Genomic DNA, 121,896 nt, shown 5'->3' on the forward strand with positions numbered 1-121,896 from the left:
CGCCACGACGGGAACTCCTATGAGTACTTTTTAATCTGTTTATATCGCATGGTCAGGCCCCAACATGAGAGGATATTTTACAAAATAAGTCTTCCAGAAGGCTGATTCCTTGGAAGGCATTAATTATAACAACCACACATCTCTATACTCAATTTACACTACTTCCCTCATGAGAACTCAATATTCTAGTCCACTGTTTTTCTCCTAGGTTCCCAGACATGTGGTGAATTTTATGCCTTCTTATCTTTACTCAGGCTTCTCACCTTATACTCAATGGTGCACTCCTCTGCCTTGGAATATTATCTGCCTCAAATACAAAGTACTTTATTTCAAAAGTCAGCTGCAATGGCTAAAAAACCTGAAAGTATACAGAGGGAACAACACTTCCCCTGATTCACTTTGTTCCTAAATTACAGCAGCAATCTCAATGTGCCAAGATTATCTATTGATTTGTCTTTCTCTAGCCAGCATTTGAGCATCTCAAAGGAAGTCACTATGTCTCATTCAGCTTCGTGTGTCCAGCAGTTATCATCAGTTATTCTCATGCTTATTGCATTCAGAGTTTCTTCTCAATAAACATTTACTGGGTATTCACTCTGTCCCTAACCTATATGAATAGTGTTGTGAATCATTTTATAGAGTCTGCACACCATTATGGAAAGAATAGCCTGAGAAAAACTTAAATTGCACATATACAACAGGTTTCACTCAGAAACAGAAGCCTGCAATTTATTCATTCCTTCATGTAAACATGTAAAGAAGTGACAATATTGTCTTACAGGCTAGCACCAGATTTCTCTTTAGAAAAGGAAATCTCTTGATTGATAAGTCAATGCAAGATATACCAGTTCCAAGAATGAGATAAAGCTACCTTTGGAAAAACATCGACCAAGGCCCCAAGACTGTCATTGGTGTGGAGAGTAACCCCAGCATCCTTGACAGAACCATCAAAATGATCCCAAACTAGAATGGTTTCTATGGAGCTTACTTCTGAGATCCATGTTTTGAGCCAGATAGAGGAGCTTCCTTTGAAAAGGGGGAGATAATCCATTGGAATTCACCTCTGAATGCTCTTTGGAGACCCACCCTCCTAACCTCCAACAGGATCCAAAACCTTGGGTCAATCTGTGCATACGGTACTGTCAATCAAATGTGCTTCAAAGAGCAGTCTAAATTATCACTTTAAAATATGTGACAAAATGATGAATTTCCCAAAACCCCACAGAGTAACATAGCAGCCTGCCTTATGGTCCTTCTGAGGGATGAAGTTCCTTTGATATCTGGAAATATGGGAGTTCCCTTTGTGGCTCAGCGGTTAACAAACCTGACTAGGATCCATGAGGATATCAGTTCGATCCCTGGCCTTGCTCAGTGGGTTAAGGATCTGGTGTTGCCATGAGCTGTGAGGTAGGTCAGCAGCTGTAACTCTGATTCGACCCCTAGCCTGGTAACCTCTAGCTGTGGGTGCTGCCCTAAAAAAAAAAAAAAAAAAAAAAAAAAAATCTGGAAATAGATACCAAAGAGACTAACAACAGTCCTGGAAGTTACATGCAGCAACTTCAGCTAACAATTAGTCACTGGTTGACTTACCATATTTTGGCAGAGATAGTAAAACTCATCAAATATTATATTTGCTCCCCAACACATCCCAGCCTCTTTGCACTTTGGTAAAGATAAATAACTACTTCTGGCCAAAGATCTGAGTAGAGAAAACTCTGTGCATGATTTGCCAGTTTCTCTCTTCCCCTGCCATACCTGAATGGACACCTCTATTCCAATGGTGCTGCTACAAGACTGTGGAGCCCCCATCAACCCAGATGCAGAGACTTCTGTGAACCACAATGATACCTTTCAGGAGCAGGAAATAAAATTTTATGTGTTAAACCGCTGATATGTGGAGGGTGTCTATTACCAACAACATAATTTAGCCTATTTAGTATTCAATTTTTTTTAGTTATTCTTGAATAATATTGCAACAGATATTTATTATCTACTATGTGCCAAGCAGTCTGCTGAATATTTATGATATTATGTGCCAAGCAGTCTGCTGAATATTTATGATATATCAGTTAACATTTCTAAAATAATTTCCTTGGGGATTTTATAATCTAATCAAGAAAATCACAATTGCTATCAATAATCATGACCACTAAGTACAAAGAACATTGACAAATACAGGAGATATTGTCATATTATTATTAAGGACATTATTATTTATATATGAGCTTTTCTTATTCATAAAATTAGAACAAATTTACCTTAGCTGAGAACATTATATAATTTATTCACATTTGATTCATATTTGCTTAAATTATTTAAAATGTGCAGTATTTTGAAAGGAGCACTAACAATTTTTACAGTGTTTTTGAAAGGTGAATAAAGAATTAAGCAGATTACTGCTTACTCAAAGGTCACTGTCATGCCCAAGATAGTAAGCAGCTGTGCTGACTGAGAGAAGTCGGTCATCACCAGCTTCCAGTCATTATTTGAAAGGCATTTAGAAGGCAAAGCCATTTCTTCTTGTCATTTGCTAAGATAAAATACTGAGCCAAGGGTCTCAAATTCAAGTGCCTTTGTTTCCAGGAAGGTAATATAAAAGTAAAGTAAACCAGAATTTTTTTTTAAGTATCAACTGTTAAAAATATAAATATTGTTTCTTTTTATTGAATTATGATTAGAATATGTCTAATAATGCAAACTATTGTAGTGGAGATTATATTTTAAATTTCACCTTAAGTATATACACTAAAAAAAGAGGAGCCACTAATTATTACATTTCTCTTTCCTAATTCACTTATCCTTTGATTTAGAACTAGGAAATACATCCTTTTACTTCTACACCAAAATGGCTGTGTCCAGTTGTAGGTTTTACATGGTTATATGTAGTACAGAATTCAGTCTTGAACCCATTACTGGGGATTATTATTTAGTTTTATTCAGAAAAGAAAATCACTATTCATAAACATAAGTAAATTTGGGCATCTATAGAATCTTGGCAGATTGTTTTTTACTTTTATGAAGACTACTGCACTGTATTCTATTTAGTTTTAAGAAACATTTCTACAGCTCGGAAACTTGCATTTGAATCTCTTTGTTCACATGATTAAAGTTAATTGAGATCTTAATTTAATTAAAATTGAATGTTAGCACATCTTCATAAACTTTGATATCAGAAAATATGTCCGGGAATTCAGTTCTCATATTTTGGGAATGTAGTTTAAACTGTAATTGTCAATTCTAGAGCCAGTTTCATCAAAAGAATGCAAATCTCCATATTCCTTGTCAGATGAGTTTACTAAAGATACAATTTTTCTTGAAATGGGCACATAAAATCATTGGTAACCTCTTGTGAAGGTTCTTTCAAGGCCAAGATTTATCCCTTAATCTTTGGTGAGCTGAAACATAAATTTTCCCAAGATGACATGAGTAAGTCAATTTCTTTCAGCTCTTAAAAATAAGAAATTTCAATACGACTAAAATGGCTCAATCAAGTCACCTAGCCTCTGCATCCTACATAAGACAATTTATTTGATTCTGAATCCAGTGCATCAAGTCAAGCATTGAGTTTTCTATATTTCAAACCATAGTATCTCACTCCAATCAAGACAGGCTTTATTTTTTTTAAACAATTTAGTGTGAAGTAATTCCTGGAAAATTGTAACTTGTCCCTCCAAATTTTACCAACTGAAATTTTCATCTCAGAAAGAGTTTGATGTTATCACAGAATTCATGGAGGCACTATCTAATATTAGAATCACTCCCTAATATTTTCTGGCCAGTTTTCATTAAGTATTTCAAAACTTTACTCAACGCAGATAATTTATTCTTGAATGTTGTGCTTCTCATGGGTTTTATGTCCAAAATTTCTTCAGTCTCATTTATATACTCATTTTTAACACATACAAATATAGCTAACCAGATGGTATTTATTACTCTGGGGTCTCATCAGCCAACAGAATATGACATTAAAATGTTAACTTCCTCCGACATATTCTTTAGGTTACCACCATTTCTTCAACACTCTGAGGTCACATTTCTTGTTGGAATTAAATCTTATTGCCAATTTAAATGATTTTTTAGGAAACAAAACATTTCCTGCCTTTAAAATGTTATTTTTGCAAATAATATTTAACTAAATTTTATGGCATTTTTACTCAAAAATTTTTAATTCAAAAACAAACCCTGGAGTTCCCATCATGGCTCAGCAGAAACAAACCTGACTGGCATCTATGAGGATGCAGATTCAATCCCTGGCCTCACTCAGTGGGATAAGGATCCAGCATTGCCATGGCTGTGGCTGTGGCATAGGCTGGCAGCTACAGCTCTAATTCAAACCCTAGACTGGGAAACTCCATATGCCATGGGTGTGGCCTGAAAAGACAAAAAAAAAAAACAGTAAAAACTTTGGAAACTTTTCTCAGATCATTAAGTTTTTTACTAAAAAAAATGTTTTATATATCTATCATATTTCTTATCATGGTTGCTTACATAGTGATACTTTGAGTTGTATTTTTTGGACAAAATCATACTTTGCATATTAAAAACATAGGAATAATTTTCACTTTTGGAAAGAAATGTGCTCTCTCCCATATGCTACCATTTCATCTTATCATTAACTTTCCCTCTTTTGATAAATATATAAGTGTAAAAAAATATCTTTTTCTGTACAAAAAATAATAATAGAAATGCTACTATATATGGCAGCTGAAATTCAATCTCTTTGTCAGGGAGGCAAAAAGGAAATTGTTTTCTTCTGCTGGTGATACTTAGCTTGAGAATTTAGGGCAATAATGCCATATCTCATTTTTAAATAGAAGACAAAAACCTGGAAATTTCTGTATAACTGCCCAACTTTAACACTTTGATAACTAATTCAAAATGTGTTTAAAACATCATTCAAAAAAAATAAAAATAAAAATAAAACATAGTTCAGTCCAAATAAAATAAGCCGAGGCTGGTGGGGGGAGGGATAAATTAGGATTTGGGGATTGGTAGATACAAACTACTATATATAAAATAGATAAACAACAAAGTCTACTGAATAACATAAGGAACTATATTCAATATCAATATGAAAAAGAATATGAAAAAAACATGTATGTAATCATATATATTCATACACATATATATGAATCACTTTGCTGTACACCAGAAATGGATGCAACATTGTAAACTATACTTCTAAAAAAATAATAATTAGATGAAGTTGCATTCAGTCCATGACTGGTTTGCGGTTTCTGTGATGAATCAAGTCTTTCTATCATGCAAATTAAGACCCTTGTCCAATTGCCCTACATCTTACTAACCTCAAATTTAGCTGCAGATCCTGATCTCATAAATTTTTAAGCAAATCAATTATGCATAGCCATTATTAATAAAAAGCCCTGTTTGGCATTAAAAGAAATAGTGAAACAGTGAATTCATCCAATAACTTATCTACATTACATTAAAGCACTATCATAATAGACACAGATATTTTGATGTGTAAAGTACATTTTTTAAATTTTTTTATTATAGTTGTTAACAATGTTCCATCAAATTACAGCAGAGTGACCCAGTTATATATATATATACATATATATGTATATGTATATATATATATTCCTTTTTTTTTTCCTTTTCCTTTTCTGGGGCCGCTCCCATGGCATATGGAGGTTCCCTGGCTAGGGGTCAAATTAGAGCTATAGCTGCCAGCCTGCACCACAGCCACAGCAACACAGGATCCAAGCCACGTCTGCAACCTACACCACACCTCACAGCAATGCCAGATCCTCTACCCACTGAGCAAGGCCAGGGATCGAACCCACAACCTCATGGTTCCTAGTCAGATTCATTAACTACTGAGCCATGACTGGAATTCCCTATATATACATTCTTTTTATCATATTGTCTTCTATCACGTTCTATCACAAGTGATTGAATATAGTTCCCTGTGCTATGCAGCAGGACCTCGTTATCCATACACTCTAACTGTTACAGTTTGATTCTACTAACCCCAAATTATAGTCCATTCCACTCCCTCCCCTTCCATTTTGGCAACCACAAATTTGTTCTCTATGTTCATGAGTTTGTTTCTGTAGATAGATTTATTTGTACCATATTTTAGATTCCACATATAAGTAATATCATATGGTATTTGTCTTTCTCTTTTGATTTACTTTGCTTAGTATTAGAATCTCTAGTCCCATCCATGTTGCTGCAAATGGCAACATTTTGTTCTTTTTTATGACTAAGTAGTATTCCATTCTGTATAGGCATCATATCTTCTTAATCCATTCATCTGATGATGGACATTTAAGTCATTTCCATGTCTTGGCAATTGTGAATAGTGCTGCAATAAACATAGGGGCTCATGTATCTTTTCAATGAAAATTTTGTCCAGATATATGCCCAGGAGTGAGATTGCTGGATCATATGGTAGTTCTATGTTTACTTTTCTGTGGTACCTCCATACTGCTTTCCATAGTAGTTGTACCAATTGACATTCCCACCAACAGTGTAGGAGGGTTCCCTTTTGTCCACACCCTCTCCAGCCTTTGTTGTTTGTTGACTTATTAATAATAGCTGTTCTGACCAGTGTGAAAGGGTACCCACTGTAGTTTTAATTTGCATTTCTCTAATAATTAGTAATTTTGAGCATTTTTTCATGTGTCTGTTGGCCATCCATATGTCTTTTTTGGAGAAATATCTATTCAAGTCTTCCGCCCATTTTGCAATTGGGTTGTTTTTTGATCTTGAGTTATATGAGTTGCTTGTATATTTTGGAGATTAAGCCTTGATATATTTTGGTTCATTCATTTGAAACTATTTTCTCCCATTTTGTAGGTTGTCTTTTCAGGTTTTTTTTTTTTCTAATGGTTTCATTTGCTGTGCAAAAGCTTCCAAGTTTGATTAGGTTCCATTGGTATATTTTTGTTTTTATATTTATTGCCTTAGGATATTGACCTAAGAAAACATTTGTATGGGTGACACCAGAGAATGTTTTGCCTGTGTTCTCTTCTAGGAATTTTCTTTTGTCTTGTCTTATGTCAAAATCTTTAGACCATTTCGAGCTTATTTTTGTTCAGGGTGTGAATGGATGTGAAGGTATCTAGTTTCATTGATTTACATGCAGCTGTCCAGTTTTCCCAGAAGCACTTGCTGAAGAGACTTTTTCCCATTTTATATTCTTGCCTCCTTTGTCAAAGATTAATTTACCATAGGTGTCTGGGTTTATTTCTGGTTTCTCTGTTCTGTTCCATTGGTCTGTGTGTCTGTTTTGGTACAACACTGTCTTGTTTACTTGTAATATTGTCTGAAGTCTGGGAGAGTTATGCCTCCTGCTTATTTTTTGTTCCTTAGGATTTCTTTGGCAATTCTGGGTCTTTTATGGCTCCCTATAAATTTTTGGATTATTTGTTCTAGTTCTGTGAAAAATGTCATGGGTAATTTCATAGGGATCGCATTGAATTTGTAGATTATTTGGGGTAGTATAGTCATTTTATTAATTCTATCAACCCAGAAGCATTTCTCTGAATCCTCTTTAATTTCCTTAATTAATGTGTTATACTTCTCAGCATGTAAGTCTTTCATCCCCTTGGTCAGGTTTATTCCTAGGTATTTGATTTGGGGAATGCCATTTTAAAATGTATTTTATATTACTTTTCTAATGTTTCATTGTTTATATACAGAAATGTGACTGATTTCTGAATGTTAATATTGTAAACTGCTACTTTGCTGAATTTTTTGATCAGTTCAAATAGTTTTTGGGTTGAGTCCTTAGGGTTTTCTATAGTTAGTATCATGTCATCTGCATACAGTGACAATTTTACCTCTTCTCTTCCAATTTGGATACCTTGTCTTTCTTTTGTTTGTCTGATTGCTGTGGCTAGGACTTCCAATACTATGTTGAATAAAAGTGGTGAGAGTGGGCATCCTTGTCTTGCTCCATATTTTAGTGGGAAGGCTTTCAGCTTTTCTCCATTGAGTGTTATATTTGCTGTGTGTTTGTCATAAATGGCTTTTTTTCTGTTAAGGTTTGTTCCCTCTGTACTCACTTTGGTAAGAGTTTTGGTCATGAGTGAATGTTGGACTTTGTCAAATGCTTTTTCTACATCTGCTGAGATGACCATGTGGTTTTTGATTTATCTTTTGTTAATGTGGTGTATGACATTGATTTATTTGCATATGCTGAACCATCCCTGTGAACATGGGATGAATCCCACTTGGTCAAACTGTGTGATTTTTTTTTAATGTCATTATGTATGATCTTTTTTAGGTTGTTGGATTAGGTTGGCTAAAATTTTGTTGAGAAATTTATTGTCTATATTCATCAAAGATAGAGGCCTATAATTTTCTTTATCAGGAGTATCTTTCTGGTTTTGGCATTAGGGTGATGGCTTCATAAAATGCTTTTGGGAGTGTTTCTTCTTCAATTTTTTGGAAAAGTTTAAGAAGGATGTGTAAAAGTTCTTCTTTTTATGTTTGGTAGAATTCACCTGTGAAGCCATCTGATCCTGGACTTTTGTTTCTAGGGAGTGTTTTTATTACATATTCTTTTCCAGTAATCAGTCTGTTCAAATGATCTATTCTTCTTGATTCAGTTTTGGTGGACTGTATGTCTTAGGAAAGTTGTCCATGTCTTCTATGTTGTCGAATTTGTTGACATATAATTGTTCATGGTATTCTCTTATGTTTTTTTGTATTTCTGCATTATCTGCTGAGATTTCTTCTTTTTTATTTCTTGTTTTGTTTATTTGGGTTCTCTCTCTCTCTCTTCTTGCTGAGTCTGGCCAGAGGTTTGTCAATTTTGTTTACCCTTTCAAAAAAACCAGCTCTTAGTTTTATTGATTTCTTTCTTTCTTTTTTTTTAATCTCTTTGATTGATTTCCTCTCTTATCTGTATGATTTCCTTGCTCTGCTGACTTTAGATTTTGTTTGTTCTTCTTTTTATAATACTTTTATGTGATAGGTTAGGTTGTTGTTTGGGTTTTTTTTTTTTTAATTCCCCTTTGATTTTCTCATTGACCTCCTTACTGGTATTTTAGTTACTGCTTTCCTTGTTACTGGTTTTTCTGTAGCATGTTGTTTAGTCTCTGCGTACTGAGTTTTTTTCTCATTTCTTTTCCTGTGGTCGATTTCTAGCTTCATGTCATTGTGGTCAGAGGAGATGTTTGAAATAATTTCTATACTCATAAACTAGTCGAGGTTAGTTTTGTGCCCCAGTATGTGGTCAATCCTTGAGAATGTTCCATGTGCACTTGAAAAGAATGGATATTATGATTTTTTGGATACAGTGTCCTGAAAATGTCAATTAAGTCTAACTTTCCTATTTTGTCATATAGGATCTCTTTTTCCTTATTGATTTTTTTCTAGAGGGTCTGCCCATTGATGTAAGTGGGGTGCTAAATTCTATGATTATTGTATTCCCATCAATTTCTCCATTTATGTCTGTTTATATTTGTTGTATATATCTGAGTGCTCCTATATTAGGGGCATATATATTGACAATTGCAATATCCTCTTCTTGAATAGATCCTTTTATCATTAAATAATGTTCTTTATATTTCTTTATGGCCTTTTTTCAGTCTATTTTGTCTAATATGAGTATTGCAACTCATGCTTTCCTGTCTTTTCCATTCTAATTTTGCAGCCTAGAATATTTCCTGTCTTTTTCCAACCTCTCACTTTCAATTTAAATGTATCCTTTGCCCTAAGGTGAGTCTCTTGTAGGCAGCATATTATAGACTCTAGTTTTTTTATACATGCTGCCACTCTATGTCTTTTGATTGGAACATTCAGTCCATTGACATTTAAGGTAATTATTGACAAATATGTATTTATTGCCATATTAAACCTTGTTTTACAATTGATTTCCATGTTTCTCTTTTGTTCCTTTTTTTTGGTAAGATGATATTTTATTTTATGCTAGTGTTTTCTTTTTAGTTTTTGTGAATGTATTGTTTGTTTTGATTTGTGGTTGTCCTTTTTTTTTTAAGATGTTAACCCCTCCCTATATCTACTTGCTTTATAGCCTTGCAGTCATATAGGCTCAAACACATTATTTAAAAAAAAAAAGGAGTTTAGTTTTTTTACTTTCCTTCCACACATTTTATGATTTTGATGTCCTTTTTTACATCTTTGTATTTATCCCTTTGCTGTTCCTTGTATTTATTTTTCCTTTTACAAATAGGTTTTTTTTTCCTTGTAGATCTGTATCCTGGCTTACTTAAGTGATTACTTTCCAATTGTGACTTCTTCCAGCCTATATCTTCTTACTTCTTTCCTATTTCAAAAAGACCTTTCGGTATTTCTTTCAGAATGTGTTTAGCATGGCTGCATTCTTTCAGTTTTTGTTTGTTGGAGAAATTCTTTATTTCTTCTCCTATTTTAAATGATATCCTTGCTGGGTAGAATATTCTAGGCTGCAAAATTTTCCCTTTTTGGAACTTTGAATATATCTTGCAACTCTCTTCTGGCCTGTAGTGCTTCTGTAGAGAAATCAGCTGATAGCCTTATGGGGGTTCCCTTATAATTAATGCTTTGTGTTTCTCTTGCTGCTTTTAGAATCTTCTCTTTAACTTTTGTCATTTTATTATAACATGTCTTGGTGTGGGCCTGTTTGGGTTCAACTTCTTTGGGGCCCTCTGTGCTTCCTGTATCTTGATATCAGTATCCTTTAGATTTGGAAAGTTTTCAGCCATAATTTCTTCAAATATATTTTCTTTCCCCTTTTCTTTTTCTTCTCCTGCTGGAATCCCTATTATGTTATGCATAGATTGGCCTACTTTATATTAGCCCATAGATCTCTTATATTGCTTTCATGTTTTTTCATTTGGTTTTCTGTCTGCTGTCCTGATTGGGTGATTTCTATTATTCTATCTTCCAAGTCACTAAGCCATTCCTCTGCATTATTCATTCTGCTCTTCAGTGCCTTTAGCTCAGTTTGAATCAGTTTGAATTTTCTAATTTTTCTTGGCTCCTCCTTATATTTTCTAGTTTCTGTCTAAAGTAATCTGCATTACTGTTTATATCCGCTCTTAATTCCTTCATATTCCCACTTAATTCCTTCAGTATTTCACTCTCTCCTTTTTGAACTTGGTGTCTGTTAGACTGTACAGGTCTTTTTCATTATTTGCTTCTTCAAGTGAATGCTCCTGTTCTTTTAACTGGGAATTTTTCCTGATCTTCTTCATTTTGCTTATAGTTATGTTATTCTGTGAGTTTAGGGAAACCACCTACTGTAGTCTTAGAGGGCTACTTATATTCAAGAGTGCCCCTGGGTATTTTGTGAGGACTTACTATTTATTTTTGGTGTGAGATTTTTGGATGCTTCTGTCTCCTTCCTCAGTGGGTAGTTTGTGAGGGCTTAGGTTTTGTGTATGTATGTGTGTGTGCATGTGTGTGTGTGTGATGGATGCTTTTGTTTTAGATGCTTGCTGTCTTTTTCCTCAGTGTGTGCAGGCTATTATCTCCTTGATAGGGGTGTGCTGGTGTATGGCTTGTGCATGTTTCCTGAGAGATGGAGCCAATGGGCAGGGCCTGTAGCCAGAGCCTGGTTGCTGGTCCCTTGACAGAGGTGAGGACCTGTGGAGAGGCGGCACATGCTACTTCTGGTTTCAGGGCCCTGGGAAGTGGTAGTGCCCCTCAGAAAGGTGTAGGAAGCACCTAGAACCTCTGGGAGCAGCAAAAGCAGGGGCATGTCCATTCCCAGGGGAGAGAGTAATAATGGGTGTCATTCAGTTGTGGTGCCCTCTTCTGCATAACCTCTGAGGTGACTGTTGCCCCAGGCAGTGTCTGTTTATAGACTTTTAGTGGTGGTGGACCCTGCCGACCTTGGGGTCTGTGATGGCTATGACAGGTTCATTGCCCATTACCCAAGCAAGCAGTGACCCAATGCCTGAGAACCTGTGTGGGGGGGAGAGAAATATATTCCTATGGTGGTCCCATCCTTCCTCCTCTCACCCCCCCAACAAGGGCACCTTGCTTCTCCTGGAGACCAAAGCCTCTTCCCACAGCCCCTCAGCTGTGGTGCTCTGCTCCCCAGACCATGGCACAGCGCTCCCTAGCCCCTCGGGCTGTCTCCATGCAGCCAACACTAGTCCTCCCCCTGGAACTGACCTCCAAATCCTGAGTCCCAGTACCCAGCACCCACCTGACTGTCTCAGGCTGTGGTCTCTGGGGGTGGTAGTACCGACGGTCTGTGTGGCTCTCTCTCTGCTTTGCCCTCCTTGGTCAGGCTGCTGTGCTTTTCTCTGAGGCTCTTAGGTCCCTCTGTCTTGGCTGATCTCTTTGTCAATTAGATGCCCTCCTCGGATACATATTCCTTTCCTTTTTCACAGCTCCCTCTCAGGAGTTCTGATCCTGTCCTGATTCCTTTTTCTTTCTTTCTTTCTCTCTCTCTCTCCTTTCTCTCTTTATTTCCTTTTGTTCTACCCAGTTGTGTGTAGGGTTTCTTGCCCTTTTTGGAGGTTTAAGGGTTTCTGCCAATGTCCAGTAAATGTTCTGTGCAAATCATTCTACATGTAGATTTTGTGTGTGTGTGTGTGTGTGTATTTGTGGAAGAAGATGAGCTTCACCTTTACTCCTCTTCCATCTTGATCCTACTCCCACAATGTGTAAATTTTAATAAAGAGCAGTATTTCAATCCTAGACTATGTAATCTGCCTCACAAATGGATAGAAGAAAGACCAAGCATCTTTCTTCATTAAAATACCTGAGGTTCGGAGTTCCCGTCGTGGCGCAGTGGTTAACGAATCCGACTAGGAACCATGAGGTTGCGGGTTTGATCCCTGCCCTTGCTCAGTGGGTCAAGGTTCCGGCGTTGCCGTGAGCTGTGGTGTAGGTCACAGACGCGGCTCAGATCCTGCGTTGCTGTGGCTCTGGCGTAGGCTGGCAGCTACAGCTCTGATTAGACCCCTAGCCTGGGAACCTCCATATGCCGCAGGAGCGGCCCAAGAAATGGCAAAAAGACAAAAAAAAAAAAAAACACCTGAGGTTAAAAACAGCTTGAAGAGAGTTCATTATATGTCCCGCCTGATAGTTCTTACAAATCCAGATTCATGCACAAAGAATATTAGATTTTGTATCTCATGAGAAATCTGTGTGCAAGGATTTGGCCATCTGAAATTCTCCAAATATAAAGCCAAACTAGCAAATAAATTATAGAATCATAATGAACCATCTGTGAAGTCATCACACTCAACTGTAATTTAACATGAAAACAGGAGTTCCTGTCGTGGCGCAGTGGTTAACAAATCCGACTAGGAACCATGAGGTTGAGGGTTCGATCCCTGCCCTTGCTCAGTGGGTTGACGGTCCGGCATTGCAGCGAGCTGTGGTGTAGGTTGCAGATGCAGCTCAGATCCTGCGTTGCTGTGGCTATGGCGTGGGCTGGCAGCTACAGCTCCGATTAGACCCCTAGCCTGGGAACCTCCATATGCCGCGGAAGCGGCCCAAGAAATGGCAAAAAGACAAAAAAAAAAAAAAACATGAAAACACCTAGGACCAGTGTGGTGTGGGAAAGAAAATCTTTAGGAAAGTCCATGTAGTTTAGCTTGGAAAACTAAAAGGTACGAAATAAGAAGTAGAATTTATAATATATATTACATGTATATATTAACTGTTTATCTCAGAAAAACAGAGCATATTAGGTAGCACATAAAAATTAGGTCTTGAAAAGTTAGATTTCCCGTTAACTACCAGAATCCAAGTATATCTTCCCTAATTCACAGAGAGCCTTAACATCATTAAATGTTTGTTTTTTAAGGAAAACACAGTGCCATACAAAAAGAACTGATTAGTGTGATGACCCCTTCTTTGTAAGATAAGATTTTATCCTGAGTCCATGGACAGACAATAAGCCCATGAAATTTGGTATAAGGATGTTAGTGGCTTCATAGAATGTCTTTCTTTATTGGGACTGTTTTAGTAATTTGGGGTCTTTTTGTGTTTTCTACAAATTAAAAAATTATGTCTAGGGAGTTCCCACTGTGGCTCAGTGGAAAAGAATCTGACTAGTATCCACAAGAACACAGATTTAATTCCTGGCCTTGCTCACTGGATTAAGGATCCAGCATTGCCGTGAACTGTGGTGTAGGTTACAGATGAGTCTCAGATCATGCATTGCTGTGGCTGTGACATAGACTTGTAGCTCTAGCTCTGATTCAACCTCTAGCCTGGGAACCATATATTTACTTCTAAAGATGATTTTAAATGGCATTAGATGTAATTTATCTATTTATGCATTATGAATAAAACTGCCTTAATGCCATTCAGACTAACAGAAAAAATTAGCATAATTCTTAATGGTGAAAAAAATTAGAGGCACTTATGTTAAAGTCAGAGATGAAACAATGCTACCCTCCACAAAAAGGCAAGAGAATCAAATTAAAAAATCTGATAGTCATAACAAAATGTCATAGGTGACTAAATGGAAATATTAACACACAAAAATCAATATCAATAAATCTTAAACATTAGTAATAGTCATTTATATGTTTGAATGGAAGAGTTCTATTCACAGACCTATTGAAATAAAAGCTATATTATTCCTAGAAAAAAAACTGAAAAGACCTATATAAAATCCCTGTGAGGGAGTTCCCACACTGGGTTAAGAACCTGAATGCAGCATCCAGGGTCAGTGGGAGGTAACGGTTCAATCCTTGTCCCGATACAGTGGGTTAAAGGATCCAGCATTGCTTCAGCTTCCAGGAAGGCTCAGCTACAGCTCCAACAAAGGCCACAGCTACAGCTCAGATGTACTATCTGGGCTGGGAACTTCCACATGCCATAGATGCTGCCATTAAAAAAAAATCCCTGTGAAGAAAACTATAAAACAAACAGATTTTTTTAAAAGGACAAATTAATACCCAAGTCCATAAGTATATGAAAATTTTTGTATTATAAATATGACATTTCAAATCAGTGGGAAAATAGGAGGAATAAATGTAATAAATAATTTTTCACAGTTGGAGAAACACTTGGAAAAATATGAAGCCTCTTCCTCACATAAAGTCCAAATGTATTAATATTTGAATTCTTTTTAACATAAAATTATTTCAATATTGAAGACAGAAGATAATTCTTAGATGTATGAAATCAATATACATACATATTTATGTAACTATATATTAATTTTAAAATTTTAAGGCAAAAAATTATGAATAAAATTAAAGATGAGTAAAAAGAAAAATATCACAATAGATACAATCAATAAACAATATTCATAGTATATAAACCCCTAATACTCTATATTTTAGTATTGTATATTAAGTCAATATATAATTTTCTAAAAGAAAAATAGTCAAACATTAAACAGAAGCAACTTACAGAAAAAGAAAAACAAATAATAAGCCAAGAATACTCAAGAGACTATTTAAGATAACTTCAATAAGTGACATTGAGAAAACTGGATAACTGCATACACTAAAATGAAATTGGACCCCTATCTTATACCACTCACAAAAATTAACTGAAAATTGATTAAAAACTTAAACCTAACACTTGAAATTTTAAAACTCGTAGAAGAAAACAAGGAAAAATCTCCTAGATATTGGTCTTAAAATGATTTTTTGGACATGACACCAACTAACAAGAGCAAAATCAACAAACTATATGGCTTCCAAATATTCTCAGCATAACAAATCATCAAGGAAATGCAAAAGTGTCAATGAGATATTACCTCACACCTGTTATAATGGCTATTATCAAAAAGACAAGAAATAAGTATTGGCAAGCATGTGGAGAAAAGGAAATCCTGGGACTGTTGGTAGGAATGTATATTGGTGTAGCCACTGTAGAAAAAAAAAACATAGAGGCTCCTCAAGAGTTAAAAATAAAACTACTGAGATGGAGGCAAGATGGCAGAAGAGTAGGGGGACACGCTCGCCCTCTCCCACAAACACAAAAAAAAAAAAAAAAACACATCTAGTTAAACAACTCACACAGAACAGCAATCAATCACTGGCAAAAGAACCTAAACTCCAATAATGGCAAGAATCTCGTGACATAATTGGGTAAAAGAAGAGAAAAGAGGAGAGTGAGAGAAGGTGAATCCGAACTGGACAGGCACTCCTGAAAGGGAACCATAGGGGAGAAAGAGATCCCACACCCTGGAAAGTCACCTACTCGACTGAAAGATCAACTGAATTAGAGGAATCTCCAAATGCAGAGAAGAGTGCAGTAGTAAGTCGGAGTTCTGAAAAGCAGTGTGAGAAATGAACAGATCATCTGAACTACTGGCACAGTCACCAAAAATTGAGACGCTTGGGTGGGGGCAGGGCACTGAGACCTCAGCTCTGGAGGCTAGTCCCCAGGAAAGGGCTGGGGTGGGCAGTGCAGAGACTGCTTAGGGGGTCTAGGAACTGGTCTGTCAGGTTTGATGGGGCAGAGACTGCCTGGGAGACTAGAAAGCAGAGCGTCGTGGGGGGAGGGAGCAATACACTAAGGGCTGGGAAGTGGAAAGCCACATCAGAGGGAACCTGGGAGAAGAGCTGGATCTGCAGGAGAGAAGGCGCCCATGTAGGGGAGGGGAGAGAAGGAGGGGTGGGCCAGAATAGAATACTCCCCACGCTACAGCAAGCTCACTGGCCCACCAGCTATCAGAAAGCTGTGCTTCCCAGTGCATCCGCCCCAACCCCTTATGCACCTGCCAGACCTGGGGCTGCCTGCCATCCAGGAGGGCTGGCCTCAACAATTGCCAGAAGTCTACCACTGCAGAAGCTGTCCCTACCCTGCCCTGCTTGCCCTCTGGAGGGGCTACCCCCCGTGGGGGAGCACCAAACACCGCCAGCCCCCTGCAAGAGCCCCACAGCCCAAAAACACCAGAGCAAGCTCTGCCCAGCTGAGTGACATCTGCTTCAATCGCGGTGTGGACTTCCAGTCCTGTCTGCCCTCAGGAAATACTCCTTTGCTTCAGAGAGACCCTGTCAGCCCCACCCACCTTCTGGAAAAGCCACACTGCCTCAAAGAAGACTGACCAACAATGCCAGCCCTCAGGAAATATTCCACGGCAGTGACAAGGCAAACACTGCCCAGCCACAGAGAGTACAACTCCACCAGGAAAAAGAAAACAACAAGCAAGATGAAGGAGCTGAGAAACCACACCCAGTCAAACCAACAGAACTCACCTAAAACAGTCAACAATAAAACAGATCTCTGCAGTCTGACAGACCTGGAGTTCAAAAGAGAAATAGTGAAAAGACTGAAGGAATTAAGAGAAGATATGAACAGTAATGCAGACACCCTCAGAAAGGACCTAGAAAATATAAGGAGGAGCCAAGAAAAACTAGAAATTTCATTGGCAGAGATACAAATGGAACTAAGGGCAGGAAAAACCAGAATGAATAATGCAGAAGAACGAATCAGTGATATGGAAGATAGAATAATGGAACTCACCCAATCAGGTCAGCAGACAGAAAATCAAATGAAAAAACATGAAAGCAATATAAGAGACCTATGGGGTAATATAAAGCGGGCCAATCTATGCATAATAGGAATTCCAGAAGGAGTAGAAAGAGATAAGTGGATGAAAAATATATTTGAATAAATTATCACTGGAAACTTCCCAAATCTAAAGGATACTGAGTTCAAGATACAGGAAGCAAAGAGGGTCCCAAACAAGTTGAACCCAAATAGACCCACATCAAGGCACAATATAATAAAAATGGCAAAAGTTAGTGATAAAGAGAGGCTCCTAAAGGCAGCAAGAGAAAAACAAAATGTTACCTATAAGGGAACCCCCATAAGGTTATCAGCTGATTTCTCTACAGAAATTCTATAGGCCAGGAGGAAATGGCAAGAGATATTTAAAGTGCTAAAAGGAAAAAAATATTCAACCTAGAATACTCTATTCAGCAGGAATATCATTTAAAATAGAAGGGGAAATAAAATATTTTTCCAAAAAACAAAAGCTAAAAGAATACAGCAACACAATACCCAGGCTAAAAGAAATACTGAAAAGACTTCTCTAAACCAAAAAGAAAGGAAGGACAGAAAGGGAGGAAAAAGAAAAAAAAAAGAGGAAGAACTATGATTGAGGAAACCACAATTAGAGAGCAGTCACTCAAATAAGCCAGCATACAGATTTAATCATGAACGTGCTTCAAACAAAATAAAATTAAAAAGAAAAAAAAAGTCAACAAAATCATAAAATGTGGGCAAGGGAAGCAAGGAAATAAATAGACCCTTTTTTGTTTGTTTGTTTCTATACTTAATTTTAGTATAGCAATGAAGTGTTTGAACCTACAGGACCATCAAGCTAAAACACACAATTATAGGAAGGGGTTAGCATACTTAAAAAACAGGGCAACCACAAGCCAAAACCAAACATTGCATTTGCAAACAATGAAAAAAAAAAACACTCAAGCAGAAAAAAAACAGAGACCATCCAACCAAAAAAGGAAAGGAAGAATGGAAAACCACAGAATCAACTGGAACATGAGGTTCAAAATGGCAAAAAATAATCATCTATCAATTATCACCTTAAATGTCAATGGACTGAATGCTCCAATCAAAAGACATAGAGTGGCTGAGTGGATAAAAGGGCAAAAACCTTCAATCTTCTGCCTAGAAGAAACTCACCTTAGGGCAAAGGACAAATATAGATTGAAAGTGAGGGGGTGGGAAAAAATATTTCATGCCAATAGACACGACAGGAAAGCTGGAGTTGCAATACTCATATCAGACAAAATAGAGTTTAAAACAAAAGACCTAAAGAAGGACAATGAAGGACACTATTTAATGATTAAGGGATCCATCCAAGGAGAGGATGTTACCATCATCAACATATATGCCCCCAATACAGGAGCACCCAGATACATACAACAAATATTAACAGACATAAAGGGAGAAATCGATGGGAATACAATCCTACTAGGAGACTTTAATATCCCCCTCACACCAATGGACAGATCCTCGAGACAGAAAACCAATAAAGCAACACAGATCCTAAAGGAAACAATAGAAAAGTTAGACGTAACTGACATCTTCAGGATACTACATCTAAAAAAATCAGAATACATATTCTTCTCAAGTGCACATGGTACATTCTCAAGAATCGACCACATATTGGGACACAAAGCTAACCTCAACAAATTTAGGAGTATAGAAATTATCTCAAGTATCTTCTCTGACCACAATGCCACAAAACTGGAAATCAACCATGGGAAAACAAATGAGAAAAAACCTACTACATGGAGACTAAACAACAATGCTACTAAAAAACCAATGGGTCAATGAGGAAATCAAGAAGGAAATTAAAAAATACCTTGAAACAAACGATAATGAAGACACAACCTCTCAAAATCTATGGGATGCTGCAACAGCAGTGCTCAGAGGAAAATTTATACTGATACAGGCCTTTCTCAAAAAAGAAGAAAGATCCCAAATTGACAACTTAACCCTCCACCTAAACGAATTAGAAAAAGAAGAACAAAAGAGACCTAAAGTCAGCAGAAGGAAGGAAATTATAAAGATCATAGAAGACTCCCGGACTTCAGACTATACTACAAAGCAACAGTCGTCAAAACTGCATGGTACTGGCACAAAGACAGAAATATAAATCAGTGGAACAGGATAGAAAGCCCAGAATTCAACCCATGCACCTACAGCCAACTCATCTATGACAAAGGAGGCAAGAATATACAATGGAGAAAGGACAGCTAGTTCAATAAGTGGTGCTGGGAAAACTGGACAGCCACATGGAAAAGAATGAAATTAGAACACTCTCTAACACCATACAAAAAATAAACACAAAATGGATTTAGGACCTAGATATAAGACCAGACACTATCAAACTCCTGGAGTAAAACATAGGCCAAACACACTCTGACAAAAACGACAGCAACATCTTCGCAGATCCACATCTTAGAGTTTTGACTATAAAAAGAAAAATAAACAAATGGGACCTACTCAAACTTCAAAGTTTCTGAACAGCAAAGGAAACCCTAAACAACACAAAAGACAACCCACAGAATGGGAGAAAAACTTTGCAAACATATCGACTGACAAGGGATTAATCTCCAAAATTTATACACACCTTCTGCAGCTCCATACCAAAAAAACAAACAACCCCACAAAAAAATGGGCAGAAGATCTAAACAGACAATTCTCCAAAGAAGACATATGGATGGCCAAGAAACACATGAAAGGATATTCAACATCACTCATTATTAGAGAGATGCAAATCAAAACCACTCTGAGGTACCACATTGCACCAGCCAGAATGGCCATCCTCAAAAAGTCTACAAACAATAAGTGCTGGAGAGGGTGTGGAGAAAAAGGAACCCTATGACACTGTTGGTGGGATTGTAAATTGGTGCAACCACTGTGGAAAGCATTATGGAGATACCTCAGAAAACTAAACATAGAACTACCATTTGATCCAGCAATCCCACTCCTGGGCATCTATCCAGAGAAAACCACCATTCGCAAAGACACATGTACTCTGATGTTCATTGCAGCACTATTTACAATAGCCAAGACATGGAGACAATCTAGATGTCCATCGATGGAGGAGTGGATCCAGAAGATGTGGTACATATACACAATGGAATATTACTCAGCCATTAAAAAGAACGAAATACCAGCATTTTTTGCAACATGGATGGACCTAGAAACTATTATGCTAAGTGAAGTCAGCCATACAGTGAGACATCAAATGCTTTCACTGACATGTGGAATCTGAAAAAAGGACAGACGGAATTTCGTTGCAGAACAGATGCTGACTCCCAGACGTTGAAAAATTTATGGTCTCTGGAGGAGACAGTTTGGGGTGTAGGGGGATGTGCCTGGGCTGTGGGATGGAAATCCTGTGAAGCTGGATTGTGATTATCATTATACAACTACAGATGTGATAAATTCATTTGCATAATTAAAAAAAGATCAAAAAAGAAATCAATAAAATAGAGATTCAAAAAAACAATAGAGAAAATTAATAAAACTAAGTGCTGGCTCTTTGAATAGGTAGACAAAATTGACAAACCTCTGGTTAGACTCACTAAAAAGAGGAGAGAAATAACTCAAATAACCAAAATTAGAAATGAAAATGGAGAAATCACAACGGATACTGCAGAAATACAAAAAACCATAAGAGAATACTATGAACAACTATATACCTACAAATTTGACAATCTGGAAGAAATGGACAATTTTCTAGAATCTTACAGCCTGCCAAAACTGCATCAAGAAGAAACAGACCAACTGAGCAGACCGATCACTAGAAATGTAATTGAAGAAGTCATAAAAACACTTCCTACGAATAAAAGTCCAGGACCAGATGGCTTCACAGGTGAATTCTATCAAACATATAAAGAGGATCTGGGACCCATCCTCCTTAAACTCTTTCAAAAGGTTGAAGAAGAAGGAATACTCCCAAAGACATTCTATGAGGCCACCATCACCCTCATTCCAAAACCAGACAGAGATACCACCAAAAAAGAAAACTATCGGCCAATATCTTTGATGAATATAGATGCAAAAATTCTCAACAAAATCTTAGCCAACCAAATCCAACAACATACCAAAAAAATTATACACCATGACCAGGCTGGGTTCATCCCAGGTTCACAAGGATGGTTCAACATACGCAAATCAATCAGCATCATACACCACATTAACAAAAAGAAAAGTCAAAAACCACACGATCATCTCAATAGACGCAGAAAAAGCATTTGACAAAGTCCAACATCTGTTTAGGATAAAAACTCTCATCAAAGTGGGTAGAGAGGAAACATTCCTGAACATAATCAAAGCCATTTATGATAAACCCATAGCAAATATAATACTCAATGGGGAAAAACTGAAAGCCTTCTCACTCAAATCTGGAACAAGACAGGGATGCCCATTCTCACCACTGCTCTTCAACATAGTTTTGGAAGTCCTAGCCACAGCAATTAGACAAACAAAAGAAATAAAAGGCATCCATATAGGAAGAGAAGAGATAAAACTGTCACTGTATGCAGATGACATGATAACTATACATAGAAAACCCTAAGGACTCAACCCCAAAACTACTTGAACTGATTAATAAATTCAGTGAAGTAGCAGGATATAGGATTAACATTCAGAAGTCAGTTGCATTTCTGTATACCAGCAATGAAATATGAGAAAAGGAATACAAAAATACAATAGCTTTTAAAATTGCACCTCACAAAATCAAATACCTTGGAATACACCTGACCAAGGAGGTAAAGGATTTATATGCTGAGAACTATAAAACTATAATCAAAGAAATCAAAGAAGATGTAAAGAAATGGAAAGATATTCATTCCATGTTCATGGATTGGAAAAACCAGTATTGTAAAAATGGCCATACTACCCAAAGCAATCTACAGATTCAATGCAATCCCTATCAATTTACCATTGATGGTTTTTCACACAACTAGAACAAACAAACCAAAAATTTATATGGAACCACAACAGACCCAGAATTGCCAAAGCAATCCTGAGAAACAAAAACCAGCAGGAGGCATAACTCTCCCAGACTTCAAGAAATACTACAAAGCCACAGTCATCAAAACAGTGTGGTACTGGTATCAAAACAGACAGACAGACCAATGGAAAAGAAGAGAGAACCTGGAAATAAACCCTGACACCTATGGTCAAGTAATCTTTGACAAGGGAGGCAAGAACATAAAATGGGAAAAAGAAAGTCTATTCAGCAAGCATTGCTGGGAAAGCTGGACAGCTGCATGCAAAACAATGAAACTAGAACACACCCTCACACCATGCACAAAAATAAACTCCAAATGGCTGAAAGACTTAAATATAAGACAAGACACCATCAGACTCCTAGAAGAAAACATAGGCAAAACACTCTCTGACATCAACATCATGAATATTTTCTCAGGTCAGTCTCCCAAAGCAATAGAAATTAGAGCAAAAATAAACCCATGGGACCTCATCAAACTGAAAAGCTTTTGCACAGCAAAGGAAACCCAAAAGAAAACAAAAAGACAACTTACGGAATGGGAGAAAATAGTTTCAAATGATGCAACGGACAAGGGCTTAATCTCTAGAATATACAAGCAACTTATGCAACCCAACAGCAAAAAAGCCAACAACGCAATGGAAAAATGGGCAAAAAACCTGAATAGACATTTCTCCAAGGAAGAGTTACAGATGGCCAGCAAACACGTGAAAAAATGCTCAACATCGCTGATTATAAGAGAAATGCAAATCAAAACTAACACGAGATACCACCTCACACCAGTCAGAATGGCCATCATTAATAAGTCCACAAATAACAAGTGCTGGAGGGGCTGTGGAGAAAAGGGAACCCTCCTGCACTGTTTGTGGGAATGTAAACTGGTACAGCCACTATGGAGAACAGTTTGGAGATACTTTAGAAATCTATACATAGAACTCCCATATGACCCCACAATCCCACTCTTGGGCATCTACCCGGACAAAACTCTACTTAAAAGAGACACATGCACCCGCATGTTCATTGCAGCACTATTCACAATAGCCAGGACTTGGGAACATCCCAAATGTCCATCAACAGATGATTGGATTCGGAAGATGTGGTATATATACACCATAGAATACTACTCAGCCATAAAAAAAGAATGACATCATGCTATTTGCAGCAACATGGATGGAACTAGAGAATCTCATACTGAGTGAAATGAGTCAGAAAGACAAAGACAAATACCATGTGATATCACTTATAACTGGAATCTAATATCCAGCACAAATGAACCTTTCCACAGAAAAGAAAATCATGGACTTGGAGAAAAGACTTGTGGCTGCCCGGGGGAGAGGGAGGGAGTGGGAGGGATGGTGAGCTTGGGGTTATCAGATACAACTTAGTATAGACTTACAAGGAGATCCTGCTGAGTAGCATTGAGAACTATGTCTGGATACTCATGTTGCAACAGAACAAAGGGTGGGGAAAAAAATGTATACATGTAAGTGTAACTTGATCCCCATGCTGTACAGCCAGAAAAAATTAAATTAAATTAAATTTTAAAAAATAAAAATAGGAGTTACCATCGTGGCTCAGTGGTTAATGGATCTGACTAGGAACCATGAGATTGCGGGTTCCATCCCTGGCCTTGTTCATTGGGTTGAGGATCCGGCATTGCCATGAGCTGTGGTGTAGGTTGCCAATGCGGTTCAGATCCCATGTTGCTGCAGCTGTTTTGTAGGGCAGCAGCTACAGCTCTGATTAGACTGCTAGCTAACACTAAGGTAATAAATCATATACTGCAATGTATAAATGTATCAAGTCAACATATTTTATACCTTAAGCTTATACAATGTCATACGTCAATTATATCTCAATTTTAAAAAGAAAAAATAACTATGAAAAATTACTCATTTTAATTAATAATTTTAAAAATTCAGATACTAATAACATTATATTCTCTTAATCTATAAGATTAGCAAAGTTTAAAAGCTTTAAGCAGTATAGTGCTAGCTAGCAAAGATGTGAAACAATAGATACATTTTTGATGAAATGTAGTTTGAAACTTTGAGTATGTTTTGAGTATCTTATAAGATACTCAATATCTTTCAAACTTAAAGACTATTTGATTCAGCAGTTTAATTTCTGAGGATATTGTCAAAGAAATAATAGGATAAAGGCATATGTACAAAGATGTTTATTGAAAAGAACAAATGGAATGATCTATATGGAAATAACAGTACTGACTTGGAAAGCGATCGACAAACTACATTTAGGTCAAATAAACATCTTACATTCTCACATATATATTATGTATAGTTATGATTATACACATTTATGTGTATAATTTTAAAAGATTGAAGGAAGTACACTAAAACAGTAATAGTAAGTGGCTTTAAAATGTCAGATCACAGAGGAACTTTAAATTTTTCTATTTCATGGAGTGCCCATCAGGGTGCAATGGAAACAAATATGACTAGGAACCATGAGGTTGCAGGTTCAATCCCTGGCCTCGCTCAGTGGGTTGAGGATCTGGCATTGTCATGAGCTGTGGTGTAGATTGCAGACGCAGCTTGGATCTGGCATTGCTGTGACTGTGGCATAGGCCAGCCCCAACAGCTCCGATTGGACCCCTAGCCTGGGAACTTCCATATGCTGTGGGTAAGGCCCTAAAAAGACAAAAGAGAAAAGACAATAAATAAATAAATAAATAAATAAATAAATAAATAAATAAATAAATAAATTTTTCTATTTCATTATTTTACCATGATTAGCATTACCATGAAAATATCTTCAATTTTGAAACAAAAATGAATATGAAATATTAAATTTTAATATTTGGAAGAGAGTTATTTTGACTCACATTTTTATTCCTAACTGTCCTTTCAAGGAAATCACTGGCCTAAATAAATATTTACCGAGTTCCCATCGTGGCTCAGCGGAAATGAATCTGACTAACATCCATAAGGACACAGATTGGATCCCTGGCCTCGCTCATTGGGTTAATGATCTGGCATTGCCGTGAACTGTGATGAAGGTCACAGATGAGGCTTGGATCCCAAATTGCTGTGGCTACGGTGGAGGACAGTGGCTATAGCTCTTATTCAACCCCTAGCCTGGAAACCTCCATATGCTGTGGGTGTGGCCCTAAAAAGATAATAAATAATAGCTAGATATATATTTACATCATCCATAAGTAGCAGTAGAATCAAGGATTTTTTTTAGAATTTATAAATAAAGTGATTTAAAGCAAAGCAAACTTTTGATATTGAACTGAAAATAATTCTAAGTTTTAATGGTTTTGAGAAAAAAACTTCTACTAACAAAGTAACATCTATAGCTCAAGATATTTGGAATTTTTACCAAAGAGTCTCTGCATATAAAAAAGAAAAAATAATCAAAGTCATTCTTTTCTTTCATTTCTGAAGGTTAATATTGAACAAAAATCAGTGTAAGATAAAATGCAATTGGTGACAATATTTTATAAATTACAGAATGACTGATTTTAATGTCTCAACTAGTTTAAGCATAGCGACTCATTTGCTCATTTACATTTTCTAGCTATTCAAGGAGGCCATTTAGAGTCATCCAATCTAAATTAAATTCATGCTATTTTTAGGATTAAAGGAAATTCAGATTGCTATGAAGAGATTAATAATGGATTTTTAAGTAAAATCCACAGCAATAGCAAAATGGCAAAAATTGTACAAGGGGAAGCAAATTTTAACATATAAGACTAAAATAATAATAACAACAAGGTAAGAAAGTAGTGTTTTCACTACAAAAATAAGAAATTAACAGGAAAAAAAATTGGGGTCAAAGTTTTATATATACATAAAGTTACATATATATAATGCTAAAAACAAGAAAACAGACCCAAAATGGAGTTGCTTTTGATAAACTGCATGACACCAAACCACAACTTGACTTATTTATAGTTTGTGCTCTCCCAGAAATGAAATCTCAAGTCAGTCAATCAGGAAATCACCTGAGCAGCACTAGTTAGGTAATTTGTCTGACCCCTGCCATGTCCTAAAGGAAATTAACCTTCCAGTAATCAATCTGACTTTTTGACTAGTGCAACTTCCTTGTTCCTGTTCCCTTCTGCCTATAAAAGTCTTTCATTCTGTACAGCTCCTCCCAGCTCCTTTCTATCTGTTAGATTGCATGCTGCCAGATTCTAATGAATTTTCAAATAAAATCTGAAATTTTAATATGCCTAAGTTTATCTTTTAACAGCTCTGATGTCAGAAAGTGTATCAAAGAAGACCATTAATGGCCCCTGGAGGAGTAAGCAACCAGATGCAGGTACCTATTTAGCCCCTTGAGCTCCCTGCTTCCTCTCTGGCTCTGGAGGTGATGGGTAAGCCCCTCTCAGATCTTAGGTCTGCATTATGAGCTTCCAAACTTTATTTGAACATTTCATTTTTTGGACGTGGTCCAGAAATTAGCCAGAGTTGAACTGGGTCTGACTTAGAAACTGGGTCCAACTTAAGCTGAACTGAATCCAGTGTGAGGCCTTAGATGAATAAAATTTTGTTCTAAGGCTGAACTAGCAAGTTAATTTTCACAAATAAAATCTTGAATTACAGTGGCCACCGTGAAGAACTTTTAACCAGAAAAGCTTACCCACTTATGAGGTCCCCTAGAGAAAAAGGGGTCTCAGAAAAGCATTCACCATAAAGTGTAGAGAGGAAATGAGACCCTCTAGGACACCTCACTCACACCAGCACCTGCAGAGAGTAGGGAAACTGGCAGAAGCCAGAAAAGAGTGAGAAGTCTAACCAAAGCTTTCCCAGATTTCTGTCTGTGGTGTTTGGTGAAGAAAGGAAGATGAAATCCAAATTCAGATTGGCAGGCTGTTGGAGGAGGTCATCAGGAGAACCTGACTTCTAGTTGACCCCAGAGCTTGACCTGGACAATGGGAGGCTCTTCACCCTCTTCCTTGTCCTTGGAATGTATATTTGGCCCATCATTGCCACAGTAGGGACCATTTTTAAGGACACAGCCTTGAGACATATTGTGTTGTTGAGACCATCAGGGCAGTATTCTTGACTGAACAAAATTAAGGCCTCTATATAAACATTCAAGGTTTTGGTAGGCAGGTACAGAGATCTACTCATCTTATAGGCACCAAAAAAATCCCTTGTATATAAGTTCCTTTGCTTATTAAACCTTCCACCTGTCCATCTAGCATCATCTGCCTCTTTCTTCAGTCTCTCCCTGCCCTTGGTATATGTGGACTAATTTCAGATTTCATCCAGGAAGCTCCCAAGGTTTCAAAGAAACAATTGGCAAGCCGGCCAGGAGACCAAATAAATGGGTCTTGGAAAAGGGCATAGGGTAAGGAGGAATCCAAAGTTAGTCATCATCCTCTGTGTGGGTAAGGGTGGCCCATAAACTAAATGCCTGTTGACCACTAAGTGAGTATGGGCATATCCTGAAAAAGCTGGCTGATTTGATGTGATTGTTTAAGCAACTACTGCAAAGTGGGGAAATAAATGGCTATATAGCAGATTGGCCTCTACTGTGAGCCAGTAAGTGGCCACTGATGCTTAATTAGAGGCTGATGCTCAAGTTAGAAATTTGGAATAAGGCCTATTGTTAGAGAAGGATGTGCAGTTTTCCAACTCTTCCACAAGCTTCAGGGCTGGCAGGCAAGGTGGGAGACCAGGATAATAAACTGACAGTCACAGTATTCCATTTTGAAAAACTAGGAGGGGTACAAGCTGCTGTGAATTACTGTATGAGTGCTTTTACAAAGCCTAATTGGGAGGCTAAAAGGTAGAATCCCTAGGAAAGTTAAGAAATTAAAAGGGAAGATGTTGTGGTAATTGACAGTGAAACAGAGTAGACACCCTGTGCCCAAAGAAAGCAAAAATACTGCAATAAAAACCCAACAAGCAGGGGAGCTCCCAATTCAGAAACTATTCATGATAAGAGAATATACTCCCATTGAGCTTATTGCTACAAGTTCCAGCAAAAGGCCGGAGAAATTATTCATGTACACTTGGTATAGTTATGGGATATGGAGTAAGGCAGTGAGCAAGAGGGGGGGAATACAGCTCTTGCCTAACAGGTAAGGGGCAGGTAAAAGAACAGCATCATACAACCTGACCTCAGGCAGCACCTGTATGGAGCTGGTGGGTGGGGGGAGAGTTGATTTTCAAGGTACTTACTCACTTATAGATTGGATTATTCTAGTCTTACAAGGAGATTTGGCCCAATGAGCAGTGTCTCCTTGGCCATGTGGAACCCTGGAAATCTATAGAGGAAATACAACCAATTCTTAGAGAGTTAAGAATGAAAAAAAAAAAAAAAGAATGAGACCCTATCATCTATGACCCTATCTTTGAGGGCCACATTACTGCAAGAATGAAAGCTAGAATACTCCAACACCTGGTATGGGATGCTGATCTCCATGCTGAGCCCAGTTATGGGACAAGACATTTATGGTGTGAGTGACTCAATGCTGATCTGGGGTAAACTGACAAATTCTGGGAACAGATACAGGCTGTGGGAAAAACCCAAAATGGAGAGAAACCTTGAAATATCAAAGCCTACCTCCCTAAAGACAAAGTATCAGGGCTGAGACACAAATAGAAAAAGAAGCTGGCCATGCATAAAGCTAATACAGACAGGGAAGCAGCCAACACAAAGATCCTGAGAGGGTGAGCTTGATATTGAGAGAACAGAGGGAACATGCCTAGACTGTAGCACAGTGAATAGGGTTGAGAGTTGTTGAATTCAGGCCTCTCTACCAACCAGTCATGTATTCTTGGGCAAGTTACTTCCTGCTCTATGCCTCGGTTTCTTATATTTGTAAAATGATAATAATACTAACATCAACATTGTAGATTATAGGATTCAAAGTTATAAGAAATGTAAAATATATATGTCAGGCACATAGTAGATAATAAAATTAGCCATTATGGGAGTTCCCTTTATGGCTCAGGAACCATGCGGGTTCGATCCCTGCCCTTGCTCAGTGGGTTAACGATCTGGCGTTGCCGTGAGCTGTGGTGTAGGTTGCAGATGCGGCTTGGATCCAGCGTTGCTGTGGCTCTGGCATAGGCTGGCAGCTACAGCTCTGATTTGACCCCTAGCCTGGGAACCTCCATATGCCATGGGAGCGGCCCAAAGAAATAGCAAAAAGACAAAAAAAAAATTAGCCATTATGATGGTAATGATAATGGGGAAGATGATGATTATGAGGAAGTTGATAATGATATGATGAGGAAGAGGAGGAAGAAGATGATGATGATGACAATGATGGGGAAGATGATACTGATAATGAAAATGATGATAATGATAAATAATAGAGAAGATGCTGATGACAATAATGAGGAAGATGATGATTATGATGATGGAGAAGATGATTATGATGATAATGGGGAAGACGATAATGATGATTATGACAAGGATGGGGAAGATTTTTTTTTTTTTTTAGTCTTTTTGCTATTTCTTAGGCCACTCCCGTGGCATATGGAGGTTCCCAGGCTAGGGGTCAAATCAGAGCTGTAGCTGCCAGCCTATGCCAGAGCCACAGCAACGCTGGATCCAAGCCGCATCTGCAACCTACACCACAGCTCACGGCAACGCCAGATCGTTAACCCACTGAGCAAGGGCAGGGACCGAACCCTCAATTTCATGGTTCCTAGTTGGATTCGTTAACCACTGCACCACGACGGGAACTCCAATGGGGAAGATGTTGATGGTGATGATGTTGATGGGGAAGATGACGCTGATATTGAAAATGATGATGATGATGATGATGATGATGTTGATGAAGTCCAACCAACATATATTTTTTGGAGGGGACCCAAAAAAGATTTGACTCAAAACAGACCCACACCTCACATTTGGGATTCTGCCATCTGCACTGCCTCAAATGTGCAGGTCCCCTGTCCAGTGCCAGCCCCACTCCAATAGACACACGTTTGAGACCAGGCAGAGAACATACTATGTAGGACTGAAAAAACAGCCAGGTACCTGGCTCCATGTTCCTGGCCAGAAGATATATGTTCTTTCTAAACCCAAAGCTGAGATAGAAGCTCATCAGCCTCTCTGCCTCTCTTATGGGAGGCCAAATGTTCTCTGTGAAAAAAATAGGATGTTCTGCTTATTCTAGGTGACTGTGACTTCAAGGCAGTCACTGTCACATTTGCTACATGTTGCTGTAGATGTCTGATTTCCTATAGGAGTCCCACAGAGCCAAGATCTTTATGAAGCTGGACCTTCCATGGTCCAAGGGAGAAATAAATGGAAGACAACATTCAGGGGCACTTCAATCCATCCAATGCCCCATCAACATCCAGTGTGTAGTAACAAGGTTTGTCACAACTTATCTACCTGCCAGGAAGCACTCAGACACCACAGTTTCAGGAGTCTAGAAGCCCAGCCATAGGGACGACCTGGAGAAATCCAAGGTTATGTTCCTGAAAGCAGAAATCTGAGATGCTGCCAAGGGAAGCACAGGATTCCCTGAAGGAAACCTTGTCCTTAGGAAAATTCTGGTCCTCAGACTCAACTGTCGGCCACCAGCAAAGGGAGAATGACCTGGACAGGATTGGAGACTCTGCAAGTTTTTCTTAGGATTCTGAGATAAGGGAAGCTTTCCCCAGGCTACAGACAGGTTCCCCCAGGCTGTGCATTAATGATTCAGGTTTTCTCAAACTGGGAAAGTTTATCCTTGGTCACCCCATGAGGGAGAGGTATGGTAAGAATAAACAAATCCAAATAAGGCCTGTTTATCCCCAAACAAATCCAAATAAGGTATTGTTTGTCCCTGGTCACTTGGACAAATAAACCCAAATACAGAGCTGTAAAAAAAAGAAAAAGAAAAGAAAAAATAAAAATAAAAGCCTATCCTATCAGATATAAAGGGTCTGCCAACCTAAAAAAAATTCTAATATGCCTCAGTTCATTTCAGTATTTCACATACATATATATGTATTCATATACATGGATATATATAAATATTTATACATTAATGCATATAGTATACAGATTAAATAGATAAATCTTGTTCATTCTAATTCTCATTACATAACAATTCTCTGAATCTTAAATTTTAAATTATTAGGACATGCATATTAACCAACAATGTTCTAATCAGGCTATGACTTCTGGTCACTTAATCTTTGCCTATATGAAAGACCTGAATAGACATTTCTCCAAAGAAGATATATAGATGGCCAATAGGCACATGGGAAAATGCTCAACATCACTACTTATTAGAGAAATGCAAATCAAAACTTCTATGAGGTACCACCTCACAGCTGTCAGAATGGCCTGATGTGAGGCCAGTCAACAAATAACAAGTACAGGAGAGGGTGTGGAGAAAAGAGAACCCTCCTACACCATTGGTAGGAATGTAAATTGGTACAATAACCTCTCTACTCCAACCAAATAATCACAGAGAAAACTATGGCTATTCCTATCTTAGCCAACAAAAGCCAAATGAAGAATATTTACTTCCACCCTTTTCTGACTATAACAGGTTACCCTCATCAGGTGGTATTAGAAAAGATGCAGTGCAGAAACAGGACTTTCACCCCCCACCCCCCGGCAGTAACAAGCGCTCCTCATAGTGTCAGTGAAGACCATGTGGAGAGAAATAGAAGTTTCCCCTCACTTTTCAGTGACAGTGGTATCAGTGCTGGCTTAATAGGGAGCTTGAATTCCCACTCACGCTCAGAAATAACATGGAATTTTACCCCTACTCTGGGCTGTCAATGGAACTGAGTAAAGAATCTGCATTCCTACCCTAATGGAAACAATGAGAGTGCACCCCTCTTTATCCACAGACATGGTTTTAGAAGCGACCTATTACATCATAAGATTTTTAAAACATTGACATTCCCATTACACAATACCCCAGATATCCGGGATACAACTGACAACCCCTTATCCTATCAAGAACCAAGAAAATATCAACATGAATAAGAAAAGACAATCAACAAACATCAACACTGAGATGACACAGATGGTAGAATTATCTGACAAAGGTTTTAAAGCAGCCATCATAAAAATGTTTAAATTAGCCATACACAATTTTTTTTCTTTTCTTTTCTTTTTTTTTTTTTTTTTGTCTTTTCTAGGGCTGCACCCAAGGCATATGGAGGTTCCCAGGCTAGGGGTCTAATCGGAGCTATAGCCACTGGCCTATGCCAGAGCCACAGCAATGCTGGATCCGAGCCGTTTCTGCTACCTACACCACAGCTCACAGCAATGCCGGATCCTTAACCCACTGAGTGAGGCCAGGGACTGAACCCACAACCTCATGGCTCCTAGTTGGATTCGTTAACCACTGAGCCACAATGGGAACTCCCATACACACTTCTTAAGTGAAAATTAGTAGAGAAATAGGAGGTATAAAAGAGAACCAAATGAAAATTTAAAACGAAAAACAAGCATTAAAATTCTTTAACTCAATGATGGGCTCAACAGTAGAATGGAAGAGGTAGAGGAACTTGAACACAGAACTTGTGAACTTGAACACAGAATAATAAAAATTACCTAGGAGTTTCCATTGCGGTTCAGTGGTAACAAACCCAACTAGTAACAATGACAATGTGAGTTTGATCCCTGGCCTTACTCAGTGGGTTAAGTATCTGGTGTTGCCATGAGCAGCTTGGATCCTGCATTGTGGCTGTGGCATAGGCCAGCAGCTGCAGCTCCAATTCAACCCCTGGCCTGGGAACTTCCATATGCCATGAGTTCAGCCCTATAAAGCAAAAAGTTTTAAAAATGAAATAAAATAAAAATTTCCTAAATTGAGTGATGAGTAGAAAATAGATTGACCAAAGTTAAACCAAAATTCAAGATCCTGTGAGACTATAACAAAATGTCAAATATTCACACCATTAGAGTCCCAGAAGAAGAGGAGAAAGAGGGAAAGCCCAGAAAAGTAATTAAATAAATAATGGCCCTCAAATTTTCCAACTTTGGCAAAAGACATAAGCCTACAGATTCAATAAGCTAAGCAAATCACAAACAAGATAAAGTAATCTATGCTACGACATAGCATACTTAAATTTCTAACAACTAAAGAAAGACAAAGTTGAAAACAGAGAGAACATCTTACCAATAATGGAAGAACTATTGGAATGAAATGGCATCTCATTTCTCACCAGATACCCTGGAGGCAAGAAGAAAAATATATTTCAAACAACTTAAAAAAAAACTATCAATCCCAAATTCCATGTTCAATGAAAATATTCTTAAGAAATGGCATTTCCAGATGAAGAAAAAGTAAGAGAATTTTTCACCTGAATACTTTCTATAATGAATAACTACATAAAGTTTTTAAAACATAAATAAAATGATGATGGAATCTTGGATCATTAGAAAGGAGAATAGAAGAATGGCAAAAGTAAATTTTGGGTACACAGACTTTTTTCCTTTTGAGTTTTCTAAATTGTGTTTGACAGTTCAAGCAAGGCATTTAACATTAAGGATTACTAAAAAAATTAATGATTACTGATTGAGCTGAATGTGCAAATTTATTGAAAATCTGCACACAAAAAAATTCAGCCTTTTTAAAAAATTCAAACTTAGGAAATAGAGTAACTTGAAAAAACTAAAATGTCAAAGTAAGAGAACTCTGACAACAATTATATATGACATTGTGGTTCAGTTGAATCATAAATAAGTAGAAAATGAATAAAGAGTTAAAATTTAGTGACTGATAATGTGAGGAAATTATAGGGTTTGAAGGATGCTGAAGATGGTTAATGGCTGAGCTGGTAAAGGCTGAAAAAGATGTACAGGCTATACACCTGCAACTATTAGTTGTAACCTAAGATTCAATTTCCTGAATTCTAAAAGGGCTGTTCCAAACAATTTCAAAGATCCCTTAAAATTCTAAAATTCTAAGTTCTGGCTCCCACAGCATTGACATGGCAAACTGAGCTGCTGATTTTGTGATCCTGCTGGTGAAACTGATAGCACTAATGGCCTGAACTTAGCCAGAACACCAACTGGGACTCGAACCCAGCCTAAACCTACATTGGGACTTGAACCCATGTGCCAGGACTTGAACTCAACCAAAACCTAGATTGGAACATAAACTAACAGTTTTAAATTAGAATCACTCTCCTGGTGTCTGGACTCACTGAGGTTCAGGATCTTCATGCCTCTGGGCAGAAGGAATTCAGCAAGAGACAAAGTGATATGCAAGAAATAGATTTATTAAGATAAGACACTTGTGAGAGATGCAGATGGGCAGGCAAGGAAGCTCTGCCCCCAGGATCTGGTGGGCTATCATTTTATCATCCAAGGTTAGTGGGGGTCAGAAAAGACTGCCTCATCCTTTTTCTTTGAGTAGTAGCTCCTCCTTAGTATCCAGTAAGGTGTGGATTCAAATCAGCAGAAAGGCAGTCCTCAAACTCCTGCCCTTGGTCTGAATCTGAATGTAGGCCTCACCCCATCCCCCACCCAATGACCTGAGGCATATCTCAAGCCCTCACTAGTCAAGCAAGCCTGTATTGTTCTCATGGCCCTCTTGAGCACTTCTTAATTTACAGTAATTAAAGTCCGCTAGGTTTCCTTCTCTATCTGTGGTCCCTTATTGGGATTTCTACAACTACCGGTGCCTACTCCATCCCTATCACAGGTATACACAGGGGTTGAGGAGGTAGGTTGAGTTACAACCTTAAAGGAAAAGGTTATTTAAACTAGTTGTGAATCACAATAACCAGTGCATCTGCCTCCCTCCCTCTCTACAGGTTCCTTCCTAACATCAGTTTATCAATCATGATTTTGTCTCTAGCAGTTGTGTGTGGGATAAACTGGCTCTCAAGATTCAATTGTTAAATACTGAGGAATTTTGCATGGTAATTGTTAAATAGCAATAAATTGGTGGGAGTATTTGCACCACAGAAATGGGCAAACTTTATTCAGAGAGCTGTTTACCAACACATCACAGAATAGCAATTCTTCTTCTGGAGGCTATAAATTTATTCATATCCTGGCCTCTATAGCCTGATCACTCACATCAACATCTCTCCATTCTCCCACATTAAACCCTTCAACAATATTTAAATTGTGCACATCCATAAACACTCTATGCATAAACTTTTGTACATATTGTTTCTTCCACCTATAAGTAGCCTCTACTATCACCACTGGGCCCTGTATATCCACCAGCCACTCAACTTTGGCCTACATATTTCCTTTTTGTGCTTAGATTCCATCCTTTCCAGAAACCTCTCTCAGCCCCAATTTACTGGGTTAAGTATGGTCTGTATTCTTCCATCCTACTTAGCATCATCTTTTTATAAAACCATTGTGTTGAAATTCCTTGTTTACTTCTAACTATAGGATAAACCCTTAGGAAATAGCTTATAATTTAGCATTGCATCCCCAGCTCATCTTTGCAGTAAAGGGCACATTATGATTGTCAAAAAATTGTTTTTGAGTAAAAATTTTATTAACAAATTCCAGACCAGTAGTTGTTTCTCAGTTTCATTGTATTCCATGGGGGGTGGAGGGGATGTTTCCAATTACATGACTAGAGTATGTTGGAAAATAGGATTTGCTGTATGGAAACTGACTTTATATTTAACTTCATTAGCACAAATAAATTTCTTAAGGTGAAATATGGCTCATTAACTATATATTGCTTGCAAATATATCCTTAGTGCATATCTCTAAATAAAGTTCTGTCTACTTCGAACAATTTTTAGACAATATTCATCATCATTAGCATTATGATTATTGGTGCTCTGGTTATTTTGCATTTTCCTGGCACCAAACTCCACAATGCTGGGTGCAGTGCCTCTAAGCACATTCTAATTATTTTCCATCTATCTACCAAGATATTTGTTTACTGCTCATCACTGCTCTCCCTGGACACACACATGATTTTCAAGAAAAAAAAATTAATAACATTTTTTAGAGTAAATTAAGATATAGGATTTCCCATTATGGCTCAGTGGTTAATGAACCCTGCGTATCCAGGAGGACGCAGGTTCCAACCCTGGCCTTGCTCAGTGGTTTAAGGATCTGGCATTGCCATGAGCTGTTGTGTAGGTTGCAGACAGAGTCTGTGTTGCTGTGGCTGTGGTGGCTACAACTCCAATTTGATCCCTAGCATAGGAACCTCCATATGCCACGGGTTTGGCTCTTAAAAGACAAAAATACCAAAAAAAAAAAAAAGAATATAATGTAAAATCTCTTGGTCTAATTTAGCTCTATTATTCCAAGAGACAAAATAGAAAAGAATCTAATTTTCAAATTTTCCCTGATGCCCAAGAACATTCTTAATGTTTTATTTGCAAAAGACACATTCAAAAAGGTCCTGGAATAGAATTTTTTGAGGGTCAGGATTCTCTTTTTTTGCTTTTGTTTTTGTTTTATTTTTTACTGATTATGTTCTTTTACCTTCATTTTTGTTGTAGCCCTAAAGCATTCCTTTTTTATCTTCTATGAAAGCATTTTTCCCAGGAGATATCTTTACTTTGTGTCATGACTAATTGGAAGATGATATCCTAAGATTCATTTACTATGACAGTGTTCAGCTTTAAGAGCCACAAAATAGCTTGAAAACATCACGATAAATAGACCTCACCTCTATATTTAATCCAAACTGAGTCCAAGTTCATTTTGCTTATCACACAACAAACCAATAAATTGAGAGATGGGGTGTTGGGGAAAGAATAATGGCTTGATGCAAAAAGCCAGAAGTCTGAGAAGATGGTGTACTAATGTCCTAGAGAACCATTTTACCTTGGTCTGGATGCTAGTTTCTTTTATAGAATAAAGAGGGGGAATATGAGGAGGTAAATAAAAAGGCTATAAATTGTTGCAAAAATCTGGTTTTGACCAGACACTGAGAGGGAATGTGCTAATTTCTTCTTCCTGCAGCCATTCACAGGTGGGTTGGATCAGGATGTTTCCTGTGAGCTAAACAAAGGTATTTTAGTTTTATATTCAGGCATGGTGGGGCAGGGTTCTCAGAGATGGGCCATAATGTTTACTTTGAGCTATAGGCAACATTCCTTTAATGATTAAATTGTAACAAAAGCAATAGAAAACAAAGGTTAAACAGATCTAATATGGAGTCAGATTTGTTCTCCCCTATTAAAATACTGGAGTTGCTTTCAATGCAGAAGCCAAAAGGTCATTCAGAACAGCTCCTCTAGTTAATGAATTGTGATCTTTGAATGAAAATTAACAATAACCTTTCAATAATTATGCACTGATAAAATTGCAATGGAATTTTTCTGTCACAAAGGGCATGGGAATAGTTTCCCCAGTCAATTATAATGAATCAGGATTAGAGAATTTTAAGATAAGAATCTTGAATCTAACTGAGTACTTTAATACACTGACCTTAATAGGTGTGTATTATAACTGCAATAATCACTAACTACTTTTCCTTCCCTACCAGGAAATTTACCTAAGATTTCTCTTTTTAATTTTGTAATACCATGAGACAGATATCACCATTTTACACATTTTAGAACACCTCTTGACCAAGGTCACAAAACTAACAAGTAGAAAATTAGAATTTTAAACAAGTCTTCCTAACAACAAATCCTGTGCTTTTCTTATTATCTTATGATTCCTAATCAGTGATACCTGTTTTAATTTAATGAATAATAGAGTAACAGTAAAAAAAATATTGGTTTTCTTAAAAACTCCTATACACTAAAAAAAAAAGCTTATCAGACTGAATAAAAAAGAAAAACCCAACATGTTGTCCAAAAAAAGATACAACTTAGATTCTAAATCTACAAATAGGTTAAAAGAAAAAAGGATAGAAAAACATATAATATGCAAACAGTAGACTTAAGAGATTTGTAATGGCTATACTAACATAAGACAAATAGCTTTTAAAATAAGAAATATTATAAGAGGTAAAGAATGATATTATATAATGATAAAAGCCAGGAATATATAATAATCATAAATATATACACACCTGGTAATAGATTATCTAAATACATGAAGAAAAACTGACAAAAGTGAAAGGAGAAATAGGTAATTTAAAAATAATAATTGAATATTTCAATAACACATGCTCAATAATTGAGAAAACATCCACAGAGAAGAGAAGGAAAACAAAGAGGAGGAAGAGAAAGAGGGAAAGGAAGAAAATTTAAAACTTCAGATTGGAAATGAAGAAGTGATATTGTCTTTGTTTTGTTGGGAATTAAGATAACTCTGGCTCAGTCATCAGTGTCAGAAAGTGAGACACGTTAGACAAGGTGAGATCTCTACAAGTCTCTTTACTTCTGCAGAAGGGTGTGGGTACTCCAAAAAGCATGCATACAAAACAAAGGACCCTCCCCTGTTTATCCCTAATGCAGATGATTTGTCTGTCCCCTTCCCATTGGTCAGGTCAGGGCTCACATTTTCCTGGTTGGCTAATTGAAACAAATTGTTGCTGGAAAAAGAGGTAAAGAGGAAGGGGGTCGCAGGGGGCGTTTCAGCCAAAACCAGACCAAAATGGAGTAACCAAGATTTCCTTTGATAGAAAAGACATTATGTTACTTTCCACAGTTTGTAGGTTAATTTTTCAATATATAGAAAACCCTAAGGATTTCACAAAAGTACGAGAACAAATGAATAAGTTTTTCAAGGTCACAGGATATAAGATCAAAATACAAAAGTCCACTGTATTTCTACATACTACCAGTAAACAGTCTGAAAGTGAAACTAAAAATAATTGCATTTGCAGTAGGATCAAAATGAACAAAATTCATAGGAATAAATTTAACAAAAGTGTGCCGGGTTTATAAACTGAAAACTGTAAACAATTCCTGAGTAAAATTAAATAAGATATAAATAAATTCCACATCCATGTTGTAGGACATTCAGTATCAATAAAATGACAATTCTTTCACATGTTGATCTATAGATACTGCTCAATCTCTGTTAAACTACAGCAGGCCTTTATGTAGATATTGCCAAGCTGACCCAACATTTTATAAAAATGCAAAGGACAAAAGGTGCCAAAGCAATTTTGAAAAAGAAGAAGAAAATTGGAAAATTTAAACTGCCCCATATCAAAACTAACAATAGTTAAAAGAAATCAGAACAGTGTGGGAGTTCCCGTCGTGGCTCAGTGGTTAACAAATCTGACTAGGAACCATGAGGTTGCAGGTTCGATCCCTGGCCTTGCTCAGTGGGTTAAGGATCCAGCATTGCCATGAGCTGTGGTGTAGGTCGAAGATGCGGCTTGGAACACGCATTGCTGTGGCTGTGGCGTAGGCCAGTGGCTACAGCTCTGATTAGACCCCTAGCTTGGGAACCTCCATATGCCACAGGTGTGGCCCTAGAAAAGGCAAAAAGACAAAAAGACAAAAAGACAAAAAAAAAAAAAAAAGAACAGTGTGAAATAAGTATAGAGAAAGAAATTAATATCAGTAGAACAGAAATGAGTGTCCAGAAATAAATTATTGTATTTACAATTAATTGACTTTTAACAATGGTATCGAGACAATTAAATAAAAGAACAGTCTCTTCCTATGATGCTGGGAAAATTTGATATCTATATTAAAAAATAAACTTAGATCTTTGCTTTATATCATATGCAAAAATTAATTTTAAAATGTCTATCAATGGATGAATGCATAAAGAAGATGTGGTATATAAAAAATGAAATTTTTTCAGCCATAAAAAAAGGATATCTTTCCATTTGTGACAACACAGGTGGTCCTTGAGGGCATTATGCTAAATTTAATAAGACAGGCAGAGAAAGGCAAATACTATACGGTCTTATTTATATGTGTAATCTGAAACAAAAAAATAAAACAACAAATCCAAGCTAATAGAAATAGAGACCAGATTGATGGTTAAGAAAGGTGGGGGTGGGGAGGAGGTGAATTGGTGAAGGAGGTCAAAATTACAAACTTCTAGTTAAAAAATAGGTAAGTCCTGAGAATGCTATGTACAGCATGGTGACTATAGTTAATAATATTGTATTGCACGATTGAAAGTTGCTAAGAGAGTAGATCTTAAAAATTCTCATCACAAGAAAAAAATTTTTAACCATGTATGGTGATGGTTGTTAACTAGACTTCCTGTGGTAATCATTTCACAATCTATACAAATATCAAATCATTATGTTGTACACATGAAACTAACATAAGGTTATTTATCAATTATACCTCAATTTGGAAAAATTAACACAAAAGGATTATAGATGGAATTGTAAGAACTAAAAGACAACTTTGGAGAAAAATTTTACAATCGCAGGTTAAGCAAATATCTCATAGATACAATGCCAAAATATAAGCAACAAAAGAAAAAATAAATTTAATTTCATTAAACTTAAAACTTTTGCCCTTCAAAAGACACTGTTGTGAGTTCCTTTCCTGGCTCAGTGGTTAAGGATCCTGACTAGCATCCATGGGGAGGAGGGTTCGATCCCTGGCCTCGCTCAGTGGGTCAGGGATTCCACATTGCTGTGAGCTGTGGTGTAGGTCGCAGACGTGGCTCAGATCCCCAGTTGCTGTGGCTGTGGTGTAGGCTGGCAGCCACAGTTCCTATTCAACCCCTAGTCTGGGAACTCCCACATGACATGGGTACAGCCCTAAAAAGAAAAAAAAAAAACAAAAAAACAAAAAACACTGTTAACAAAATAAAAAGGCAAGCTCCAGAATGAAATGAAATATTTGCCCACAGTATGGCTGGTAACAACTTTGTATGCAGTATATACTTAACAGGAAAACAACCAAACTTACAAAAAAATAAAGGCTTGAATTGACATCTCACTTAAGTAGATATATGTCTGACTAATAAGAAAATGAAAGATACACAAAATCATCAATCATAAGGGAAATGCAAAGTAAAACCACCAAGAGATAGCACTAATTAGAATGGCTATAATCAAAAAGACAAACAAACAAAAAAAAAAAAGAGTTCTCACTGTCATGCAGTGGGATTGGCAGCAGTCTCTGGAGAGCTGGGATGTAGTTTCAATTCCTAGCCCAGCACAGTGGATTAAGGATCTGGAGTTGCCACAACTGTAGCATAGATCACAACTGTGGCTTGGATCTGATCCCTGGCCCTGGAACTGAACTCCATGTGCCATGGGTGGACAAAAAAGAAAGAAAGAGAAAAAAAAAAAAAGATGAAACTTAAAGAAAGAAAAGAAAAAAACAAAAAAACTACAATGAAGTATTACCTCACATTGGTCAGAATGGCCATCATCAAAAAGTCTACAAATAGTAAATGAGTATGTAAACCACTATGGAGAACAGTATAAAGGACTCTTCAAAAACAAAAAACAGAGTTACCATATAATCCAGTGGTCCCATTCCTGGGCATATATCCAAATAAAGCTATAATTAGAAAAGATGCATGCACCCTAATATTCATAGAGCACTATTTACAATAGCCAAAAAGCACAGAAGCTACCTAAATGTCCATTAACATAGGAATGGATAAAGAAGATGTGATACATATATACAATGCAACACTATTCAGCCATAGAAAAGAATAAAATAATGCCATTTGCAGCAACATGGATGGACCTAGCGATTACATACTAAGTCAAACAGAAAAAAACAAATATATGCTATCATGTGGTTCTTCTAAAAATGATACAAATGAACTTATTTATAAAACAGAAACAGACTCAAAGACTTTGAAAACAAATTTATGGTTACCAAAGGGAAAACACTTGGAGAGGGATAAATGAGGAGTTTAGGATCAATATATAAATACCGCTACTTCCACATGGTACATCAATGAACTAGCTCTCTTTCATATACTGTTCTCTTGGGAGCTTCATTATTAATATGAGCTAGACCCCTGGCTTACATTAATTCTAGGACCTAGAAAACTCAAGCTGCCAGATGTGAGGACAAGACTTTGAAAATGTTATCTTTAGCAAGGTAGGAACATCAAGGTTGGATTTGTCTTGGTGACAGAACAGCTTTCTTCTACAGCCCTGTTTCTCCTTTACTTTAACCTGCTTTGAAATTTTAAATAAATATATCTATATTTCTTTAAAAAAACATATAAACACTGCTGTATATAAAATAGATAATCAACAAGGAAAGGATCTTCTGTATAACACTAACTGTACACAATATTCTGTAATAACATATATGGAGAAAGAATCTGAAGAAAATGTGTGTATGTATTACTGAATCATTTTGCTATAAACCTGCTACTAACACATTATAAATCAATTATAGTCCAATAAAATTATATTTTTAAAAAGAATGTATATAGAAATATAAAAATGAGCAATACTCAACAATATTTACATAATATTTACATGGTCTGGAATCCAACAAGAATCATGAGGCATTCAAACAGCCATGCAAATATGATTCATTCTGAGAAGATAAATCAGCTGATCAAAACTGAGAAAGAGCTGACACAGATATTAGAATTTGCAGATGAGGACATTTAAAACTGTTATTACCGTATTCTATACATTCAAAAAATTAGAGTTTCCATTGTGGCTCAATGGTAATGAATCTGACTACCATCCATGAGGATGCAGGTTTGATCCCTGATTTCAGGCAGTGGGTTAAGGATCCGGTGTTGCCAAGAGCTGCAGTATAGGTCACAGACGTGGCTCAGATCTGGCATTGCTGAGGCTGTGGCACAGGCCAGCAGCTATAGGTCCTATTCAACCCCTAGCCTGAGAACCTCCATATGCCATGTGTGTGGCCTTAAAAATATTTTTTAAAAAAATTAGGTAGAGACATTGGAGCTACAAAAAAGGCTCAAGCTGAACAACTAAAGATGAAAACTACAATGTTTGAGATGAAAACACACTAGATGAGGTTAACATTGAATTAGAAATTTCAAGAGAAATGATTTGACTTGCAGACATAGCAGTAGAAACTCTCTAAAATGAAACAAACAGGAAAAAAATGAAAAAAATGATTTTAAAAACCCACTGTGGGTTTTCATTTTAAAATGAAAAATGGGAGTTCCCGTCGTGGCGCAGTGGTTAACGAATCCGACTAGGAACCATGAGGTTGCGGGTCCCTGCCCTTGCTCAGTGGGTTAACGATCCGGCGTTGCCGTGAGCTGTGGTGTAGGTCACAGACGTGGCTCGGATCCTGCGTTGCTGTGGCTCTGGCGTAGGCCAGTGGCTACAGCTCCGATTCGACCCCTAGCCTGGGAACCTCCATATGCCGCGGGAGCGGCCCAATGAAATAGCAAAAAGACAAAAATAAATAAATAAATAAATAAATAAATAAAAATGAAAAATGATTTTAAAAATTCATTGTTGCTAAGCAGGTTACGCACCCAGCTAGTATCCATAAGGATGTAGGTTCCATCCCTGGCCTCGATCAGTGGGTTAAGGATCTGGTATTGCCATGAGCTGTGGTGTATGTTGCAGATGCGGCTCAGATCCAGCATCGCTATGGTTGTGGTGTAGACCAGCAGCTATAGCTCTGATTTGACCCCAGCCTGGGAACTTCCATATGCCACGGCGTCACGGTGTGGACCTAAAAAGAAAGAAAAAAAAAAGGCTGAAAATAGCATTACTGTACTGTGGGACCACTTCTAGTGACATATATACATATAAATGGAACTTTCAAAAGGATGAAGGACAAAGAGGTAAAGAAAGAAAGGAAGGAAGAAGGGAAGGAAGGAAGAAAATTTCCACTTTTTATGAATTCTAAGAATTTTCCAAGAAAATGTTCCAAATTGTAAAATTTTTCAAGAAGGAAAACAAAACTGAAGCACAAGAAACCTAAGGCATATTATACCAAGGCATATCAGAATCAAACTTCTCAAAACATGTGACAATGACAAATCTTAAAAGCAATCAGCAGAAAAAAAAAAAAAAAAAAAAAAACTTTACATATAGAGAAACAAAAAGTAGATTTCTCATAAAAAAGAAGGCAAGTGAGAAGATAGTGGAGCAAAATTCTTACTGAAAAAATATATAGTCAAAAAACTGGTGAAAGGATAATCTTTTTTAAATTTGAATATTCAAATACAAAAAAAATAAGCTTTGATACAAACTTCATGTCATATATAAAAACTAATTCAAAATGATCATAGACCTAAACGTAAGACCTAAAACTTTAAAACTTCTAAAAGAAAAAAATATCTATCACTTTGCATTAGGGAAAGATTACTTAGAAACACCAAAAGCATGATCCATAAAAGAAAATACTGATAAAGTGGACCTCTTCAAAATTTAAAAATTCTAATCTTCCAAAGACAGCTAAGAGAGTAAAAAGATGAGCCACAGGCTAAGGGAAATTATTTGAAAATTGTATATCCAATAAAGAATTCATATGCAGAATATATTTTTAAAAATGAAACTTCATCATTTAATATGACAAACAACCAGATTTATAAAAAGCCTTTAGCAGATATTTCACCAAAGAATATACACAAATGGCAAATAAGCACATGGAAAAATGCTCAATATCATTAGTCATTAGGGAAATGTAAATTAAAACCATAATAAGGTACTACCGCATACATATCACAACATCTAAAATTAAAATACTGACTATCCTGGAGTTCCCATTGTGGCTCAGCGGTTAACAAACAGGACATGGGTTCCATCCCTGGCCTCGCTCAGTGGGTTAAGAATCTGGCAGTGCCCTGAGCTGTGGTATAGTTCGCAGACGCGGCTCAGATCCCATGTTGCTGTGGTTGTGGCATAGGCCAGCGGCTACAGCTCTGATTGGGCCGCCATCCTGGGAACCTCCACATGCCATGGGTGCAGCCCTAAAAAGACAAAGGACAATAAATAAATAAATAAATAAATAAATAAATAAATAAATAAAATACTGACTATCCCAAGTGTTGGCAAGGATGCGACAGAATTGGAAATCTCATACAGTGCTGGTAGGAATGTAAAATGGCACGACTGCTTTGTAAAACAATTTGATAGTTTTTTGTTTTGTTTTTTGATTTTAACATATACTTCCCACATGATTCAGCCATTCTACACCTCGGTGGTTTCTGAAGAGAAGTGAAAGCTTATGTCTATACAAAGACTTGTGCATGGATGTCTGTAACAGCTTTATTTGTAATGGCCAAAACTGAAACAAACAAAATAAACATCACCAGATGAAGAGACAAAGTGTGGTGTAATCAAGCAATGCATTACTATCCAGCTATATAAAAGAACTATTTGCACACATAGCAACACAAATGAATCTCAAAATAATTTTGGCGGGAGTTCCCACTGTGGCGCAGCAGAAACGAATCCGACTAGGAACCATGAGGTTGTAGGTTCAATCCCTGGCCTCGTTCAGTGAGTTAAGGATCCAGGGTTGCCATGAGCTGTGGTGTAGGTCACAGACACAGCTCGGATCTGGCGTAGCTGTGGCTCTGGCATAGGCTGGCAGCTGTAGTTTCAATTAGACCCCTAGCCTAGGAACCTCCATATGCCATGAGTGCAACCCCAAAAAGCAAAATACTGACGATGATGATGATGATGATGATGAATGAATGAAGCCAGAAAAAAAGAATGTGTATTGTATGATCTCATTTATATAAAACTTTGGAAAATGCAAACTGATTTATAAGTGGCATAAAGCAGATCCATAGTCACCTGGAGATCGGGAGGAGGTGACTGGAGGAATTTAAGATAAGAAAGCGTCAAAAGGGCCAAGAGGAAATTTTTGAGGTGGTGGATATGTTCAAGATCTTGATTGTGGTGATGGCTTCACAAGAATAATTCATGTGTCAAAACTTGTCGAATTGTACACTATAAATATGTGCAGTTTTTTATACGGTAATTATACCACTATAAAGATTTTTTTTAATAATAATTAAGTAGAGAAGGCATACAAAGTAGAGGCAGGGAACCATGTAAGAGGCGATTACAATAGTTTAAGAACTGACTAGACTAAAGGGGTTGACCTTGGGGGTGGGGAAAGAGAATTTTATTACTTTGAAAAAAAACAAATGGATGTGAGGGACAGGTTAAGTCCAAACTCCTAGACCTGTGGCTTGGGGAACTAAACAGTCATTAACAAAAATGTGAAATACAGAAAGGAGCACATGGATTGAGGTGAAGGTTGGAATATGAGTTCAAATTTGGGTGTTAATTCTGTGGATTTAATATCCATGAGTGTTTTTAGTCATACTGCCATTCAACTATTTATTTTTTTAGTTTTTACATTTGCCTTGAGTAACTTAGTATGCTTTTTTCCCATACGCCTCTATCCCTTTGTCTATCCTCCCTGTCTATTTGAATTTATATCTCAGAAAAGCATAATATAGGAAATATATAATATATTGAATGTTCAGATCATTAATTAAGAACCCCTACATCTGTATCTGTATTTAATAACTCATCTTTAAAAAATAGCTATTTATTATATATTAAGTGTCTGATACTTATGAAAGAATGAAAGAAAGGTAAACTTCGTTCCTGTTCTAAGGGAATTTAGACTCCCATGGGAAAAAAAAAAAAGATGGTAAAAGTTAGATGGAGTTCCCATCGTGGCTCAGTGGTTAACAAATCCGACTAGGAACCATGATGTTGCAGGTTTGATCCCTGGCATCGCTCAGTGGGTTAATGATCCGGCATTGCCATGAGCTGTGGTATAGGTTACAGACGCAGCTCGGATCCCATGTGGTGTAGGTGGGCGGCTACAGCTCTGATTCCACCCCTAGCCTGGGAAAATCCATATGCCACGGGTGCAGCCCTAGAAAAGACAAAAAAAAAAAAAAAGTTAGAATGACAGGTGTTATGATGAAGGTGTTATGATAAAGGAAGTACATAGTGTGCTTTCTGAGCATAAAGCAAGATTTTTATAACCTGGGAAAAAAATTAGGAAAGGATTTCTTGAAAAACTGATGTTTAATTTTAGTCCCAAATGATGGTCAGGAGTTGGCCCAGCTAAAACAGTGCAAGATGCTCCAGGAAATCGGAAACACATGTGCAAATGCCCTGGAGAAAAATAGTCTTGAAGAACTAAAAAAGATTCACACAGAATACAATAGGGTAAGTGTTCTGGAAAGAGATGATTCTAAAAAGAAGTCAGACACCAGATTTTGTTAATAACTTTGAAATTCTTGAATAGTACATACTTGTTTCATTGATTAACTAGTTATACATTTTCAATTTCCTATTACATTTTTGAAAGGCTTTTTTTTAAATTCATTGCATGTATTGATGACAACTTTCCAACTTTTATACTTTTAAATATTACAAAAGTCTATTGGGAAGGAAAGCACAATTGTAAATTCAAAGATGTTAACATATAATGGCTTTCTTCTGTCAGGTATTAATTCGGATTAAAATAAATTTGTGATGAATTTCCTGCCTGTTATTAGCCGAATGTACTTCCTTTTATCTGGGCCTTTAAAACCACTTTATAAATAACTGCATAATCCAGTTGAGAGGCTAGCAGAGAAGATAGAGAACAGTAAGCTACTCAAAGTTACTCAACAGAGAAAAGTATTATCTCTTGGAGGGAGACCAAGAGAGAGTAACCTGGCAATATCCAAATTGTAGGAAGCTGCTGATGAGTAGTACTCCAACGGGAAATATTGAAGAGGGAAAAGGCAAATTTCCCAGAAAAAGGAGAATAACATGCAGAAAAACATACTGAAAATACGCAGGGTGTAGGTGTGGGTGTGTGTGTGTGGGTGTGTGTGTGTGTGTGTGTGTGTGTTTGGAGAGTTGAATATTATGGGAATGGTGTTGGCTGAAAATATATTGTATAGGCCTCTCATTCAAGGCTGAGAGTGTTAAATTCTGCTTTTCATATGACTGGGTAGCCACTGAAATTTTTGAAGGGAATTAACAAATTTCAGGTTTAGTATACCATTGATTATTGTGTATCAGCTTGTCAATTGCAGACTACTAATTGTAAGATATATCACAATATCAGAGATTGTAACATGTGAAAGAAATGGATGTTAGGATTGATGAAAATTGTTGTCAACTGAATCTTTGTGACTTTAGGTATCTACTCTAAAGAAAAAAAACTTGGTAAATCTGCCTTTCCATAAATCAAGGAAATCTGTGACTTTGAAAAAGTGATAGTAAATATAAATAAAAATATTTGTAGCAGTATTTACTAGTGTTTGTAACTTAGGAAGTTAGAAAATGGGCTTAGGCCAAGGACTTCAAAATTATCTGATGCAGGCCAGTCACAAAGAAAATCATTTTTTGCCCAAGGCCACAGTCTATACTTCTCACTAGATATTTATTTTACAAATGAATACTACCTACCACAAAAATGCCAAACTAAGCAGAGTTACAAAATTATAGAATTAGAGTTGGGAAGGATCACGGAAGTTATAAAGTCAAAATAACCCCAGTGCATGTATGCCTTCTCACAGCTTGCCATTCGACTTGCACATTCTTTCCTGCTAAGCAGTTACCCCCATGAAGACAGAGACTATCTTCTTCAACATCATAGTCCCTGAATAATATACTGTAATCAATAAATATTTAGCAAGTGAATGGCTATTCCTGTGGGGGGATTGTACCACTTATCCAGCAGTGCCCATCTTTGTGAAGAGCTCAAATAGATAGCTGTCTGTTTAAACTGCACTAAAAGCCACCTCTGGTGCTTTCTGATAGTCTGCCTCATCTTCCATATGTGAGTCTTGTTAATACTTGCAGGCAGCTTCTTCTCCAAACCAAATTTTACCGTTTCATTCCACCATTTGCCACACCCCGTTTCTAAGACTTTCTACTGTACACTATGCATCTCTACACATTCAGTCACTTCTTTCTCTAAAACTTGTGGCATTTAGAATGAAATACAATTCTTTCCTATTGTTGCATAGCCAGCCTAGAGTACAGAATTCTGTGTGTCTAAATCTATGCAAGTTCTTGGATCTTTCGGAAAGTTACATGAAATGACAAGATAATGAGGTATCTTTTGAGGTATAACGTATATTGCAGAGAAACCTCATATTGCTTATGAGTTATCTTGCAGAGAACACAAGTAGGTAAAACAATGACCTTCTCCCAGGAAACAATTCTATGAGGAGCTATTATGCTAAGAAATAGTGATTCATTATATTCCACAAGCAATTGGGTCCACAATAAAAGATTTCTAGGAGTTTTCTATTTCTGAATGGAGGCTAAGTAAGCTTTCATGAAACCTGGAAAGTTCAGAGTCTTCCGACTTGCATTGCGAATTGGAACCACAGTAGCCTGAATATGAATGAAGATATGGTAATTTAATACCATGAAACAGGAAATGCATTTTAATTACCCTGGGGATTTTTCTGCAAACAAATTACTTCTATTTTTATGAAAATGTTGGATCATGAACCCATTCACCTTAATGTTAGGTAATGAGGCTTATAAAGCAAGTCATAAAAATGCTTTGCTGGCAATGCTGTTTTTAGAAACTTCAATCTTACGGAAAAATCTTTCTCATTATTAAAAGCATTTGTAGTTCTTCACAAATCCTAGCAATGAAAGGATTCCCATGAACTTAAGATCCTACTTACTTTAATTAAGGAATCAAAGGATTTGAAGTAATATAAAACACACACTTCTTTTCTGAATTTAATCTAGAAATGACTGAAAATAGTCTGAAAAGAGGTATTGAAGGTACAAATAGGTAACAGTCTGAGACAATAAACCAATAATGCTTTCAAGAAAAAATATTTTCTATTGATTCATGGACTTGGAGGACAGACTTGTGGTTGCCAAGGGGTAGAGGGAAGAAGTGGTGTGGACTGGGAATCTGGGGTTAATAAATGCAAACTATTGCCTTTGGAATGGATAAGCAATGAGATCCTGCTGTACAGCACTGAGAACTATATCCAGTCACTTATGATGGAGCATGATGGAGGATAATTTGAGAAAAAGAATGTATTTATATGTATGTGTGACTGGGTCAATTTGCTATACAGTAGAAAATTGTCAGAACACTGTAAACCATCTATAATGGAAAAAACAAAAATCATTTTTTTTAATTTTCATTTGAATTATACTTCTGCTATTAAAGGAATATATATTATAAACTTCTTACTTTAGAAAACCAAGAAGTAAATTTTAAGAATTAATAATGAATGAAAATTAAGAGAAGACTAATAAACTATATTTACCCATTAGATTAGCACAAAATTTAAAAGGCAATAACATTCATAGCTAATGAAGATAAATCATCCTCAGAATTTGTTCTTATGAATTCCTACAAATTGGGAGAAATAATCTAGAAATGTGTATTAAAATTTAAAGTATGCATACTCCTGAATAGAAGTACCACTTTTGGGGACTCTGTCCTGCTGTAATGAAAAAACACAACTATCTAAGAGAAATAGATAAAGCTGTTTGTTGCAGCATTGTCAGATTAAAAAAAAAAAAGAAAATCCTAGAAATAACCTGAATGCTGATCATTACAGTCAATGAATAAAAAATATTATTTGACTACAAAAAATATGAAATAGATGTTGATGTTAATATTAGAGTAGTTTTTGAATTAATAATATAAAGTTACAGAGCAATATACAGAATATAGTCTCTTCTGTGAAAACAATTTTTTTTCAAAACCCATATGTGTGTGTATTTGTATGTTTGTAAAAGCATGGAGCTCTTAAAATTGATTGATCAGGGTAGTGGCAGCACCAAGAGATGTTTTAAAAAGGACCCCGCAATCCCACTCTTGGGCATCTATCCGGACAAAACTCTACTTAAAAGAGACACGTGCACCCGCATGTTCATTGCAGCACTATTCACAATAGCCAGGACATGGAAACAACCCAAATGTCCATCGACAGAGGATTGGATTCGGAATATGTGGTATATATACACAATGAAATACTACTCAGCCATAAAAAAAGAATGACATAATGTCATTTGCAGCAACATGGATGGAACTAGAGAATCTCATCCTGAGTGAAATGAGCCAGAAAGACAAAGACAAATACCATATGATATCACTTATAACTGGAATCTAATATCCAGCACAAATGAACATCTCCTCAGAAAAGAAAATCATGGACGTGGAGAAGAGACTTGTGGCTGCCTGATGGGAGGGGGAGGGAGTGGGAGGGATCGGGAGCTTGGGCTTATCAGACACAACTTAGAATAGATTTACAAGGAGATCCTGCTGAATAGCATTGAGAACTTTGTCTAGATACTCATGTTGCAACAGAAGAAAGGGTGGGGGAAAAAATGTAATTGTAATGTATACATGTAAGGATAACCTGACCCCCTTGCTGTACAGTGGGAAAATAAAAATAAATAAATAAATAAATAAATAAATAAATAAATAAATATAAAAAGCTAAAAAAAATAAAAAAATAAAAAATAAAAAGGGGTTTTAGATTTCCATAATCTACATTAGTTCCCTCAAAAGCCACTCCATATAAACATAAAAGGAAATAAAAAGAATGTGCTTGCTATTTCTTGGGCCGCTCCAGCGGCATATGGAGGTTCCCAGGTTAGGGGTCCAATCGGAGCTTTAGCCACCGGCCTACACCACAGCTACAGCAACGAGGGATCTGAGCTGTGTCTGCAACCTACACCACAGCTCACAGCAACGCCAGATCCTTAACCCACTGAGCAAGGCCAGGGATCGAACCAGAAACTTCATATTCCTAACTGGATTCATTTCCACTGCACCATGACAGGAACTCCAGCTTTTTCATACACATCTTTTTAAAATGTTTAAAGTTGTCATGTAATATTTTTGAAACTTAAAATGATGCTCTAAAAAAAAAGCTTGTGATGAAACTTTAGGATTTTGTGTTATGTGTGTGTGTTCAGGAGATTGGGGATGTTCAGGAAGAAATTTAGTTGTTATTACCAAAAATAATGGAAATGTTGGTTGTCTTTTCATTGTTTTGCTTAATTCATATTCCTTTTTCTTTTTATGGCTGTACATACGGTTTATGGAAGTTCCTGGTCTGGGGATCAAATTGGAGCTGCAGCTGAGGCCTACCCCACAGCCAAGGCAACACCTGATCCAAGCCACATCTGTGACCTACTCCAAAGTTTGCAAATCCTTAACCAATTGAGCAAGGCCAGGTATCTTCACAGAGACTATGTCAGATCCTACAGAGCCACAATCGGAACTCCATATTCCTTCATTTTTCCTTGGCTTCTTTTCTTCTTTCAAAACTATACCCAAAGTTAGCTATTAGAACTAGAAAGGGTCAGAGTGTTTCCTCAAATCATTCTATAGTCAATGTTTTTGCCCCTTCTATTTGAAGTTAATCCTCTATCATTAGCTTCTAAGTTCACATACCATTTTTTTTTTCTTTTCACAGCTACATGTGCGGCATATGGAAGTTCTCGGGCTAGGGGTCAAATCAGGCTGCAGCTGCAGAACTACACTGCAGCTTGCGGCAACACCAGATCCTTAACCCATTGCGAGGCCAGGGGTGGAACCCACAACCTCACAGACAGTATGTAGGGTTCTTACCCTGCTGAGCCACAATGGAAACTCCCACATACCATATATTTTTTATACAATGTTCCTGCTGCTAAAATGGTGGCAAACCAGATTTAAGATTAGTCTTCTAGAAGCTTGTAGAAGCTATTGGCCTTTCATCCTCATGACCATTTCTCCTTATAGCCCATGCCCACCATGGAACAAAGTGTTCTCTGTGCTTGTTATCTAAACAAAGTTAGATAACTTAAACTTCAGCTCTTACACATGCATAAAAATTAGGACATTTGTGCATATGCAGTAATTTGTGCATATCTCCATTATATCCATTATGTCATGTGTAAGCATGTGACTATATCCCCTTGAGTCTAAGCTTCAAAAGGCAGGCACCATGTCTTTTATGTCATTATTTTCTAGTGTCTAGCAGAGTGCTTGACATAATAAGTACTAATAAATGCTCATTGGATAAATAAAAGTATAACAAACCAAATATTTAATGAATGCCTATTTAGTCTAAGAATATAAGCATTTATTTCTCTTCTTTTTTTTTTTTTTTTTTTTTTTTTTTGTCTTTTTGCTGTTTCTTGGGCCGCTCCCGCGGCATATGGAGGTTCCCAGGCTAGGGGTCTAATCGGAGCTGTAGCTGCCAGCCTACACCAGATCCACAGCAACGCGGGATCCGAGCCGCGTCTGCAACCTACACCACAGCTCATGGCAACGCCGGATCATTAACCCGCTGAGCAAGGGCAGGGACTGAACCCGCAACCTCATGGTTCCTAGTCGGATTTGTTAACCACTGCGCCATGACGGGAACTCCTATTTCTCTTTTTTTAATGGCTGTACTCGAGGCATGAAGAATTTCCTGGGCCAAGGATACAATCTGAATTGCCCCTGCAGCAATTCTAGCTATAGTACCTGAAATGCTGACCACTGCCTGAGGCTGGGGATCAAACCCACACCTCCGCAGCAACCCAAGGTGCTATATTCAGATTCTTAACCCACTGCACCATAGCAGGAACTTCTCATTTACTTCTTATGTAAAGTATTAATAGTGGTATCACCTTGTATAATTGCCTCAGAATCATATGTGACAATTATATAAAGGTAACTAAAATGAAAATAACATATTGCAAAGTGCTATGGAAGTGAGAGCTCCATTGAGAAGATGATGGAAATAGGCCAGCTTTGAAATGACGGGTCTCTAAAAAGGTTGCACCTAAAAAGTTCCACAAATCCACTACTAGGTAGAGTTACAGTCTCAGAAACAACAGTTGAAGGTTCTCATACTTAATTACACAAGGTTAAAAAAATAGAGCTTGGTAAATTCACTTTAATTCACTTTATATTAGCTGTATTTGAATTTTCTCTTGTCCCTTCATTTTGATTTGTACCATTCTAATCAGACACCAGAAACTTAACGTATATCCTCAGTGGACTTCAAGTTTTCAAAATATTCAAAACCATTTTCAAAATACTCAAAACCAAATCCTTTAGAAGTATTTAAGTAAATAATAAATCATCTAAAGTATCATTTATTATATTATCAAAATACATAACGTGTTCGGTTAGGTAATTTTTTTTCCAACCCTGATGGTTACTTTCAATTTCTGAAAAATTATTTAACAGGACTTGCTTGGCATAGCAAAAGTGAGAGATATGTGTTTTCTAGCCACTGAGTAGGGCCTTAGCTGGGTCATTAAACTCACCTAGGTATTAACTGGACCAATTCCTTTGTTTCTCTTTGTTTTAGTTTGCTCATTCTTTTTAAACTCAAAGAAGATAAATCATAGTATCCCTAAAGATCACTTTCTTCTAACATTTCTAATTTTATAGTTTATTTCTGTCACCTTCCAATTATAATTAAACTTCAACAAAAAATATTCGTCCTGCTTTCTCATGTTGACAAGGCTTGTTTATATAAATCATCTTAAGAAACATTCATCTGATTGTCCTCACTAGCACAAAATAAAGTGATCAATGATATCAATAGATTCATTGCATGCATTAATCAGATTAATCTAATATTTTCCAAACTTTCACCTGACACTGTTCAAACAAATACTAAAATGTCTTGGAGAAATCTCACACATACACACATGAAATATAAGCATCATTTATGTGGTTCTATCCTTCATTAGCTTTCCTCTTCCATCTGAAAATCAAAGCCCCTTTACAGACTTCGTTTACTATATTATTCAGGAGTAAGATACCTTCTGAACATAAGAATGTGGAGGGAAATAATTCTGTTTTTCAGCACCCATCCTATGAGCTAAGGATTTCCCACCACCTGCGGCCATTCTACACTCCAAAACTATTGCTCCAGCTGGCTTTCCCGGGAGAAGAGGAGAAAACTGGAAGGGAGGGGAAGAATGTAGGTGCGAGCAAGAGGCGGGAATGGGGAATGGGAGGCAGGAGGAGGCGTGGCTCGGCTCGGCTGTGACGATAAATACTGAGAACTGGGTGCGGGTGTAGAGAACTCTGGAGGGACGTCTGAGCTGAGCAGCACCGAGGACAGCGCCTAACAGCACCCGCGCCCTGCACTTCCTCCAGCAGCTCAGAATTGCTTCTTCTTTACACACACACACACTCACAAAACACTCAGGCACCACACGCGCATACACACTCTGAGGTTCTTTTTCACCCTGCTCTCGCCCTGACACACTCACAGATACATATTCACACACGCAGACACATACTCCGCTGTACAATGGCAGAATCCCACCTGCAATCACCCCTGATCACAGCCTCACAGTTTTTCGAGATCTGGCTTCATTTCGACGCTGACGGTGATTATCTTCCTCTTTTTAACTGTTTGAAGAACCTTGTTTATGGCCTTTCCCACCCTTTCCCCTTCCTTGAACCTCCTGATCCGATTATGCCTTATTTCTTTTCTTCACTTCTTCCTCCATTTCCCAAATCTTATCTCTCCGGTTGGCTGCTAGCCATCAACTTTAAAGTTTATATGTTTGTTTCTATGTTATCTCAAAACCTTAAATTTTTTTTCCTCCAAGAATGGCACTAGTAAAAATGATGGGGAGGGTGAGAGCGAAGGGATTGAGGGACTCTGCCCCGCCCCCATAGTTTCTAAGGCTATGCTCAACATCCCAGCTGTTTTCCTTTGCCCACAGTGGGTGTAACGTTTGACACCCCAGGAGGGGAGCGCTGCCTCATCTGTATCCTTTGCGAATTAATCTATACTGAGGCAAGGGAGAACTTCTCCAGTGGCCAGAAAGGGAAGAAATTCAGAAGGAGATGTCTGACACCTGGGTGTCTCTTTGTCTCTACAGGAAGTGGTTACCTGGAAGGAAAGGAGCTTCAGAACTTGATTCAGGAGCTCCAGCAGGCACGAAAGAAGGCTGGATTGGTAGGTTAAACTTTGCAAAGGAGGACAAAGACCTCCGTCCTTAAATAAATAGATATTCTAGCGTTCTCACACAGAATCGCGAGACCAAGTGGTTTTTAGGAATGTAAAAATTTACACGAAAGAGAAAGGGGAGAATGAGCGCCTTTCCAAATTGTGTAGGGAGAAAGGGAGGGAATGGGCAATTCGGGGAGAGAGAGGGAGGGAGGGAGGGAGGGGGGTGAGAGAGATTCCTTAAAGGGAAAAGAAAAACCTTACAATATGAAATCAGAGCTTTTAAAATAAAGACTCTATACTTGTACTTGCTTTAACAGAGCTCGAAAGAAAAGTGTTAAGTGTGTTAGATCTTTAAGCCGATCACAACCTCTGTGATTGAGTTCGGTTAGGTAATTTTTAACTTCTTTTTAATAGCCTTGAGAAGTAAAGGGGTAGAAATACATTTCTGCCCCTTTGTGGTCAGGAAACAAACCTAAAGATTATGGATCTCTTATCCTATTGCCAGTTATTATTCTTGTGATTTTGACGTGTTTGAAGTGATGAGAAAATGTCCTGTCTTGACTTTCCTCACTGGGAGAAAGTTGGACAACTTTGCAAATAATAATGAGCAGTAATCTGGCAAAAAATGTGTTCATTTCTGTTGAAGAAGAAATCCAAATTTTAGAGATGTAAAAATTAATTTTAAGAACTTCACATATTTTTAAAAAGCAATGTGATACTCCGATGGAAAGAAATCCATGGTGTTTTCAAAACAAGCTATATTTGTAATTTTTACTAATTATGAATAACTTCCTTTGGGCATAAATTAACCTGTTAATAAAATATATTGTCAGCATATAAATATATCAAACTTTAAAACATAAAGGAGATGATTGTGTAGAGGAAAATAGGTTAAGAATTTTGCTAATCTATGGGGGCTTATGTAAGACTGCTTTTCAGCAATGTTGGATTTGGGCTATTTAGTTGGTAATAATCTTTGAACTTTTTGACCACCATTAGAAAGAGATTTTACATTACAGATTTTATATATATATATATATATATATATACACACATATATATATGGGTGTGTGTGTGTGTGTATATATATATATATACACATATATATATATATATATAAAATCTTTAGAGGAAAATATAGGTGTGTGTGATCTTTTAGCAATCACAATCCCTAGCACTGAGTTATATATATAATAGTATATTACATATACAATTTACTAAAAGTTACTTTCTGTTCTATCTAAATTGAAAATTGTGTGATATACATCTCTGTACAACATATTCAAAAGAATTAGAGGACAGTAAAATGTATTATGATGCATTAAAAAAACTATCAGTTGCTAAAATCATTGATCAAATTGATTTAAAGCCAGATAACTCTGGGAATTGTCTTACCCAGATTTAATGTTACATAAATCTGAAAAGTACAATAGGATGCAATAAAATAAAATTGAAAATGTTTTATACACTCGCTCCATACCCTTCCCCCACCTTATATATTACCATGTAAATAAATTCTTGCAAAACTATATAATAGCTCTATGTATCTTTGACTAATAAAACAAAAAATTATCTTCCACATTTAACAACTCCTTTATTTAAAATATCTTGTTGAAAAAACTTACTTGCCATAAAATGTCTAATTTAAACTTTGAAAGATTTTTTCCAGAAGCTAAATGAATATATTTTAATTTCTCAAGAAGTAATTTAATATTGATATTTATTTTCACCATAGAAATTCAGATATTTAGAAGCTATACATGTTTTCAGATTTTTCTTTCCCTTTTCTCATTTTAATATTTATACTTTTTGTAAACAATGACTTCATGTTAGAATTTTAAAGATTTTTAGAGCTTAATTATTTTTTTCTACTGCCAAGTTTCGAATTTTAAAATATTAGAAGCAATGGAAAAAATAAAAATCATTAAAAATAAAATAAAATATTAGAAGCTCTAATTATTGGATTAAAATCCAATAATGCCAAATTTGAGCACAGGTGCAAGATTACATCAAGTTGCTTAATATCTTGATTATTGAATATTTTATGAATTATCTATTTAGGATTTGAATAGTTAACCTAAATCAATATCTGAATTGAAATGTTCCCATAGTAGACAAATATTTCATTACTGGCTTTATTATAGTAAATCTACTTTTATATGTTTTTTCTTCTCTTTTTTTAGAACCTATAGATTGACCTTATAAACCAAGTTTCTTTGTATTTCTAGCAATAGGATAACAGATTTTACTGTATCAATGAAAACATTGTTTTGCTTGGTCATATTAATAATGTGAAGTTTCAAAAATTCACTAATATTAAATATAAGTGGATATAACATTAATGAAATGTAACAACCCAATATACTTTGAAAACTACCATTTTCACTAACATAGTCTTTAAGTTTGCATTCATTTTTATAGAGATTTATTATTTATTATTATGTTTTATACTGTTTAAAACATAAATTTTGACATAATTATCATCCAGAAAACAGAAAGCTCATAAACTAAATGTCAGGTCTGCTAGTTAAAATAGTGGTATTGTTTTAAGTTACCTTTATGGTTATTTGTTTACAGTGCGTATAAAGAACATGACAACTGACAGTCACACTATTGCCCCTTTCTTACAATTGTTGCTATAATAAATTTAATAAATGCAAGTTGAAATTAATCCACATTGGAAGAATTTTTAAATCTCTACTAAATTGCTTAATTTTTGTTACCTCAGTTCTACTAAAGATACTTACTTTTAACCAAAGTAGGATTTTGAGACACTGGTAATAATAATATTCAGCCTCAATGTAGCCTTAAAATTGTATTAACCTGTCTATCTGTAGCACAAACTTGTATGATAGATAATCTTGTTAGTTATGATAAAAACTGAGACCTTAATTTTCTTTTCCAAGGACAATGAATAGGACATGCATAAAGGCTGACCTATTTTACATAGGCTTCCCAGTTAATGCGATAGGGCTGTTTTAAATGGGCTATGTTGAAGACCCAAGGGTATAAATCCAACTTCCTGAATACTAGTTCTATGTTCAGATCCCTAGTTTACAGTTCAGAGCCCTCTAATCTGTCAATATGTGAATATATTACATAAGCAATAGAATAGATTGAAAAAATAAATCAAATGAGATTAAAACATTCACTTTGACACTCTTAAACATGTCTTAAGTACAAAAATAAATGGGAGAGAAATGGAAGAAAATGGAAACAAGGAAACATGGGCAAACTGTTCTCCAAGTTATTCTTAGAGGCAAAAATCTTAAACACATTCAATCAGTGGCCTAAAACGGGTCATCAGTATTGTCTATCTCTAATGAAATTACAAATTGATCAAGTCATTTTTTTTAATCTGACACGTTTTTTTCTGATATTTAATTTTTAACATATTTAATCAGTGAGTGTACTGGAAACAGTCTTTGCTTACAAACTGAGTCACTCCTCAACATTCACATAGCTTGTTTGTCCAAAATGAAAACACTGTTTTTACTTTCCATGGATAAAACATGTTATAATAAGGGAAAACATTATAGGAATATTAGAGCAGCAATATAAAATAATATTTCCTGAATCAAGCAATGTTAAAGTACATTCACAATGATCATTATATTTAAATTCACTAAAAGTTATAAACTGGATGTTTCTGACTACATTTTCAAACGGTAGCATATTCTCAAAACTAATAATAGAAAATAAGTTACAGTGATGATTCAGAAGTAATAATAATCATGTCTTTTTATCTGAAACCAGTAGAAAAAACATACCAGTTAAGTCTTAATTTTCATTAAAATAGTTAATTGGCATGCATAATTTTAAATGGTTCTAATACCAGTTTTTCTTTGCAACAAATTTACTCCATCATAAGCTTTTTTTTTTTTTTTAAACTTCTTACCTACTTGTTTAAAATAATTTTAGGAGTTATCACCCGAGATGAAAACTTTTGTGGATCAGTATGGGCAAAGAGATGATGGAAAAATTGGAATTGTAGAGGTAAGGAACTTATACATTGTTCTCATATAGTTTTAATAAATGAGTTTTTATAGTTGTATCCAACTCAAACATGACCTGTTCCAAGAGGTTTATTTTATTTAAGTAACATTTTATCTTCCATTGAGAAACATAAAATCAAAAGCTGGTCAGAAACAAAAAAGAGGAGTTCCTGCTGTGGCTCAGCAGAAATGACTAATATTCATGAGGACACAGGTTCAATCCCTGGCCTCCCTCAGTGGGTTAAGGATCTGGTGTGGCCATGAGCTGTGGTGTAGGTTGCAGACGGGGCTCGGAGCTGGCATTGCTGTAGCTGTGGCATAGGCCAGCAGCTACAGCTCTGATTCAACCCCTAGACTGGGAACCTCCATATGCTGCGAGTGTGGCCCAAAAAAGAAATGAAAAAGACCTAAAAATTTGAATAATCCAAAGCCTAAATTTAATACATTATGAATCTAAGACCTGAAGAAGTGAAATGATTTACCTTTGGCCATGCAACTATTTGCTGGCACTAGTGGAGTTAGAGGCTAACGTCCTTAACTTCTGGGTGAGTACCCATTCCATTCCATTACCCAGCCTCAGTTCAATAACATGCCAACCAAGTACATAGTTAATTTAAAAGCGTAGACTTTTCTGTTAGGATATAAAATGAAGGGTTTGCAGTCCCTATGACGAAAACTGCATTCTGGCTTCTAAAATTCCATTTTAGATTGATAGTTGGCCTTATAAAAAACAAGAACTTAGCTAAAGTTAGTGAATATTTTATGATGTGAAATAGGTGTATATTTCTTTTGAGTCTTTAAAAGTTAAAACTCTGGGTATCAAATCTTATCTTTTGATGAGGGGTTTTCCTATTGAAGACAACTTTTTTTTTTTGTCTATGAATCAATAAAGCAAAACTTTGATTATGCATCAATTCTTTAGCATTCTCAAATCTGTGAAGCTGCTATCATTTCCCTTACTTCTACCTTTATAAAACCTAGTGCATCAGAAACTTTATGTCTGCAACCTATTAGAGACATTGAATGGACAACTTTGTCCAGAAAAATTAAGGTCATATTTTAAAATATGCCAAATCACAGGCATAATTATATTCTTTATATAATGTTCTTAGTGTAATCCATTATGAAGTATACGGGATTTCAACAACATTTAGTCATAATTTGCCTTTGATTCAGAGAACTATCCTGGTCTTCAAATAATTAATCTTACAGGACACTTGTGATGTCAATGTGAAATGCATTTATTTTTAAACAGCTACTACAAATAGAGTTAAAGAAGGACACGGTATTATTATCTTTGTAATTAAAATATTTCCCTGGAGTATACACTTTCCCTTTTGTCTATGTGTAACTCATTACTATATAAATAGATAAATTAATAGAAATGGGACTTACAAACTGACATAGAGGTCAACTAATCAAATATGAATCAAGGTAAAAAAATAACTTGAAATGGACATAAATGAGATGATATAAATCTATGCAAAACTAGTTGGAAATTCTGAAATCAGTGAAATTAATAGATGTGGCTATTTCTAGAGTTTGGCACACTTTATAATTCTAGTAGAGGAATGGCTGTCCTCTTGTATTTAGCATATTTCACCTTGAAGAACTCCAGTGGGCTCAGCTATTTAATTTCTTCCATGATACTAGGGTATAACAGGTGTACAAAAAGCATTGATCTGATTCGCAGGTATTCTACATTTTTAAAAGGGTAAGATGAATGAATCTGTTTTGAATATACATTTTACTATATATGATTTGGCATAATCATTTATGAATTATAATTTGAGGTCTAATTTGTATGAGAGGATAAAAGCCACTAGCAGAAACATTGTCCTGGAGGTTTGATGAAAGGAATTTCCCCAGAATTTGGGGAAAAAAAACTATTAAGGAAAGAAAAGGATTTCTGTGTGAGGAAAGATCAAAATAGGTAACAGAAAAGGATGAAGAAGTTAATGAAGATTGAAATGAAGAATTAAGGAATTTTATAGTAAGAACAATGAGAAAAAGAATTTATATTTGTATAACATTACACAATTTATAAAGTGTTTTCAAAAATGTTATCTCATTCGATACTCATAATAACAAAATAAATGTAAATATAAAGTGAGCATCTATTTTATAGTTTGGAAAACCTGTGGCTTCAATAGAATTTGCCTAAAATTGAAGAAAACTAAAAAAATAAATGGTGGAACACCTGGAATCCAGCCATGATCCTCTATTTAGCCTTTTTTTACAATTAAAAAATCCATATATTTTATGCATTAAAAGAAAATATTTTCAAGCTTCAGCTCATTGATTACACATGGCAAGGCTTTTTAGCTTGGCTGAATAGGGATGTGCAAAGTATAGAGAAGTTATTTGATCAAACCACTTGAAACATGATTTGGGAAAAACTTTCAGATCATCTGAAGCAAAAGAGTTTATGGGAGAGCAGTGAGACACATAAGAATTAATTAGAATGTGTAAATATTCCAGGACATTGAACTTCTTTTTTTATTTTTTTGGCCACACCTGCGGCATATGGCCCACACCTGGGCCAGGGATCAAATCCAAGCCATAGCTGTGACCTACACCACAGCTTCAGCAAAGCCAGATCCTTAACCCACTGCACCAGGCGGGGTCACACCTGTGCTGCTCCAAAGACAATGCCTTCTTAATCCACTGTGCCATAGCGGGGCCTTTGGAAGCTTTTGTTTTATGGGGCACTTGGGGAAAACTAGCCAAAATTTCTCATTTTAAAGATGAGGAAACTGAAGCCCAGAAAGGTTAAAGGATATGTTCCACATCCCACTGGCAGGGAGAGATATAATGTTTATATAGTCCTAGATCTGACTCTGGTTCCAGAATTCATTAATCTAAGTTAACAACCAAGACAGAGGAGGAAGTGGGGAGAGTGATTAGTTGGAGCAATGAGAATGAGAAAATGGGAGAATGGGGAAGAGATTGCGCAGTAGTTCAAATGAACATTGATCGTGCCTAGCACATTTAAGCAGGAGTAACAAGAGAAAGGGGAAGTTCTGAAAGGTCATTGGAGAAAAGATTGAAGTTAATATTACATGTAGAAAATGGTGAAAGGGAGGGTGAGGAATGCCTGAATTTACATTGTGCCCTCTGATGTCACCAGGAAGTTGTTTTAAATAAAGTTCATCCTTTCTGTTTTCCAACTTGACATATATCACTTGCTAAGAAATCCTGTTACACAACATGGGACGCAAATACACAAATCTCAGAAATCTATGAAGGAGTGGAAAAAAAAATCCATGTTTTCCAAAATTCCTAATAGTCTACCTCTTCCCATCAACTCATGGCAATCACACCATAACTTTAGTGTTCAAGCGGAAAAGAGGTTGGATTTGCTTATATGTTTTGCTTACTTAGTAGGTGTATTCGCAGGTTCATCAAAATCTAATCAAAGTAAACCAAATGGTATTTATGTGGTAGTCTGCTTCCCTGGTGGAAATAGGCCAAATTTACTTGTCTCTAACTGAAATATATCATTCAAAAGATCAGGAAATATAGCAATTTTCAAAGATCTGTTCTAATGAAGTTGACTGACACTTTCCAACAACATGCTCTTGCTACCTAGAAACGTAAAAAAAGGATAATGTACAGATATGCTTTCTTGTGAAGTTTTAAATTTCGTATCTTTAAATAGATTTTAAAATTCACACAAATGCAATTTGGTAATAGAGATTGTTGATAAAAACTAAAAACAGGAGCACTGAAAGTCTGAGATAATTTAGCAAATACCATGACAGTCAAAAATGTTCTAAATTTATTCAGACTAATAGCTCTACTGCAGAGAAGATAGATTAAAATAGTTAAAGAGAGAGACAATGATTTAGCAGATAATAGAAATTTCTTCTCTGGTGCTTACATTAAGTATAGATATTTCCCTTAGCTGGATGTCAAATCTGTAAACTTTGCACCTGATCCTTTGGCCACTGTGTAGGAATTACCATCCTCTCCAGTCCTATGTCTATTTGTCCAGGACAGTGCATCCACTGGAAAGACAGATCTAAAAGCTATTTTAATCTTTAAGTCCAGGGAAGCAAGCACTTCTCTAGACTTTCCTTTCCTTCCACAGTGGGATTTGAGCATGTGATGTTAACCACAGTAAATATAATTTTTCATAGCAAACTGCTTTTCCACCTCAGAATTTGGGGAAATGACTGACAATGAAATCTGATTTAAAACTTCATTCTGGATAGATTTTTTTAAAATAGTGTATTAAGAAAACTTTTTGACTGAAGCTTTTAGTGAGGGGGGAATGTTAAAAGGACAAGGATCTCAAAATCGAAAAAGGCATACTGTCTGATTTCTAATCTGGCTCAAACTATAAACTACATGACGGCAGACCATTCATCCTCTCTGAGTGTCTGTTTCCTTGGCTGGGAACAAGGGTGACATACGAGTATCACAACCAAAAGTGATGATGCATGTCAAACAAATAGATAAACACTGGCACACTGTATAAACTCAATAAATGTACTTGCTATTATTATTAAAAATAAAAATAATTCATTGGAAAATCTACACCTTTTTCTAAATGTCAACTTTTTCCCATTCTTATAACTTTTCACAATCGAATTATTAAATTCAACTAGCCTTAAATTTGTACGAGAAAATCATCCACCTTTCAAATTTCCAAATTTCCTGGACTCACTTATCATTGGCTAGGAAAAAAAAAAAGTGAACATTTTACTATTATATGTTGAAGGGAGCTAATATGCACCAAGATTTTCTCTAAAAGTTATGCCTTGAAATTATATAAGCTCAAAAAATAAAAATTATTTGAACTTCAAAAAAAATTAAGTGTATAGGTCAGTCATTCATGTTTCTAGTACAGTTGTCCTCCACGTGTACTCTCTCAGCACCTAGTACATAACTTTACCATTATGGCTATCTATCTTCTACTTTGAAATTGTCTGAAAAAAAAATTTTTTTTTAATTAGCTGCCTCCCTATTATGTTCTTACTGTCAGTGACTATGAATCCCTAGAAGCCAGCACAGTGCCTCGTAGGTCTGAATCATAGCCACATGAGCCATAGCAAGGAATCTCTCTCTCTCTCTCCCCCCTTTTCTTTTTTTTTCAGAGCTGCACTGGCAGTATATAGAGGTTCCTCGGCTAGGGGTCAAATCAGAGCTGTAGCCACTGGCCTACACTACAGCCACAGCAACGCATGATCTGAGCCGCATCTGCGACCTGCATCACAGCTCACAGCAACACCAGATCCTTAACCCACTGAGCCAGGCCAGGGATCGAACCCGTGTCCTCATGGATGCTAGTCAGGTTTGTTAACCACTGAGCCACAACGGGAACTCCAGTAAGGGATTTCAACCTACTCCAAAACATAGGGCAATGGCTCCATAGTATGCCTAGGAATAGAAGAAAGACATGAAGATCACTGTCATGGGACAGGTATGTTCCTTGGGAAGTATATCTGAGTTGAATATTAGCAATGAGGAAGTTTATTAGGAAGTGCTCTTGGGATCAATATGTGTCAAAGGGAAATGAAAAGAACAGGACTGGGCAGAAGGAGACATCTCAAGAGATTTCAGCTGACCCTACAGTGAGCTCTGAAGCTGGGACAACCCTTTGGAGATGTCCCAAGTATTGAGCAAGAGGGCTAGGTTTTATATCCCTATGTGGATCAGTCATAGAATTCATTTTCCTTAGGGAACAACTCTTTTCAGCCTAAATTATCTCCCAAAGCAACCTGACAGCTGATACCATAGACTCCCAGCACCGAAAGAGAGATCTGGATGGCATGTCACAGTGTCCACTCTAACCCCTATCCACAGATCAGTAATAGTCATTTGAATTACTTCCAAAAGAACTTTATTTCCACTTCTTTGCAGCCTATGCTGATTCTAGATGGTCAAATGCCTTCATTCATTGGTTCATAAAAATATCTACTGATATTTTTGCAAGTTCCAGGCAAAGAAACAGTAATTAAGATACAGACCCTATACTCAAGATGTATATAGACTGATAGGGAAGAAAGGCAAGTAGAGAAAAATGTTTGCTTCCTCACTCTCAATGACAAGTGACCAATTTTCATAAATAAAGCTCTGAGAGATTCTCCTTGCAGCCACAGCTATCTGCCTTCCACTTATCCCCTTGATTTTCTCCACTCTCTTCTCCAACTCATAAGAAAGTTTTGAGAGTTTGCTTTAAAAAAAAAAAAAAAAAAAAAAAAAAAAGCAGGCAGGAAGCCCAAGGACTAAGAAATCACCAATAATCTTGGTACAGGCAGCACTGCATGCTGCTGTGGACAACAGTGACTTAGCAGATCGCTGACAAAAAAAAGCAGCCCTGCTTAACAGCTTCTATATAAGAACTTAGGAACTTTGTAGATATGATTTTACAGACTGGAATAACTAGACCCAGCATTCAAATTTGAATGTTTATTCATATGCATTGATAGAAGGACCAGAAAAAAGTATGGGCCACTGCATTGTGAAACACACCTTCAAAAAGATGATTCCTTTATGTTCACTATAGCCAAATCCTATCCACACATATTCATTGCTTCTTCCTTAGTGGCTGGTTTGTCATATTACATTTGTATGTTTAAGGCTCATTTCTAGTGTATATAAAAAGACATTACCACTATATTCAGTTTAACATTAACGGTGTAATGAAATTAAAAGATTTAACATGTTGCATGTAGATATAATATATATTTTCTTATAATTAAACCAACTAGGACCAAAATCGCATGAACAAAGAAACATACATTTACACTAAACATGAAGAACAATTTTACCTTCTCTATGTTTGACATCCTAGAGACCTCTGAACTTTATGCAAGTTATATGAACTTTAATTTTTTAAACTAAAGACAGTTAAAATTTCCTTAATTTTACATGTGGTCATTGCTTACTAGCACGTTCTTTTTTTTTTTTTTTTTTTTCCTGTTTTCATGTATTTAGTGGATTTTAATAAGTGGAATTTTTAAGAAAAATTCTTATTTTTATTCAAAACAATATGCAGTAATTAAGAAAATCCAAGCTATATAGCAATAAAGATAGTAAAAAAAAAAAACTCACTATAAGTCATGTTAAATAGGTATTTTTACTGAAGTAAAATTATCGACTAATCCCAAACATTTATGTCAGGCACCTTACATATTGAGAATCACACTGAATATTCAGGGGGTGCAGATAAAGAAAAGTCTTTGCCCTCCTGAAATAGATAGTCTATGGGGAGGCCCACCAAAAACTTACAAAATGATATCTAAAAAGTTACATATTATAAATAAAGGAAGGAGTTCCCACTGTGGTGCAGCAGAAACAAATCTGACTAGTATCCCTGAGCATATGGGTTCAATCCCTGGCATCACTCAGTGGGTGAGCAGTGATGTCAGCCACAGACATGGCTTGGATCCCATGTTGCTGTGGCTGTGGTGAAGGCTGGCAGCCGTAGCTCCTATTTGACCCCTAGCCTGCTGTGGCTGTGGCTCCAATTTGATCCCTAGCCCAGGAACTTCCATATGTTGGGTGTAGCCCTAAAAAGCAAATAAATAAAGGAAGAGTTGGCATTGGCTATTTTCTGTTTCCTAAATGAATGCTTGCATTAATGCATAACCATACTAGTAATCTTTGTTTAAAGATAAAGAAGAAAATGTTTTCTGACTGAGTCATACTAAACATTCTAATAAGATATTTAGCCCTGTAGTAGTGCCTGAATGATTTTAATTTGAGATATTATTGCAAAGATCTAAAAACAAGATTAACTAATCATACAAGCATAAAGAAGCTAAGATTACTTACGTTTAAGATAGAATGATACATTTTATATTAAATTTTAAATAAATTTTTAATGGACCTAAAAGGACAACATTTTTTTTAAAGTATAATTTTTTCCTATAATTTGGCAGAACTTTTGGAGCTTATGCTGACCTTAAGGTTGATCTAAACCACAGTTCTTGGTCCCAGATTCAGAGATGAGAGTCCATGCCTGTACATCAAGGGATTCATCAACTTCTGGAAATTAGATGAAATATAGTGTTGTAGGTTCATTCTTTAATAGTGAAGTTGTAATGACTCTAACGGATTCTCAAAGTTATTTGAACCCAGTACATTTAAGAGACGCTGGTTTCTATTTCAACTCCTTATTTTAGTGATGAGAGTGCTAAATTCCAGAAATGGCTGAGGGAGTTGCTGGGGACCACAGCTAATTAGTGCTAAGCCAGGAATAGAACCCAAACCCTCAGTGAGGCCATCAATCCAGCTCCCTCCTTGCACGCAATAGATAGATTATATTAATCTTAAAATGGGATCTAGAGTGCTTCTTTTCTCAAAAAAAAAAAAAAAGGAGCATTGAAGTTATGAAGTGAGATCTAAGAAGAAATGTCATAGGGTCACAAAATGGAGATCATAAAATAAAATCCAAGCCCTGGATTCAAGCAGCAGATGTTCTTTCAGCAGAAACCAGTTTCCACTGTTCATTGTGAATTGTCTTTTCCACTTCTTTCCACTGTCTTATAATTGTCTTGAGTTTATCTTCCTTTACTTCTCTCAGAAAGATTTCTCCCCAGACTTGGGAATGCATTTTTTTTCTTCTATCTTTTACCCTACATTCATTTCTCATTGTTTCTCATAAATAAATTATATTATTTATGAACTCAATATTTGACTAGCCTCTTTTTTAACTTGAATTTTTTTTTTTTTTTGTCTTTTTAGGGCCACACCCATGGCACATGGAGGTTCCCAAGCTAGGGGTTAAATCGGAGCTATAGCTGCTGGCCTACATCACAACCACAGCAGTGCCAGATCCAAGCTGCATCTGCATCCTGCACCGCAGCTCACAGCAATGCCCGATCCTTAACCCACTGACCAAGGCCAGGGATCAAACCTGTGTCCTCATGGATGCTAGTCAGATTTGTTTCCGCTGAGTCACAATGGGAACTCCCCTGTTTATTCTATTCTAAGTGAAATATATGGCCCTGCATATCTCCTGAGAGCAGCAAGACCTGATCTGTGGCACAGAAAAGATAACAGGTTCAAGCCACCAGGATGAGTCTGTTTGTATGTCCAGCAGATGGGATCATCTGTCAAACCATCCCTATCTGAGCTTCCTATGCATGCTTGCTGCGACCATCTCCCTGATCTGGAGAACCAGTCACTCAAGGGTACCCAAGCACTGGAAAACATGAGATCAGTTTGCAGGGACAAAGTATCAGAAAGGGAAAATCAATTGTAGTGTTTTTCCTCTCTTAGTTGTCTAAGAGAGTAAATAAAACTGTGTTCAGGAAAAACTAAGAGCAAGGAATGCAAGAGACTTACTTTCAAGTGCCTTACAACTTTTTCAATCTTTTCTAGCTGGCTCATGTATTACCCACAGAAGAAAATTTCCTGCTGCTATTCCGATGCCAGCAGCTGAAATCCTGTGAGGAATTCATGAAGGTATAAGAAAGCTCTGTCACCAAGTGACATTTTTAGAAAGCTTTTTAAAATAGAAAAATGGTTGAGTTTTTTTAATGTATTGGTTTTCCTTATCCAAAATTATTTACAGACATGGAGAAAATATGACACTGATCACAGTGGCTTCATAGAAACTGAGGAGCTTAAGGTAAGCAAATAAAAACTTGTGCCAAATTTTTCTTTCAAAAACAGTTATGACCTTTGTGGCTTTTTTAAAAACCTCCCCCAAATTAACTAATGTTGAGCAATGGCACATATTCACCCCCTCTTCCACATCATTAATGAAATACCAGATCAAAAAAGAGACTTGAAGTACTTCTTGAAATTCTGTTAAGCAAAGAAAAATTAGCATTTTCTGTGGTATATACAAATTGTTATATAAGAAGTAGCTGATAGATGATAGATGGATAATGACATACTAAGCTGAATAAGTCAGTTCTTTTTGTTGAAATTTGACATTTTATTTTATAAATTAAACAACTATATATAGAGATTTCGGTTTCAAGATAAAGAAACAATTATTGGACACCTAGTATATGCCAGGTGCCTTGCGTACATCCTGTTTAATCTTCATGTGAGTTCCTTGAGATTAGTATTACCCCAGTGAAGAAAAAAATTAGTGATATACTGAAGGCTACACAGAAATAAGACATATAGCTATGAGCATTAAATTCATCTACCTTAACCAAACATTTGAAAAATTGCAATTGTGAAAAAGAATTTATCAATTTATATCTCAAAGACGTACATAGGAGCTGGTGTGGGAGGAGGAAGATATAAAAGAAAAGGCAAAGAAGTCTGACATCAAGTCTTACCTACAACAAATCTCTATAATACCCCTGATTTTTTTCATCTCTTATATAGAGATAATAATACTTTAGATTTATTGTGAAGCTCAAGTAAAATGCTGCACATGAAAGGCTTTATGAAATACAGGCACAATAAATTATATTATTTGCGAACTCAATATTTTACTAGCCTTTCAGAAATACAGAAGCATCTTTCAATTCTTTAAATTGACTCCAAGACTTCTCAGTCCAGAAGACCCTATATTCTCTATCTTTGAGATATGGAGTGACTAAAAGGAAGCAAATTAATAATTGAGCACCTACTATATAGCAGGTACAATACCAGGTGCTTGAAATGTATTTCAACATCTAATTCTCACAGAATAGTTGCAAGGAAGGTATTATCACTCCCATTATACAAACAGAGAAACTGAAATTCAGAGAGATCAAGATTACACAGCTGCCTGGGAAAAGAACCTAGATTTGGACATAGAATATCTGATAATGGTATTAATGTTTTCCACTGCCACCCCGCCCCACCCAACACCACATGCTTTCAAGCTTCAGTCACCAAGAGCTACCCCTTCTGAAGCTATGTAGGGGGATATGGATATGAAACATGGTTTCCTAGTCATAGTTTAATATGGTTTGAGTCCCATATATTTGCACCACTATAAAATTGCTAAAACATATTTAACTCGAACACTTAGAAATGGAAACAAACAAAAGGTGGGGAAAAAAATGTATACATGTAGGAGTAGCTTGATCCCCGTGCTGTACAGCAGGAAAAATAAAATAAAGAAATGAAAACATTTTTCATGTGAAATTACTGAAAAAAGTATCTGTCACAAACTTTTAGCTCAGCAACCTAGAGCCCACAAGGTGACAGTTAAAACTATTGGGTTTTTTAATTCTATTGGATCCAAAAAAGTCTTTTAAAAATCATTTTAAGTTCATAATGAAACCTTAGCTCATTTCCAATAGCGGCCATCTTTGTTCTAAATTTTATTCTCAGAAGAGATTCTAAATAGAAGTACTTCTCTCTGGGGAATTTTGAAGATAATTTGGCATTCTTTTTTAATGGAGCTTTCAAAAAAGCTAATTTTAAGATCTGTAATAGCGTAAAACATTGCTTGCTCTCCGAGTGACTTTGAATCTCACTGTCCCAAGGTTTCTCCCAGGCTATTTTTGTGACCACCATTTTAGTCTCTGATGAGGATTTTTAACCCAATTAGTCTCTGACAAAAACCTTATAAGTTTCAAAATTAAAATTCACCCCCAACAGATAACTTTGAATTCTCCAAGGTTCACTTCGGATTTGAAGTGGAATATCTGAAGAGAAAATAAATTTATCAAACCAGGAAAAAGGTCTCCTTCCTTGAAAATAATGAAGTTAAATCAGCCCAGTAGAACTAGTACATTTGGGAGAGAGATATAAAACTGCAAAACCAAAGAAACCAAGTCCTTCAATAGTGTTTGAACATAGTATCCTCTCAGTTTTCCATAACTGCATTAATTCATTTTCTGAACAACTAAAATTGCAAATAAACAGCACTAGACAAAATGAAAGACTATTACATGCTTAAGTACTTACATTGTCATTTACATGGCAAGCTTTGATTTATTTCTCTGTTAAAAAAAATTAAACTCATTCTTAAACTTCAACTGTCAAATTAATAATCATCATTTTTCATCCTTCCCACATTAATCTCTATTTTGATGTGATTCATATATCCTTCAAAGATTAGGTAACATCTGCAGCCAACTGTTTTATTTTGAACAGTCAGCTGAAACATTCTAACCACAATGCTCTGGATTGCATCAAGCCTAAAAGCTAACCAGCTGGCCCTCTGATGAAAAGAACTTCATACTGGCTATAAACTAGTGTGCAGATACAGCTTGCCAGGGCAGGAAATGCACTTGAAATCAAGGGTAGATCTCTATCCCATTTACTGCTAATTGTTCACTTATTTTACAAAGGTATGAGGGGGTTCCTTATGTTTCTTGCAGAAGAGTACCGTGAATGTTTGTAAGGATATCATTAGATAGAAATGCATACATTGGGCTAGCTGGTTTCACAAGTTTCTGCTTTTATCCCTACACAATGCATAATCCAAATACTCCTTTAATTAAAATTATAAAAACATACCATAGTGTAGCACAGCTTGTGACAGAAGTAAAAGTTTTTCTCAGTAAAAGGCTGATTTCATGCAGCATTGTTGCTGGAACATCAAGCAGACCTCCCTTGTAAGCTGTCCTTACCCATTTCTCTCCTAAAAAAGAAACTTTCTTTGTATTCCTGGGGTGTTCCATTTCAAGGTGGGCTAAAATGAAAGCAGACTGTTTGTACTGATGAAATTTGTCCAATCGTTTTTTGTCTTAACAGAACTTTCTAAAGGACCTGCTGGAAAAAGCAAACAAGACTGTTGATGATACAAAATTAGCTGAGTATACAGATCTAATGGTAAGCCTGATCTTGAAAAGATTGTAGCCACAAGCCTATGAAATATTACTGTGTTCTGGCTAATTCCGAAGGCTACATACACAGGGTGAAATAAATAAGTGATGGTGTGCACATCACATGCATACAGGTTTCATTTCACTTGAAAAGTGAAATATCTAGGGATGTTTATGCCTTGTAAGGCTGAGTGCTACAGGTACTGGCTTTAAGGCTCAACACATGAGCATTTCCTTTCTTTTCTTTTCTTTTTTTTTTAAAGGCTGCACCCATGGCATATGGAGGTTCCCAGGCCAGGCATTGAATCGGAGCTATACCACCACCCTGTGCCACAGACATAGCAACTCGGGATCCATGTCTGCAACCTACACCACAGCTCACAGCAGCACCGGTTCCTTAACCCACTGAGCAAGGCCAGGGATCGAACCCGCAACTTCATGGTTCCTAGTCAGATTCGTTTCTACTGCACCACAGCAGGAACTCCAAGCATCTCCTTTCTTAAGGAGCTAGGTAGTTTTCATCTACCAAAAGATCATTTGGTTTTCTTACAAAGCTAATGTAACTATATCACAAAATTACATATATATGTTACATTAGCGATATATATCACTAAAACTCATTATAGATATTCTGAATACATTTTTATCATGTCTTAGGAAATCATAGATTTGTTAGAGTTTAAAAAAACTTCTAGCTACTTTATTCACTGAGCGACTAAAAATAGGTATTTCTTCTTCCTTTCTTTTTATTCTTGTTATTTTGGAATATTTTCTTGAACTTTTGTGAGGAAATCCAAATATACTCAGAGACTGATGCAATAGTAAGTAATATAAGCAAGAGCTATTGTAGAATATTGATCATAGAGTTAAGAAGACTGCTTTACTATAGGCACTTAATGTTTTAGGAATGAATGAACAAATAAATTTATGAAGTTCTAGATAAAATAATACAGTGCCTATGAAGTTACATTCATTTTGACTCACAGCATTAGGACTATGAGGAAAAAGTCTTTGCCAAACTGATTAAGCCATGGGCCAATATTTTGGCAACATTAATTGTTTCAGTTTTGAAATTCAGACAGTTTTAAATTATCCAGAACAGTACATATATTTATACACATTTTAAGTACAGTGAGTTATTTAAGTAAACAACTCGTAAAACATAAGTGCCTATTACAACAATTATGTTATTTTAGACCAATAAAAGTGTTAGACTTTTTTCTGAAGAACTAATCTTGTAAAGGGTTTGATTATACTTGATGTAACTTGGGTTTACTTTCAGCTTGTCAGGCTACTTCTATGTAGGAAAATAAAAACCACTAGAACGTCACTAGTGCCTTATTCACTATACAGTGATATTTATTATAAAGTGAGACTAATCTTTAGTTTCAAAATAATCAAAGTTTTCATTGTAAGGAATGGTCCTTTTTAATTCATTACCTTTTCACTAATCACAGCATTAGCATACACATGTCACAGTGGGCAGATCTAAACTCCGAATAACTTTTGGTAAATGGGCAATAAGATATTTATCAATTTTGTTTTGTGCCAGTCTTAAGGGATGTGTGTTTAAAGACTCCTTTCGTACAGAAATTTGAAGCAGCCTTTTAAAATCACTCTGATGGGCATTTTCCCCTGTTAGATTGACCTGGAATATCTGATGAAGTGTAATACAATAGCTTAAAACCAGAAAGCAGATTAATCAAGAAATAATTAAAATTTAGGAGTTCCCACCATGGTGCAACAGAAACGAATCTGACTAGGAACCATGAGGTTGCAGGTTCGATCCCTGGCCTCGCTGAGTGGGTTAAAGATCCAGTATTGCTGTGAGCTGTGGTGTAGGTCGCAGATGTGGCTCGGATCTGATGTTGCTGTGTCTCTGGCATAGGCAGTCAGCAACAGCTCTGATTAGACCCCTAGCCTGGGAAACTTCATATGCCACAGTGCAGCCCTAAAAGGACAAAAGACAAAAAAGAAAAAATAATAATTAAAATTTAAATGTGTATGTAGGGAAATATTTCCCTGTGGACACTAAACTGTGATCTGGTGTCCAGTATCTTGGTAGACAACGTAGCAGTTTTGAAACTTACTTTCAATGGACTCTAAAATGTTGTATCAGTATCAGATCCTGAAAAATTCTACCTCCTACAAAAGATTTTTAGAGTATCTCAAACCATAGAATACCCTTCCTTTTCTCCCTAAGGAAGCCTTACCAGGCCTCTATCTTTTATGATCACATCCCTTTCTTTAAAAACACAAATAATGCCACTTTTTCACATATTTTATATGTTTTATTTCATATGTAGTCCTTCTATATATTAGACCAATAGTTGCAACTTTCTAAAAACATGAATGCTTCTCAAATATGGGTATGAATGTATTTACACCTGGGTATGCCTTAGTATATGATATGTACGTGAGTGCAGTGGGGAGGTAGGGCGGTTTATTGAGTACCTCATATCCAAAGGAAAAGAAAATAATTAACTTAAAAATTCTATTCTCTCAGGATTTATTCATATTATTTGCCTATTACTTCTCTTCATACTCTTTGATGGTCTAAAAGAGGGAATCAAATTAATTACTTATTTTTCATACAATTATTTGGAAAGTTTCCGGATGTGCTATATAATGCCAGACACCATTTCTCCCACATCTTGACACATACAAACATATATTTGCAAGAAAAATAAATGATGAAGTTCTAGAAGCCTCATCTAGGATTACTGTTACTTTGTTTGATAACTCTATATTGTTCTGATGAACTTTGGCAACTGATACAACTCACAGAATTGAAATTTTGCACTGAAAATTTAATAGATACTAGTTTCTAGAATTTTTCTGTCTATATAAGTAATTGATAAACTTTTATTTTCAATTTTCTTCTTCATGCAATAAATAATTAATTCTTCAATGGCTATAATAATGCATTCTCTCTTTCAGCTAAAATTGTTTGATTCGAATAATGATGGGAAGCTGGAATTAACTGAGATGGCCAGGTGAGTTTAGGAACTATGCAAATATTATCATATGCTGATCCTTGTCAAAAAATCTAATCAATCAATATACTGCTTTCCTCTCAAAAGGTTACTACCAGTGCAAGAGAATTTTCTTCTTAAATTTCAGGTATTTCTCTTTTTCTCTACCATAAATGATATTTTTCTTAAAAGGGAAAACTTAAGAGAAACACAATGAAATATAATAATAGCATTTTAATCTTTGTTCTCTTGTTATCTAGGGAGTCAAAATGTGTGGGAAAGAGTTCAATAAAGCTTTTGAATTATATGATCAGGTAAAAAAATTTTCTTTTCTATAATTTGATTCTTTAGAAAAATTTGGAACATGTTTATGAAGGGAAAAAGACATCAAATTCAAGGTTATATTAAAAGAAACATGAGCTGGAGTTCCTGTTGTGGCTCAGCATCCATGAGGACATGGGTTACATCCCTGGCCTTGCTCAGTGGGTTAAGGATCCAGGGTTGCCATGAGCTGTAGTGTAGGTCACAGACTCACCCAGGATCTCATGTTGCTATGGTGAAGGCCGGCAGCTACAGCTTTGATTTGACCCCTTGCCTGGGAACCCCCTTGCCTGGGTGCAGCTCTAAAAAGACCAAAAAAAAGAAAAAGAAACATGAGCTATTAAAATTACTCAGCCAATTTCATTCTTGTCATAGGAAATAAATTGTTATATCTCAAATTACACAAATTTAATTCAAATGCCTTGCTATAGTTTATCTCCGTGAGGCCTTGAATGAGATACTAAACTCCTCATCCTTGGTTTCCTCAGTTGTAAACAAGAGGTAATAATCCTCACTTTGTAGGGTAGAATGAGGATTAAGCTAGGTGAAAATATCCAGCAGAATTCTCCTATGTAATATATTGTAAGATTATGTATGTAAAGAAAGGTTGTTTGTGATGTCACGAATTAACATGCTTTTTTTCTCCTAATTTCTCTACTCCTAGACCAAATTCTCTTTGTGCTCTAATATAGCTCTGCTACTGCCTGGTGTGACATCAGGCCAGTAATATAGCTTCCCCAATTCTATGTTCTCACTCATATGAAAATATTTGTGATTATTTACTTACTTCAACAGGAGGTGGTGATATTGTTAATATTAAGTGAAATATTAAATGTGAAAGCACTTTGAAAAGTTCAAAGCATTTTACAAATGTAAGGTGCTGAATGAGAAGCAATGGATATCTATTTTAGAACTCTGGAGCAGTTAAAAATTTTGAGGGTATGATATAAAAGTTTATATCTGCCAAATTTGCAGTAGGAGGATTTCAGTTACTTCCATTGTATTACATTCTCCATTATTATGGATGAGGTCACTTATATACTGTTTTATTACTCTTCCCTCAGGATGGCAATGGATACATAGATGAAAATGAACTGGATGCTTTACTGAAGGATCTGTGTGAGAAGAATAAACAGGTAATCTACTTTTGCCATTTACTTCTTTGCAGACTTGACAGGTCTATCTAGAAGCAACCACACACGCATTTTTTTACTTTAAAAATTTATACAGGAGCAAAACTAGATTTCAGTTCTTAACCTGATTTGGTAGTGGGCTGAGTCAATGTTTAACTGTGATAAATAGATTTCAAAAACAACCTTGTCATTTATTCACATTTGCATAAGAATTTAATCCAGCTCTTTTCCTAATAGATTAATGTAACAAGGAGTTTTGTCTCAGGTTTTATCACTTGACAGTGGTTCATTCACTTTCATATTTAACTGGATTGTAATGCCTTCTATATCCTATACAGGATTTGGATATTAATAATATTCCAACATACAAGAAAAGTATAATGGCTTTATCAGATGGAGGGAAGCTGTACCGAACAGATCTTGCTCTTATTCTCTCTGCTGGGGACAACTAAATTTTATGACCACAACCACTTCTAGTGATACACTGTATCTAAAAAAATAACTGTGCACTGTAACGGAGTAGGCTGTATTTTCTTTTGTATCTGTAAATTTAACTGCCTATAGATAATAATCCAAGATATGTGGCGCATTCTTTTCAGCTTGTTTCTATACTCTTTGTAATGTACAGTTTTTGTAACCATATGACAGAAAAGAAGAATGTCTACTCTTAGGCCAGTCGATATACCAATTTAAAAAAATAACCTAACATATTCTTGCTTCCATAAATATAGTTGGACAAGATTTCCCTAGAAATTCCACCAGAATTAATCTCTAAAATTAATCTCTAAAGTAGTCTCTGATATATAAATGCATATTTTTCACTGAATAGAAGAATTATACATAAGAAGCCAAACATTCTTATCTCAGACAACAATCGTAGATCTGCCCCTCAAAATAGTTCTAAGCTGTATTTCCAATTAGAAGAAAGTGCTTTTGCATCTGAAATACCAAAATATCAATCAATAGTTAGTTAATTGTGGCTCTATGAGGTTAACAGTCTCACTAGATAAGATTTAGTTAATTAATCAACAATACATCTACCGCTTGAATTCATACCAATCTATTGATTCAAGTTGATTTGATAAGGAAAGGCTGCATAGAGCATTTGTATTTCCAACGAGTCTGCTGTCAAAGAGTATGATCATAATCCATTTTCTAAACGTTTTCTTGTGTTGCAGATTATAATTATTCTAATAAACTGCTGCTTTTATGTCATATTCTATGTACTGATTAAATTATATAGCAATATCCTGGTGTCTAGTTTGTATACTTCCTGAATTTTCATTCTATGCAGAACTGTTCATTTCCACCAAGGGTAACTGCTGCCTCTGAAAATATTTTTTTCTAGCTACAACAAGTCTATTTTTTACTACCTAATTAAGTTTTAATGTAAAATTCATAGCACCCTGATTGTTGAATGTTGTATCATCAATAATTTTGTGTATTATGTGAATCTTATATTTCATATTGATGTCAGCATTCAAGCTATTTCTATCTGCAAATAGTTTCAAATGAGTTGAAAAGAACATTGAAGAGAAATGCTAATGCCATCATTTATCTTATTTATCAAGGATGAGTCTAAAACATTCTTTTGACACACATGCAAGTCACGGTTTCCTTTAAAGTCTTGTTTTTTGTCATTGTTTTGTTTATATTTGTTTGTCTTTGGCCATGCCTGAGGCATATGAAAATTCCTGGGACAGGAATTGAACCTGTGCTACAGAAGCAATCAAAGCCACTACAGTGACAATGCCAGATCCTTAACCCACAAGAAAACTCCCTCAAGTCACAGTTCCATATATTTGTAGCTATAATATACTATAATGGTGATAGTTTACATGTAATGGTTGGTGACATCATTTTTTGATTGCAAAGCAGGTAGCTATTAGAGATGTGTTTTTGAAATTTATAAAGTCACTGCCAAAGAGTTAATGGTTATGGGTCACTTTGAATATCTCCTTCTTATAAATTCAGCACTGACTTTCTCAAATCATAAAAATAATAGCAAAAAAAGTGAGCTATCTCTTTCCCCAAAAAATAAATAGAAAAGAGATTGTCAAAAAATAAAATTTATCATATGATATGAGTGGTAGACTGGCTTTGCTTCTACAGTGTAAATGGAAGCACTGACCTTACGCTGAATTTAACTACTAAGAATAAATAAAAAGGAAAATAACTCTAACCTCTTGTATTTTTGTTTTCTTCCTGAAAAAGTCAGTGGAAATGTAACCCATGATCAATCCAAGTGGAAGTGTACGTTACTCAAACTATTATAGCTTAAAAAAATGTAAAAATGTAAATGAATGTAAACATGCCTGACTCAGTGAATTATTGGATGCCTCATTAAGAGATGCTTCTGACATTAAGATTTACAAAGAAATCCAAATATTTAGAGTTTTTTGCCCAATGGACATAATCAAATATTTTTTTATGAAGGACCTTTTCCAGAGGAATATATAAGAATTTTTCTACATTTCATCTGAAGGAAAACAGCTGTTCATTAACAACTTTACACCATAACTACACCAGGTTTGGTGCTCTTACAATAACAGCATGGAAAAAGAAAAGCAAAATTCTATTAGTAAATCTGGAGCGTTGATAGTAACAATGGCCATGAATCCAGCTTCTGGCCTATCATCCTGGACTTTTAACTCCTGAGTGCTACTGGGAAAAGAAATTCTTATAACTCAGCTAAAGCAATCACAATCACATATAAGCAACAGGCAAGCCTCCCAGAGCAGATAACAGAATGAAGACTGGAAAATGAATCCGAAAGGCTATATATAAGCTATATATAAGATAGCTTATACACCACCCCACCTCCTATCACAATATTCATTCCAAGTATTTCATCAATCTAATGGGAAGTGTATGCAGACAGCAAGAGACTATCTCCAATATCTCATGCATGGAAAAATTCCTTAACAACCAATTATGAAAAAGCAGATTGAAAAACTGGACTATATTAAAATTTAGAACTCTTTTCCCAAAAAAATACTATTAAGAGAGTAAATTTGTTTATAGTGTGAAAAACCAGAGTGTGAGAAGAGAGTCGTGTTGGCTCACAACCTTGAGTATCCCATGTGAAATCTGAAATTGGCCAGGGTACACAGAGGGCAAGGAGAAACCTCAGAAAAAGGCAGACAACTCCAGATTGGTAGGTAGATAGTAGGGTAAATAAGCAAGGAAACTTACAAGTTTTGGCTTGGGTGTAAACCTAATAGATCTCTCACATCCTTGCCAGAATCATAAAGCCTTTAAACTGGGTAAAGTCAGGCATTCAATCCAGATGGTTTCAACACCTTACACACTCAAAGCTAGTTCCTTGAAACAGCTCTGGCTATGGAAACAGTGGGTCAAACTTACATTCCAGATGGGGTGGGTGGGTGTTGGGGAGAGGGAAGGAGCCTCATATTGCTGGGATCCAGCTCTTGGGTCAACAGTCATGGTCTGCAGTCATGTCCTCTCAATGACCTTCTCCAACAATTTGTAATACATAATTGACAAAGTTATATATCCAAAATATACAAACATTATATCTAAAAATAATTTATATGTATAACAGAAAAATGTGTAAGGTGTTCCTGTCGTGGCGCAATGGTTAACGAATCCGACTAGGAACCATGAGGTTGCGGGTTCAGTCCCTGCCCTTGCTCAGTGGGTTAACGATCCGGCGTTGCCATGAGCTGTGGTATAGGTTGCAGATGCGGCTCGCATCCCACGTTGCTGTGGCTCTGGCGTAGGCCAGGGGCTACAGCTCCGATTCGACCCCTAGCCTGGGAACCTACATATGCTGCAGGAGCAGCCCAAAGAAATAGCAAAAAGACAAAAAAAAACAAAAAAAAAAGAAAAATGTGTAAGAAAGATGAACAGGCATTTCACAAATAAAAGGATATAAATATCCAAAATAAAAATAAAATAATGAACTTTATTAGTAATCAGGAGAAATGCAAATTAAAATAAATGAAATACTGCCATGCACTCACAAGAATGGCTAAAAATAAGAGATTTTGATTGCTAAGTATTAGTGAGGATGTTGCACAATGGAAATTTTTATGCACTGTTTGTGGGAGGTTAAGTTATAAAGATTCTGAATGGCCATTTGGCAGTGTCTACTAAACATAAGTAGAACGTATGTATACTTCACAACCCAGCAATTTCACCTGTAGTTTTTATCAACCTAACAGAAAAAGTTGTATATATCTTTGCCAAAAGATAAAAAGAATGCTCACAGCAGCATTATATTTCACATAGCCCAAACTAGAAGCAACCCAATGTCCACCAATAGCAGAACAAATGAACTGTGTAGTATATTCATACATTGGAATGTTATATAACAATGAGAATGTAGGAGCAATTGCTACACAGATAAAAGCCAGAAACAGATAGTTGCATAAATATACTTATATATACTTCAAAAGCAGATTAGCTATATTGTTGGAAATCATTACTGGTTAGTTTCAGAGAGAGAATGGGAGTCACTATGGGAGACACAAGCAAGGCTTCTGGATTCCTAGTGATATTGTTTCTTACCTAGTTGGTAGTTATAAAAGTCTGTTCATTTTGTGATAATTCATGATTTGGGAACTTTTAGAAATCATAGGTCAATTAAAGAGTTAAAAAATTAATAGTGTGCCAGTAGGGATTAAGGAAGCCTCTTTGAAGAAGTCAGCCATAATAAAGATCAGGAAAAGTACATTCATAGGATAAACAAGCAGCTAGTGCAAAGGACCTAAGTAAAACAACGCTAAGGAAGAGAAAGAAAGCTGCTGTGCCCAGAGCCTGGGCTGAGGGAATAGTTTGAGGCAGAGCAGGCAAGGTTACCTCCTCCAAGGTAAGAAGTTGAGATTTTATACCAAAAGCCGTATTTTCTATCTCTAAACCCAAGGATTATTTTATTGCACAAATGGAGGAAAACTGAAGTCAAAGAGATTAAGTTTAAGAATGAATTTATTAAAGTCTAATAAATATTATGTTCAATTATAACGCAATAAAATCAATCAAGAGCTCCCTCCCCCCTAAAAAATGTATGGGCCTTTCTCCCTCAAATGCTTTTGCAATAGAACTATATCTCATAAAGATTATTGTCCATTGTCTTTTGGTTTAAATTATAATCTCAAGAAATTGGTCCAATTGAGCAGGAGACATGAGCTTGACTGATTATGTAACCATTGGCAAGTCATAACTTCCCTGAGCCTCAGTTCTCTTAAGTATAAAATAAAAAGGTGGAGAGTAGTATCTTCTAAGACTTTTCCAGCTCTAAACTCTATTATTCAGTGTCACTTACATTCTAACTGCTTTAGTTTTCTGAAAGAACAAGAAACAACAGCTATCACTCCATACTTGAAACATTTCCTGGAGATGTTTTCATACATCAATTTTTTTCTTCTTTTTAGGGCCGCACCTGTGGCATATGGAAATTCCCAGGCTAGGGATCAAATTGGAGCTACAACTGCCAGCTTATGCCACAGCCACAGCAACATGGCATTGGAGCCACATATGCAACTTACACCACAGCTCACGGCAACACTGGATCAGTGACCCACTGAGTGAGGAAAGGGATCAAACCTGCATCCTCACAGATACTATTCGGATTTGTTTCTGCTGTGCCATGACAGGAACTCCCCATATATCAATTTTAAATGAGTGATATTATTACTTAAAATTCTCACCTTATTTTTCTGAGTATTAATACTTCCATTAATGCAGGATTCTTAGAGAAGGTACTAAGTAGAGTAACAAAGTAATAACTCTTAACGTAAAATATTGATATGGTTACACTATACCTATGGTTACCAAAGGTAGTATGTCATAAAATACAGTGATTACCCATCAATGTTTGTTTCTCTTTTTCTTTTTGTCTTTTGAGGGCCGCAACCCACAACATATGGAGATTCCCAGGCTAGGGGTCTCATCAAAGCTGTTGCTGCTGGCCTACGCCAGAGCCACAGCAATGCCGGATCCCAGCCACGTCTGCAACCTACACCACAGCTCACGGGCAACACCGGATTCTTAACCCACTGAGCTAGGCCAGGGATCAAACCCGCAACCTCATGGTTTCTAGTCAGATTCATTTCCACTGCGCCACAACGAGAACCCCTGTTTCTTTTTCTTAGGAAGAAATTTTATTTTTTTTTATCTTTTTTTTTTTTTTTTTTTTTTGTCTTTTTGCCATTTCTTGGGCTGCTCCTGAGGCATATGGAGGTTCCCAGGCTAGGGGTCAAATCAGAGCTGTTACTGCTGGCCTATGCCACAGCCACAGCAATAGCGGGGATCCAAGCCGCGTCTGCAACCTACACCACAGCTCACAGCAACCCAAGATCCCTAACCCACTGAGCAAGGCCAGGGATCGAACCTGCGACCTCATGGTTCCTAGTCAGATTCATTAACCACTGAGCCACGAAGGGAACTCCAAGAAGAAATTTTAATCAATTGATACTGACACAGCCTCTCTTTTCTGGTCCTCTCTGCCATGCTTGCAAGCTTTGCTTCTTTTTTTCTCCCCATCCTGTGGCACGTGGAAGTTCCCTGGCCAGGGGAACCCATGCCATAGCAGCGACCAGGGCCTCTGCAGTGACAAAGCCAGATCTTTAACTGGCTGCGCCACAAGAAAAGCAAGCCTTGCTTCTTCATTCATCATTTGTAATAATGTATAATAATAAAGAAAACTCTAAGACAGAGATGATTAATAGAAAAACTTGTATATGAAATGAGACAAATCAAAAATTTTATGATACCCAATTATACATCAATAAAAAGACATGCAGGATATTCACAAATTCTATACTTTTCTATAAAGTAGTTGATATTATCGATAGTTAAATAAACACGTGTCTGAAGGAGCTATCATTTTTGCTTATGAAATTGGCATAAAGTTTGAAAGTGAGAACATCTCATGTTGAGATGTACTTGTTGAACGTGGCACTATCACATATAGCTCAAGGTATTTTAAACTCATACAGATTTCAGGAATAGCAATTTGGAAATACATGTCAAGAGTCTTGGAGTTCCCATCATGGCGCAGCAGAAACAAATCCGACTAGGAACCATGAGGTTGCGGGTTCAATCCCTGGCCTCGCTCAGTGGGCTAAGGATCTGGCTTTGCCATGAGCTGTGGGTAGATCAGACATGGCTCGGATCCCCAGTTGCTGTGACTGTGGTGTAGGCCAGCAGCAAGAGCTCCAATTAGATTCCTAGCCTGGGAACCTCCATATGCCTCAGGTGCGGCCCTAAAAGGACAAAAGACAAAAAAGGAGTTCCCGTCATGGCTCAGTGGTTAACGAATCTGATTAGGAACCATGAGGTTTCGGGTTCAGTCCCTGGCCTTGTTCAGTGGGTTAAGGATCCAGCATTGCCATGAGCTGTGATGTAGGTTGCAGATGCGGCTCAGATCCGGCGTTGCTGTGGATCTGGTGTAGGCTGGCAGCTACAGCTCTGATTCGACCCCTAGCCTGGGAACCTCCATATGCCGTGGGAGCAGCCCAAGAAATCAAAAAAAAAAAAAAAAAATCTTTAAAAGCTTAATAACTTTTGATGAATAATATGACTTCTAGGAATCTATCATGAAAAATTCCAAATTCTAAAAATGTTTCATGCACAAAACTATTCATCAGTTTTATATATTATACTGAATTTAAAAAAATGGTTACTAAGTTTTTTAGTTTTTCAAGAACTAAAAAACTAAGAATGAAGTATTATATATATATAAACAATGAAATATAAATAATCTTTTATTTATGAAAAACAGCATCTTATCATATAATCTCAACTGATTAAAAACAGTAGGGAACTTGAGAAAAACAATACTAATAAAGTTAATTAATATGGTCATATTGCTAGAATTAGTGGAAGGGAAGAATATATATTCAAAAAACAAAACAGTTAAAAGAGCTGAAGATAGCTGCATGTGAAGTTAGCTTTGGAACAGGGACTGCACTAGTACTCTCTCCTGTGTAAATAATATAAACAAATTACTTTTATAAAAGACAATGAAAAACAATTAAATGAAAAAACCAAAAGACTGAAAATATACCAAAGTATTAACAGAAGTTTTCTTTAGGAAGCCAGTTTAAAAAAATTTTTTAGGAGTTCCCGTCGTGGCACAGTGGTTAACGAATCCGACTAGGAACCATGAGGTTGCGGGTTCAGTCCCTGCCCTTGCTCAGTGGGTTAACGATCCGGCGTTGCCGTGAGCTGTGGTGTAGGTTGCAGACGCGGCTCGGATCCAGCGTTGCTGTGGCTCTGGCGTAGGCCGGTGGCTACAGCTCCGATTCAACCCCTAGCCTGGGAACCTCCATATGCCGCGGGAGCGGCCCAAGAAATAGCAACAACAACAAAAAGACAAAAAAAAAAATTTTTTATTCTTTTGTATTTTTACATTTTTCTATGATAATCATGTCTTAAAATCAAAAAGTACAGAAACAGGAGGGTCTTTTTTACATTTACATGGTGTTTTTAATTGTTTCATCTCAATCATAACCTAGTGAAACAGATATTATAATCATGAATTTCATCAGGAAGAAAATAAGAAATGACAAACTTATAAAAGGTCATTTATATAACTACTGGGACTTTTTTTGAAGTACTGATAATTATAAAACAAGAAAGATGTAGATAGAAGAGAGGAAAACTATGGTTAATGTTAAAGGTAAAATGGAGATTGGGTATGGTACCCCAATGAAAGCCAAAAATATTGCAAATATCTGGCCCACTCATTCTAAACCTCTAACATTACCCATTTATGTATATAATTTAATGTAATTTATGTACAAAATTAACTGTCAATATAATAAGGATTTGCATATTAGGCTTATAGCATATAAATTCAAACAGGAAAACTAGATTCCTTTACAGATCTGTTCAGAGGAGGTTTGGGCAATGGGGAAAGTCGATGTAGTGAGCATGTAATGAGTGACTCCTATGAAAGTAAAATAATTTTTAAAATATAAACTCAAAATTACAGCCACATAAACTTGGGATATCTAATTTGATACTTAGGATGACAAATCAGTCAAACCAAATATGGACTGAAATAAAATTATACACAAAAATATTTTATAAGCTTTATTCTACACAGAGAATATATTTTCCCTTAAAAGCTGAGATAGAATGCTCTTAGATATCACTTTTTCTAAATTCTAGAGATAGGATGAATTACTTCCTCCTCCACATTTTTATGCTGCTGGAATCTGGAATAATATTTATCACAACATATCATAAATAATTATTTAGAGATCTATTTATCCTGATAATGAGTTTTAAGAGGGCAAAGGCTGAGATTATTCATGGCTTATTTTCAATACCAAATAAAACATCTGGCTACAAAATAGGTCCCTGGCAAAAACTTGTTTGAATTAATATTGAGCTATATAAAGAAGATAACTCACAAGTCCTTTATCTGCACTTCCAAGCACTTTTTACCTCTATCAAAGCCTGCATTCACTTTCCTTTTTTGTATTATTTTTAAAAAACTCTTTGCAGGGACAATATCCCATCTTATTTACCTTTTAATATTCAAGATTTACCTATCGTTAGCCTTGCACATAACACATACCCAATGAATGTCTGCTAATTAACAATCATTAGACTCAAAAATACTCAAAAGATTATAGAGAGTTTGTATCATTTCCATTATAACCATGATGGAGGCCAGAGTAGTCTTAGGAGCCTTTTGTCTTCCTGATGAGTCCTTCTATTGTATCCCACTGTTCCTTGGTAACCTAATACAAAAAGAAAAAATATATTCTCATGTGTTTTTAAAGCTTAGTATCCTAGCTGCCAATATTATATTATATCCACAAAATGGCATTACCTTCCGCAGATGGTTGAATTCCCCTGAAAGTAGTACTTGCTCCCCACCATCAAATCTAATTGTCTGAAAAACAATAATAAAAGCTGTGAAATTAACTTATTTTTAAAAGTTTCTGGAGTTCCCGTAGTGGCTCAGTGGTTAATGAATCCAACTAGGAACCATGAGGTTGCAGGTTCGATCCCTGACCTTGCTCAGTGGGTTAAGGATCCGGCATTGCCGTGAGCTGTGGTGTAGGTTATAGATGCGGCTCCAATCCCGCATTGCTGTGGCTCTGGTGTAGGTCGGTGCTACACCTCCAATTCGACCCCTAGCCTGGGAACCTCCACATGCCACGGGAGCAGCCCAAGAAATGGCAAAAAGACAAAAAAAAAAAAAAAAAAAAAAAAAAAAAGCTCCTGAACCATTAGCCATTTCTCCCTTCTAACTGTACGGAGTATCTCCTTGACACTTTCAATCAAAGCCTAGATTTTAAAGACAAAACCTGATGATTAAATGATTGATTTACTCTTTTTAGAATCCTCTCTCCATCATTTCTACAATTTCAAATAAAGACTGTCTTAGAGGCATATTTACCAGAGTAATTTGCATTTAATAAATAATTTATTAATGAAAAATTCCATAACCCAAACAATATATAGTAAGAGTTTTATATTATACATACATAATATACTAAATACAGCTAATTCAATACTTCTTTTTTGTCTTTTTAGGGCTGCATGCGCAACATATGGAGGTTCCCAGGCTAGGGATCCAATCAAAGCTGTAGCCGCCGGCCTACACCAGGGCCACAGCAACATAGGACCCAAGCTGAGTCTGCAACCTGTATCACAGCTCATGGCAATACAGGATCCTTAACCCACTGAGTGAGGCCAGGGCTCAAACCCCTGTTGTCATGGATGCTAGTCGGGTTCGTTAACTGCTGAGCCATGACAGGAACTCCTAATTAAATACTTTAAATCATATTTACATTTAATATCGACAGGATTGGTCCTACAACCCAACCTTCCCAACCCAAATCCACCTCCCCAAAAAGTTGAAAGAAACAACAATACTTACAGCTCCATTAATCCAAGAAGCATAATCACTGCAAAGGAAAGTAGCAAGATTTGCAAGTTCTTCCACAGTTCCTAGCCGACCACAGGGAATTCTGTCAATCATTTCTTTCTCAAATGCTCCAGTTGGGTCAAGACGGCTAAAAGCACCCTTAGAAGTTAAGAAAATAGGAGTTCCCATTGTAGCTCAGCGGAAAAGAACCCAACTAGGAAACATGAGGATGTGGGTTCAATCCCTGGCCTTGCTCAGTGGGTTAAGGATCCAGTGTTGCCGTGAGCTGTGGTGTAGTTTGCAGATTTGGCTTGGATCAGGCATTGCTACAGCTGTGGCTGTGGCCAGCAGCTACAGCTCCAATTTGACCCCTTCTGGGAACTTCCATATGCTGCAGGTGTGGCATTAAAAAAGGGAAAAGAAAAAGAGGAAATTAAGAAACGAGTTCCTGGAGTTCCCTTCGTGGTGCAGTGGTTAACGAATCCCACTAGGAACCATGAGGTTGCAGGTTTGGTCCCTGGCCTTGCTCAGTGGGTTAATGATCCAGCGTTGCCATGAGCTGTGGTGTGGTGTAGGTTGCAGATGCGGCTCATATCCAGCATTGCTGTGGCTCTGGTGTAGGCCAGTGGCTACAGTTTAACCCCTGGCCTGAGAAACTCCACATGCTGCAAGTGCAGCTCTAAAAAAAAGAGAGAAAAAAAAATTATATTCTTTTTTTTTTAAATACAATCTCTTTGCTATTTAAGAAATAAATTTGCATCAAGTGGAATGTTACTGTGTCAGCCTATTCATACCTTAGTCCTTGTAAGCAACAGAGAATTTTGCCAAATTCTTCCATATTCATTTTACCTAATATTGACCTTTAAAAAAAACACTGGGAAATACAACTTTTTTACCTTAGTTTCTTCTTATGTAAAATGAGGATGCCTGTCTCAGCTACTTCACAGAATTGTTTCTCTGAGAAATGAGAAAATGTATATGAAAGTACTCTGAAATATATACAAGCTTAATGTGGTAGAGGTAGGGGTGCTACTGTCATTTGATTTAGTAAACACAGAAAAATGACTCAAGTAGTTAATATTTAAGAGGAAATTCTTTTTCTTCTCTTTCTTCTCAAAATAATTGAATAGGAAGAAATAAGTATGTAGGAATATTGAATTCAAGCTACATCCCAGTTGGGATTACAAATTCTTATACATGAAAACAAAAAGAAGTATGAGAATGAAGTTATTTAGGGTAATGTGAGAGAACCCAGAACCTGTGGACTTTTTGAGCAACACCTATAACAGCATTAGTGATAATTATGAGTTGCAATGAGTGTCCGTAAGGATTACTGATCACAGGTGAAATGCATGACATCAGAGGGATGTTTAATCAGAGATTCATGGGAATTAGATGGTATGCATAATTGTTTGAAAGTAAAAAGGCACAGACATGAGTCAAGAAAATGCTGCCTATGACAAGGCCAAGCGTGTATGATAAATTTCCAAAGCATCTTGTAAATTAAAAATATAGTTAAATTTTCATGATTTAAAAATGTCAAAGCAAGAAACTTTAAAATACAGTAAAAGTAAGAAAGAAAAGACAATAACAGATCACTAAAGAAAATCAGACAAAATGCCAAAATTGACAGCATAAAAGATCCCAGAAAGATTAAGACACTGAAATAAACCTTATCAAGGAATTGTATAGTGGCTGTATTCCTGCCCATCTCCTTATTATGTTGGATAATGGCAAAACACTACCAGGGCTCCAAACTCAGGTATCCCCGGAAAGTCCCACATAGACAAGAATATATCTATCAATGCTTCACTCCTTAATTACTGAAAATGAGATAATAAGCAAACCAAAATCACCTTGGTTTTTATAGGCCCTGGTTGAATCACATTGAATCGCATTCCATATTTACTCCATTCAGCTGCAAGAGACCTAAAAATTAAAATAAACAACAAAGATTCTAAAACATTATATGTTAGAAATAATAACCAACACTTACTGTATGCTTACTATACGCCAAAGAATACAACTCCAACAGGTAGGCATTATTATTATTCCCCAAATCAGAGAAGGAAACTGAGGCACAGAAAAGTTAAGTCACTTGCTCTGGGTCATATGGCTAGTGAGTCAACGTCAAGTAGTCTAGCTCTAGAGTTTGTGCCCTTAATCACTCTGCTGTACTATCTACCATTTACATTTTATAATGTACGTACTATGCTAGACATATTTACCATGACATTTTAGAACCAAGTCCAATATCAATATACATTTTTAAAGTGGGTATCATTATTTAGCAAAAAGAAATGAGAGAATTATGCCCCTCCCCAAATTTTTCAAGTTAAGTGCTGCATTTATGAAGTTCAATATAACTTATAGTACATTAGATTACAATATTTGCAACAGTACAAGTGCTCTTAATAGAGTAAGAGATGGGTTAAATAGATTTAATATATTAACCAGGAGTTCCCATCATGGCGCAGTGGAAATGAATCTGACAAGGAACCATGAGGTTGCGGGTTCGATCCCTGGCCTTGCTCAGTGGGTTAAGGATCCAGTGTTGCTGTGAGCTGTGGTGTAGGTCGCAGACGCGGCTTGGATCCCGAGTTGCTGTGGCTCTGGCGTAGGCTGGAGGCTACAGCTCCAGTTCAACCCCTAGCCTGGGAACTTCCATATACCGTGGGTGCAGCCCTAAAAAGACAATTAATTAATTAATTAAAGATCCACTGTTACCATAAGGAATCCACTTCATTGGCTCACTAGATGCTAAGCACAATATACTCAATACCTGTTAGTTATTATAGTTGTTCAATCAACAGGTGTTTACTGTGAGCTTACTATGTGCCAATACCCTCTAAGTGTTTAACCTTTTTTTTTTTTTTCTCTTTTCTAGGGCCACAACCGAGGCATGTGGAGGTTCCCAGGCTAGGGGTCTATTTGGAGCTGTAGCCACCAGCCTACACCAGAGCCACAGCAAACGCGGGATCCGAGCCGCGTCTGCAACCTACACCACAGCTCATGGCAACGCGGGATTGTTAACCCACTGATTGAGACCAGGGATGGAACCCACAACCTCATGGTTCCTAGTCGGATTTGTTAACCACTGCGCCATGACAGGAACTCCTCTAAGTATTTAACCTTAAGTAAAGAAAAGCAGTCCCTGTTCTCAAGAGACAGCCCATCTCTTTCAAGAGATGTCACTTCAATGTATATACTACTAACCTGGGAATTGTGTAATATGAGGCAGGGCTACTTAAAGGAAGAAGTACCTGAATCTAACAGGAAAAAGAGGGAAGATTTCCCTCAAAAGGCGATAATTGAACTGACACTTGAAGAAGGATTAGGCATTTCTCAGGTAGGGGGAGGAGGATGGGAGATAATATGGGATAGAGTGGAGAAAAGAAGACAGCCCAGGCATATGGACTAGTATGAGTAAAGGACAAAGGCATTAACAACATATGGTATTTGAAGAGCTACAAGGTATCTGGTATGATTGTGTATTATAAAGTAAGAGGACTGATGGGAATTCAGGCCAGGGAGGAAGGTACACATATACTGAGCATCTACCATGTGCAGTTCACTAGGCAGTAGTAACAAAATAGCAGCACAAATCATAGTCCTTAAAGGACACAAAATTAAAACCTCTAATAAGAGAAAAAAACAAATATTGATATTGTACAAATGGTGCTAAAGAGTCAAGTTCAAGTCTCTTATTTTCAATATCATCTGTCCTTTAAAAAAGGTAATTATCTCTATTCAGACTTAGATTAAACTGCTTAGTAAAGTATTGCTTCTTTGTATTTCACACAAATGTGCATTATCTGTTTAAATGTTTAAAAAGTACTTTGAAACTATTCAAAAAAGGGAAGAATTATGCAATTCTGCAAGCAGCGAGCACCAGCTCTACCAGATCTTGCTGAGCAACGAATATACAGAGATGAATAAGATATGGTTTCTTCCCTCACGGAACTCACATTTTAGTGGGGAAATCATATAGCTTTAATGGTATGTTAAAAAGTAGTCTATAATGCCCTTCTCTATGCCTTCTCTTTATATTAGTACACCACCTTCATTTCGGAATCTATAACAATGGATGGCATTTGTTAATGTGTTAGTCTTCTTAACAGATTGAAATAAAGTTTTAAATGCAAAGCATAGAGAATGATTAATTCTGTTCTAGAGAAATAAGAGAAAATATCCCAGAGTGGATGATACGAGAGCCCTGAAGGGGGGCCAAATGTCACAGCAAACCCACAATAGAATATCCCAGGCACAGAGATATGAAAATGCATAGAGGATTTAAGGAAATGTAGAGCACAGCAATCGTGGTAAAAGAATATAAGCTCCGATGAGGATAAGGACTGCTCTTTTCACATCAGTATCGTACCCCTGTTCCTAGCAGAGTGCCAAGCACACAAAAGGTACACAATAAATATTTATTAAATAAGCTAATAAATAAAGGCCAGGGCCAAGTCTGTTTAGAAAACCATATTTGGTTTTGGCATTTATTCCAGAGTAATAAAAAAAGATCTAAGTTTTTTAGCTAGGGAGTATAATAAACATATATATTTTTAGAAAGATGAGTCTAGAGGAAACATGAATAAAAAATAAATAGAGGAGTTCCTGTTGTGGCTCAACAGAAACGAATCTGACTAGGAACCATGAGGTTGCAGGTTCGATCCCTGGCCTCGCTCAGTGGGTGAAGGATCCGGCCTTGCTGTGAACTGTGGTGTAGGTTCCAGACATGGCTCGGATCTGGCATTGCTGTGACTATGGTGTAGGCCAGCAGCTGTAGCTCCAATTAGGCCCCTAGCCTTGGAATCTCCATATTGCCATGGGTGTGGCCCTACTAAAAAGTAAAATAAATAAAGAAATAAATGGAGGAGTTCCCATTGTGGCTCCGAAGAAATGAATCTACCTAGTATCCATGAGGACACAGGTTCAATCCCTGGCCTCATTCATTGGGTTTAGGATCCTGCATTCCCATGAGCTGTGGTGTAGGTTGTAGAGGAGGCTAGAATCCTGCATTGTTGTGGCTGTGGTATAGGCTGGCAAGAAGAAAGAAAGAAAGAAAGAAAAGAAAGAAAGAAAGAAAGAAAGAAAGAAAGAAAGAAAGAAAGAAAGAAAGAAAGAAAGAAAGAAAGAAAGAAAAAGAAAAGAAACTGGAGGGTTGCAGAAAGAAAGAAAGAAAGAAAAAGAAAGGAAGAAAGAAAGAAAGAAAGAAAGAAAAAGAAAGAAAGAAAGAAAGAAAGAAAAAGAAAAGAAACTGGAGGGTTCCAGAAAGAAAGAAAGAAAGAAAAAGAAAATAAACTGGAGGGTTCCCACTGTGGCTCAGCAGTAATGAACCTGACTAGTATCCATGAGGATGCATGTCTGATGTCTGGCCCTGCCCAGTGGGTTAAAGATCCGGCATTGCTGTGAGCTGTAGTGTAGGTTGCAGACACAGCTCAGATCTGGCTTTGTCCAGGCTGTGACCCCTAGCTTGGAAACTTCCATATACCACAGGTGTGGCCCTAAAAAAAGAAAAGAAAAGAAACTGGTAGCAGAGAAACACATTATGGGGTTATTACAGTAAGCAAGACAAGCAGCGATAAGAACTTACATTATAACAAAGACATTGGAAAAGAACAACAAGGAACAGATTCAAAAACCAATCAAATGGAGAGTTCCCAATGTCGCATGGGAGGTTAAGGATCTGAGTTGTCTCTACAGCAGTATGGGTCTGATCCTTGGCCCAGCACAGTGGGTTAAGGATCTATATTGCTGCAGCTGTGGCATAGGTCACAGCTGTGGCTTGGAGTCAATCCCTGGCTCAGGAACTTCCATATGCTGCAGATGCAGCCAAAAATAAAAAAGCAATCATATGCTGCTGAGAAAAAGCCACAAAGCCTGGTAAGTGATCACTGTCCATGTTAGTTCTATTAATCTTGTACAATAGGTACAGTAAAAGGATGAAGGAGTGTTTAAGAGAGGTCAGAGAGGGCACTAGTGAAGACATGTGCTAGTAAAGACATGTGGATAAAATACTCCAGTCTGAGTTTCTATCAACCCTTTTCTCATACTTTATAATACAGTCATACCAGATAAGTAATTAAAATTAAATAAAATTTAATTTCTCATCACAGTAGCCACAATGCAAAGGTTCAATGTAGCTACTGGATAGTGTACATTTATAGAACAGTTCAACCACTGCAAAAAATTCTATTGGACAGTACTACTATAGATAAAGAGACCTATTCATGAGATAGAATGTCTCCTGGTGAATCAAAATTAATATTTGTTTTATTTTTCTCTATAGAGAGACTAGAAATCAGTAATTTAGTTACACAAGCTACCAAAACACATTATTTATCTTCAGTGACAGGATTAAGATAATAATACTCACTTGCTCATGGCTTCCACTCCTGCTTTGGCAGAAGCACTTGGTACCACAAAACCTGACCCAGTCTCGGCATAGATGGTTGTAATAGCAAGAAATGCTGCTCCTGACATTTAAACGGATGTAGTAATTAACAATACAGCTAAATCAAGAGTTCCAATTGTAGCTCAGCAGTAAAAAACGTGACTAGTATCCATGAGAACGCAGGTTCAATCCCTGGCATGTTCAGCAGGTTAAGGATCCGGCATTGCCATGAGCTGTGGTGTAGGTTGCAGATGCAACTCAGATCCTGCATTGATGTGGCTGTGGTGTAGGATGGCAGCTGTAGCTCTGATGAGACCCCTAGCCTGGGAAATTCCATGTGCCATAGGTAACCCATAAAAAGACAAAAAAAAAAAAAATACAGCTAAATCAATTAACATCAAGAAAACATGATTTATAATAATGGGATCTGTGGAGTTACCGTCGTGGCTCAGTGGTTAACGAATCTGACTAGGAACCATGAGGTTGTGGGTTCGGTCCCTGGCCTCACTCAGTGGGTTAAGGAGCTGTAGTGTAGGTCATAGATGGGCTCAGATCCCGCACTGCTACAGCTCCGATTAGACCCCTAGCCTGGGAACCTCCATATGCCATGGGAGCGGCCCTAGAAAAGACAAAAAAATAAAAATAATAATAATAATAATAATAATGGGATCTGATTCAAAAGGGTATAACAGAAAATTATGCATTTTTGCATCACTAATACTAAATTAATGAAAGTAATAAAATTGTTGGATCTTTGCTAGTAGTCTTGCTGTCATTCAAGATGGCTCAGTCTGTGCGCAATTAAAATTCTATACCAGGTGGGTCAATACTAATGTTCAAATCTCAAAGGTATGGCCCTATTACACCCTGTATAATCAACTGGACAGGATTTCCATTAACTAAGCATCCAATTAAATAAAAAGAAATCAAAACCAAAACTAAATTAGCAGGGACTGCTGCTTCCAACATCATGGACTTGCCTTCCTCCTAAAATATAAGGAAACTGTATTAAATATATGACACAACTACTTTCAGATATTATTTATCAGGCAGGGAAAGACAGCAATTCCTGAGGGAAGAAAAACAAATGAAATGAACCCTGAGATCAGATTTTTGCCTAAAGGTACTATACATTTATTATACTACATATATACATACACTATATAGTATATACTACACACTATGTACATATATCAGATAGACAATGGCATAATAATTATGAATACAGAAAACTATGGCATTATCACTGAGTTGAGGAGACAGAGATCAGAGTTTGGGGAGACAGAGGAAGTTGGAGTTTGGGAGGAAAGTATACAGAGATAGAGCCCCATAAATCTGCATAACGTATCCTTGGGTTTCTGGCCAAACACCAAGCTGTACATGTTGAGGATAGATTCTGCAAGGCCAGGCAAAGAACAACTGCCTGGGAGCTATAAGGTGAACAACTCCCAGAGCATACATAGGGCTGGGAGATACGTGAGCCTAAGTAGCATCATGAACATCCAGGGTTTTCAATGGAAAGGTCAGAAGGTTTGTGCCTTAGGAGAAGGGTTAAGTTAGCCCAAAAGTAAAGTCTACTCTAGACTCATTCAAATACAGATTAAAAATGAACACTGAAATGATCAAGCTGACCCACAAGTTTTTAATTCAAAGGGAAATTAAAATGCACACACATGTGCCACACACACATACCTCAAAAACATAACATTAATAGCATGTAACCAGAAACTACTATACATAAAAAGACACAGAAACAACCAGAAGAAAACTCAGTAAGAGAAAGACTCTCAGAAATAACAGAAGAGAGTTCCCGTCATGGCTCAGCAGAAATGAATTTGACTAGTATCCATGATGATGCAGGTTGGATCCTTGGCCTTGCTTAGTGGGTTAAGGATCCGGCGTTGCTGTGGCTGTGGTGTAGGCCAGTGGCTACAACTCCAATTTGGCCCCTAGCCTGGGAACCTCCGTATGCTGTGGGTGCGGCCCTAAAAAGACAAAAAAATAAAAATAAAGAATAACATAATAGAATTAGCAGACGAAGACCTTTCAAGTGATATTGTGCAATAGACAGAATGAGATTAAAACATTTCCTCACACCATAAACAAATATAAAAAATATAAGACCTGAAACAGTAAAATTCCTAGAAGAGGAGTTCCTGTTGTGGCTCAGCAGGTTAAGAACACAAATAATATCTGTGAGGTTGCAGGTTCGATCCCTGGCCTTGTTCAGTAGGTTAATGGATCCAACACTGCCACAACCTATGGTGTAGGTTGTAGATGCCACTCAGATCTAGCGTTGCTGTGGCTGTGGTGTAGACCAGCAGCTTCACCTCAGATTTGACCCCTAACCTGGGAACTTTCATATGCTGCAGTACAGCCCAAAAAGAAAAAAAAAATCCTAGAAGAGAACATAGACAGAACAAACACTCTTTAATATAAATCATGGCAATATTTTTTGGATCTGTCTCCTAAAGCAAAAGAATAATAGCAAAAAATTAACAAATAGGATCTGGCCAAACACACAACGAAGGAAATCATGGACAAAATGAAAAAACAACCTACTGAAAGGGAGAAAATATTGGCAAAGGAGATGATCAATAACGGGTTAATATCCAAAATATAAATAAACAGCTCATACGACTCAATTCCAAAAACAAAATGATTTAAAAATAGGCAAAAGATGGAGTTCCCATCATGGCTCAGTGGTTAACAAATCCAACTAGGAACCATGAGGTTGTGGATTCAGTCCCTGGCCTCCCTCAGTCGGTTAAGGATCCAGCATTGCTATGAGCTGTAGTGTAGGTCACAAACCTGGCTCAGATCTGGCGTTGCTGTGGCTGTGGCATAGGCCGGCAGCTACAGCTCCGATTAGACCCCTAGCCTGGGAACCTCCATATGCTGTGGGTGCGGTCCTAGAAAATACAAAAAAATTTTAAAAATAAAGTAAAAATAGGCAAAAGACCTGAATAGACATATTTCCAAAGAAGATAAACAGATGGCCAACAGGCACATGAAAACATGCTCAACACTGCTAATCATTAGAGAAATGCAAATCAAAACCACAGTGAGATACCACCTCAGCCCTGTTGCTGTGAGCTGTGGTGTATGTCGTAAAAGTGGCTCAGATCTGGCAATGACATGGCTGTGGCGTACGCCAGCAGCTACAGCTCCGATTTGATCCCTAGCCTGGGAACCTCCATGTGATGTGTGTGTGACCCTAAAAAGACAATAAAGTAAAATAAAATAAAATGCAAACACAGAACTACTGTATGATCCAGCAATCCCACTCCTGAGCATATATCCAAAGAAAACCATAACTTGAAAAGATACATGCATCCCAATGTTCACTGCAGCACTATTTACAATAGCCAAGATATAGAAGCAATCTAAGTGTCCACTGACAGAGGATAAAGAAGATGTGGTACATATATATAATGAAATATTACTCAGCCTTTAATAGAATGAAATAGGAGTTCCCATCATGGCTCAGTGGTTAACGAATCCGACTAGGAACTATGAGGTTGCAGGTTTGAGCCCCCCCGCCCCCGCCCTGCCCCCTCGCGCTCAGTGGGTTAAGGATCTGGCGTTGCCATGAGCTGTGGTGTAGGTCACAGACATGGCTCAGATTCCGCATTGCTGCGGCTCTGACATAAGCTGGCCGCTGCAGCTCTGATTCGACCCCTAGCCTGGGAACCTCCATACGTCGTGGGTATAGCCCCAAAGACAAAAAGACAAAAAAAAAAAAAAAAAAAGAATGAAATAATGCCATTTGAAGAAATATGACTGAATTTAGAGATTATCATACCAAGTCAAAGACAAACATCATATGATATCACTTACATATGGAATCTTAAAAAAGGATACAAATGAATTTATCTGAAGAACAGAAACAGACTCATAGACTTTGGAAACAAACTTATGGTTACCAATGGGGATGGTGGAGGAAGGAATGGATTGGGGGCTTGAGACTGGCATATACACACTGTGGTATATGGAAAGACTGGCCAACGGGGAACTACTGTATAGCACAGGGAAGTCTACCAAATATTCTGCGATAATCTATATAGGAAAAGAATCTGAAAAAGAATGGATGTGTGTATATGTATAACTGAATCATTTTGTTATACAGCATAAATTATCACAACATTGTAAATCAACTATACTTCATTAAAACTTAAAAAAAAGGAAGTCCAGAAATAATTCCATGCATATATGGACAATTAACACATGGCCAACAAGCAAAGAACATATAACAGAGAGAAGATAATTTCTTCAACAATGGTGTTGGGGGGAGTTCCCTTAGTGGCTCAGCGGACTAGGATCCATGAGGATGTGCGTTTGATCCCTGGCCTTACACAGTGGGTTAAAGATCCGGCGTTGCCATGAGCTGTGGTATAGATTTCAGACATGTCTCAGATCCAACATTGCTGTGGTTGTGGCATAGGCTGGCAGCTGTAGCTCTGATTGAACCCCTAGCGTGGGAACTTGCATATGCTGCAGGTGCGGCCCAAAAAAGCAAAAATAAACAAACAAAACAATGTGTTGGGATAACTGGACAGCCACTTACGAAAAATGAAACTAAACCACTATCTCACACCATACACAAAAATTAACTCAAAATATATGCCACTGGTGCCAAAAAAATACAATAATAAATGGTTCTGAGGAACCCTAGCAAACTGTTAGTGGGGATGTAAATTGGTACAGCCACTATGGAAAAGACTATAGAGTCCTCAAAAAATTAAGAACAGAACTACAATATGACCCAGCTATCCCACTTCTGGTTATTTATCCAAAGAATAGGAAAACACTAATTTGAAAAGATACATGCACCACTATGTTCATCATGGCATTATTTACAACAGCCAAGATATTAAAATAGCTACGTACTCAACAGATAAATGGATAGATTACACACACACACACACACACACACAGGACATATACACAGGAATGCTACTCAGCCATAAAAAAAAAAAAGATGAAAATTTGCTCTCCGTGACAGCATGGATGGACCATAAGGGTATTCATAAATTACAAAGCCTATAGTAGTATAAAGTATTATTAACTCTATTTCAATAAAATATTTGTTAAGAGTCCCTGTTATGGCTCAGTGGTTAATGAACCCGACTAGTAACCATGAGGTTGCAGGTTCAATCCCTAGCCTCACGCAGGGGGTTAAGGATCCAGCATTGCCATGAGCTGTGGTGTAGGTCACAGACATGGCTGGGATCTGATGTTGCTGTGGCTGTGGTGTAGGCCAGTGGCTATAGCTCCGATTTGACCCCTAGCCTGGGAACTTCCATATGCCACGGATGTAGCCCTAAAAAAGACAAATAAATAAATAAAAATACTTATTATATGTCCTAAAATCACCTCTTGTAAGTTTCAAGAAGTATCTCTTTGTTTCTAGTGATCTCTAAGGTTTGATGGAAACATTCAATATTTATCCTTCATGTCCTTTGGACTAGACTCTTAAATAAAACTATATTATTCTTTTAGTCTATCCTAATTGCTAAGTTCTCTCAATTCTTCAATAAAATCAGGTATTCTTTTCTACCCTGTTTACTAATTTTTACATTTATACATGATATCCTAGTGATGAATGAACCTCAGCATGATAATTTCAATATCCTTCCCAAAAAGGATCAGCCCTGTATTTACTGACCATTGTGGCTATAAGAGCACATTGGGCTAAGATCTTTATCTTTCATTTGTTCAAAATTGTTAATTTTGTATCCATGCTGCTTAGGAATATACTTTAATAATGTCCCTCTAATTTTAGCATCCCTGCCCCTCCTAAGGCCATAGTTCTTGGTTCTCTTGACGCTCAGTCATCTACAGGCCCCTCTCTGAGTGCACATCATTGTCAATTCCTGCGCCCAGCAAGTGAGCATCTGTTTACCAGTTTCTGGCGCCCTTATCTTCTCTAGGCTGCCTTCGCAGCTGCCTTCCTAGATACCAGACTACCTAATATACTTCTGATCAGAGATTGTCACAGATTGCCTGACCCCCTGAACTGACTTCCATATTTACCACTTTGACACACTTAGAGATCATTAGCACCTGAGTTTCTTAACTATCACTCCAATACCAGAATAGACCCTATACATGGTCCTTATGTATAGAGTCCAGTAATACAAGTCCTTAAGACACTGTCAGGTTACAGCATCTACAACTGACAAAAATTTTGGAAGAATAATAACTGGCTCTATCTTTTGAGAAGTCTTAGCTAATATATTTTTGATGAAGCCGATAGAATTTTAATCCAATGTGATGAATAAAAATAGATCAAAGTCTATTTTAAAATGAAAGACAATAATGAGGAAAGAAGGGAGAGTCGGGCAGAAATCAAGAGTAACAAAGATAGGCAGGGGTGAAATAAAAGAGACAAAACAGAAACACCAAGTGATGAGAGAGACCAAGATGAAGAAAGAAATAGAGATCCAAAAGTTAAGAGTCGACAAACACTCAGAGACAGTCAGAGACAGAAAGAAATCAAGAAAAGAATGAGGTAAAGAGAGAGAAAATCAGATAGAGGCTGAGGGAGAAGAGATACAGGAAAGATACAAGGATCCTAAGGCAGAGAAGAAAGAAAAAGCCCAAAATTCTGTCTCTTTTCCCAATCACTGATTCCTAAAAAGAAAAAAAAAAAAAAAGCAAATTCCAAATCTCAGTCATGTCCACTTTGCTGTAATGGTAATGAAAGACCTGGGGTTTCAGTTTCAATGAGTGCATGGAGAAAGGATTGAAGTTGTTAGCACACATATAGAAAAAAAAGCTAGTGCCTCTCTAGCATCCTTTTGTCTGTTCCTACATTCTTTCTCAAGCTGGTTTGAGAATTATCCACATTGTACAGAAGAAATTAAGTCTGGGAGTTCTTGTTGTTGCTCAGTGTAAATGAATCTGACTAGCATCCATGAGGACACAGGTTCAATCCCTGGTTTGCTGTGAGCTCTGGTGTAGATCAAAGATGTGGCTCGGATCCCGCATTGATGTGGCTGTGGCATAGGCCAGCAGCTGTAGCTCCTATTTGACCCCTAGCCTGGGAACCTCCATATGCCATAGGTGTGGCTTTAAAAAAAAAAGAGAGAGAGAGAAATTGAATCTAATGTGGCAAAGTCTTTGAACCAACAAAAGAAACCTGACCAGCTTCATGCCTTCCTTCCTCTCCTCAAGCACCAAAGGACATCCTTCAAGGAGCACAAGGTCTCTTCCTCCCTGTCCTTGTTCAGAATACCCTCCACTTTCTCTGAGAAGATACCCCCATCCTTCAAGTCCCAATCACAACTTGTTCAAAGATAATATTTTATCTACCTCTGTCATTTGGACATGCAGCACAGGGCCTGGTGAATTAAAGTCATAAGTAAGTGCTAAATGAATAAATGCACACTGGTTCTAGACATATATGTATATACACACATAAATACATTACAAATATATTTACTATTTATATTGTACAAACTTTTTTTTTTTTTTTTGTCTTTTTTGCCATTTCTTGGGCCGCTCCCACAGCATACGGGAGGTTCCCAGGCTAGGGGTCTAATCGGAGCTATAGCCACTGGCCTACACCAGAGCCACAGCAATGCAGGATCCGAGCCGTATCTGTGACCTACACCACAGCTCACGGCAACTCCGGATCATTAACCCACTGAGCAAGGGCAGGGATCGTACCCACAACCTAATGGTTCCTAGTCGGATTTGTTAACCACTGCACCATGATGGGAACTCCCTATATTGTACAAACTTTTATAAAGAAGTCTGTTCATAATACTAAGCAAAAATGTTCTTCTAATAACATCTCTCTAAATCTACTCTCCTCCCGGTTTTCTCATTGATGACATCAACTAAACTATCCACTCCAACTAAAAACTCTCTCATCTAAGGCCTATTGATCTTATCTTCTCAATGTCACCCAACTTATCTCCCTGCTATCTATCCTGACAAAAGAAAAATAAAACCCTCCTCAATGGTCCCTTTAATCTTTCCCATCTCCCACTTTGTTCCAGTAACCTTGCTAACCAAGTCACATTCTTTATGAGATACTTTCAATAAAAAAAAATATGGAAAAAATTCTTTTCCTCAAAATTATCATCAAATTCCCCATTCTGGTACTAAGAACTTTCCCAATTACACTGAACCCACCTCCCAATCATTTTCCACCACTCTCCCTCCCCCATAGCTAGCCCCTAAACCCTTCTGCTTTTCCACATCAAGCTTCTTCCCATGAGCATTTATAGTTTCTTTCCCTCCACCTTCAAGATCTTTATCTATGTCCCTGAAATTCAGCTCAAATTGTATCCTGTTCCTCAATCTGATAATTATCCCTGGGGAGAGTTAGTTATCCCTTCCTCTGGATTTCCAATGCACTTGAAACATAGCATTTATTATAGCTTAGATAATAGCATATGGTAATTATTTAAGTATCTTTCTTTCCCATTACATTATGAGTTGTGCAAGTACAGACACTGTGTCATTAACTTTTAAAAGTACCCCAGAGCTTAGCAAAGGACCTGCAAACAGTAGGGACCCAATAAATATAGAATAAATAAACATACCTTTCTGTGCTTTAATTAGTTGCTTCCCAATTTCTAGTGTCACAAATGCTGTACCATTTAGAACTATGTCAGTTATGGTCTTCCAGGCATTAGGAGAGAGTCTTTCAGTGGGGGAGATAAAATTTCCTGCTGCATTGTTTATCACAATCTAATAAATGAATAAGGCAAGTTATAGAAACTTAGATGAAGAGGAAAGGGCTTTTAATTCCTAAAATTTAATAATCTAAATAATATAATAAAGCTAAAGTTCACAGTCTGCTATGAAAAAATAAGGTTCAATTTTACTTTTTTTTTTTTTTTTTTTTTTTGCTTTTTAGGGCTGCCCCCATGCATATGGAGGTTCCCAGGCTAGCTCCCTGTCCCAAACTGGAGCTGTAGCTGCTGGCCTACACCACTGCCACAGCAATGTCAGAGCCGAGGGGTGTCTGAGACCTACACCACAGCTCATGGCAACACCAGATCCTTAACCCACTGAGCGAGGCCAGGGATCGAACCTGCATCCTCATGGATGATACATTTGTTTCCACTGAGCCACGACAGAACTCCTTAATGGTCTCTTTAATCTTTAAATCTTTAATCAGTTTTACTTCTTTAAGCCTGTGAAAATTTCCTATATTACTAAATTTTACTTTATTTATTTATTTTTGTTTGCTTTTTTTTTTTTTGTCTTTTGTCTTTTTTTTTTTTTTAGGGCCACATCCACGGCATATGGAGGTTCCCAGGCTAGGGGTTCAATCAGAGCTATAGCTGCTGGCCTATGCCACAGCCACAGCATATATTACAAAATTTTAAAATCCTAATCCCTGTCTCAAAACTAGGGTAGAGTCTATTATTAAAAATAAAAATACAGTTCTCATTGTGGTGCAGTGTAAATGAATCTACTAGTATCCATGAGGATGCAGGTTCAACCCCTGACCTTGCTCAGTGGGACAGGGATTTTGCCCTGCCATGAACTGTGGTGTAAGTCACAGATGCAGCTCAGATCCTGCATCGCTGTGGCTGTGGCTGTGATGTAGGCCAGCAGCTGTAGCTGTGATTTGATCTCTAGCCTGGGAACTTCTATATGCCATAGATGTGGCCCTAAAACGCAAAAAATAAATAAATAAATAAATAAATATAAATAAAAACACAGGAGTTCCCACTGTGGCTCAGTGGTAACAAATCCAACTAGTATCCATGAGGACGCAGGTTTGATCCCTGGCCGCGCTCAGTGGGTTAAGGATCCAGCATAGCTAAAAGCTGTGGTGTAGGTAGCAGATGAGGCCCAGATCCCATGTTGCTGTGGCTGTAGGCCGGCAGCTACAGCTGCAATTCGACCCCTACCCCAAGAACTTCCATATGCGGCAAGTGTGGCCCTAAAAAGACAAAGAAAGACAGAAAGAAAGAGAGAGAGGGAGAGAGAAAGAGAGAAACAGAGAAAGAGAGCAAGAAGGAAGGAAGGAAGGAAGGACTACATATTAAGCAAATCCACCATGTGAGTATAATTTATTTCAAGGAATCTCAACTAAAATGCCTTTAATTTCTGGTGTCATTTTGGCTTAATTTACCTAATGAAACTCTAGGTTGATGACCTGTTTCTTCACTACCAATAGAGATTACACTCAATTCTATATCAGATATTATTGGTCTGTCTGAAAATATCTTTACATGGAAAAGTGCTCTCTTCGAGACTACTGGAGGAAAAGGCTTCTTTGCAATTAAACAATGGTAAAATACCCATACATATCTCAGATCTTAAAAGGAAAAATCAGGATTTTTTTGTAGGTTTCCTTGTTTGTATTATTCTCCTCCACTGATAATCAAAAATTATTGAGAAAAGCAGAGCATGAATCATTTAAACTAGATATTGTGCCCTTGGACAACTGCTCTTTTTCATAATATTATTAAATAAAGTGAAATCAAGTTTGTTCTATATGACTATAAATGTATTTTTTAAGTATACCTGAAAGGAAATGGTGCAACAGTCCACCTAATCTATTCCCTGCTTTAAGCAGAGATGGCTTTTTGCTAGAGGAAAACAGGTGCTTCTCAACATAGCATTCGCTCACATCAATATTTTATTTCCTTAATACATCTTGGTAGGTGTTATCAACATCAAACGCCTCATCCTTTTGCCTTATGGCCATTACACTTACATCAGGATGTCCTATGACTTTGATCAGTTCTGACACAGTGTTCTGCACCATATTAGGATCCCTCACATCACACTGAATTGCATGAACCTGCAAAATAACAAAGAGAAAAAAGAATCCTACATCTTTTCAGACTTCCTAACCCACAAGCATTAGTAAATCTGATTTAAGTAACTGTTTTAAGTGTACCTTATTTCCAGTTTGAGAAGAAATTTCTTCCGCAGTAGCTTTCAAAATGTCAATATTTCTAGAAATAAACATATGGTACTTTGCATGAGTTCTGTAATGATTTCATGTTATATTTTTCTTTTCCTTTTAAATTCATAAATTAAAAAACAAGGAGAGGAAGTTCCCCTGTGGTGCAGGGGCTTGAGGATCCAGCATTACCGCAGCTGTGGCACAGGGTTTGATTTCTTACACATGCCGTGGAGACGGTCAAAAAAAAAAAAACAAAAAAGAAAAGAAAACAAGAATCTGTTGCTATAAAGGCATGCATTTTTGAGACAAGAGAAACGCTGTATCTACAAGCAAGTCAGTTTGAATGAATTTATTTTCTATAAGTCAATTCAAGAAATTGTCATATGTCTGACACTAATTTATTGAATTACCTTTACACAAGTTACTTTGTATATACTCATAAATTTTAAATTATTTCCTTAATTATACTCATTTCTATCTATTTGCTTCTACAAGCTTGCTTTAGAAGCAAAACACATTCGTGGAATGATGAAGCTTATGTTAAACCATATAAAATCTATGTTAGGAATTCCCACTGTGTCTCAGTGGTTAATGAATCTAACTAGGAACCATGAGGTTGCGGGTTAGATCCCTGGCCTTGTTCAGTGTGAGCTGTGGTGTAGGTCGAAGATGCAGCTTGGATCCTATGCTGCCGTGGCTATGGCATAGGCCAGCGGCTACAGCTCCGATTAGAACCCTAGCCTGGGAACCTCCATATGCCACGGGTACGGCCCTAGAAAAAACAAAAAACAGAAACAAAAATAAATAAAATAAAATCTATGCTATGTATAGGATCTAAGTTAGTAAATTTTAAACCAAATTTTTGAGTCTGGACAACCTATATGATTTCAGAATCGTATATGCTTGAGAAAAACACGAAATATAAACATTGTAAATCATGTTAAAATATTAACACTCTTAAAAACATTACAACATGAAAAAATGTTCTGGCCAATTTGCATTAAAGGAAACATCTGAAAGAAATTCCTGTGGCCCCTTAATTTATACATAGTGACTTGTCATTCACATAACTTACTTAGCCTACCCCAAAATTTTATACTATTCAAAACTGGAGGAAGGAGTAGATTTTTGACTAGTCTCTAAAGCTCTAGATTTGCATAGTTTTAAGGTACCAGGATATGCCTAAATAAGAAGGAATTCTTTCCACAAGGTCTCACCCTTCCTACATTCATCACAATAGATGTTTTGAAATATCTACACATCTTAAAGAAAATGGAAGTATTATATTTATTATCCTGGTACAAGGTTAAGTATCTACTGAATCAGTAATTACTGAAAACAAAGCAGCCTCAACATAGAACTTTTTAACTTCATACTCATATACAGAAAAAAATTCTATCATTGAATTTGTGACATGTATTTATCATTATTTCCATAATCAATCATTATTTCAATCATCACAAATCATAACTAACATTTTTCAAGGAGATTTACTTAAATAATCTAAAAGATATTTCATAAAGATTAGGTCGCAAATCAAAAAACTCTGCCAAATAGTGTTTTCAATACTGCGGCACAGAATTATTCCACTAAAAGACTCTTGTCAGGCAACTTGCTGAGACCAACTTACCGGCTGGCTATCACACACTGTGCACCTAAGCTGGACAGATGAGTTGTCATTCTTTTACCAATGCCAGTTCCTCCCCCGGTAATGAATGCTACTTTTCCTTGAAAAGTATTTGGTGGCAGCATCACTTTTTGAAAGGGTGGGAAGGACTTAGACGGAAAAGCTTCAGTGCTTTGATACAATATTTTTGTTCCATAAGTGAAAAACTAAAAGAAAAAAAAACATACATTGAAATTTGCATACTTGTATTCCCACAAAAGAAATGAATATTTTTTTAAACTTACTCTTTAATATTGATATTATTGGATTAACACAAATTCATTGTAAACATATTGGTACTGTATTTAATCAATTTTTATTATTTTTCTGTTGGAATTTAAGTAATATGGCAGAAGAGATAAAAATATGAACTTTGGAGCTAGACTACATAGGATAGAACTTTCTCCTTAGTCAAATAAGCTTCAGCAAGTTATATAACCTCATTGCTTCGGTTTCTTCTACAATTGGTAATAATAATAGAACCTTCTTCATGAGACATTATGAAGACTACATGAGTTAATATAAATATTAAACCTAGAAGATTACGTAGCACATATAAATCACTCTATGAATGTTTATGTGTTTTGCTTAAATTTAAATTTAAAAACATTAAAGCATTTTTGTCTTTTAGCAAGAATATCTGGATAAAAATCACATTCCATCTTTGAATCACTGAAGAAAATTATAAAAACTCCTTAGGGAGTTCTTGTGGCTCAGTGGTAATGAACTCAGCTAGTATCCATGAGGACGAGGGTTCGATCCCCGGCCGTGCTCAATGGGTTAAGGATCCGATGTTGCCACAAGCTATAGTTAGTTTGCAGACACAGCTCGGATCTGGCATTGCCAAAGCCAGCAGTTACAGCTCTGATTCAAGCCCTAGCCTGGGAACTTCCACATGCCTCAGGTACAGCCCTAAAAAGCCAAAAAAAAAAAAAAAAAAAAAAAAGAAAAGAAAAGAAAAGAAAAAGAAAAAGAAAAGAAAAGAAAAAGAAAAAGTACTTTATATGGTTTATTAAACTGAATGCCTCTTCCCATGCTGTCTTCTGGATAATAAATCTAGAACAGACAAAAATATTTGTTATGGAGTTCCACTGTGGTACAGCAGGTTAAGGATCCAGCATTGTCACTGTAGTGGCTCAGGGTAGCTGCTATGGCGTGGGTTTGATAACTGGCCCAAGAACTTCCACATGCTATGGGTAAAGCCAAAAAAATATATATGTGGGTGTATATATATAAATATATGTGTGTATATATACATATATGTGTGTGTATACATATATGTGTGTATATATATACTTGTTATATTTTAAATGGAAGAAAAAAAATTTTCAACTAAGAACTATTTGTATTGCCCTATCTTATATTTTACAGCTTACTCATATTACTTGTTAAAATCACTCATTCTCTCATTTTTAATTATGAAAACAGACTGAAGTATTGAACATAATAACAACCAATAAAGAGCTAATATTAAGTGTCTACCATGTGTCAAAATTAGGTATCTAACTAATCTTTTCCCATGAAATGGGTATTATTTTTACCCCATTGTACAGGAGTGGCCCAGAGAAGTTAAATATGTCACCCAAGTTGCAGAACCAAGATTACAACCACCTTGTATATTGTCTCTCTCTACTCACTGAGCTCATACTGAGTTTAATGATCACACCAGTGGGGTATGTGATATTCCCCACCAGGTCACGGCTGCAAGATCAAAACTCCAGAATTTGTGATATCCTGCTAGAGCATTTCTATATGTTAAATGGCCTGCCATCAGTTGTTCCGAGAGAACCAGAAATTTACCTTAAGTAAATAATTAGAAAAGCAGTCAATGATTTAGGATAAGGTGATTCATCAACTGGAAACTGTACAAGAAAATGCTTATAATATGATGTTAAGCGAAAAAAAAAGAAATATACAGGATGTTCTTAACTATAAATAAAAATATATGCTTAGAAAAAAAGACTAAAAGGAAAAAACAACAGTAAGTAGTAGATTAAATATTTACAAAAAAAAAAATTTACTATGTGCCAGGTTTACTAAGGACTTTCAACAACCCTATAAGGTAAACTCTATTGTTACTCCCATTATATACACGATAAAACAGAAAGGTCAAGTAACTAACTTTTTTTTTTTTTGCCTTTTTAGGGCCACTCCCTCAGCATATGAAGGTTCCCAGGCTAGGGGTCTAATCTGAGCTGTAGCTGCTGGCCTACAACAGAGCCACAGCAACGCGGGATCTGAGCATCTGAGCCCAGTCTGCGACTTACACCACAGCTCACAGCAATGCCAGATCCTTAACCCACTGAGCGAGGCCAGAGATCAAACCTGCAACCTCATGGTTCCTAATCGGATTCGTTAACCACTGAGCCACGACGGGACCTCCTCAAGTAACTAACTTTTAAAGACAAATAATAATAAGTAGTAAAGACTTGACCCAATGCTAAAATGTATTTAACCTCAAGGTCCATTCATTACCTTTCACAGTTATTATGTCTAAGTGATGGGAATAATGGATGATTATTTGTTCTTTATGTTTGCTGTTTTTAGAAATTTCAAAATCTATTCAATAAATAAGATTTGATTTTATAACCAGCAGAAAAACTATTGAAAGACAAAATTTGAAAACATGTATAAAATAATTGGCAAATATAAATTAGCCAATCTTGTAATCTTCCATACCGGACATTAAATGTTTTTCGGCTTCATGTTTTCTTTTTGTATCCTTTTACCAAAGCATGATAATTCAAGCAATTTACAGTAATCTTTCTCTGCACATATGGCAGTTTTACTTAAAGCTGGCTCCACCTCCAGAACTATTACATTAAGATGGTTAATCAGGAAATTTGCACATGTAGCCTGGTGAGTTTATCATTACCTAGTAATAAAGAAAATAATGTGTTCTAATTTTCCAAAAGCTCTATGATCATTTCTTATTTGTTTAGAGTTGATTTGTATAGGGAATTTGATGTAGTACTTTATGCAAGATAAATTAAGTGAGATATATGCATACAACCTTTCTTTTTAAATTTATTTTAATACATTTTCTCAACTTCCTAACTGATAGAGGAAAGGTTATAAAGGTAAAAATCACATTTGAAATAACAATTCCTAATAAGTGTCTCTAATGTAACAGATTATACCATAGCATAGTCTCACCCATTTTATTTTATTTGATCTAGTCAATACTGCTCATATAACTCCCCTTCACCACCAAACCAAAAGTGAAGAAACTGATATGCTATTTTATTTCATATTACCTTTGGAAAATTCACAGCATATATGCTATTGAATATTAAAGCCATCTGTTTGCCTAAAAGCATGCTGTTCATTTCAACGTTAAGTCACATAGAGATGAATAGACCTCATAGAATCATATTGTATTCAATCTCCTGTTTCTACAAAGGATCCTGAATAACTTGAAAAAGCATTCTGTCCATTTCTTTTGAGCCATAAAAAGAAGATACAAAATAGGCCTTTAAAGATTTTCAAATCTTGCTTTGTGGTCTTTCTAGAAATAATTTGGTTTTGAAAATGAAAGCATCTTCCATAGAAAGATTGATTTCTCTGGAGATCTTTTCATCTCTAAATTGATCTCCCCAAACTTATCTATAGATTCAATGAAATCCCTTTCAAAATCCCAGTTGGTGAGTTCCTGTCAGGGGTCAGCAGTAACCAACCCGACTAGTATCCATGAGTTGGGGTTCAATCCCTGGCCTTGCTCAGAGGGTTAAGGATCTGGTATTTCCGTGAGCTGTGGTATGGGTTGAAGATGTGGCTCAGATCCCCCCTTGCTGTGGCTGTGGTGTAGGCTGGCAGCTGCAGCTTCAATTTGACCCCTAACTTGGGAACTTCCATATGCCACAGGTGTGGCCCTAAAAAAGCAAAAAAAACAAAAACAAAAAAGCAAAAAAAAAAAAGCCCCAAAAACAACAACAACAAAACAGTTGGCTTTTTGCAAAAGTTGACAAAATTATCTGAAAATTCATTTTTTAGGAACACAGAAATGCAAGGGGCTCAAATAGCTAAATATATTCTTTAAAGCATTGTGGTAGAAAGTCTAGAAAAACTATCTGCATTTTCATAGGGGATATACCCAATCAGGGCACATCCATATAACAACATACTATGTGTATCTATTAAAAGAATTTAGAATTTATAAGCTGAATGTAAACATTGCTACATATATTGTTTATTCAATCACTCAAGGAATTATTAGTTGAATACCAACAATGGGAGTTATTATACACCAAAAGAAAAATCCAAGATGGGGTAAAACATACTAAATGCTCTCATTTGTGTGTTTTTTACATATGTTGATATATGAACAAAAATTGTTGTTAGGATCCATAAGAAACTATTCATAGTCATAACCACCTGGGAGAAGGACTTCTTATATTGTCACTGCATATCCTTTTATACTGTTAAATGTTCAATACAGTCATAAATTAATTATTCACTAAATATAGTTAACACAAATCATATATGCATGCACACAATATGGGAAGTGTACAGACAAAAACAAAGTTATAACAAGAAAACTAGAATAGAACCTGTGTCATGATAAGGATGTATGCTTTATTTGAAGACTAATTATTCTATTTCCAAAATTAAGTGTTAGCTACATTTATAGAAACAATGAAATATTAGCATATATATTTTTTTGGAGTTTCCAACTATTTGTTGGTTTCGGTCAAAATCAGTCTTTTTTTTAAATCAATTTACCTTGAGTCAAACTGACATGATAAATACTTTGCAAACTGGGCCTTAACTATCATATAAAAATGTCGGCTCAGTAAAGCCCAATCTTATTTTTCAGAGGATGACTTTGAAAAATGCACACCTTTGCATACCCAAGGTAACTCATACAGTCCATGCACACAGCAAGCTTTCAATAACTACTTCATGATTTTGTCTAGTTGCTAAAAGGGACACAAGTCTGTGACATGCATGCATTCTCTTCAATGCCAGACCCACTGCCACTTCAGCATAGTTGACATAGTTCATAGCTGTAGGCATCTGGAAATTCAAGCAGATATAATTCTCCAGTGCAGAAATATTTATTCCTGCAGAATGAAGAGTTGTCCTATCTGCTAATGCCAATAGTGACCCTATAAACTTTAAAATACTTGAAAAGCCCAAATTTTATCCACCTCAGAGCTTGCTACAGGCTGCTGAGCTCAAACTCTGCCTGTGTGGATTGCTCGAGCAACTCTACCCCCTCCTTCACTTAAAACAGGGCACTGCACAGAGGCCACTGATAATTCTAAGCTTCTGCAGAAAAGAGAGATTGTTGCCATAGTAACTTGAAGGTAAGGCTGAGCAAATATAAAGAGAAGTTAGCTGGACTCCAAGCTCCAGCTGCTAGGCTGAATAATACAGTTGTTATCAGCAATGAACAGGAGCCCTTGAAAAAGCAGTTGTTCTGTGTTACAGCATGCACTTCCCATTTTCATTACAAGTCTTATCTGTATACAATCATATGTAAACCAAATAGATGCTTCACCAGTACTACAATACAGGAGATGAAATCAAAGAGATAAATTAGTGGGCAATTTTCAACTGGAGTCTTCACTTCCGCTTCACTTCTCTCATTTGAGTCATCTCTTTACTGATCCTCATTTCATTAGCCAAAACTAACATAACTATCTCCTTTGAACCAAGAAATAGAACCCCTGCTCTTGAAAAGGGTTTCTTTTGATTTGGGAATTTGCCTGTATGAAAAAGTATTAAAAATTAGCCTGATATGATTAGTTATAGAGTTAACTCATTTATTGTCAGCAAGTTTTTTGTTTGTTTTTCAGCAAGTTTTTACAGAACATATGCTATGCCCCAGACACTGTCCTAGGCAATGGCAATGCAGCAGTGAGCAAAACAGATATGATATTCCACCCTCAAAGAGATTAACTTGGTGGGAAAGGGGAGGGAGATAAATAAATTAAGCCAAATATATATTATATCAAAAGCTAATGTGTTGCTGTGGGTAAAAATAAGGCGTAGAATATAGGGAGAGCACTGTCATTTTAAACAGAGTGGTCAAGAATTCACGTTGCAACTCAGCAGAAACAAACCCGACTAGTACCATGAGGATGTGGATTCAATCCCTGGCCTTGCTCAGTGGGTTAATGGGTTAAGGATCCAGCATTGCTGTGAGCTGTGGTGTAGGCTCCAGCTCTGAATCAACCCCTAGCCTGGGAACGTCCATATGCCGCAGGTGCAGCCCTTAAAAAAAAAAAAAAAAAAAAAAAGGAAGAAGAAGAAGACAAAGAAAGAAAAAAACAAGGAATATAGGATAGCTAAGATTATTTTCTACCTGGAATCTTCTTTTAAAAACTAAGAGTTACCAAACATCAATTAAATGTTTTCTAATATGGGCTGTAAGAAACCCTGGCTAACCCTGGCTAACATCAACATTTTTTGATGTTTATAATAACCTGTGGGGAATAATCTGAGATCTAGATTTTTTTTAAGATAACAAAGTTAGCTTTTGTAGGGGTTTGTTGCGAAATTTCTTCACATGCCAATTTGAGCTCTGAGGCCACCATTCATCCATGTGACTCCATCTAATGACTCCTTCACATCCTTTCTCTTCACCTAATATATTCCATCCATCTCCAAGTCCCATGTATTTTACCTCTCCAGTCAATCTTTCCTCTTCATCCACTGCCTGACTTCAAAGGCTCCTATCTTCCACCATTCAAAAATATGAAGGGCCTATGGACAATCTCTTGCCTCTGTCCTCCAGTCTCCCTTTACCCCAACCCATCTCCAATACTCTTCTCCAAACTACCACAAACCTGCTCATGGTACTTCTTCCCTTAAGACCCTTCAACAGCTCCCAACAGCTGCGTAAAATCCAGGTTCCTTAGCTTCATCTAGCACAGCAAGTCCTCCCTAACCTGGCTTTTGCACATCTTTCCAGCCTTATCTCCCTCTGCTTTTTTACTTTATTTATTTATTTATTTATTTATTGTCTTTTTGCCATTTCTAGGGCCGCTCCCACAGGCATATGGAGGTTCCAAGGCTAGGGTTCTAATCAGAGCTGTAGCCGCCAGCCTACACCAGAGCCACAGCAATTCGGGATCTGAGCTGCGTCTGCAACCTACACCACAGCTCATGGCGACGCCAGATCCTTAACCCACTGAGCAAGGCAAGGGATCAAACCCGCAACCTCATGGCTCCTAGTCAGATTTGTTAACCACTGAGCCACGACGGGAACTTTTTCACTTTAAAATTTATACGCAGGAAAACCAAAATATGCAGGGTTTCCCAAACACAAACTGTTTCCTACCTCACTATCTTTATACAAATCAATCCCCACTATCACTCAACATTCATCATTCAAAGGCTGAGGTCTTCTCTAACACTCCCAGACAAAATTAACATCCTCATCTTCACTTCTATAACTTAAATTATCTGTATACCAGTTTAGAAATTCAAGAGGCCCTTTAATATTTCAAGGCACATCATTTACCCCTCTCCTCCCTCTGGCTCTTCCTCATAAATGACCTCTCTCAGGAACCCAAGATAGATATCAGGGCTTCAACTCACACCACATATCCGAACCACTAAGTCGGGTTCATTTTAGTCCTAAATATCTCCAACAACCACCCTTAGTACAGACCCTCATCACGTGTATATCTCCCCATTTCAAGTCTCACCAGATGATACCACCATCCTACTCACAATTCTAATGGTGCCATTGACTTCCTCGGCATGACCCAATCTTCCTTCCTCACCCCCTACTACCAAGGCCTCTCAATTTACCTCCTAAACATCGCCAGACTTCTGTAACCAAGCAGGAACCTATGGGACCTTACCAGCATAGGCCCTTCCCCTACATCCTTTGCTTTAGCCCCTCTCGGAAGTATAACATTTATCTTGATGAAGGTTTATAGGAACATTGTGACCTGACCTCTGTGGACAGCAACAAGAACAAAGGATTTCTGTACCAAGAATTTTGCAACAACCAACCATGCCCCTCCCTCACCTTGCCTTTGAAAATGCTTGGTAATTTTGGTTCAGGGAGTTTGAGATATTTTGGGGGCACAAGCTACCCATATCCTTTCATGGCCATGCAATAAACCCTGCTCTGTTCCAAATTCCAGTGTTTTGGTTTGTCTAGCCTCACTGTACATTGGGCACAAAGACTTGCACTAACACTTCAAGTTTCCCATGTACTATCATTCCCTAGTTGAGACCACCATGGCCTCTCATCCGGAAAGAGGATTACCCAGGGTTTGACCATTTGCTTCTACTCTCACCCCCACTTCCACACATTCAGGACAAAGCTCTCGCTCCTTAATTTGGCTCACAGGCTGCTCACTATCCTGCTGTCACCACCTGCTTCCTTCCTTCCTACTACACTACTGACCCCTACTCTAGTCTGGACTTTTTAGAGGCCACTCTCCTGTCTAGAACTTTCTTACTCTTACTCCTCCCCCTGGCTAATGTTTACTAATCCTTCATTTTTCAGACTGGAGAAGAGGGATGCTATCTATTTATTTGGATCCCTTCTAAAATCAAGAACCCTTATCATCACACATACTTCATTAGACCATAATGTCACTAGATTGTAAGCTTCCTGAGAGCAGAAATCATTTCTTTTTCTCATGCTCATATCCCTAGTGTAATGCCTAACACATAGTAATGAAGTAAGAGTCTTAACTAAAGAAACAACACCCCCCACCCCTGCCCCTGGGGCTGAGGACGCAGCTATGAGCGTTGCCCTGAATGTGTCAGCAGCTTTGCTCACCACATACCACCCTTCTTGTAAGCTTGTAGAAACTTATGTCTTTGCTAGCAGCCCCGCAAACCAAGCTCCAAGCATTGCTTTTCAGTTTCACTTTTGTAATTTTGCTTGCTCAGCTTCTTGGGCAGGAACTCTGTCTGCTCTGGGGAAGGGGGAAGGCCAGACTGCTTGGGCAGGAAAAATAAGACCCAGAAGTCTGTACTGTATAAAAGTTACTCAGAACAAAGACCTAGTGCTCAGATTCTGGAAACGACTCCTCTGAGCTGAATAAACGACTCCTCTGGTGCTGAATAAACCTGGCTATTCCACATCTCCAGTTGCCTCTTGTCTCTTTCTGCTGCCATGGTTTCTGCAACAGTAAATGCTCAATTTGCCACATAAATAAGTGAAGCCTGTCTTGCCCTGGCCCCCAGAAACCTGTTCAGTCTCATTTCCATACATTGCTCTCTGACCCCAGTATTTCACAATTTTCACAATACCAAACCTTGATACTTTTCAAAAATAGGCCATGCTCTTTCACTTCTTGATACATGCTATTCCTTACATCTAGATTACCTTTGGTGCCCTGTAAATCCCCCAAAAAGTCAGCTCTAGGAGCCTCCTCCTCCTTGAAATCTTCCCTGCCTCCCCTAGGCACATGCTGCTTTGTTGATATATGCATTCTGCACACATCTACATTTTAAGTACGATGCCTGGTGAGGACCCACCGGACTATCATTTTTCAGACATTTTCTGAACAAAGACCATAGTAAGAAATATATTTTATACACAAAACATTACATGTTTACTCTGTGTTATGCTCTATTCTAGGGCTGGAGATATAGGAAATGAAAATCCTTGCCTCCAAGAAGCTTGTATTCTGGAGTTCCTATTGTGGCTCAGCAGGTTAAGAACCCAACTAGTATCCATGAAGATGCAGGTTCTAGCCCACCTCTCTCAAGGTTAAGAATCCAGCATTGCCATGAGCTATGGTGTGGGTCAAAGATGCCACTTGGATCCCACATTGCTGTGGCTGTGGTTTATGCCAGCAGCTCCAATTCAACCTCTAGCCTAGGAACTTCCAAATGCCACATAAGCAGCCCTTAAAAAAAAAAAAAAAAAAAAAAAGATTACACTGTGGAATATTGAGATGGGTAAAGAAAGATTTCTGAGGCTTTATGGATAGACAATAATAATAATAATTTTTTTTTGTCTTTTTTGTTGTTGTTGTTGTTGTTGCTATTTCTTGGGCCACTCCCATGGCATATGGAGGTTCCCAGGCTAGGGGTTGAATCGGAGCTGTAGACACCGGCCTACGCCAGAGCCACAGCAACGCGGGATGCGAGCCGCGTCTGCAACCTACACCACAGCTCACGGCAACGCCGGATCGTTAACCCACTGAGCAAGGGCAGGGACCGAACCCGCATCCTCATGGTTCCTAGTCAGATTCGTTAACCACTGCGCCACGACGGGAACTCCATTATAGTAATAATTTTTAAAACTCAAAACACAAACAAGGAAAAAACACCCAGATGGCCTTACAAAGGACAATGAAACGATGTTGACTAATTCCATGCGAAAAATAAATGTGATACATTCCAGCAAAATTATGCCTATTCCCCCCCCATCCTTTTACAAACACAAACAAATGCCCAGAATGATGCTCACCAAATGTTATTTCTGGGTGGCCAGAAATGTTATTTCTGGTTATTTCTAGGTGGCGAGTTCGAGGGACCCATGTTACTTTGTTTTAATTTAACTGTATTACTTGAATTTATATTGGCCAAGCAGCATTTTTGGAAAAATAGTAGTTAGGAGTTCCCTGGTGGCCTAGCCATTAAAGGATCCAGTGTTGTCACTGCTGTGGCTCAGGTCATGGCTGTGGTGTAGGTTTGGTCCCTGGCCCAGGAATTTCCACATGCTGTAGGTGCAGTGGAAAAAATTATTTTTAATTTTAAAAGTTGAAAAAAAAATTAGTAGTTTTACTCGATTAAAAAAAAGTATAGCAATGTGTACCACAGATATCAAAGAATGAATTTACAAAAGAATACTACTTTCTTTTTTAATTTAACCTTACATATAACATGAATTCTGATATTTCCTATTCTATTCCACTTTATTTCCTTTCTTTAAAAAAAAAAAAAAATATTTTTTAGGGCTGCACCTTCGGCATAGAAGTTCCTAGGCTAGGGGTTGGTTTGGATCTGCAGCTGCTGGCCTATGCCACAGCCACAGCAACAAGGGATCCTAATTGCATCTGCATGAGCTAGAGGCAACACTGGATCCTTAATCCACTGAGTGAGGCCAGGGATGAAACCAACATCCTTACAGATACTTATGTCAGGTTCCTAACCGGCTGAGCCACAACGGGAACTCCTATTTTACTTAAACCCCTTTTGTTTCACTAAATTATTTCAAAGACCACTCACAAAATTGAAAAACATACATGAAACTATTAGCTCAAGGATGGCAGAGTTACTTTTCAAGTAAGGATCACCAAGTAATGTGTGAAACTTTGTATGCACTTAATTAGTATTTCCTGATAAACTATTGAATGAGTGAATGTCTTCCTCAGCAAAACTGAGAGCAAGCAACTTAAGGGCAGGGCTCAGAGTTCCCATCGTGGCTCAGCAGGCAAACCCAACTAGTATCCATGAGGATACGGGTTCAATCCCTGGCCTCACTTGGTGGGTTAAGGGTCTGGCATTGCCATGGTGTAGATTGCAGACATGGCTCGGATATGGGGTTGCTATGGCATAGGCCGACAGGTGCAGCTCTAATAGACCCCCATCCTGGGCATTTTCATAGGCAGCATGTGCAGCCCTAAAAAGAAAAAAAAAAAAAAGAAGAAGCAGGGTTCATAATTTTTAAATCTTTGCATCCCCAGGGCTAGGCACAGAGCCAATTCTCATTAGTACCCCACCGAACTGAGGCCTACTAGCTAACAGCACTAATATTGCACTGAACTGAGACCTACCAGCTAACAGCACAATATAGCACTTCATAAATAGGATGTATAACAAATGAAACATTTCTCATGGATCTTAGTAACTAAAATATTCAAATCAGGGGCTCTAATTGTAACAACTTGTATTTGCCAACATAAATATATTCCCTGGATCAACCTCTCACTTCACAAATGTGAAGATTTTCTCCTCCCAGGAACTCATTCACACAGAAGCCTGAATGTGCTAGAAAGGAAATGTAACAGGGAAGATCAAATCTGACTCCATTTAGATCTGTTTCTTTTAACTTTAACCTTTGTGCTCTGTTGCCTGTGCTTAGTCATACTCTGCACCTTATGTAACAGAATGTTGCCTATAGCCTGAACAGACTAGCCTATTCTTAAGGCTATGGACTTTAAGAGTATTACAAAAAAAGTTGCAAAACAAGGAGTTCCCCTCCTGGCTCAGTGGCTAACAAATCCAACTAGGAACCATGAGGTTCCCGGGTTCGATCCCTGGCCTTGCTCAGGGGGTTAAGGATCCGGCATTGCCATGAGCTGTGGTGTAGGTTGCAGACGCGGCTTGGATCCCGAGTTGCTGTGGCTATGGCGTAGGCTGGCGGCTACAGCTCCAATTAGACGCCTAGCCTGGGAACCTCCACATGCCAGGGGAGCTTCCCTAGAAAAGGCAGAAAAAAAAGTTGCAAAGCAGAGAATAGTTGGAGGTTTGACCTGACCTACCTGGACAGCTACAAGAACAAAGGCTCCCACACCAAGAAAGTTGCAACAACTAACAACTAACTTACCTCCTTCACCCTGCCTTTAAAAGGGCTCTGCTTAAAGCCTTCAGAGAGTTCCGGGATTTGGGGGGGCACAAGGCACCCCTTTTCATGGCCCTGCAATGAAATTTTTCTGCTCCAAACTCTGGTATTTCGGTATTGTTTGGTCTTACTGATTTTTGGGCACATGAATTTGCATTTGGTTAACACAAATCTGACTCCATATTGATCTGCTCCTTTTACTTTAATCTTTGTCCTCTGTCACTTGTGCTTAGTCATCCTGGATGCTGCCTACAGACCAAAACTTACAGGATAGTGAGCCTGGACTTGGTAACAAGATTATAATTAATTTCTTTTGTCCTTTTTTTTTTTTTTTTTTTTTTTTTTAGGGCCACACTAGCAGCATGTGGAGGTTCCCAGGCTAGCGGTCTAATTGGAACTGTAGCCACCAGCCTACACCAGAGCCACAGCAATGCCAGATCCAAGCCGCATCTGCGACCTACACCACAGCTCACAGCAACGCTGGATCCTTAACTCACTGAGCAAGGCCAGGGATCGAACCTGCAACCTCATGGTTCCTAGTCAGATTCGTTTCCGCTGAGCCACAATGGGAACTCCGTAATTAATTTTTAAAAGAGTTCATTTTCTCCCTCTCATACTGTATTGTCTAATAGTATTAGAAGAACTGGGATAAGGTTACTACAATTCAAATGATATGTGTTTAAAAAAAAAAAAAAAAAACTGAAGACTTCTACTTTACAGAGCCACTGTAGGATCCAAATGAGAGTTCTTTAAGATCAGAAAATACATCCATCTTTTACAAGAAGCTAAATCTTTACAGGAAGAGAAAAATATTATCAATAAAACCCTAGCCTTGAACAAATCTCACTTTTTAAAAGGAAGCTGTCTTTTACTTCAGATTCACTATGCCATTTCCTGTGGTTACATTTGGAATTTGTCCATGTTTTCCAAAAAAAGAGTCTGCCCTTTGTGTTGAACTGAAAAAAGTTTTTCACAGTTGGCAGAATAATTTTTCTAAACTGGCTAAGGAAATTGTGATTTCTGGTTTAGTTTCATTTAGCTAAGTTTTTTGTTTGTTTGTTTGTTTGTTTGTTTTAATCTAGTTGGTGAAAGGGACCATCCTGGATATTATAGCTTCATTTTCCTTTCTCTTTCTTCACCCCTCCCACTTACTTTATTTGCAAATTTTATTTTGACTAAGAGAGATGTCGACAATACAAAACAAAATTGGAGTTCCCTTAGTGGCTCAGTGGTTAACGAATCTGACTAGGAACCATGAGGTTGAGGGTTCAATCCCTGGCCTTGCTCAGTGGGTTAAGCATCCTGTGTTGCAGTGAGGTGTGGATGCCAAGTTGCTGTGGCTCTGGCTAGGCCAGTGGCTACAGCTCCAGTTAGACCCCTAGCCTGGGAACCTCTATATGCTGCAGCAGTGGCCCAAGAAATGGCAAAAAAAAGACAAAAACAAAAAATTATGAGGAAGCCTGCCTGAGATGCAGTTCTGCCAGCATTATCTCTAGGAAGGGAACTATAAAGAGCTGGATTTTCTTTATTTTTTTAATGTGAATATGTTTGTATTAATGTTTAACTGCACAACTAACACTTTTCATTAAAAAACAAAACAAAACAAAAAACAGACAACTGCAGATAAGGCCAATGCTCCCTCCAGTCCCCACTCCCCCACCTGGTCCCCCTCTCCTACCTCAAAGGGCAAGTATGTAGTGTCCGTCTCTTTTCCTATTTACACACAACTTTGAAACTTCTAAGAATGGGAAACCTTTGAGAATTGGCGTGCCCTCCCCACCCCCCTACACACAAACACAAACGTATACCAGGACGTCCTCCGACAACAGCCTAACATTACTTTTCTCCTTAAACCTAGTCGCAGGGCTCGCGCTCTTCGCGAGATTCCCTCCAGGCCCCAGTGTTTTCTCCTCTCTCCGCCTGACACACTGTCCTGGCTGCCCCCACCAGGGGCTGCGGATCCAGGTTATGCGCTTCTCCCGGTGACCAGGCAACCCCCCACCCCGTCTTGCTCAGCGCGCACCCGGGACAGAGTGCTCGCGAGGGTCGCGCGGGAACCTGGGCCGTCCCAGCGCCGCCTTACCCGCCGAGGACCGTGTCCAGGGGCGAAAACCCGGCCTAGCAGCGCCATGTTTTGTCTCTCCGCGCAGGAACGCGCGGGGGCGCAAGGGGCCGGCCTGAAATACCCAGGCTCCACAAACTGGGCGGGGAGCAGGCTGGCCTTGGCAGCGGTTTGGCCCCTAGCGGCCAGGACGGCCTGCCGTAGAAGGACGGCCCTTCTACATGGGTCTGAGCCCAAGGGCACTGCCCAGCTTGACCTCTCCCATACGTTTTCTTGTTCTCTATTTACCTTGTCTGTGGATTGTAAAAATAATGTTAAGGCCAGTAATAGCGCTTTAGATGGCCTTGGGTGGGTGGATGAATTGACTGTGCCAGAAAAGTGCAGATTGCAGAAAGACGTGGCATG

General features: G+C 37.2%; 2 protein-coding genes and 1 long non-coding RNA gene across 4 annotated transcripts; 1 reads left to right on the forward strand and 2 right to left on the reverse strand.

The window, feature by feature from the left end:
• The first annotated feature begins 55,366 nt into the window (after window positions 1–55,366).
• On the forward strand, window positions 55,367–77,659 carry CALB1 (calbindin 1). The gene is given in 11 exon segments (NM_001130226.1): window positions 55,367–55,451; window positions 55,953–56,029; window positions 59,945–60,019; window positions 69,355–69,438; window positions 69,548–69,604; window positions 72,631–72,708; window positions 75,642–75,697; window positions 75,785–75,824; window positions 75,937–75,990; window positions 77,062–77,133; window positions 77,469–77,659. Coding segments are annotated over 11 exon segments (786 nt in total). The 5' UTR covers window positions 55,367–55,372; the 3' UTR covers window positions 77,583–77,659.
• On the reverse strand, window positions 69,896–77,609 carry LOC146403802 (uncharacterized). Its single transcript, XR_014843017.1, has 2 exons — window positions 74,644–77,609; window positions 69,896–73,078 (listed from the first exon to the last, which is right to left on the reverse strand). It is a non-coding gene; the product is annotated as an uncharacterized LOC146403802 (long non-coding RNA).
• Window positions 77,660–85,469: 7,810 nt separating the features above from the next.
• On the reverse strand, window positions 85,470–121,594 carry DECR1 (2,4-dienoyl-CoA reductase 1). Of its 2 annotated transcripts, NM_001190232.2 has the most exons (10): window positions 121,513–121,594; window positions 106,901–107,103; window positions 105,262–105,319; window positions 105,076–105,162; window positions 102,941–103,088; window positions 94,365–94,464; window positions 89,842–89,914; window positions 87,998–88,144; window positions 86,942–87,004; window positions 85,470–86,849 (listed from the first exon to the last, which is right to left on the reverse strand). In NM_001190232.2, the coding sequence occupies exons 1-10, from the start codon at window positions 121,558–121,560 to the stop codon at window positions 86,790–86,792; spliced, it is 987 nt and encodes a 328-aa protein (NP_001177161.2). In that variant the 5' UTR covers window positions 121,561–121,594; the 3' UTR covers window positions 85,470–86,789. The 2 variants fall into 2 exon arrangements, 1 of the variants encoding a protein (NP_001177161.2); XR_014842869.1 differs by lacking the exon at window positions 94,365–94,464 and having other exon boundaries at window positions 121,513–121,583.
• Between the last annotated feature and the right edge of the window lie 302 nt (window positions 121,595–121,896).

Source organism: Sus scrofa, chromosome 4, assembly GCF_054392235.1.
Source record: "Sus scrofa isolate SSC_HxYL_T2T_F1_AM1 chromosome 4, Sscrofa_HxYL_maternal_Yorkshire_Landrace_v2.0, whole genome shotgun sequence".
In the NCBI taxonomy this organism is placed as follows: Eukaryota; Metazoa; Chordata; class Mammalia; order Artiodactyla; family Suidae; genus Sus; species Sus scrofa.

What these genes read in the sequence shown, in the direction of transcription:
- DECR1 (NM_001190232.2), bottom strand. Translation starts at nt 121,560, where the DNA reads ATGGCGCTGCTAGGCCGGGTTTTCGCCCCTGGACACGGTCCTCGGCGG. An exon ending in CAGTGTGTGATAGCCAGCCG is followed by an intron (nt 105,320 to 106,900) that starts GTAAGTTGGTCT and finishes GTTTATTTCTAG; the next exon opens with AAATATTGACATTTTGAAAG. An exon ending in CAGGGCCTATAAAAACCAAG is followed by an intron (nt 88,145 to 89,841) that starts GTGATTTTGGTT and finishes TTAACTTCTAAG; the next exon opens with GGTGCTTTTAGCCGTCTTGA.